At 43.5% G+C, this 130,023-nt stretch overlaps 2 protein-coding genes and 2 long non-coding RNA genes across 4 annotated transcripts; 1 reads left to right on the forward strand and 3 right to left on the reverse strand.

Moving 5' to 3' along the window:
- Nucleotides 1-1,310: 1,310 nt before the first annotated feature.
- Nucleotides 1,311-70,143, reverse strand: AKT1 (AKT serine/threonine kinase 1). Its single transcript, XM_015865475.2, has 14 exons — nt 69,717-70,143; nt 63,350-63,521; nt 33,273-33,401; nt 26,533-26,644; nt 23,253-23,400; nt 21,921-22,052; nt 21,688-21,753; nt 20,022-20,090; nt 19,229-19,354; nt 17,843-17,971; nt 13,588-13,802; nt 8,297-8,384; nt 3,706-3,808; nt 1,311-2,994 (listed from the first exon to the last, which is right to left on the reverse strand). The coding sequence occupies exons 2-14, from the start codon at nt 63,393-63,395 to the stop codon at nt 2,915-2,917; spliced, it is 1,443 nt and encodes a 480-aa protein (XP_015720961.1). The 5' UTR covers nt 63,396-63,521; nt 69,717-70,143; the 3' UTR covers nt 1,311-2,914.
- A 1,520-nt stretch (nt 70,144-71,663) lies between these two features.
- On the reverse strand, nt 71,664-77,247 carry LOC116653500. The gene is made up of 2 exons (XR_004307483.1): nt 77,164-77,247; nt 71,664-72,104 (listed from the first exon to the last, which is right to left on the reverse strand). It is a non-coding gene; the product is annotated as an uncharacterized LOC116653500 (long non-coding RNA).
- A 10,090-nt stretch (nt 77,248-87,337) lies between these two features.
- LOC107315368 lies at nt 87,338-96,897 on the reverse strand. The gene is made up of 3 exons (XR_004307433.1): nt 95,207-96,897; nt 90,015-90,153; nt 87,338-87,809 (listed from the first exon to the last, which is right to left on the reverse strand). It is a non-coding gene; the product is annotated as an uncharacterized LOC107315368 (long non-coding RNA).
- ZBTB42 (zinc finger and BTB domain containing 42) lies at nt 96,867-103,058 on the forward strand. Its single transcript, XM_015865686.2, is given in 4 exon segments — nt 96,867-97,100; nt 97,103-97,201; nt 97,203-97,296; nt 98,579-103,058. Coding segments are annotated over 4 exon segments (1,818 nt in total). The 5' UTR covers nt 96,867-96,881; the 3' UTR covers nt 99,985-103,058.
- Nucleotides 103,059-130,023: the final 26,965 nt, after the last annotated feature.

The raw sequence follows: 130,023 nt of genomic DNA on the forward strand, positions 1-130,023 counted from the left end.
AGTGGAAGACAAACACACTCATTTGCAACGCTGAAGGAACAAGATCCTTTCACATATGCTCATTTCTTCAAATGTGTTTTTACCTCCAAAGCTCTTTAAGATACAGCGGAGCAAATCAAACCTTCCTCTTCTCTTACTGATTCCCAAACTTCTGGGGCAGAACCCCCCTCAACTCTCACAGGCTCTTCATGTCACAAGCTCTGCGTCTCCAGCTGCTCGGGGCTCACATTCCCACTGCAGATGGTGACCTCCATCCTAAGGAAGTCCTGCTGTTGGAGGTAAAATCTGGAAACTTCAAACAATCCAGGAAAGTTTCCCCCTCCCATCTAAAAGCAAAAAAATAGTAGTTGGAAAAGTGGGAGCAAATCCAAAGAGTGGCCTCTAAGGGCCTGCATGAGAGCAGTGGTAGAGAAAAGGCATCAGGGAACACAGGAATAACCTGTGACACACTGGACCAGCAGCCTGGCCAACAGCAGTCTATGCACAGTATAAGAACATGCACTGAAATTCAGATCAATGTAAAATCTTTGCTGCAATGCCTAACAGAAGAACATGATGACATTTGTCAGTGCCACAGGGAAGAACGAGGAGGTTCTGACAGTTTTACAAGCTCTGTTTGTATGTTTTAAACACACCAGCTAAATGAATGCATGAGATTTAAGCACTTTCTGCTTATACTATGTAAAAGCAATGAGATGAACAAGGCAGCTCAAAGACTTGTGCCAAGGAAAGACAACAGTACGCTATCAGCTTCTTCTTATTACCGCTGCTAAATCTACATTTAAAGAACATACTTTATATCTGCAGGTGAAATGACAGCTCACATCCAGAGCAGCCCGTGCTGAGCTGTGGCCTCAGTTCACTGCTGCCAGCAGCGCTAACATTACCAGACTTTCTGACAGATATTTTGCCCTCTCAATTCCACCTGAGATGTGAAAGTCAGAACAAAAATCCAATAGAAACAACTGGCAGAAAAATACCGTTCTCAGACAGTGCCTCAACAGACCAACCTGATCGTCATCTGTTCCTGCGTTTGGAAAAACAGCCTTTCCTTGGGGCACGCTGTGCTTGGTAACCTTTGCTCATTTGTGTTGTCTATATTTGGGTGCACAAAGTACCTTAGTTCTGATCTTGTCAGGGCTTGCAGACTTGCAGCAGAGTTCTCTGGACTTCGTCCCTGAGCTGGCTGCGAATTCAGACAAAGGTTTAGAAGCAAAGGAAGAAGTTGTTAAGAGATGGGCAGTCCCGTATCAGCTTAAGGTATCTCTACAGACGGATTCAGAAGGCTCCTACTACAATAAATAAGAACCTAACGTGTTAAAGCAAGTTTTATTGAAGTATCTGGAGGGAAACTTCCATATCATAAGTAAAAATACTAGAGTTGAACATTGTTAAAAAAAAAAAAAAACGATGACTGTTCTCTGTGCAAACACAGCAGGCTCTGATGGAAAGGGGAAGCAAAGGGGTTCAGAATATACGCCTTTCCAAACAAAAAATCAAATGCTACTGAACGGTGGTACACGGCATCGGCTTTTATACAGTCAAGAGAACAACAAAAAATAAACCAACACAACCAAACAACAACTGAGAAAGCAATTTAAGAGAATGCAACCTACAATGGAATAAATTCATTCGCAGGAGAGACAGAATAAGATTGCTTGGATGGAAATTACAAAGGAACGGATACAACAAAAGTAGGGCGCGGGGGGTTTCCACTATGGTTAAAAAAAATGAAAAACAAACAAACAAAAAAAGAATTCACTTTTTGAACACCATTATTATTCCAACATGAGTGAAGTTCCAACCTGGGTTTTGTTTTTTTCCTTATACATGGGAAACACTGTTAAAGTGAATCTTCAAGAGTGAGAAGGCACCGTGAACTGTCAGCTGATACCTTTAATGCACACTCAAGAAAGAGGAAATGATCTGGCATGATGCAAAAGAAAAAAATCATTAAGTGTTTATATATATTCATATATCTTTTCATAACAACGACAAAAAAAAGCGGCAACAAGTCATTACTTCAGTGCCAAAATGGACGTCTGCCTGGGCAACTCGCTCGGTCAGATGGTTTCTCACGTAGACCTGTACGGTATTTGTATACAGTGGTGAAAGCGGGTGATTCTGTGTTGTTGCAGTTCATATTAATTGGTAAATGAAGCATTTGCTTTGTTCTGAGAAGCCAATCCTATGGAGTATTCCTAAACTACACAGATGGAATAATTAAATGCGCTGTCCTGACTGGAATACTCATCTGTACTACGCAGCAATGGACCAGATTCCACTGGGTTCGGTTTGATATGTAATGTCTTGTAGCAGATGTTATAACAAAAATAACTTTTGCTTTTTGATTTACCTCACTGAGGCCATTAATGCTGTTCCTATAGTTGGTTTTCTGGAGCTGGATGACACTTCGACTGCTGTCCAAAATGAGTTTGAACCTTAATTCCTCCAGAGTTTGTTCACTTTGTTGCTTCTATTATTGCACTAACTACTAAAGTCTTATATCTTCCTATATAAATCTAATTGTTCAGAGTGCAGATTCTATATTTAGACAATGAACTGTATGAAATAAATAAAACGAGGGGATTTTCTGGTCAGAGTTGCTGATATGTTGAATACCTTAATTCATTCTAAAGTAAACAGTTTTGGTGCATATTCTTACAAACCTACGGTCGTTCAGCATAAGAGCCTTGACGTAATACTTTACGAATGGATTTGTTTTCCTTCTCAAAAATGCATCAAAGAATTGTTTTAAATACAGAATCTGTGAGGCTTCCTACAAATTCATCTAAATCGTAATACAAACACAGTTTGTAATTCAGATAATATAGAAAGTTCTCTAGTGTCCATTGAAGTAAGGTCCCCAAAATGCAGTCTGTTTTGTTTCTGAGTGGGAAAACACTGCAAAACATTAAGCGGTTCCACTGGCTGAATAGGAGAACTGAGGAAAATGAGGTCTTCTCTCATTGTCTACACAATCCATGCTGTCATCTGGAGGAAGAAAAACAAACAAAACAAACCCATTAGACAGCATTTGGTTCTTTTTTTTCAATGTACATAAACAAACATCGAGATAACACACAGTAAATTTCACTCAGAAAATTCAGTGTTGGTTTCTTCTTCCACAGCTAGAAAGGACAAAGAGACATCGAGTCTGAAATCTCCCCCCGTTCACTGGCTATCATAGAAGATCCTGACTTTATGCTCGCTGTGAAATGGCTGTTTAGATGTCTATTTAAAACTGCTGGGGGGTTTCATCGCTTTACTTCACATCTTCAGTGTTCTGAATCTTTGGCAGTTGCTATTTCAAAGCACTGAACACGCTCCATCAGAATGAAAGACTGACTGAGGACGGACAATAGCCCAAACACAACCGACTGTTTGCATGTGCAGTGTGTGAACAGATGTACGCAGTAAAGCTCACGGACGGAGCTTTTTCCCCAGCTGAGGACTATGTAGATTTTGAAAGGACAACAGTAAAAGAAACTTCGGTATCTTCTAAAATGGGTTTTCCATTTCTGAAGCAGGAAAGGTACGTGGGAAGTTTCACTTTCATTCTGAAATTCACCCAAATTCTTGGTCAGATACATGAAGACACATGCGTGTGTTTTTTCACATGTTCTAAAGAGGCCGGGTAACCTTACAGCAAATTGTTTCTGCTGGTCTGGAAAAGACAGTGGGTAATGTTTGAGAGAACTTTACCTTGGTCAGGAGGAGTGATTGTAATAGTCTGTGCTGTAAATTCTTCATCAAAATACCTGGTATCTGTTTCCGATGTAACTTGTGGCTTAAACGGAGGTACAAGCTATGAAGAACAGAAAGATACTGTTTTTTACAGGTTCATGAAGGACTGTTCCAAGCAGGCAGGGTCTGAAGCATGGTTATAAGCTACAGTGGCTTCAAAAAAAACCCAACAATCCATAATAAAGGGACAGTATGCATTAAGGCTAGGGGTGCAATTATGAGGCCTTTAAGACATTGTGCCTCTAGAATTTAATTGTGCAGAGAAAATCCTACACTCCTAATGTCACTTCAAGTAATAAGTAACGTACATATAAGAGTTTAAAGCGAACAGTCTATACTGCCCATCCCCTTATCATTCACAGCCCCCTTTCAGATACTGAAAGGTCTCCCCAAAGCCGCTCTTCTCCAGGCTGCACGCACAGCCTCAGCTCTCTCAGCCTGTCCCCCCTCGGGTCATTTTTGTGGCCTTCCTCTGAACACACACCGATAGGTTCACATCTCTCCCATGCTGAGGAAAAAGGGTAGTAACACTGACACAAATATTCCAGCTATAGTTACTGTGCCCCAGCAGCTCAAAACACCACTGGGCAGCAGCCTGGAGCAGCCTGAGAGAACTTGTGTCACAGTAGCAGCTATATTAAGCATTCTGCTCCAAAACCCCAAAAAGCTGTTTGATGTAAACTCTGAACTTAAGAATAAAAAATAAATAAAAAATAAACCCATCATCCTCTCGTTACAGCACTGTTTGGGTCCTATTCTTGAAATGCACTTGGGCAGAAGGGCCAGAAATCATTCATGTGTACACAGGCAAGCACTGGCAACAGGAACTCCAGATGGAGCTGAGCTGCTTGAATGGGGCTGGAGGACGAGAAAGCTTGGGAAGGGGGTGCCAGAGCCAGCTGCATGCAGATGCACGGAGCTGGAACACAGACAATTTTGGAGGGCAAAGTCTCCGGGATTCAGACCTTGCTCACCTCCCCCTGCATGGTTACATGAGGAACACGATGTAAACACTGCCCTCAACCTGCCCACAGAGGGCACGCACAGCTCGGTGCTGGGCTTTGGGTCGCCCACCACTGGGGTTAAACGCGGCCATCTTTTAATAGCACTGAGCCACACTAGGCAACAATTTTGGAGCGTGATTGAGGAAGTGTATGGCTTCCAAGCTGAAACCACAGGGAAAGGTTCATCTGGGCAAGTGGTAAATGGCTCCGACTGGAATTAAGCAGTGACCCTGAGATGCACTTTTGCTCTTGCAAAAATAAAGCGACAGAAACAACTACCTGGAAAATATCATCAAATCTTGAATGTGCAAAGGGTCTCATTTCCACCTTCACATCTAAGCTGGAGGAAAGCTGAAGAATCATCTGCTTGGCAAGTCAGCTAATAGGAAAATCACTGCCTTCCAGCTCCTCATTAGCCTTCCTTTTGAGAGCACCTAACAGCGCTGTCCTGACTTTCACACACGACAATACAGCCCCTTTTTTTCAATGTAAAGCCTCAACACATATGGCTTTATTTCCAAATACAAAGAAGCATTCTACAGTTTAAAACCAATCTTTAAATACTAAGGGACGTACAAATTCTATCTTTATTACAGAAGGGAGCAAAATTACAGTACGTATTCATCATCCCTTTTTAATTGCTAATTATTCTCTGTTCCCAAGTATGGCTTCAAGGAGCCTGGAAACGTTCCTGTACAAAAAAATAGGTCGGGCTTTATGTCCTGAATTTAAAACGGAACAGGAAACCGGATATCCCAAAGCCAGTAGTCCCTCTGAGCCCTGCAGTCCTCCCAGAGCTATTGAAGAGGGAATGCTGCACATTGTAATGTTAATAACGCTCTTCTCCATCAAGTCAAACCAGCACATAATGCATAAAGCCCCGCTGAGGATGAGTATTATTTATCATATCATCTCTATCCTTTCTCCTCGTGGCAGTTTTCTGCCTGTTACCTTAAAGTGAACCTGGGTATGCTGTTTCACAAGCCCTGTGTGCATGTGCACACGAAGCTCGATCTGTCCTTTTTTAAGCTGAGGGTGGGTTGGGCATGGCAGAGCTCCCAGCCGCTGTGGCTTGCTTTGCACAGCACACAGTGATTTAGGACTTGGGCACTGCAGCAGACACCTGAACCGTGCACATCAGAGTGACTTGGAGCAGCAGCCCTAAGTCAGAACGCATGTGTAATGGGCAACTGCTGCCTGGATCATTTCTTCCTTTTATTTTAGGATCTGTTAAAAGCAATTTGAGACAGATTATGATGCGCCCACAAGACAAAATTCTTTTCCTAGCTGTCAAATTCAGAACATTAAGCTGGAAACAGAGGGGAAGCCGCAGAAAGCTACACTGCTGGCTTTAGCAAGCAAATATGTTGCTTTACTGAAAAGCTGTCACTGCAATAGCTCTGCAGCTCAACCAGCAGAGAGGTGCCACCTGTAGCCTCCCACTGCTGCAGACCAGCTTGATACCCGCAGGCTTATGCTGGCTTAAGAGGCAAAAGAGCCCAGTAAAACCCACATGTGATTAACATCTCACTGCGCACGTCTCACTTGTGGATGGGCAAAACACTGCAAATTGAACTGCACCTTTTGTTACACCAGGGACAAACAGCAGCACTTTTCCAGGGCGGCCTAATGAATATTTTACATTCTCAGGACAGCCTCAGTTATGAAAAACTGCTTATAACTCAAAGCACAGCTCTGTTCCCAAAAAGCTTAATTACAAAGCAAGCGTTCTTGAGTACCCTAAACCTGCACTCATAAACATATCTGCTATTTTCTGGAGGTTGGGGGTACTTGTACAACAGGTAACAGCTGACATCAGATTACAGGTGCAGTACTAATGGGACAGGATCAAAACCAGAATCCAGCCTCCTTGCATAAGCCAAAGTCAGAAGTAGTCTCAATGGCTCTTTCCTCCTAAGGACTCAGCTCTCACGATTGCCTGGTAGTTTCCACAACAGTCTGGGTCAGTATTATGGTGGGACATTTCACAAAGACTTTCTCAGCCATACAAAGAAATAGTAGATAAACTCAAGCTTCAGCTTGAGCGAGTTCTCCTCCATTGAGGGAAACAGTATGATGATGGTCCTGCTAACAAGTAACTTCACTGGACATATGGGAACCCTGGTACCAACTTTGTACTTTAAACTGTGAAAAACCAAACTACTTGGTTTGCTAGCTGGGTGAAAAAAGGGATAACCTACAGCTTGGAACAATAGTTCAGATATCCTTTGTACATGATACTGGATATGACCCACACTGCTCCCTCCTGCCCAAACCTACCTCATGACTGCATGGGACTCTGCAAGAGACATTCTGAAAGGACAGAGGTCTAAAAGCTACATACACTTTCAAGGCACAAAGAGCTACTTTCTAATTTTTCAGTTCCCTTTAGTCATACAAATCTGAGAGGAAGTGAACAAGGAGGAAACAGAGCTCTCCTTGTGTAGAATCACTGGACAATTCTCTTACTACAGTAGGGAAAGCAGTGATGTTATTCTCTGCTTTCTAAGAGAACAAAAATTGCCCTGCATTAGTTTTACCAAAAGAATCCAAAGAATTAGAACTAACTCTTTTCTTGCCTGCTTCCATCAATTGGAGGGAGAACTGAACTCTACGGATAGATTAAACCAGACCTGGTATTGCATGGGGCTGCAGAGGGAAGGAGGGAAATGAGGGAAGGCTGGGGTTGGGTGAGATCATATGGCATCAGTATATGGGAGCCCTGGATCACCAGGACAAAGCATTAGTTAGTTGAGCTTCACGTGACTGTTAGGAAATGGTGGCTGATGAGAATTAAATGGGAGAGGACAACAGCAGATCAAAAGCATCAGCAGGGACATCACAGAAGAGTGAGTGACTTGGGAGTGAAAGGGCAGTGAGACAGAGCAGCTGAGGAAACTCACTACAATGCCTACAAACTCAGTGGGTCACAAGGAAAGCTGAGAAAAGCCATGAAGTGCAGACACTTCCCAACATTCCTATATCACCACAAATACACAGGTGTATTAGGCCTGAATTGATACGAAAGACTGTACTTCACTGTGCCTGCTGAATTCAGCCTGATTTTATCATTTAAGACAAGAAAAACAAAGGGAATGGCACAGCCAGTCTTCCACTCTGCTTCTACTAAGTTTTGCTTGCAGATGCTCAGGAACCAGCAGTTCCCAACTTTCAGGCTCCATAAATCACAAGGGATACATGATTTGATAGCAAGAAATGGCAACAGGAATTCACAGGAAATGCCATTTCAAAAGCCTACACAGCATCTACGTTTGGAAGCAATTTTGGCTACATCCTATTTATGCAGTCACAGAAACCATCTCTCTTATTGAGAGGCTTCTCTCTCAATGCAGAAAAAAAAAACCAAACCAAACCCTTTGGTTCTGAAGCAATTCAGCCATGTGACTTTAAGAAGCAAGGAGCAGTTTGGCCTTGATAAAAACAATTTCAAACCTCTTCCATGGAGAACTTGTGTGTACTGTACCAAAGGCAACAAAATCTGAGGCGCGCTACCATTCACCTTGGGAGAAGAGTTGTTTAAGTACCTTTTTCTCGTATACATCTTGCCAAACAATGCCAGCAAAGAATTTGTGTTGCATAATCTCCTTGGCATCATCAGGACCGCCTCCTAACCTGTTTGGGGCAAAAGAAAGAAGTGTTTGAATACAGTTATTTTTTCCTCATACAATTTTTATTACACGGTACTGAAGAAATTTGGAGTTTACATAACACATTCCAGAGCAGCTCTGGCATTTGCTTCACATTTGTTTTCTCTGCAAGGCCTGCTGGAGTCTATTTTAGATGTCAACGCGGTTCCTCTAAAAGGTTTGAAAACACATTGAGAAATCTTAGTATGTAATTAAGGCTCCTGTTAAACAAACAGACCTCAGAAAGGATGCTGTCCTACGGCCTAGAGCAGATACTGCAAGGAAGGGTCTAAGCAACCTGGCCTTCCCTCCTCTTAAATTAACAAGTCACTGCCCCTCAGAGATTTCAAGAGCAGAGCAACGGCAGCAATAAAACTGAATTTGATTTTGATGCTTAAGAGAGGCAAGGACTTTTAAGACAAACTGATCTATGCAATCTGATTTAAATTTCCATTAAAGAAAACAGTTGACAACAGCAGTGATAATATCATCTTGTATGCAAATCCTTCCTCCTCTTCAGTTTCAAGAAAGCACAAAGGGTGTTTTATTGGTTTAAAGGTAGATCAAGATAAAGCATTTTTATTCCAGAATAAAACTGTCCACGCAGCTTATAGACGTAATCAGTTTAGTTGCAGTCTGGAGCTAACAGATGCTTAAATTTAGCTGTGGAGGTTAAAGTGCTGCCTGAAATACCAAACCACATCTGCACACGAAGACCATGCATTGTGAAAACTGAACACATACTGAGCAATCAGCAGGAGACTTACACCAGGTAACAAGGTGATGAGACTCTCTGGCTTTTAAGTGCAAGACGTGCTAACCCTGTTAACCTAGTCTGACCTCTGGTATCTGTGAGCTCTCTGTTTGCTGCCATCCCAACACCACTGGCAAACTGAGAAGTTAACTTGATGTTATGGGCTTGGAACATTGGCTCCAGGTGATCAATGCTTACTAGCTCAGCACCCATGCTTGCTCCCTGTCCCTGTTTTATTTAGTGGCACAGCATTCTAAGGGGTTTGCTTGTCTTTGTTTCTTCAGGAAATCTGCAGTGTAACACACAACAGACTGCCAGGCTTCAAGTCACAAAGTGCTGAAGGACACTCTGTCTCCCCTGGTAAACAGTAAGTGCAAGCCTAAGTCCATCCCAAAGCCCAACTGGCCACAACAGGACAGATGATGGCTCTCCTCTCCGTGTGCCAGCATGGCATACAGCTGCAAAGCCACCTGGAACAGAGACAAACGCCAGGGTAGCCTGGGAACAGAGACAAAATCTGTGAGTAATCATCTCTCGGCTGGTTCCCTGCAGGTCTAGAGAGTTTGCCAAGTCTATATCAGGCTCCTCCACTGCTTCCCTGGTGCAGATGAAGACGGCCAGTGAAGAAGAGGGTGGAATCGATCAGTTCTTTCCTCCTTACTCCCAGATGGCACCAGGCTGCACTCCAGCATCGAAGTTTAGGAGTTATGAAGTGACTGTAAGCTACAAAGAACCTAAGTACTGTTTTGCACAAGTATGCAGAAAGGCTGGCTGATTGCAGCCATACACAAGTGCTTTGGAGAATACATGATCTATTATGAGCCTTTGTTCCACGAAGGGCAAATACACACTCAGGAAAATGCCAAGAGAAACCCCAGATGTTTTACTTACCTTTTAAAAACCGATACTATTAAACAAACCCATTCAAATCTAATGGAAAAATGATAGAAAAAGCATGTTTTGGATATGAACTTATTCCCAAATATGCTTGTGCTTTTCAGAATTATGATGAAAAGACCCTCTCAAGGTGAACAAAACTGCGTCAGCACCCAGTGCAAAAAGCATGCAGAGAATTTAGAGCCCAACAGGTTTGTTTCTCATAAGGATCTGCAACAACTGAAGAGAAATCCGCCATGAACAGCAGACTTTTTCAAGGCTCCTGTACAGTGAAGTTAAATTTTATACACCTAAGTCCTCAAACAGAACCAAAACCAGTATAAACAGAACTTGGAAATAAAAGGCTGCTGAGACTTACAGTATAAAAGGAAACATCTCAGAATGCGTAGAGACTGAAAAACAAGTTTTTAAATCCAAACTGGTCTCCTTAAAACGTACCTGCTGAATGTTTCTAGTTAAATTAATAATTTCCTTCAAAATCTGAGACCCTCTGCTTTGGTGCTTCACTTAAATTCCAAGAAGAAAATTAGATATCGATGCAACATTAATGTTGAATTTAATTCATTTCCACACTTTGGATTTTCACGGTATTGTGTGTTACCTGCAAGTTACTTGATAAACACGTGGAAAGAGGCTGAACACTGGAGGCCACCCTCCTCTATGGCGGGGTGAACAAAGGGATGCAGTGAAAACAGCATCAAAATTCAGGGGGAACAGCCCTGGAGGTCCCTCAGGTTTAAAACCTGCCAAGGTTCAGTGCCTCTGAGGATCTGCTGGTTGCAGTGCACCCACACACCTAAGCTCAGCCCATCTACATGGAGCCCTCTGATGTGTGCCCACCCTCACAAGCTGCAGACCCTACAGTTAGAATAAGAATAATAAAAATGCCACCAACTTTGCTGTTTTATATGTACAAATATGCTATGACTACCTCCTCCTATTTGATCTATGATCACAAAGCAGCAAAGGAGAATTTCAGGTCACACTGGAAGGAAGTATTGGTAGAACAGATTTCTTCCTTCTTAGGAAAATTAAGGCTCACATTACAAGATTAATAAACTTATATCAATCCCAAAAGAAACTTCAAAATTCCTTTTCTCTTACAAAATGGATTTTATATGACCAAATTTAGAAAACAGCTATTATTAAAAGCAGAATGCAATTTACTGTTCTTCATATTTTCCCCATATGCCTGGGAGTTGCTATTACCAAAAGCAGAACGCTAACACTGCTCCTCTATTTCCAGCTCACGTACAACAGGTAATTTGTAAGATTTAATTCACCAACTCCGGTCACAATTCATTACCAACTTACAGTGAGTTTCATTATTTCAACTTTTTTGGGGGTTGAGGTGAGAGGGATTTTACTGGAAAGGAGAATACGTCCCTGTTTCATTTTCCTTTTGCTCATCTCTGTCCCACTCTCAAGCCCACTAGCAGTAACTAAATGCAAGTGATGATGCTTTCTGCCACAGACCCTACAATGAAGCCAACTTTGCCAACCACTGGGCTTTGCTAAGGAGGGGATTTCTGTTGAATTACACGAATTCCCCCAAACATCATTGATAGGCTAATGTGGAATGGACTGCTGGGCATGACGTAATTTCAACTGACTGTACTTTGAGGCTATCTGGGTGTTTTCCTTTAACGTGGCTGAATGACCTCATAATGAGTCAATCACCACATCTGTCAGGCGCCCACCCCAACACAGACCACACCGTGTGAACAGCTGACAGTAAAACCCATAACAAGGGCAGGGCAGGACTCAGGACTGCCACCTCCCAGTGCCCCCAGCTCACCTCTCCCTGCTGCCTGAAACGCCACCCAGTGCACTGCATTGCAGAATCCCAACTGCAATTCAAAAGCTGAATGTACAGTGATTGGGGAGAAACCAGTATTTAAGAATGGTCCACGATCCAAAAAGCTTGGGGAGGCACGGTGTAATTAGCAAGGTGCAGGCTTCTCTACTCTATAGTTATTTCTATCAGCAGCAGGAAAATCATCTGTCCAACACATCAGAGCATCAGTGGTTCCAAGCCTGCTGAAGATACATGTGAAGAAGTGGCTATTTGTATAAAATGAGCATGCTGTGGAGTAATTATTGGCATTGGAGAAACCTTGCAATCAGAAACAAGTGGGCGTTCTTTGTTTGTAAACAAACTGTATTTTGGTTCATCAGAGATGCTCCTTTAAGAACAAATTACAGCAGATGCTACTTGTGTTTCCAGAGATTGAAAGGCACCACCTGAATAAGCTACAAGAGGGTCACAACTGTATTTAACCCAGGGCTTTTCTAGACAGGAATCCCGTTGGCAGGGGCTGCAGCCACATTTGCTGTGTGGAGTACCCAGGGGGTTGCTAATCCATCACACAATTGAAAGCAGTGATGGAAGCAGTCCACTCCTGTGACAAAAATCCCTGCTCCAAGAAATCCAATACTGGCAAAAACCATTTTCACGTTAAGTGTGTGTGTACGCACCAACTAAACAAACATCACAAAAACTGGGATACTTGTTACCTACACCTCATGTGAAAGGTTTCCTAGCTTGAGTTCTTTTATGGTGGGAAGGTTCAGAGTCACTATCTTCGTTTGTTTAAAAAGTGTCTGGGCTGACAAGATAGCAGGTTTTCAGACTGATGTTTACCCTTAGTGCAAAGGTCAACATCCTTTTTGGATCCTGTTCTATTTTTTGTTACATTTTGTTTGTTAGCCATTAAGGATTTGAGGTTTTCTTTTTTTTGCTGACGTTGTTTTTGTTTGGTATTAAGACAGAGGTTACTTTTTCAAAACAAAAGGAGGAAATGGGAAAAGTAGATTAAAGCACAGTATGAATTCCACCATAAACATGGTACTAACACCACCACCTGCTGTCCAAAGCAGGATGACAGATCACTGGCACTGACTGAACAGAAAATTCAGAAAGCTTACTGTAAGCAGCCCAAACTTGGATAGATGGTAAAAGAATTACTGCAGAGCAGCTGATAACTCACAGCAACGATCAGATTAATTATGACCAAAAGCAAGGTTAACTTGCTTTGTCCCAGGCCATAGTTGGCAGCCACCATATTCTGAAGGTCAAGCTTCTGATCAACAAAACTGCTTCACGTTGCCACCTGCAAGCCAGCTTGAGTCAAAAGTTAAGCTGAAACCAAATAGGTCTGTGCGCTACATCCCTCAGCTCTACTTGGTGGATGATAATTTTGTGCCAGTTAAAAACAAATCCAGAATTTCATCCAAAATGCCTTCCTCATTTTGAAATACAGAAATACTGGCATGAGTGCATTCAGTATCCCCTTGGGCAGAATCCTCTTCAATTGCTTCTCAATGGTGGAGATATGGATCATTTAAATGGCAGCACAGGAAGAGCCACTTAAAGTCACTTGCCTAAAAAAACAGCTCCCTTTCACAGACATACCTCTATGTAGCAAAGTTATTAACTTTTCTTGTGAAGGCCTTAAAATACATTTTTCCTTGACTTATTATGCTACTTCTGAGTGCACAAGTGTTTAAAAACACAAATATTAAGAAACAGTCTCACCTCTGCTTAGGATCTTTCTTCAGCAAGCCTGACAAGAGAGATTTTGCTTCAGGTGACAAAGTGCGTGGAAATCTAATCTCTTCCATAAGGATGAGTTCAAAGAGCTTTTCATGGTCCTGATTGTAGAAAGGGAGCCGGCCACACATCATTTCATACATTACAACTCCTAATCCCCACCAGTCCACTGCACGACCATAGTCATTATCTTCCAGCACCTGTACAGGGGTAAGGAGAAGGCTTTAGAAGGCATTCCTACATTGGGAATGAACTCAAGAGGCAAAATTAACACCAGCAAATTTCATGTTCTCGCATTACACAGCTGAATCTATTAGCACAGAGTGTTTTCAGAAGATCCTCCTTGAAAACAAAGGTCAAAGGAGACAAAGGAGAGCACTGTAGATGAGCAAGATGGGGAAGAGAAGAAAGTGTGCACGTTATGTCAACTTTCCTCTTCTCTTCCTTCTTCCACCCTCCCCCCTCTCATTACATCCATGGTAAGTAAGCAGAACCTTTGAAAGCCCAAAGGCTGAGGACTGTTCTCACATTACAGAGCCAGCTGCTGAATTTTCACTTATTCATCACAAACTGTTCCAAGTGGGATCTCATTAAAACATATATATACATATATATATATATATGTGTGTGTGTGTGTGTGTGTGTGTGTGTGTTTTTGTTTTTTTTTTTAAATGAGATCCCATTTAGAACAGTATGTATATACACACACACACACATCATCAAGGAGCCACTTTGGGAAGAGGTGAAAAGCCCATCGGTCTGTTACTTCACAGGCAACAAACTGAACATCACAATCATCCCTGTATTAACCTGCTCCTACTCAAAGGGCTACTCTGCACATCACAAAAGACCACCCACACACACACACCAAATGACTAACCCACATTCAGCCCTATGAGCCAGAACTCCCCTCCTAACACCTGACCCACTGCAAGGCTGTAAAATGGCAGCCAATATGAAATACTTCCCTTCCTCCCTCCTGTGGGACTTGCACACTGGCTGCAATACTGAAGGCCCTCACATCAGGGGTAAGCTTCTTCCAGTTCTCACAGCAGAAGAGGTTCAGCACATTCATTTTTTCCCCTCCCCTGGGCATTTCTACCCAACAAATCCCTGATTAATGCAGGGCTTCAGGCCTCAGCAGTGCCCTTGCTCCACAGAAGTACTTTCAGACTGCGTTCCCCATCCTTTGCACCAACGGTTGCTGAGGAGATCAGGAACGTTTTGTGGCTCATGGAGTGGATGTAGGGAGCACTTCTCCAGACTTCGTGTCTCCATTGCAGTTGTCTGTAGCTGACACCAACAGTCTCATATTCCAGCCCCTGTCCTCAGGTTTTACTTGTCATCTTCAGTCTTCTCACAGGTTTGCCTGTGAGCCCTGAACTGTGTACTGTCACCAAGTGTTAAAACCACCACCAGGCCACCACCATTCCCTCGGTGCACGGTGGCTTTACATTGCTCAAGTACAGAATTCCCTGCATTCAAAACTAAAAGGGTGAAAGAGTCAGCTGAAGTTGGCAGCTTTCCCTTTAACAGAAGCAGGATCCGAACCTCTTGGAAACCTTCAGAATTATTTTTTTTTGCTATGCAAAACTTAAATACTGAGACTCCCTGGAACCACTGTTTGTGCTGTGCCTCCCTTTATTCACTAATTATTCCCCTTAATTATCTGAACGAGGGAAAGGGCCTGCAGTAAAAATCAAAAGGCTGCCAGGTATTAGATTACCCCACGCTGGTCTATTTACAGCATCCCCTGCCGTATGATTCACACCAAACGACAGCTGGCTCTGCAGCTGCCCCGTATCTGTATATGGCCGACACAGCTGCTGGCCGGACAGGATTCCAGGAGCCGGCCTTCTCGAGGCATTGTGGCCCTTGTGTGACTGTGCAGCTCCTGCACAGAGTGCCCCACTTCAATCAATGCTTCCTGCTTGAGTTTACCTAAAATTAATTTGTCATGGGGTCTCTGTTTGTGTATTTATAGGTTGCTGCAGGAGCTACGAGAGGAGTGGATTGAAAGCAAAATGCCACAAATGCTTTGGTTGTGGTATGGGCAGTGCTACAGGTGCTTTCAAAAGGCACAAAGTAATTCAAACATGATTTCACTGAGGATAATACAGCTGCATTATAGTGCAGGTTGCTAACTACAACCCTTTCCTCTCCTCCATTAATTCTAAAATGCTTATTTCTTCAAAGTGCTTTACCATGAATGTGAACACATAAGTGCTCATACTTGTAATTGCGCAAAGCAGAGCAATGGTACCAGTATTAAAATATACCGTAATGAAAAAGGGATCGTGTGTCTGTGATTTACTGCAGTGTGCAGGACAGCAGTGAAACAAGGTCATTTCACTTAAAGGATGATCAATTCCTAACAAGCAGCTCTAGACTGCTGTGAGATGGAATGTGAAAGAGAAGGCACAACAGCTGTAAACATCACAGTCACTGATATATCTGACACATCAAAGTTGACATGGTTCAGTCACTGTCATCCATGCACAAGATTCCAATACGAACCTAAAAACAACTATCCAACAACTGTAAAAACAGGCTGCTCTACCAGATTCAAGTTACAGACACAGATAACGAGAATGAGACCTCTGCTTTTAAGGATGTTTGACCCTAAATGCACACAACATCACTCAAACACAAATTCCACATTTTTTGCATGCTATCAACCAGACGACAAAAGCCTCCAGAGTTTAACACTCCAGCTCACAGATGGATTTGAAAGTAAAGGAGAGAGCTGGGTTAATCAAAAGGATCTGTCCTTCAGGGTTCTGGATGAGCCAGCCAGTCATTAATATGAAAAATAACAGCAAATAATACTACTGAAAAAACAACATAATCTACACAGGGAACTGCCATGCACTAAGAGAAGAAAAAACAAATACTTTTTGATCACCTCACAAAATCCCCAATGAGAAACTGAACTTCAGCTGCTGATTTGAGGAGGAGAGTCACCAAATGAAAGCCATGTTTATGAATAAAAAATACTCTTTGTTGCGCTGCTAATTACTCCCTGCATCAGTGCATCTCAAATTGAGCTGCACAGACCCCAATTTAGACATACTGAAGATTTCTAGTGATCCATGGAGAGCTGGCTCCACCTCTTTGCTGCAAGCTACTTCGACAGGTGCCCATGTTCCTCATTATTACCAAGACTGCAGGCCCTTGAGAGCAGCTGGTAGTTAAAACAAAAATATGAGAGCATACAACTGCCTCCACTGCCACCACCACGCAAGCTGCAAAAGCAACGATCAGCAGCAACATCAACTCTCCACAGCAATATTCCTCCTCCACTTTGGTCTTCTGTGCTTTGTACCTCTGCGTACTTGGACTCAAGGAAGATTTGCAATGCACAACTCAGAGAAAGAATACGTCCTGGGTGTGCCTGCAGTGCCTAAACTTCTGGCAGCCCAAGACTTGCTCCTGCCTGTGCTTGGAGCTGGACAGCAGCCGTAACGCTATGGGTAGCAAAGTGCAGGCAATGAGCCCTCCTGTGAGGTACAGGGCATGAGCTCAGGCACCGTGCCCTGCTAATATAGCAACTGCTTCCAGACAGCTTGGAGCGTAGGCAGAGAAAGCCAGCATCTGCCTGCAAAATACCACGTATACATCTCCTCTATCACACAATTTCTCTTTTGATCTGCCCTTAGCTAACTCACTGCTCTGACAGCACCTGTGTTGCACAACTTCCCAAAGAAGTATTTCCAGGATGAATGTTACAACCATGGATTTGGATTTTATGTTTTGCAAAAAACAATTTGTTGTAGAAAAACAGCCCCCAAAATGTATGCTTGGGGATTCAAGTTCCCTGTTTGGGCTTATTCCCATAATAAATTAACCCTGAGGAAGACCTTGTGTGTTTTCAGCCATGAAGCAGTTGGCAGTTTAAAATACACGATGCTAAACACAGAAAAGAAGAGCTTGCTCCTTTGCACAAAGTTTTGGTGTTGTTTTGTTTAAATGAGACTTCTGACACAAGAAGTAAGCGCTCCTCTGTTAAAATGTAAACATTCCCTGGAGCAACAGGAAAATGCTACCGCATCTGGAAATTATCACACGTCTTCGTAGCAAAGGTATGTCCCAGAATGATGAATAAAAGATTTTGAGTATGTGTTATGTAACAGCAGTGCTGTATGAACACATTACGGAACAGGAGTTATTACGGATTGGTAAAGCTGTCATGGATGGCATTTAAACATATCACTTTGCCTAAAAGCCAGTGTAAACAGACCTCTGGTGCGAGATACTCTGGAGTGCCACAGAAAGTCTTCATTGTTGCTCCATCTTTTATGCCTTCTTTACACAGTCCAAAGTCTGTAATTTTTATGTGTCCATCTTTATCCAGCATCAGATTTTCCAGCTGAGAAGAAAACCCAAAGGAAACATTAGACATAACATACGCTGCTCCTGAGCAAATCAATAAAAACCATGAATTTCTGCAGATTGATTACAGTTTTGAAACGTGTTTTCACTGGAGTCTGAACTATAGTAGCTGCCAAAGCAAATATATGCATTTATATCACTTTCCCTAGTTCTTTAGGGAGCATTAGGGGACTCATTTGCAATCTTTGGGTAACTGGTCATATATACAAAATGATACTGAATGTAAACATATTTGTGCTTCCAAAAATATTATCACCAACAGAACATCAGATTCTTTTAAAAATAATGCATTGTTACTCCTCATATAACTTCATCCCTGCTTTTATTCTTAAGTGACTGTGTACAATATTCTGTACTATTAAAGAATAGTAAATGAATGAAAGTAAATATGTAAGTTTAAGGAACTGTTTGTCAGAGTTCCTTTATATGAGAGTCATTTTGTACATCTACCCAACACTTGATATTCATTCTAGTCTGCACTACCAATTTGTAACAAGCACGATTTCAATACAGAATGTCAAACTACGTAAGAAACAAAGTGCAATTTCAAAGGAATCCCACTCATATGGGATACAAAATCCCAGCAGGAATCCCTAGAAGCACTTTGAAGTAGCCTGCAAATATTACCTTGCATGCTCCCAGTAGCATCACCTCATTCTCTCCTGAAAACACTTCTCAGAAAACCAGTTTTGTTGTTGCAACACCCTTGAGAACTTCCCAAGTTTGTTTTTCCTGAGATTCCTTACTCAGTACTCTTCCCTCTCTGCTCACCACACATAAGCCATTCGAACTTTATGCAATTTTTTCTCTGCAAAAAGGTACTACGAAGATAGTGATGCACAGCAGATTGAAAGGAAGAACAACATCCACACAGTGTGAATTTGCATGTATCTGATAAGACCTGGTATGAAGAGTCCAGAATTGTATTTCATCACGTGTGAAGCCAGAAAGGTTTCTCTTGGAACAAGCAGTCAGGTGAGAATACAACCCACAATGCTCAGACCCTCTTTGTATTCTCCAGAACACTGTCAGAGCCCTGATAAATGCACTAGACAAGCTCTCAGGCTACAAAGCTGCTTAGACACTCTGTAAAGTCAAGCTCGACAGCTGCAATAACTGTTATGTTAAACTTCAGTCAGAAAAGGCTTTCTTACAGTCAAGGCTCATTTACTTCTGTGACTAAGAAACCGAAAGCCCAAATCCAAAAAGCCTTTGAAATTGTTTTTCTACATACCTTCAAATCTCTGTAAACCACATTCTTCTCTGAATGCAGGTAATCCAGCGCTGAAACAATCTCAGCTCCATAAAAACGTGCCCGGTCTTCAGAAAATACGCGCTCTCTCGACAGATGGAAAAACAACTACAAGAACAACAGTGTATCACATTTAGATAGTGAATGTTTTTGAGTTACATCTAACACTTTGCAGGCCATCACGCATCTGATGTTACCTGAGAGAAAACCCCATCCACACCCAGCTGCGTTCCCAAATGTTTTAAAAACCATCATAAACAACACATTATAACTCGTACTCACAGATGTAAGCTAATAACTAGTTTGTATGCTACACTTTCTTCTGTGTACAGAAAATAAAACCTTTAAATCAAATTACAGTTACGTATTATAGCTATCCTATGGCACAGTTCAATGTTGATATTTCATCTTTTCCTTCTTAAATAACAGCATTTTTCTGCACTTCAAATTCTCTCCATAGTGATGTGCTCATAATGTTCATCTAGAAGTATTAAAACCTGCCTGAAAAGCAAACAGAAAGTCACTTTTCTGAATAACTAAATGTTAAAGTATGTTGCCATCATATGTAAAATACAAACCTACACCCAAACCTGCACTAAGATGAAGAAATATGTGTCTTAATATTAGTTAAAACTGCAGACAGCTCTGTTTAGGTGGGACAACTAGGATTAACTAGAAATGCAAACACAGACCTTAGCTAAACAATGGCAAGCACAATTAGTAGTAGTAGTAAAGGAATATCCTACATTATTGAACATTATTATGTTTCCCTTACCTCCCCTCCATTAGCATACTCCATGACAAAACACAAGCGATCATGTGTCTGAAAGGAATACTTTAAAGCCTGAAACAGATTTAAACGAAAAATCAGAAGATCGCACTGACAGTTAGAAAAAGCATTTTGAATCAGTATTTAGGCAGACAAAAAATAAGATTTCAGAGGACTTTTTGTCCTTGACTCTGATATAATACTTGCAGTTTCTTGTTTGAGCTGAGTACTGATCCACCACCAACTTATTTTATTAAATATATTGAAAGCAACATTACAAACAAATCCCTTGCAGAAGCTATTGGTAATGCCTATAATGCTGTGGGAAGCCCTAACCTGTTACAATTGTACAAAATGCACTGGCAGTGTCACTGGAGTATCTTCCCCAGGCCACAGGTTCCCAGTTTGATCTCTCAGACTGTGGGCCACAGCCAAATCCAAGAGCACAAGGTTTTGCCACGCTGGCTGCAAGCCCACTAGTGTGAAACAAGTGCGCTTACAGACACCAGCCCCCTGGTCTCTGCCCTGCTCACTGCAACTGCTCTTTGTTGACAGCCTGCCAGGGGATTGAGCAATGCTATCAATATCCACTTGTGAGCAATTTGCAAAAACAGATCAGACAGAGGGTGTGATGGAGTGTCACAAGGTGTCTTTGCACAGTTGTGTCATGGGTACTCCTGCAGCAAGAGTAACACCAACTTGTTTGCCATGGTCTTATGTTTCTTGGTCACAACCTGCTCTCCTAGCTGACTTCAAGACTGCTTTGGAATTTAGGGTTTACAAAAGCAATGAAAAAATACCACATTTGGTATAATCACCATCTTCATTATTAGAGAAATCATTTTTGCACCAGCCATGGTTTCACAAAGAAAAGGGGGACCAGGTTTTAGACAGTCACCAAACATGAACTGATTATACTCGATTCTGCTAATATTTACTTTCAGAGGTCATGCTTTAAAAGCTTAAATTCCAGTTAAACTCGTGTGTACCTGGATGAGGGAAACCACCAGGATACTACGTAGGTCTCTGAAGGGTTGGAAATGATTCAAAGCAAACTCGTAATGAATACTACAAAATCTTGATGCAGAACTCAATCCAGGGAGACTGCTGGTGCTAGAGATGTAAAGTGAGGCTACAGCTTCATCTAGCAGTTAGACAATCTAAATGGAAAGCAGCAGATAAAGCACGGTCCTGCTCTCCCCTGTCCTACCCCACACTTCTGCTGGCATTAAAACAGCTCCGATTGCACAGTGAGCTGCTTGTGGGATTGTGAGAAGGAAAAAAAATACTAAAGGGCTTTTCCCACTATGTAACCCTGAACTCATCAGTCACAAGGTCAGAGTCATCCTGATCTTTGTCACAGAGGACAGCAAGCATCTGGAGGACAGGGAAAGCAAATAATTATCTTAAGAGACAGCAGCCATTATACAGGTGAGCCATAACATCAAATCACATCCTGAAACTACAAGGTCTCTGATTTCACGAGGCGCTGAAGGTCTGATCCACGAGGCTCTAGAAAGGATTATAATTTATGCTTCCCAAAAATGGAAACATACAAGAATATATAGCTGCTCTAAAAACACAGATCTCAGATGCATTATATAAACAACCAAAAAAACAAGGAAAGTCTCAGCTGTCACAATGTTATGGCACCATCGGTAGAAATACTTACTGTTAAGAATGGATGCCGTGAGTTTTGTAGAACACGGTTTTCTGTCAGCGTGTGAGCTACTTCATCCTGAAACACAGGCAGAAGGAAATCACTGCAGCGATTCCACAAATCAGGGGGTCTATTTCAAACACTACTGGAGCAATTATTTACAAGTGCTCACAGTACCCCCGTTACGACTTTCCAGAAGGCTACAGCAAGAGTGAACCAGGTTCCTAATTTTCCCATCTACTCACCTTTGCTACAATAACTTCCTTCTTCAGAATTTTCATAGCATAATACCGTCCGGTTGCTTTTTCTTTAACTAAAATGACCTTTCCAAAAGTGCCTTTTCCCAGTAGCTTAAGGTATTCGAATTCATTCATGGTCTGTTAATGACACAGATAAACAAGAATTGAATTACATGAACTACCAATAAGTACGTCATTCTCAGACTAAGATTTCTCATTCCTGTAAGAATACTATGCACATGCATTAACGCTTTTGCTTAGTTGAATTCAGGATAAACGACTCTTCCATAAAAATCACAGTCATAGAATCATAATCGTAAAATGGTTTGGGTTGGAAGGGACCTTTAAGATCACCCAGTTCCAACCCCCTGCTCTAGGCAGGGACACCTCCCTCTAGACCAGGTTGCTCACAGCCCCATCCAGCCTGGTCTTGAATGCTTTCAGGGAGGGAACATCCACAGCCTCACTGTGCAACCTGTTCCAGTGTCTCACCACCCTCACAGTAAATAATTCCTTCCTAATATCTAGTCTATATAGGCCCTCTTCCAGTTTAAAGCCATTTCCCTTCCTCCTGTCATCACATGCCCTAATAAAAAGTCCATGAGTACCAGTACACTTCTCAAATATAATCAAACCAAGAAAAACAAACCATAAACTGCCTGCTAACAGAAAACTCATCCACTACTTAGCATATTATCACTCTACAGACATTTTGATCGCTTTGTCAGTGCTCAGAAAGATTTGTATCTGCTCAGCCAAGGATGCAGAAGGCTAATGGCAGCTACAATTCAGAGTGACACGTAAATAGTCACCCACATCAGCCTAAAACCAACAACACAAAACAAGGCTGGCAGACATGCACAGCAGCCTCTGGGGGATAGTTCATATTTTATCTTCAAAAACGTCACCAGTTTTGCCAAAATTGAAGCAAAACTATGAATGTAATGGGGGATGACAATAATGAGACAAAGACACAAATAAATACTTTGGTATTATCCAGACATGGTATTTGCACAGGAGAAGGTCTGATCAATTTCAATTACAAGAGCCAACTGGAAGCCTTTGGAAAATGAAAACCCAAATGAGAGGCACAGAGAGAGCAGAAAGAAGGCTGAAGGGAGATGTCACAAAGGACTCCAAAGGGCAGAGATCTACGCTGGCAAGTACTGCTTCCATGTAAGCCAATTCAGTCAATGCAGAAACCCAAGCTCTACAAACACTATGGATTGACATATCAGTGGTTGTCAGTAAACAGGAACAGATGTGCCTTGACGGTTGCCTCTTGCCTACATTCAAGAAGACCTAAAATTTATTGTTATTCCCGCTGCGCTTGCTTACCACTTTGTGTTTTGGCTTTGTCATAGAAACTTCCATTTCTTCAGCACCTGAATTATCACTAGGAGAACCAGATCTAAAATCCATCATCTCTTCCTCCTGTTTCTTGAGGCTGTCTGCCACAGTTTGGATGGCTTTTGTCCATTCTTCCCTGGAAAAATACAAGCAATGACACTGGTTACTTGCAGCCTCAAATTAACTGTCTGCCATAGCAAGGGTCTCCAAGGAATACAGAAGAATTAATGCTCTTGAACACATCAACGCAATGCACATTGAAATATATGCTTTCAAACACTATAAATATACATTTTTAAGAGCATTTTCAGGCTACGTCTTTATCTCTAGAAAACAAAAGGCAACAGAAGTCCCCACAGTTTATATACGACTTAAGACTCTTCAGCAAACAAGACTTCTAATACACTGTCAGTCATTGGGTCAAGATATGACCTAGTGATACAGGTATTTACATAACAAAAACAGACTTGCCAAAACCAAAAAGTAGAAGGATCCCATGCCACACAGCACAAGCAATTAAACAGTTTCTCCACTCCTACAGTGCACTGAAACACATAAATCCAACTGCTGGGGGCACTATGCCACCTCTTCACACACATATCCCAAGTTTCAACAGCAAGGAATGTTCTAGGAGATGTTTTAAGTTATTCCTCTCTTGGATAGATGGACGACAGCAGTTCCTTTGTAAAATGGCAGAATGTCAGTAAAAACAGTGACAGGGGCACGGTTACAACAAAGTTTCCACAGCTGTTTCAGCAACTGCTGTTCTGCTGTTCACCCCTTTAACTTCTATGCAGACCATCTTCCCTCCACTGAACTTAAGGAAATTTCACACCTTTGAAAACTATTGTAATTAAAGTTTTTGGCATTCACCTCATTTCACAGCAGGGTTTTGGGAAGGCTTGTAAGGTGTACAGGGGCTGAAGAGATGTTTTTGTGGACTACGTGAATTTACCGTCTTTTACTGCATCTTTTGCATCTTCAAGGAATGGGATGCTGTGGTTTACTTGAAATTTGTGGGGAGACTGGCTAAACTCTTCTTCCTAGGACATCCCAGGTAAACTACTCTCATGACAAGAGGAATGTAAATAAGCAGCCAATGCTGAGCAGCGCCACATGTGATAAGCAATGTACAGGAGAAGCCATACCATCCTTAGCAATGTCAAGTTTTTTACTGGTTCTATGAAATCATATAATGAAATATCATATTAAAAAAATAATGTGCCTGATCATCTGAATTGCACTTTCTGTTGGATAAAAAAAGCAAACTATTCCATGCAGGGAGCAAAGTCCACAGAAAAAGTGCCTGATGTAAGATTGTATTAGAATCTGCACTGATTACACTTAAGATTTTTTATGATTTACGCAGTTTTTTGTTTGGGATTTTGCCTGACTAACACAGCATCCATTTCTACTTTACAGATACAGAAGACATCTAGGAAATCTCCCCTCATCTCCAAGAGGTACAATAGATGTACAGAATCACCAGTTTGGGGTTAAGGCAAAAAACAAGTCACCTTTTCATTTTCTTCACCTAATGTGCACCTATGTGATGTGTCTGCAAAAGGCAGTTGAACATACGCTATCCAGCCCCCTCTGGGGCAACAAGGTAATGTTAAACATAGGAGTTGTTTCTGCATGTTCTGCTATGCTCCCAGCAGAGACTCCTTCACTAAAAATCACAAACATAGTCCTTTGTTTAACAGTCACGTTTGTTGTTCAGAACTGGCACAGAGAAGCTAAAGGATAACTCTGCATCTGTTTCGGGATTTAGTACTGTATAGGTGGTAACTACAAGGATGGTAACAAATGTACAGAAGATATAAGTAAAAGGGGAACTCACCAGTGATGATGCTTTAGCTGAAGGAGCTGGGGCAATCTTCACTAGCAAGCAATCTCCAAGAGATGCTGCCTCAGTGAGGGTCAGCCCTTAAATGAGGTCTCAGAGGAGGTGGAGCCGAGCTCCACCCCTTCCGGAACACAGCTACATTACTCTCACCTGTGCTCCCGCAGCTGACCCAACACTTGCCTCAGCTGATTAATCAGTAGTTCACGCTGTGATTATCAATCTCCCATACAAGTACTGACTTAGTTGAGATCGTGGCCTTCTTGAAGTCAATCTCTTTGATTTCTGGGATACCAGAATTTCACTTTCAGCTTTTACATATCCAGTGTGCACAACAGAGGTGACTAACGCACAAGTTCTGAAGTGTCACTGAGCTGACTTCACTGACAAGGAGGGAGCAAAACAAGACTGAAATTTCCCCAAGTGGAAACTGTTATTCACTCACTTTAGGGTCAGTGACTGCAAAGCTACTACATGAAACAAGGACCAGTTCATTTTTCTCCGCTTTAATTTGATTTCACTTTCTTCTGAATACTGTAATAGAATCAAAAGCGATAAATAAGAAGTGTCTTTAAATCACTAAACACAAAGGCTACACAAAAGCAAAGAATGTTAGGTAGAATATTCTGATCTTAAATCCAAACATGTAACAGTCCTAGGGAGGACCATGGTTTTAAAACACTCCTTCCACTGGGGCAATAATATTGGAATAATTTAAGTCCAGTTCCTGAAGAGCAAGTAAATATTTAAATACACTGCAGTTGTAGAGTAGCTGTGCTGGAAAACTCTTCTGTTAGGAGTTAAGAGATCAATTCTCTAATGATGAGAGCACAGGATGCATGCTCTTAGTTTTGTTTCCTAACAGCTGAAATAGAAATCTGCACCTGCAGCAGATAACTATCACCTTTATTATCTAATTTGCATAAAACATTAGCAATCAGCAGTGATACTACCAACATTTTTTCCTTTAAAAACTAGGAGTCTAAAAAGAAATTAAAAGGTCAGCATTGTGATGCAACTCAACTTTGCTTGAATCTCTTTCACTTGTGTTCATCCTTCGGGAAACTCCCAGGTCAGAAACACTTCAGTGTTCACCACACAGTTCCCAGTGAGAAATGAAGCCTAACTTTCCAGAAATATCTACCTGTGTGCTGGTACAGACATACACCTGCCTTTTTTGGATACCCAAACCAACATCATTTCAGTGACAGACAATATCCTTCTTAAAAGCCAACCCCTCTTTAAGGAACTTTTTATGCTACAACACAAACTCAACAAGAGACACTCAAAAATTATTTGTTACCTTTCAGTCTAGATGTACATCACCTGATAAGAGCTCCAGGAAAGAACTTACTGTTAATGCTGAACACTTGTATCTGCTTGTCTAAGTAGTTTTATGTATTAAATATGAATGAAACATACCGCTCCTCTGGAGTCTCCACATGAAATGTTCTTTCAATTACTGTGGTCCACTGGAGGCATCGAATGATAAATGTGTTTGGTTTAGGTCGTTCTGTCTTCATCAGCTGGCACTCTACCACAATCAAGGAAGAAAGAGTCATGGTACATAAGCAGGTTTAAATAATCATTTGTCTTTATTCTTATCTAGCAAACTGTTGCAATTAATCAGCCATTGAAATCTCTGTAAGTACTTCTTTAGGCAACTTGAAACAATTTACTGTGTTGATGAAACCAATAAATAGCTTGTGAGATAGTAATCTAAGCAGCACCGAGAACAAATTCTGCTTAGAAAGGCTCCATGTTTGGTCTGCCCAGAGAGGTAAGTAGAAATGTGTTGTGATGACACAGAAGCCATTCAGACACAGATCCTACACTCCAAAGGTCATCCAGAGAAGAACACATGGACAAAGTCAGCTGATAATGCAGCAATTACATCCGCTGAAATTAAAGCCAAGCCTCTGAGTTTCCACCCTCTGATGTTCCTGACATAAAATCCAGTCTTTGGCTTTCAAGGAGTTGCTGAAAAGTGTATTTGGTCATTTTTTATTGCTCTGATGGACATTAGACTCTGGTAGAAAGCATTTCAGCCCTCAAACATTATAAAGAACAACAAACTGCAGGGCACCCCCCAGAAGAGACCCCATTCCAAGCAGCAAACAGAGAGCTGCCACCATTGTGCTCAGCCAGTTGGACACACGGCTCACAGTCTGCATCCCTGTCAGCACTCAAACAGCACCTCGAACCTCTGAGGAAATGTGGCCGCATTCAAAAATACCACATCCTTCATAAAAATGCCCCTTGGACCAGCTGAGCATGATTTATCTATTTTTAAGTAAAATAAACACATCTTCTGTTTTAAGCTTTGTAGGACATGATGAGTGCTTATCCTTCAATTTTGGGCACCTGATCAAGGGTACATAAACCAAAAAGCAACCAAAACCAATCCTGAAGAAGGCTGATTAAATGGCAGCAAAAACCAAAGCACTACAGTTTCTAGTTTTATATTAAACTAAAATCCAGAGCTAATTAAAAAGTTGTTGTTCAAGCAAACTCAAAATAAAGTGAGTGGAGGGATAATGGGAGCAGTGTTCATCCATTAATGATTCTTCCTAGCAGTTAATGAAACCACAAACTCACTATGACTTGGTCTTCAGGGCCTAAATCAAATTCCAAGTGAAAGGAAGGCACCGAAAAGACAAGGACAAATTTCTGCTTCCTGCCAGAGCTATGAACACATTCAGCAATACAGAAGCTGAGGACAGGGTACGGCCAGATTATTAATGCGGATTAACAGCTCACATTAGCAGGAATCCACTGCTATTGTTAAGCTAATTTTATTATCGCGAAAATTTAGACTGCTCAGTTTTAAATTCAAGCTCTTAATTAGCACCAAGATAAAATATTTACCACCAGTGTTTTTGGGTGCTGTATTTTGGCTATATATTTCGTGCCTCATTTGCTACTGGAATTATAAGGTTTTCAATGAGTAACTTTGCATTTTTCATGACAAGAAAATCTAATTTTTCTTTAATAGCATGTCGAGGTTACACTGCATCCTACTAAAGCACAGCAATTAGATAAGAGAAAGTTTATTAATGAGTCATGAGAAGGTTTTAGTGTGATAAACGGCACTCCTTTATTAAAAGGCTTCCACAAACCAAAGTGGTCGTGCTTCCAGAGCGCCGTATTCTGCCTTCCCGCACCTCCATCACCCTCTGCAGAACGGCCATACAACTGCAGGACCTGGAGCAGCCCAGTAAGCCCCATTCTGAGAAATTTAACTCAAGAAATCTCATTCCTGATCCAAAATCTGCCACCTCAGCTAAGCTGCTCTTCATTTGTTTTGTTCGCTGTATCTCCCACTTTTACCTGACTGCTTAACAAAAGGCTGGGACTGTCCTCTATGAACCTACACAATGCAGACACAACAGATACTGAATTTGGCTTAAGACTTACAGAGGAAAATGAGCCTATTTCTAATCTTCTGCTAATCCAGAAATACGATGTTGTAAGGAAACAAACTGAGAGGTGTTGCTTACTTTTTTAAAAGCACCTCAGAATAAATACCCTGAAGTAGTAGCATAGATACTTCAATTAACCACAAGCTCCAAACTTTAACCATTTAATTTCAGCCTAATAACCCACAGAAGATGTTGTCAGTCACAGAAGGGGACCAAATAAATACCACTGCTCTTCCCCCAGAGTCCGCACTGTTCATCGATATCTGTTAAGCCTGCTGATCCAGCAATCTTTAATGCGTACAGCAAGACGAATAATAGAGATTTGTCAGTTAATAACCACTATAATTCAAGTATGTCACATAGAAGTGTTTTGTTTAGTGAACAATATGCTGTCTAATTACCCTGCTCAATCATAACAGCACATAAGAAAAAATACAGAAGGCTTTATTTTTAACTTGCCTTACCAGTGTAAGTGCTGTACATCACAGGTTTCAAAAAGTTTGTAGCTCCCACGCTGCTGCATATGGGGAGAACCAGCTCATGGATTTTATCACTCAAGTTAGGAAGCAATGGGGCTTTTTCCTACTTCTACAACCAACTCCGTACTCTTTTTTGTAGTTGGTAAGCTAAAGAAGCACCAAAGTTGTCTCCTATTATCATGTGCAGCAAACAGGCGCCGCTGTAGCAGAGCACAGATACAGACTCCTGATTCATGGCACAAGTGAGGGTTCTGCTGTAAAAACATTCACATTTCATCTATGGGCTGATGGTCACTTACCCACTTTGATAACAGTTTTTCCTGTCAAACAGGACAGCATACATATCCTCCATTTGCAACAAATGAAATACTATAAACAGCAGCCTGTTAAAAATGATTTAAATTGCTCTAAAGAACCTCTTGATTCTTTCCTGGTGTTTGGTCTTTTAAAGTAAGTAGGACAGAGAAATTGTTCCTAACAGGAACAGACACCAAGGCATTCAAATGTAAATTACCATTCTGTGTTTGAAAGACACTTAGTATTATCCCAGTGACTTTCTAAAATGTCACAATATTTGCTTCACCAGCACTTAAGCTAAAAGGCAGATTACTTGCGATGAAAGTGTCAAACTCTGCTCCCTATATAGTGACATCACACTTTAAACCAATAATGTCAGGCATCCTTCCCATTCCCGCTTTGGTTTCTTTAAGGAAGGAGATAGAAAATAATAATAATAAAAAAAGGTAAGTTGGAAAAAAAGCAAAGATGAACAAATAAGACTTTGGAAAGTCAAAAAAGGAATACAGTGTTGAGGTGCTTTTCTATTCTAGCATCACTGAGCAGTTCCCCCCTGCCAAATCACTCAGCAAGGCCAAAGTGAGGAGGTGGGAGCCCTGAGTTACAGGACCTACATTTAGGTAGCCAGAATAGCAGCAGACTCAGAAAATGTGCCTACTGATCTGGCCATGCTGTGCCCTGTGATAAATGCCCGACTGCAGATATCCAGTCCTGTCCCAAAAGGAGTACCTACCATTGAGCAATTACATTTTCAGCTGTGCAACAAAACCACTGCAGTCCACCCTCCTTTTGGACAGACAGAGAAATAATCCCTTCTTCCTAACAGGAGCAGCCCTTCTCTTTCCATGCTGTTTTTCACAATATACTGCTCTTCTCAGCTATACGGTTTTAAGAGCTTACAACCTAATAGGCAAACATACATTGTAATGTGAGATTACAATCAGTATGAAGGCTACTTACCTAAGAGATTTACAACACAGTCTCTATTGGTTATTTACCTGCAGGGTCTCTGGAACATAACTAACTATTTAGGTAGCAGCATTTCTATTCTATTTGTCTTAGCAGTAGTGAGGAACCAGACAAAGGTATGACTCAGAAACCACAGTTAGTGATCAGGTACCATCTTTCATTTTCAGCTTGAAAAAAAAATCACTAGTAGGTAACACCTATGTAAAATAAACTACATAAGCATATCATTCAACTTCAAACATAGATTCCTGGCTGCTTTAAATGAGAAACTAAGCAGTGAAAAAACATTTTTTTTTTTTAAGCAAAGTGATTCTTTCTTTACCCCTTGGGCTCTTTAAACAAGATTTCAAAGACATATGATGAAAATCCTTGTAGGTTGAAGGGAAGAGGGCTTGAGGTAATGAAGACATTGATTGTAAAACACATAAAAAATCCTGTAAAATTCAGTACATTTTGTATTTATTGGTATCACTTTCTCCATAATTATTACTGAGGAAAGATAGAGCATTATTAGGCAATGCTACCACCTTTCACTGTTTCCTCCTGATTTCAGTATTCTCTGCTCCTCATGGCTTGATAAAACATGAATTAATATGAATTCTGCGTTACGAGTGAGAAGAGTCCCTTAGTCAGGGACAGAAAAAATAACTTCTAGTTGCAAAGCTAAAGAAAGCCAACATTATCTTATAGCAGAAGAAGGTAACATTTTTAATCAGAATCATGGGACCCCTTCCAAAGAACAGACTGACAGAGACAGCCTGCCATCTCATTAAAAAAAAAACCCACAAAAAAACTAACAACAACAAGAAAAAACTCACTCTCACTAATTAAGAGTCAGGGTTATAATGATCATGAAAAGGAAAAAAATTAAAATAAAAGGATCAATTTTTACCAAGCATTTAAGCTGAAGTCACCCCAGCTCCACTGACACAAGCCTTCTGCAGGCATCCTCTGCAGTGCAGAGCCACACTCTGGGCTGAGCATTCCTGCAGAGCTCGCTCCAATTGACTTAACTTGAACTCCATAAGTTAACTCAAGTGAAAGCACAAGGCAAGCAAGTTCAAAGGGAAGAGTTGTGGTGCAAAACAAACTCGAGTAATGCAAGTGTTGAGGGTACCTAGGAGGGAACTGTACATCAGATGCTAACAATGCTGCATGCCAGTGCCTACATGAAATATTAAATTCTGGTGAGGCAACAGCTGCTTCAGTGAGATCTACAGCACAGGAGTGACTCGTAGTGAGGAGCCCACCCCCACAAGCACCAAGGTCTTCCTGACCTGCCACTGGCTCTCCAGATAGGAGCCACTGCTAAGAACATCCTTCCACCCACCACCTCCTTGCAGTCCCACTTATGGGGGTACACCTCACTGTACAGGCATGTCTTTTTGACAACGCTCTGATACCATGGCAACAAACTTGTTTATATATAAATGCCAAGACTGACAAGCTCAATTTGCCAAAAAAAGCAACATATTTCTGCTGTGAAAATCAATTTAAGTTAACTCTTTCTAAAAGCAACTTGGACAAAGGGAAGGCAATAGATGTCCTTTATTCCTTAGCAGTGATCTGCGATAAATAATTACTGTAAGTAATGCAGTTAGCAGCAACAGAAGGGAAATGTCCTGCAGAAAGTGCATTTGGTAAAAGCCTCTGGCTACAGACCAAGTGCTGAATTAATTTATGAATTCACAGCTTTCCACCACTGTTTTTTTACCTTCTTGATCCATAAGGAGATACCCAGCTAAAGGGGAAAGCACCATGTCATTAGTGAAGTGAAAATTCTAAGACAATTCTCTCTCATTAAAATGAGACAAAATTCCCCTCTGGCGTCCTGCACTGGAGCACAACAGGCAACAGCACACCCGTTGCCTTCCATATCACCACTACCATCAGGTATATGTCACTACAAGGGGAAACGAACATTTGCAATAACGACTGGTGCTGCAGAGCCCAATTCCATACCAAAGCAGTCCAAAATAAACCTGCTCAAACTGCTCAGCCTGGAAATGCAAGGGCAGATGTGGCACTGAGGGACATGTTTTACTGAGCATGGTGGGGATGGGTTGACACTGGACCAGATGATCTTGAAGGTCTTTTCCAACCTTAACAACTCCATGGCTCTGTGACAAGATGAATAATATGCATTTCAAGCTACCCTGTAACAAGAAGGAAAGTGCTCTATGCTTCCCTCCGCAGAGCTTTGCTTCCAGTAGTCATCAGAAACAGATTACTGCTAATAACAGGTGCCACAATGATCTATTTTTAAGTAGTGAAACAAGACACAGGCAGACCATGAGAGAGGAAAGATCAAGAACAGGAGAAAATAAAGCTGGAAGTATGAAGAGAAAGGTTAAAAACATGAGCAAGAGAAGGAAACGTTCCTCAGGTTCTTCCATCACATCCTGTGCTGTGGCACCTGAGCAAAGACGGAAATGTTTGCATAGGACAGAGTGCAGAGGTTAGGAGATAATACTATTTGCAAACCTTTTTGTTGGCTCTAAAAAAAGAAAAGTGGGTTTGTTTTTAAAAAGGAAGAAAAAACGAGTGTGTTTTATTAAAACCAGAGCTTGTTCCGTGTTCTCTTATGCTACCAGTCAAATAATTTCGATTGATATTAGTGCCCCTTGCATCCAGATCTTGTGGCTGAAAAGCTCTTGCTGTGCCTGCTTGCCAAGTACCACACGCTTGGGCTCAGTTTCACCTTATAGTAACTTGCTGAATAACATACGTACAAAATAGTAACAAGTAAACCTGTTTTACTCTACAACCAGAGACTGTAAATTAGTAGAAAACTGCAAAACCCCTACAGCATCAAACCTACGCAGTCATTACTGAGAAACATGGTGTTGTTTTGCTGTGTTTGTTGTGTTTTTTTTTTAATCTAAATTAGATATATTAGTCTGGGCAGACTTGAACATTACTGATGCGGATTCCCAGGGCGATGACTGGGATGTCAGCCCCCAGACGGGATGACAGAGCACATAAAACCACTTACGAGCTACTGAGAAGTTATTTAAAGGCGATTCTCGTTGGTCAACATCTTGTGGTCGTTCCTTGTAGCCAATGAACGTCCCGTCGTTCTTTAGAAGAAAATATCGTGGCCTCCATGTTTTGATATATTCTCCTGTAAAAAACAAATGGGAAAAGAAAGACATCATCAGAAAACACCCCATAACACTGATTCACCAATCTCTCTCTGTATTATTTTTTTTAAATATTGAAACTCCAACTCCTGACACAGCAGCAGCTTTAAGAACATTCAGTTCATTCTGATACAAGCAGTGGAAAAATACAAGCACTGAGTCAGATATTTTTAGCGATGCTACCCATAAGAATGGGACTTCAACAAAAGGTAAACAGCTCTGTTTTGTTCTTCTGTCTATTCCTATTCCCATTCAAATTCTACAACATCTGCCTTAAATGCGTTTTAAATTTTTAAAAAATCGGAGCAGATGTCCTATGTATTATTTTTGCTATTGTCATTTTTCATACTGACAAGTGGAGAAATTTTTTTCATTTACATTTTGCAGTGCAAGTATTTTAAACAACAATGGGTAATTTACTAATTAGTCAACTGCTTTATCAAAGCAACAGTCATTTTTAGAACATAAAAAGATAATTCTCTGCTTACGTTACATAACATCATTCACTCCTCTCACAACATCTGAAGCATGAAACATGAGATGATATATCACAATACAAAAGGAGAAAACACTGGATGATGTATAGCCACCACAAAGAAGAAAAGAAGCATCTCTTCTGAAATACACCCCACCTTTCATTTTCAGAGAGGACATCCTTTGACCACATCATGCTACCGCTCATTTGAGTAACGCTGAGCAGATAGTAGCCAATGACTATCACAGCCATGTTCTAAACCTTCAGCAGTTGAAGAAAAGAGCTAATAAAAACCTCAAGTGAATTCTCATAGCTACTCAACTGGGCTTCAAGGATGGCAGACTGGGGTTCCATCTGTGTCTATTATGGGACTCAGTGTGCATCAGTCTCCCCTTGTGCTCCCTGCCCACGCTATTCCCAGATATTTAGGTAACATTTCTACCTAGCTGAATCACAAAAGCCTCACTCCAGGTGCTATTCAACCCACAGTACAGGCCACATTTCACCTTTGCCCACCCCACCAACAACTGATTGAGAGAAAACAAACCAAAGCTGTCACTGCAAGCCACCCACAGCTGGGCAGCAGCTGCAGCCTCCTCCCTGCAGAAGGGTTTTGTGTTTGTCTGTTTGATCAACAGCAGGGAGAGGATGAGGGAGCAGACCAGACACCAAACATCGTTCAGGTGAGCAGCAGCAGCAGGTCTGAGCACCTCCCTAGCACCAAGTGCCTGCTGTTTCACCTGCCAGTGAGCAATTCCAGCAGCAGCCAAGAGCAGAGAGAAGAAAGAGCTCCCTAAATTTACTGGCTACAGCAACCTTCTGCTTTTCTCCCAGGTGCCGCTTGCATCCTGACTGTTGCTTTCAAATGTTTAACCCTTGGTTAGGCCTTTCACTTTCTATTCCAAAGCAAGAAATGAAGATTTCTGATTTACCCTTCAAAAAATATCTATTCGCACTGATCCAACAGCACAGCCAACACAGAAAGGAGTACAAGAAATGGACACAAACCTACGCAGTATTTCTTTTAAAGACATCAGTTGCAGCTGCAAGTATTATACTGACCTAGAAGAGCTTTACAAAAATGTCTGTGTCACTGTAGGAATTTCGGAAGGACTCCCCTAGAGCATTGTCATGGCATTTATAGGCAAGGCAGTAAATGTAGAAGGTTTTGTTGTCACCTTCTTAATTCTGACCTTAATTAAAAGCTGAGAACTTTCTGGGATCAGCAGGAGATTATGAAGCCTTTCACATTTAAGTTATCAATCCAAGTCAGCCCAGATCAGTGAGATTACTCCAATCTCATTATTTTTACACCACAGATGGGACTATAAGAATAAGAAAACAGAGTGCACTTGGCCAGTACCTACTGGAGAGCTTTGCCAGGTAAGATGGTCGGGCAGGGAGCTGTTGGGACTCTGAGACATACCTGCCATATTGATGTTTTCTTCTCTTGATCTAAGCAAACCCAGAGGAGGTAGAACTTCCTTTTCCTTATTCTGAAAATAATACCTGCTTATCTTCAGTGAAATATGCACGATTTTACACCAAATCACACTCTACTGTCACAAGAGTCTCCTCCTCTCCCTTATCCTATTTGATGTTTTATTAGAGGCTTATATTTGTCTCTAATACTTTCTTACAGCTTTATTCCACTGATCTGTTTCTGTTAGAAATACATCATCTAACAGGATTAATCACATAGTCTTTAAAATGGTGTATTCCATATATTCCACACACACCACCATCTTCCACACTCACTCTTTCTGCCCCATCCCTGGAGGTGCCCAAGGCCCTGGATGGCTGGATGGGGCCCTGGGCAGCCTCATCTGGTGGGAGGCAACCAGCCCACAGCAAGGGGATGGGACTGGGTGGGCTTTTAAGGTCCCCTCCAGCCCAAACCATTCTGTGACTCTATGGTTCCACAAGTCTATCGTTTACCTTTCACTGAATGTGAAAGACCAAGCAGTTCATTAGCAATTCACAAGGACCACTCACAACTCAGACCTTCCTTCACTTACTGCTGGTTCAGTTCCCTCATCTAACTTTTTAATTTGTAAATAAGTAAATAAACTTCTTTTTCCACGTCTGGAGCTTAATGAATGCTGCAACATGGCAAGCTTACACATTATTGATTATTGCTCTTGCCAAGGACAGTATGAGGCACACTGCAGCATCTGCAGTGTACATTTGATTATGTAACAAGCTCTGAGGTTGTACTCCTGCACCTTGCAGCAGCACGACAGCGCCTTGTTTGTGACATCCCAATCAGGTTACCTGTTAATCTGATCTTATAGTCAAGTTTGAACTACCTCTCATTCTCTGCTCCAAAATTCAGATCACCAAGAAATCCACCAACAAAACATACAAAGTGAATATTCTTAAACAACTTTACATCCTTTTTATTAGCTAAATCAGCAGAAACACTACAAACTTCCTACAACCTGACCAAAAAACACCAACACCTTTTCCTTCCCCATTAAGCCGCCGTGCCTGAAGAGCGAACTGAACTGTTTCAATTTTTGTCCTGTGATTTTTGTTCCTTTTGCGGTTTTGTTTTTAAGAATAATAAAAGCAAGAAGCTGCTTGAAGTCACTTGTCACTTAGCTATGGAGTTTCTCTAGAAGAAACACAGAGTAAGCACAAGCATGTGTGGCAGATTCTATTAGACAGCACTTAATAATAATAATAATGATCCACCAAGGAAAAGTGAACAATTTACAAAGCAAAACATTTTTTTTTCCTCTGTGATTCATTGCTTGTGTAATGCCCTGGCAGAGCCTTCTTTGTTTTCAGTAACAGAATGCTAACACTGCAGAGACAGAAAAGCAAAAGCACGGGTTGTAAATCCTACATACAAAATCCTGGAATCAAACAGACTCCTCTGTAACTCGCTGCCTTTATTATTTAAAACCTTTATGTTTCGTTCTGTTTACTCAAAGCAATTCTCAAGTTGCAAAGATTCCCAAACTGTACATATCTGCCAATACACACCAAGACCGTTATAGACTGATTTCACTTTATTGCTTTGTGTCTGCCCCCACACGCTGCATATTAAAATACTTAATACACGCTCAGAATGTAAATCCACCTCATGCCAAAGAAGCTTTTCCCAGTAACACGTACTGCAGAGCACACTTACGCCTGAATATTTTGGAAAGTCAAACACAAAACTCTTCTGGTTCATGAAAAGTTAATTCTGCTGAGGATTTACAATAATGCAGGGTTAGGTTATTTTCCTCGGCTCTCCCCCCAACAGTATCTCACCGAATCTGGAGCTGTCTACCACTGATAGAGTGTCTAACATCAGAAACAGCTGCCACTCCCTGGGAAGCTTACGGGGTAAGTGGAGAATAATGAGCAGCAAGCACCAGCAGAACAAAAGAAAATCCATCTTTATTTACCAACTGCTGCATGCTTGTTGCTGCATCAAGCTCATTCAAAGCCAACACCACACCCTTTAATTCGGAACAGACTATACTTAAGAAGTCGTTGCTTATTTTTTTTAATCAACTCATACATACCAATGGTTTAAAAAGAAAATCATTAGGTTAACCAAGTCAGCATCCAATGATACCCTTGATATTTACACAAGTCCTGGACCTGCTATTAACTTTCTTATGCCCCAAAGTAACCAGAACAAGCCCAGCAACACCGAGCAAGAATGAGATCTCAGTTATATTAAGCACGTTCTATCGGGTACCGCAAATCTATGGATAAATAATGCATTCTGCGTTCTGCTTTGAGCATCAGAAGTGGCATCATTAATTACAATTAAAGGTAACACTCCAAATGTGAGGGCTTTAAGTTATGCAAGCCTCTGGTCCGTTCCCACACGCTCTGAAGACTCGCTGCATTCCTTGATGGTGCAGCACGCAGCCAGCCGAGCGAGACACAGGGCTGTGCCAACTGCGGCGCTCATGTGCCACTGGTCAGAGACACAGTGAGTCAGTTCTAAAACTTCAATGGCAGCGGAGAGTGCTCTGCACCCTGTCTGCCTAATAAGGCTTCTCTGAGGCAGATGCCAGCTTCCCTCAAGACATGAAGCTTTTGGGAGCTGCCATCTCATGCACGCCGGCATGTCTGGAAAGAGGAAGGTGGATTTACAGTTAGTTTCTGCTGGTTGAGTACATCAGTGTCCACTGACTCGCGAAGCAGCTGAAATCAAAACACGTTTTTCAAAAAGAAAGCAGGGCTCGCATTTCTCCTTTGCATTTCAGAAGCACACCCTGCCTAAACTCGGGGAGCTGATCCTGGACCGTAAATACTCGATACTAAACAACAGAGCAAGGCGAGAATGACCCCAGATGAAAACTCTGAACTGGCTTTTTATTTTTCAGATAGCAGCGCAGCCATCCATCGGGCTGTTACAGCACCCTGCCCCCACAAACTGTCAAAACAAGAGGTTTCAAAACAGCGCCAGGTTTTAGGTAGCTTTTTTTTAGGAAAGAAGGAAAGAAAAAAAAAAACCACAACAGGGTACGCTAATGTCTTTCCCAACACGCTCGCAGAGAGGAGGACCTCTGCTCTGTCTGCCTATTCAGAGGAGTACAGAAGGGGGCCAGTTCTTTGATTATTTTTTTCTTTCTTGGTCACTCTGGATGAGTTCTCAGTCCTCGCCTCCAGCGTACAGCTGCGGCCGCGTCGCCCGTGCCCTGCATCTCAATGAGGCGGTTCAGACTGCAGCCCCGGGTGCTCCCCAATGGGGAGGTCAAGCCTGAGTCAGCAGCCCGTCTGCAGCCGCCCCGGCGGGGACCCTGCCGGCACAAGGAGCTAATTCAGGGCACCGCAAATCCGCTCCCTGCTTTATGCCGAGCCGCTCCTCGTGCAGCTGGATGGCAGAGCAGTGCGGGCGGCGGGACAATGATTGACGTTGCTGCCAACAGGTTAAGAAGAAATGCCTCCTCCTCCTGCGCGGCTCCGGCTATTCTGAAGCGGCGGCTGTTTCTCACGCTCACACAAAGCTACGATATATGGCACCTGCTTCATTATCATCTCTTCGGGGAATTTGGGGAGGGAGGGGAGGAAAAGGGAGGCTGGAGGTGGGGCAAAGGGGAGCGATTCAATGTGCAGCCCGACAAAGGGAGATCTTCGCACCGCACTGAGCGTCAGCGCCTTCATAGCCAGCACGCTGCAGCTCTTCACCTGGCATCCCACATCTGTAAATTAACTTTGGAAAACAACAAATAACACCGACTTATCGTTTTTCGCAATGCTATGTGTGAGCTGGGTAGGAAAATACATGTATTTTAAGGTGCCTCAGTGTTTAGTTACACAGCAGCTCCGAAGTAAAACCGTTAATGAAAGCAAGGAATGGATGCTGTGATTGACGAAGCCAGGCCATGGGAGAGATCAAAAGTCAGATTATAGAGAAAGAAAATCAGATTGTCACCCAATGCTTTGCTCGTGGATAAGTTCCACATTCCGATTTCACCTCTCTCGAAGGCTCTGAGATCTCCACCACCACAGAAGATGGCATCTCTCTTATAAAACCACTGTATTCCAACTGGATGGTTATGTAAAACTCAAACACTGAGGTTTATCTTTTTTTTTCTGCTGAATTTCAGTTTAGAAGGTCAAAAAATGTTGGCATATTGCTTACAGCGATCAATTTAAGCAATACCAGATATTCCCAGAGGAGTGAAAGAGAATTAATCAGCATGTAAAAAAACTCCTTACTCCTACCTTTGGCACAGCTTAGTCAGGCTAGTCCTAACCTACAGCTGTCTCCAGTGGGAGAAGATGTAAATGAAGTTTCATTAAAAACAGCAGTTTTAAGGATTTGCTACAGAAATAACAGGAAGTTAGAAAGTGATTTCTGAAGCAATGCTGAAAATCTAAGGGTGAATTTCATCTCTGTTACCTTGCGATGGGAGCAAAAGGACTTTAAACTACCACAAGGTGTCCGAGGCAATTAGAGAGGTCTGTCCTGTAATAGGCTCCCAAGCAGCTACAGAATGTGAACACAACAAAACACTCCATTAACAAAGAGTAAACGCCATCATGTGTGTCTCTGCTTTTGACAGGTGCCCAACTCTCACATTTATAAATAAATAAACACGACACGGGATGTGTCAGATTCACTGAACTGAATTAAATCTGCTCGGAACAATTATTTCTCCTTAAGTAATTTTTTACCTTAACGCTGTGATGGAACATAGCAAAGCAGCTAATGAAGCTCTTAGGCTAATGAACCTCTGTGACTTTTTAAGTATCTTCCTTTATCTAAAGGAGGTTCCTCCAACTTTCCTTGAACTCAACATGAAGTTAATACAATCAACACTTCTGTAAATCAGGCTCTTAAACACGATGGATGTATTTACAAAAGGGTGTGACACAATCCTCCCAAGATGTTATGATCTCTGTGAGAATACAAAGCACAAAAACCCAACACCAAAACACACCACGCCCTGGTGTATTTGAACAAGGAAGAGCTTTTCTATACATCACCTAAAAGCTGACTTAATTACTTCATCTCTTAGCAGAAGCATCCATAACAGTGATTCCTGTACTTATCTTAAGGCATGCCTTATGTGAATGGGACATACTCAGCTGTGTTCAGCAACGTCCTCTCCAGAGACCTTTGGACAGTGCAGCTGAGGACAAAGCAAAGAAACACACACAAGCCAAAGCTCTTCCACAGGTTAAACAAAACAGGTCAAAAAGCATCAGCTCTAGCTTGAATTCCTAAGGCTGCACACACACAGCACCAGAGGAAGGCACCTCTAATTGAATAAAAACCTATTTGAGGTCTCTTCCCCCCATTCTGCCCCACTAAAATCCTCAGGTTTATGCAGGGTAAATCATTCAGATGGAGGGAGCCGGTGGGATGCAGCCGTACATGTATTGCTGCACCAAGGACTTGAGAGTTCCAGGCTGCCTCTTCCAGGCTCACATTCCTGCATCATTGTGCCATTCACAAAGCAGATCAAAACCTTGGGGAACTGCAAAGAAACGGCAGGGGAAGAAAAAAAAGAAGAAAAAAGAAAAAGCTAAAGGATGTTAGAAGAGATTTATGGCAGCAGCTTTGCTAAAACAGATGATATGGATAAACTTTAGAGGCGGTTCGAAACCAAACCAAACCCAACCACGCTCTATTTGTAAAAACTGAGCTGCTGAATGTGGACTTTCACAAATAAGCATTTTATGCAGGGTAAAATATTAACACGTCACACTGTTACCCTTTAGCTTCTGGTTTTGAGTCCTAATTTTCAACATAAATAAATACACAGAGTCATTTTAGGGCACTTACAAGGCAAACTCAAGCAGTAATGGTGTGACCATGATGTGCTTTAGGAAATTTCTTAAAAGTGCCAAGAGAAAAAACAAAAATCAGTGCAGAATTTAAAGCATTTACATGGGTAAATACTTCATAGAAAGATGCTTTAGAGCCAAACCAGGCAAATATTTCAATGACAAAAATAAGAAGCAGCAAAAGGGGAGCTGCTTTATATGGTTGGGGCTAATTTGGATTTCCTTTCTCGTTTCTTCATTAGCAAGTCTGCAAAATCCAGGAAGAACACAGCGAGAACAGGCGAGTTCTAATAAAAAGCTTCATTTATCTTGAGACGTTTAATGGCCATCAATGAAAGAATTACAAGCACTTCCCAGAAAGTAAGTTCTAATATTTGTTATCATGGCAACCTCCTGGTTTCACCTCCAAATTTAGTATTCTGAGATAACTTCCACTGAGTCATTACCCTAAACTCAGCAATGGAAGTGTCCTTCAGATAAGCAACAAGACTGCCCGGCTCAATTCAGAGGAATTCTTTAAAGTAATTTCACTGCATACTGTGAATTTATGAAAGCGACTTCAACACTGGGTAACATGAGAGTGAACGCTCCTCCAAGCTTTGGTGCTGAGCTCAGCCAAGCAACACAGGCACAGGAAACCTCGCCAAGGATTCCCCTTCTCTTAGTAAGAGCTGGCAGGGGGACAGCCTGCCCAGTACCAGGGAAATGGAGGGTGCCTACAAAGCACCCCAAAACACAGCACAGCTGCAGGAAGTGCCAGCAGCCAGAACGTACGGCCACAGAAACATGCCTGCTCACCCAGCCTTCAAGTTCCACTTGTCACTGCTAAACAGTCTTGTCACCACATGGGTGAGAGAAACCAAGGAATGTAAGGGCAGGAAGAGATCTCCAGGGACCAGCTTGGTGCCTGGACTGAGATGTGCCATCACTGTGACACAGAGTGCATTCAACCCTGCTGCTGCACCAGAGTCAGACACATTTCTGTCACCTACAAAACTATCAGAATTATTTTAATTTATGACACGCAGCAAAAACATTGAGTTTAAGTATAACAAACAAGCAAAATTCCTGGTGGATTTCAGTGGTACCACAATTTACTGCTCTAATATCAAAGTGTATTAATACAAGCATGATTACTTATTTCTGAACTCCAAAATCATCCATTCTAATAAACTCATCATAGCGTTCCCTAGCAGCTCTAAGCAAGGTGTGCTCCATCCATTCATGTGAAAATCTGTTTCTTACAGAAAGAGGAATGAAAAATAACTGACGAAGCTGAATAAGGACCCACCTACCTTGATAGCATTGCCATGAATTAATTTTCATATTGCAGCAGCTTCTTGGTATGTTAAAGCCACTGTTCATTAAATACAAGCAGCAAAAATAGAAGGCATACACCCACAAAAGCAAAAAAAGTAGATGGGCATAGGAAGATGAGAGCATGAGTGGTGCTTCCCAGCCTGTAGTGCCCTACCCTGTCGTGTTGGGAACATGTGGCTAAAATTCCAGATGTCAGTTTTGATACTAAAGAACAGAAACAAAGCAAAAACTAAGACAGTCCCTTGCCTGGCTGGGTTCAGCTACCTCTGAAGTTTGTTGAACTTGCAAAAACTACAGCAGCTGTCCAGGAGAGTTAGAAACCCATATATTAATGGTGAGAATACTAGAGAGAAATTAAGCTTCAAACTTACATAAAAATGAAAAACCTAAAGGTCACCTGGGGTAGCATTCCTGAAGAAGGTCATGTGGGGCAATGTTCATGCCTCAGGGAATTCTGCAGTGGACGGAACAGGCACGTGTGCAGCAAAGCCCACGTGCAAACCCCACTTTGTAGCTTGCTGCTTAGCGCATGCTTTGGATGCAGCATTTCCTTCCTCTAGTTCCTGATCTGATGCCACACCTTGTGCGGCAGCTGCTGGGGGCTCCTCCACTCTGCAGGGGTCAAGCTGAGCAAAGCCACCTTGGAAAAGCTGCTGCCAGCAAGGTGGGAGGGGATCTGGAGAAAGAGAGGACAGAGGGCAGCTGCAGAGAGGGGCACAGATGAACCAAGCCCCATCTGCTGTGGCTGAAGCCTGCTGCATCTAAGATACTGAAAAAGGGATGTGCTGCATGCTTCCAGCACTGGGTCTCTGTAGACAGGGTGATGGTAATGGGCTGCAGATAGGGAAGCGGCACACGGAGTGGGCAGGGTCTGCCCAGCCCATAGGTAGAGTATTGCTCCTTGTTCAGAACCTCATTCTTGAAACACAGCCAAATCCAACGCAAACCACTCTAAGCAGCAGCACTACATCCTTTATTACACACATACACACAGGTACGTTAAACAGAGCTGGCGCAGAGCCTGTTTGGGAGCACATAACATCACTGCAATGACCCTGCTCTTTCACAGGCAAGCAGTGCCAATTCCTGCAGAAGAAACGCCAAGGTCAAGCTGACCATGAAGCCTCAGCTCTCCGTTTTGGGATGCTGTAAAGCTGAGATTATTCCCAACCTCATGTTTTACTGCATTTACTCCCCACCACCACTGCTTCTGCAATGATGATTTAAAAAATTAAGACTAAGATTATAATTCCAATATCAAACAGAAGACAAAAAAAAGTTTCCAAAAAGCAACCACAGAACATTTGCAGTAGTTAACCTGCAATCTTCATTCATTCATTGATTTTTATAGCGGGCAGAGCTTCTTGCAAATCATGATTTACTAAACAAAGCCACCTTTGGGCACAAAAACTGGAAGCTACTGGTAACATGGGCACTATGGTTAGGCTGCAGTTGGACTTGATGATCTTCATGGTCTTTTCCAACCTGGGTAATTCTATGATTCTATGAAAATAAAACAAACAAAACAAAACAAAAGGATCCGCATGAAAAGTGGTGCATGGATATCATTCTGAGTAATAAAACTGCAGTTCATCTATGAAATTACCAAAGCACACAGTTCACCACTAGGTCACTATTCTTAGATCACCCAGTTTTCCTCCTTCACCAGAGAATCCCAATTTCCTACTGTCTTTTCCAAAAGAACAGCATCTATTTCAAACAACGGAGGCATTTAATTATTTAATCACGGGGGCAATAAAAGATTGGAATGGATTAGAAAAATTAATCCAAACTAAATGCCCTCGTTATGACAGAGTTTCCCAATGAATCTTTAATCAAAAGGTTCCCAATTTAAGGTATAAAATCTGATTAAAACTGCTGCAGCTTTGCAAAACTGCTGCTCTCCTCTGCCCTGTGCGTTAAAAACGCAGCCCAAATTGCTGTTTTCATAAAGAAATTTGTCTGATATTGAGGAGAGTTCTAAGAAAAATTGTTGGTGGCCTTCAGGGATTCCCATATTTAACCAAAAGGTAAAATCTACAGTAATTTATCACACAAAGATCAGCTGCTCTGCAAATCAGGGCTCACGTTCTGTGCTTCAAGTGGGATTTCTGCAGAAAGGCAGGAGAGAATAATTAAGCAGCTTCATTTCCAGTCCTCAATTCTTTGCACCTAATCCACAACAAAACACAGAAGGGAGAGAAAGGTAATGACCGCATGCTGTATAACTTTGTATTTCATCTGCTATGCTTCTTTGTTTTAATCTTTAAAATTATAAACAACAAGCTGCAAAAAGGTTTAAAAGGATAAAAAGGGCAGCTGAAGGCAGACAGGGTTGAGGGGGAATTAAAAAATTCTCAGCATTACAAATGTTGATTTCTTTTAATAAAGGAAAGATCCAGCCACAACTCCCCCCATTCCCTTCCTTTGTACTGAAGTTTTAATAAACATTTTCTCCAAGTTACCAATTTGGAGAAAATCGCTGGATAAACACTTGTGTTCAACCCAGCTCAATGGCTCCGTGCCAAATGTAATGCCAAACTTCCCAGTTGCAAAACGAGCTGTTTTTACACACCAAAGTAACCACACAGCAGGCCTGTGGAGTCTGAAGACAGCTGACAGAGATGACTGTTGCTGTCCCCCCATTGCACCGACATCCATCCAAATACCAACATCTGCTGTGCTACAATTTACTTTTTACACAACATTTAGCAAAACAGTGCCTCTGACTGCAACATCATTAAGGAAGTAACAACAAATAAATCGCAAAGTCCCATCAGACAATTGTAAAATTAAAGCGTAGTTTGTCTTGCATACGCTGAGCTTTAGTTCAGATGTATTTGACTTCAGAAAAAAATAAGCACGAGAATCTGTTTTCTTTTATTAAGCGCACGCAACAAAACTCTATACGCTCTGACAAGTGTAATCCATCATTACAGTGAAAATTACAGTTTTGAGGATATTGACTTGACTCAATAGACAGAAAAACAGATGTCTGCAAGGCATCCCGGCCTGCCCACTACAATCTCAGTAATCCAAACTACTAAAAGGATTACGCTATGCCTCGAAGCAGAAGAAGTGCACTTTCAATTCAGGGCCCACTCCCTTTTGAACGCACCAAATGCATATTTGTGCTTCTGAAGTGAGGAATTAACATTCCTAGAAATTAAAGCGAACTTCACTTGAAAAGCAGGACCGAGCACAGGGGCCAATGTGATCCCATTGCACAGAAGCAGGCAAGGGCAGCACACCCTATTAACAAACGTGTGGCCTAAAGGATCGAATCTGGATTTAGGTTCCAAAGTGCAAACCGGGTTTGGTCAGTGGTTTCACTTCACTGCCCAACACACACCACAGAAGTCATGCTGAGAAGTGACTACTGGTGCCACCACAGCTGCCATCTTCTGTGTCCACATCATACAATGTATTGAGTTGGAAAGAACCCCAAAGATCATCCAGTTCCAACCCTCCCACTCACTGTTGTGGGCTGGCTGCCACTCACTAAATCACACACTAAGGCCCCACGCAACCTGGCCTTGAGCACCTCCAGGGATGTCAGAGCTTTACCACTGCTCCTGGGCTTTTGGGGCACAGGAGGAAGAAGAAAGGAGAGTCTGAATCTTTGATGTTATGACTGGTTTCCATACACAACCCTTCTGACATCCTGTCCTGCAGCAATTCTATGAACACAAAAATAAGCAAAAGTTTTTCTGAAGGCTTTTCCCTAAATCTTTCTATTCCTCATAATCACCTTTAACACAAACTAAAAATTGCTTAAATTAGAAGTCAGTGTGAGTGTGTTTGTATGTGGGAACAAATGCACCCCCACCATCTCCAGACAATGTGTCTGTTCGCAATAACAACACACCGAATACTCAACTCCAGATATACAAAAACTTGGCAGGCTGCATCCCAAAGCAGTTTCACCAAAACAATACAGTCTCCCTCAAATCACATTCAGCTTCATTGTGGGAGACAATAATATTTCAGATAAAACAGGCAGCAAACGTTTTGGTTAGTTCGGTGGATACTCTTTCTCCAATTTGCAGATAAAAAGGTCAACATCCAAAGTTAGGTGAACAAACTCGCTTCTAAGTAATTTGGTATTTAAAGCACACTGAACTCAAGGGGCTGGGCACCTACCTGCTCCTGGTGGCTGGGCCAGCATTGCCTTGTGACAGGCACTAACTGCAATGGAGCATTTCAGTGGCAGGATGCAGCCGAGGCCTAAGCAGGGACACCCCCTGCCATCTCCTCTGCACTAAAATACTACGCAGCACTTGCACAATAGGAGTCAAGGTCCATCGGAAACTTATCTGCAGATTTGCTCCTGTGCAAACTTTAGGTTCAGCCTCAGAGTTCAGCACTGAAACACGATTTGTTTGTCCATTTCTCCCCTGGCACGGTTGGCTTTTTGTCAGACAGATGTATGCCACATCCAAGTCATTTCCCAATCCCTCTGCTCCACCTCCCTCCAGGCACTCTGCACAGACTCTGACCCCTAGGCAAGCACTGCAACAGAGGAAGAAGTGTTTCTGATAGCCTGCGTTACTCCTCACAGTTTCATTGCAGAGCGTAAACATTTTCTCCTGCTCGCAAGCCCTTCTTGTAAGGAAAGAAAACAAAACCAACCAAAAAAAAAAGAAATCTTCCACCAGCCAAACAACTGAATGCCTTAAATCCAGCAGCAGGAAAGGAGAGGGGAGGGAAGGGGTGGAGAGGAAAGGACTGAGAGGATGGATTACACTGAAGTTATTTTTGTCCCGTTCAAGTGGATGGGCAGAGACAACTAAATATAGAATTTATCAAAGCAGGTGAACAAGGAAGATGGCATGAGCCACACGTTTCAAGGCACAAGCAGTAAGTGAAGCACACTCCTACCTCCCAGCCCAAAAAGCACCTCAGAAAACACACTTCAATTTGCATGTGCAAGATTCAACTGAACACATATTCAGCTCTCTGCAGCCTTCACTCTGGACACAGTGTTGAGCAGATAGGGTTCCTATGTCTTACCTGCTTCTACTTTATACATACAAATATATACGTATACAAATACATACATACACAAGTACTATGAAGACAACATAAAAATAGCATAGCACTTTCCTGTAGTCTCTTTGGACAGAAATTCTTTAGAAGTATATTTACATGTACATCTGGGTAATAAAGCACCGCTTGAAATCAAACGTTAGGGAATGTTATGTTGTCAGTGGCAACAAGAAGGATGTGGTTTCTGTGAAATTTAACCAGTTATGTCAAGTACAATTGCATTATTCTGGCCAGGCTGCAGTCCATGTCTTGGTCACAGTAACCGCTAGTTGGAATTTCACAGTAACTAGTTGGAATTTCACAAGTGAAGATCCATTGATTTTTAACTCCTTCCAGCACCTGAGTCAGCCCGTGAGATACACAGGGGAGCTGCTGCCAGAAGCACGTACTCCATTCACTCGCTGCGAGCGGCCCACACAGGCAAATACAAATAGTAAGCCTCGCTCTGAGCCTGCAGCCAATGATGCAAACAATAGCTTCCCATAAGGACACTAAGTGCTTTGCTGGTATGCACACACTATTTCAGCAAGGAAACATTCAGGGAAAAGACACAGCACCAGTCATGACATGAGTGGAAACCACATTCACATCAGGGCTGTAACCTACTGCTGGGCTTAAAGAACAGAAAGCTTTTATGCGGAACATTTCCCTTCTTCCATCTGTGCCCCAAGTTACCACAGCATCCAAGAGCCCCACAGTCTGAGCTGCGGTTGTCCTCACAACATCCTTGTGAAGCAGGGAAGTGCCACTATCACCATTTTACAGATAGGGAACTGGGGTGTAGAGAAATAAAAATAACCTTATCCGAGATGATCGTACACAAGGCAGTTCATGGTGGAGCAGGAGAGGACCAGCTTTGATTCTCATTTCCAGGACAGTACTCTAATACAGCAGCCACCACTCCAGCTTTTGGATGCTCAGCCTTCAGTATGACCCACCTACCTTCCCTCTTCAATGGGGAGCACCTACCCTTCTATTAGCAGTGCTTTCAGCCCATCAGAAATGGAACAGGGCAGCAGACGTGCGTTGTTTGCGTTCAGAAATTCAAATCTGAACAAAGAAAATTTCCAAAATAGTCAGCACTATCCTGTTATTGTGGGAAAAGGAAGGAAGACATACAAAGTTTCCAAAGTAGAAAAATAAAATAATCTCTGGCAAGTCATAGGTAAAATATTAAATTAATTAGTGAAAGTTTTAATAGGAAACTGGTATTAGACACACATCCTTCACGAACCTCCCTATTCTGGAGATTTGGGGTTATAAAACAAAAAGAAATTAAAAAATCCCTTTGAGACTACAGCTATCTCTTTTCAGACAGGGATCTAAACTCAGACCTGATGGAGATGCACAGACTCTGGCTCCAGGATTCACACAACAACCTTGTTTCAGATTAAAAATAAAAAGTTACAGAGGCTACAAAGAGCTCAAGTTTTCTCATTCTGGGTGCAGCCAGACTTTAACCCTGTCCTCAAAGGTTTTCTCTCCTGAGTGAAATATCAGCTCATGACCCAGAATCTGGGACTCCAACTGCAGCTATCTAGAGCACCAGCTGTGAAACAACCTTCTATAACTTTACAGAGCTTGCAACTTGACAACATCAGCTGCTTGTGGTCACTATTTCCCTGATACAAACAGAAAAGATCCATCACCATATGGATTACCTGGTACACTAAGTACGAGTCCAAAATGTGGCTGCTCATCATACTGGACACGGGCTGACAGACTGCTGACGGGCTGACACTATCACAAGCAAGCCTCGAGAAAGTATGTTACCATGAACCTGACCGGCGCAAAGGAAATAAACATGTGAGTTATTACTAGCTGAGGGTACCCTACAACCATGCAAAGCTTCCACGTCACCTCTGCTACCACAGACTATCTTGTTCATCTCTGCTGATAAACTGGCCCAAGTCTCATCTTTCCAACTGGATTTTTCTATAAACTTCAGCCACCACAAACACAACATGAACTCAGTGCTCATGTCACCTACTACACTCAGCCACAGTCAGAGTCCCAAGCAGCTGCAGCATCAGCTATAGTTGAAGATGACCATCAAAGCACTTAATCTCTGTAAGCAACATAAAATATCTCCAGCCTTAATTGGAGAGAACTGGAAAGAACAGAGCTAGCCCCACAACACGTCCTGCAACCCACATTTCTACTTGGGAATGTTCTTCTCCCAGAAGAGCAAAAAGAGTGAAGTTAGAAACATTCCTACTCACTCATAGAAACAATAAACATAACAACAACAAATCCCAGCAAATATAAAGCTACACAGCGTTCTTAGTAAGCCTGACATCCCAGTAAATAAAGGAAAAAGCAACTTTTGGTTCCAAAGCACTGATTCAGATTACTAACAAGAAGCAGTGAACTAGCGATGTTTGTTTATTACTACACAATTTGAACCTTTGCCTTGAGAAATCCTGCCTTCTGTATTTGAACACATCAGACAGTCTGCTGACACCAGACAAACTACTGTTTATTTTCTGTTTGTTGGTCAACACAAAGAATCCCAAAACAAAAACCTAATTGCTCTCATCTAGAATGAAGTCTGCTGTTCTCCTTCAAATCTGACTTAGCTTTACACGTGATCACCAATATCAAACTGGTCAAAAAATAAAAATTAAAAAAATAAATAAATCACACGATACTTTACATTGAAAGGAGCTACTAGAGGTGCGACTTTATCAAACTTCAACTTTCAAATCAGATTCAAGAAACAAAACCTCAAGTCTGCTTGGCTGTTTGCCCTCATTTTAATCTCCTTGACTCCAGTAACTGGTTTGAGGATTATCAGAGTCAGCGGAAAGATGAGTATCAATATTCTCTGTGTGTAGTGAGCATAAAGAAGAGAAATGAATTCTGTGTTCCTCCATGTGTTGTTTTTTTTTGACCACATGAATAGTGAGAGAAATAGTGCAGGATAGTGCATGGTCAAAAAGGTATGTGCTGCCTCTGAAGTCTGAATATGTGCCTACAACCACACATCCTGTTGAGTGTCATTCCACTTCTAAAATGGTACCCAAAAAGAGAAGAGTCTCCATAAACATGAGGTTTTGCCATATCACACCCAGTCTCGTCAAAGGAGTAAACAAACCTCTTCAAGAAACTAACAAGTGTTGAAGAAGCCCTCTCTAAGTAGCCTGAAGCTGCTGCTGAGAAGGAAGCTTTCCTCTGGCCTTAGGGAGAAGTGCTGCCTTAAAGTGGGAAGAAAACTTCATATATATTAATTTTTGTGCATTCCAACTAGTCACTCGTTAAGCAGAGAACACATATTAAAAAAAAAAGCTACCATAAGAGCATCACAAAAATAACCACAGTAAATGTGACCTTTTTCTCTCCGTATTTTAGATACGGCTTTCTAAATCCTAATTTGTATTGCTGCAGTACATTGCAATTTCAGATAAACATCTGGACCTGAACCACCTGCTGTACAAATAGAACAATGAGATAGTTCCTGTTCTGCAGAGTTTTGTGTCATAAGGCAGGGACAATGAAATAAAAAAGAAGAAAAGAAGAGGGGAAAAGAAGACAAACAGTGGGCATCACAGTGAAGAGCAGTCTCAGTACACATGCAGTGCAAGTTCATCAAGGCCTTTTATAAGCAACACAAGGAGCGAGAGCTTTTGAAGAGGATAATAAAGCAGCACTGCAGATGTTTACAGGGAACATTTCCAAGTGTGAAAGGGTAGCACAAGAGAAAGCACAGAAGTATTTGCTTGCCCCCATGTTGTAGTCACCGCATTGAGATGCGCTAGGCTAACTGGAGGCAGAAGTTAACGTCTTAATAGCAAATTAGAGACGGTAAAAATAGGTATGAAAAGGAAAAGCAGCTGCTTTTGCAATTCAATGCAACAGAGGAACTAGCAGATAGCAACAGCGCAGCAGTCCAAAGGAACTAGCTCTGCAGCAGCACTCTGAATGGGACAGGGTTACATGCCAGGCATATAAAGTTGCAAGATGATGCAAATCTAAGAAAAGTATATTCCACACCACCACCACCACCCCAATGTTTCACTTTTGTTTCCCGTTTTCTTCAAGAACGTTATGGTCCAACAACTACAGTAACTTCAGTTTCTTTGAAGATCATAAAATACAGTCTCTGCAAACAATCTGGTTGTAGTCGCTGTAGAGCTGGGAAAAGCCGCTATTTCAGAAAGAAACTTGGCCACCTGCTGCTCTGAGCAGAGAAGGCAACATAGGTAGTACATAAGTAAAGCTATTCCTTCCTTCAAAACCACAACTAGTAATTCCACTGGAGATAGACTATGCTGGAAAAAATGCACGAACTTCAAATGGTGCAGTTGTGATGAACTGGCTACATAACAACCTTTACCCTGTTTGCACAGATTTCCCCCATCTTAAAATCATTTCACATGATTCCCAATAAACAATCTACTACAGCCACCACAACTGTCTACAGACACTTCAGATCGAAGTCTTCCTCTCAAGTCAGAGGTCAGGTATCAGTAATGCTGGGACACAACAAAACCAAAGTATGAAACACCTACAGTACAAAAGACTCTTCCTCCACCAAGAACAACACGTTCTAACCCAACAGAAGCACTTACCTGAGCCTGCCGGTTACTCGGGATCAAAGCAACCAACGCCAATGGCAAGGGTGAAGTTTTGCGCACCTGCCCATGATGCAGCAGGGCCACCACGGATGCAGAGAATAAGCAGTTCTGCTGGATCTGCTTTGAATAGGACTGTCTGCTTTGTTCAAAACCTGAGGCCAGATTTGGCTGCTACAACTTCGTAAGGCTGTTGTGTAAAGGGGGGGAACTAGCCCAGCTCGGAAAGCTGAGAGTTCAGAGGGGAAGAGCGTCATTTTACCTGAACACACTGTATGTGGTAAGAACTGACAGAGTCATGGAACACACAGAACCCTTTAAAGCACACACAGTCTTTTATTACACTGGGACAGGACTTTGTGTTGCACAATCCAAGCTTTTGTTTCAGGCAAGAAAATGTTTTCTAAATATTTTGTCACCATGACAGTCCAGCCTTGGACTCAAATTCTGTCCTTGGTAACTCCAGAAAACCCTGTGAGGACAACAAGGTGCTGCTGGCTAACTGGTCACTGAGTCCTCAGGCCACAGGTACTGATTCCAAGTGATCTTGCCTACCCAAAACATTCAACACAAGATCAAGATGAAGAAAGGACATCATATATAGAAGGAATTATATTTTGTGATGAGGAAAAAACTGAATATCTCCCCGATAGCTTCAGCTTTGTCCCAAGCAATACAGGCAAAACAAAACAATCCCCAAGATAGCAGAAATGAAGTATGTAAAACAGGTGATCAAACAATGATGTATACACAAATTCTGTAAACTCTTACCACCAATGGGGTTAGCAGACTGTGATCCTGAAATAGAGATGTAGAAAAACAGCCAGGCTTTGAGGGCCGTGCTCCAAATAAAAGCATTTCTTTCAGGGACATGAATCTGGCATACTCAATGTGAGCAGCTACAGGCTGGGGCTGCACCACGGCCCTGAAAAGAACGGCCAACCATTTCAGTGCGACCCAGGAAGCCCACAGCAGACTTGTGCAGAACAAGCTCAGCAGGGTGTTTGTATACAGCCAGCAGCGTCATGTGGACGGTGGTTTAGTTTGTGAAATGAATGTTTGCATTGTCAGTTAAAAAAAAATACCAGCAACAACAAAAAGCAACTCTCTATTCCACGCTTATAAGTTTCCAACACTAAAATCATAGCAGGGGAAGGAAGCACTCCAGCAGCCAAAATTTACAAATTCTTACCATAACTTTGGCACAGTAAACTTCTCCAGTGTCACAAAGGCCTATTCTTCAGGGGGGTTTGTTGTCTCTTTTTCAGAAGGACTACTCCACATGTGAAATATATTAAAGAACACACACACAAAACACCACCAGAAGCATAAACATGCACAGTGTTGGGGTTTTTTTGAGGGTATGTGTATGTTTTCAAAGCAAAGTGTCTTTTCTTACACCCAAAGATACCCAGTAACAGCTTGGAGGCAGATATTTCTGCTTTCTCTTTCTTTTTACTAGTAAAGCTCTGCAAGCTTTTTCCTTTCCCCAAATGGCTGCAATCCTGTTTCACTTTAATTAAGAAAAAAATCGAAGTAGTGACAGAGACTCATCCTCATGAGCTGCAATCTGGGGCCCAGTTTCAAGAACTCAACAAAAGATTTCAACATGTTGGTTTGTTTTTGTTTGGTTTTAAACTGAAGCAGAAATTCCTATGTATAACCCTTGACTTGTTTGAGAGGCACCTCACTGTGTGAACCTGGAAGAGAATGCTAATGCTCTGTGTAACACTACATGCACTGTAAAAACAAATCTGAGCCTTGAAAGTCAGCATTTTTTCCCTATTACCTGAAGCTATTAAAAAGCCCTAATGTAGATTTGAAAGAAACACAACAGAAAAGCCCGCCCGATCTAAATACACACAGCTAAATTTATCTTTCAGTTTTCAATGTGTGGCTTAGCAATTGGGCATTTAGGATTTCTATTCACTGGCTAGAAAAAAGCCAAATGGTATATTTCTTTAAAAAACTGACTTTGAAATATTGTTATGAGAACGGGGACAAGCTATGTAAACCCTGAAATTCTTTGGGTCTTTGTATTCATGATTATTGTCACAAACTAAAAGGCTCATATTCCCTACTAAGTAAACATTTACAATTAAATCCATTCTGCACAACGCATTTGCATTTTGAGATAGAACAGTCAGTTGTTCAGCTGCTGTGATTTAGATGGATTGGTTCATTATTGCTGCAGTTCGTTTTCAGCTACACTGTATAACAAAGGGGTGCCAATGTAGTCTTGAATGGCTTTAAAGCTAACTATTCTGGTATTCTTCCATGATGATGTAATCTCCCCATCTCTCCCCTTCTCTTGGAGCAGGATATCTTGACTTTACAGGATAAACCCTTGCAGAAACAACAGAAACAAGCTGTCACAACAGTGTTCGGTAGGCAGTGCCTCCACAAGTCCACTGAAGGTTGCTGCTGGCAAGTTTTCAAGGGGTTTTCCACGTATAAAAAAGTAATTTTTCCTAATTCTCATTTAGGATAAATACTACTTCTATCAGGCAAGTAACAAGACAACTTCAGCTTCCACACCTGGAGATGAATCAGTTGCATATCTTCAAACATTTACACAATATTAAAGCTTTATCTGTACCAGAAAAGACAATCTAGAAATAAAGAGATCTCTGATACGAGGAAAACTTCAGGTTGAAAAAATTCATTATTATCCTACTTGTTCAACTGCCTGAAAGGCATTTGAGGAAGCATTAAACCAGTGACACCATTTTTCTACTGATAGACCACTTAAAGAGGCCAGATTTCCTAATACACACACACAGAAAGAGAAAAGCAAATGGCAGTGACTAGTGGTATTTCACTTACCAGTTAAAAGCACCGTTTTCAAGATATTGCCAAAGCAACATAAAAAAATATTCATCATCAAATGACTTGATTCCTGAATTTACAGCAGCACGGAATTCTTACCCTATGCTCAGAAACCAGTTTCCACCTATAAAATTACTTCCTAGCCCCACAACTCGTGTTGCCATCATAAATTATCACAGATTCAAGTCTAGTCCATGTATAAACATACAGTATGGCTAAAACGCTACAGCCACACTTTGAGTGAAGCCTTGAATTAAGAAACGAAAGCCTTCAGCTGAAAAGCTGACACTTCTTGTGGTGCTCCCAAAGCTTAATTTCTACTTAATGATGATAAGAGAGGAAGGAGACCACATAATCAGGACTTTTCAAACAGAATGTAAGTAGCCTATACCATGAAAATACTTCCATTTCAGTAACTATTTACAGAAGGTCTACGGCCCACAGACAGGAGCGGGTATTTCGATGACACACATGTGAAAAACAACCCGGAGAGAACAATCTGTGCCTGCAAGTCCATGAAAAGCAACAAGCAAGTACAAGGCAGCATTCCCTCCATGCAGCTATGAAGAGGCCTAACAATGGATTTTGAACTGCTCAACAGTTTTGTTCAAGGGTGTAACATCTTACTCATGCTTCACTTGGTAAAGGCCAACCAAGGAATGATGGCAAAAATAGATAAAGCATTGAGCGTCCTTGTATTTCAGGGCATAAACCTTACCTGGTGTAAGCATCTTTCAGACCAGTGTAACTAAATTATTCCAAACACGGTAGTAGTATCTTTGCAGATGCAGTATAGCACACACACAGACTTAAAATTATTGCAATGTGTTTTCTATGCAAGTATTTTTTCCTGTTAAGTCTTGAGACTTTACTGGAGTTTAATGCATAAAAAAATAAATTCAAATATAGTTTTGTTTGTAAGAAAAATGGGCAAAGCTGTCAAAAATCTCCTAGCATCTATTGGTGGGAACTGATCTTTGCAAACACTTAAGGCCTGCACCTAAAATCTGAGAAGTAACAGCTACTGCTGCAAGCAGCCATGAACCCCATTCAGCACCTGAAATCCACAGTGTCAACTCAATGAGTCAGACTTTCCTATCAGCACACCACCACACAACATGGTACAAGCTCCAGTCCTCAACACAACCATCTCCTGTGAAGGTTGTGGTTCACAGCCAACACAAAACCCAACTCCCTGGGCATGCATGCTTTGTGGCTCCCATTAAGAGTACGTTATTAAAGCTGAGCAGCGTGTTGATTTGATAGCCCTGTGAGTGACCAGGTGCTCTGCTCAGCCCCAGTAGCCACAGAACAACTCTGCAGCCATATGCAGAACCACAGGCTCAGAGCACGTCTCTACTTCAGAATCGCACTCCTGACTTACCCAGGAGACTGAGAAAGCAGCAACTGACAGCTCCCTTCTTCTGCCTGCAGGCTGTGATGACTGTTTACCTCAGCTGTCTGCAAACACGACCGTGCACTTTTGCATAAATTGACAAATTTCACAACATTGTTTGACCAACTATCATTTCACATTTTTTTGGCTCAACTTGAAGAGTTGAGAGAATAATCCAAGAGTTCATAGTATGTTTTCACTCAGGTTTGGTCTTCATTATTTCCCCCTTACAGTTGCAATAAACACTTCTCACAGCAGCACACTACTTCACACCTAATATGGTGTCATTTTTCCTCCATTCTTTTTCTTCCTCTTTCCTCATACTGTTTCCTGCTTTTTGTTCCCCCTTTAAGACGCATTATGTTTCAGGTACAATGTGCATCTGAAAATAATAATCCCTCCTCTTGTCTTCACCCCTTGAGAGATCACCTTTCAATAAAGTTCAACTCATTTCTTTTCTTAGTAAATCAGTTAATTCAATACATAAAAGGGGAAAAAACACACACGCACAAAAACCAACCACAAGGCTGACAGTTATTTTCTTACAACAATGCTCCATCTTTCAAAACACATTCAAATGAAAAGTTCAAATGTTAAGTACTCTTTTCCAACACATACAAGGTTTGTTGCTTTATTTCTTGGATGATCCTGAAAGCAACAACCACCATAGCAATTTTTAGGAGAAGCTGGCAGCAAAGCAAACTGTAGGTAAATGGAGACCCTACTACAGGTCACCACGTAGTCTAATAGTGTAAGTCCTGGCCAGTTCTTTTCAGCTGGTGAAGCCTAAGGCTACTGGTGCTAATCCAGAGCCAGTTCTGGCACAGGCAAGGAGCGCAGCTGGAGATGTGGACACAGTGGGAGAATGAGCGTGAAACAGAGGAAGGGAATGGAAGCATCTGGCATTCACAGGGGTTTGCAGGGAAGGAATTCCAAAGGAAGGACTGGGCGCCAAATTCAAAAGGCACTGCGGTTCCCTGCTCAGAATCACTCCTGCAAGAACAATGCGCAGAGCTTTATTCTCTGGTCTCTCCTCACCTCAAAATAGCACACTCCCTTAGTACATACTTCTTCCTCAGTGCAGACCTGATGACTTCTCAATATGTTTACTAAGAGAAGGGGGGAAAAAAAGAAATAGAAAACCACATGTGGACAAATATTTATTTTATTTTTTCCCCACAGGCCAAGCTTTTACTTTGTTTCTCCTCTAAAAGAAAGGAACCAGGAAGGAGAGGAGAGGATCAAAGACAATGCAGACGGTTTCTCTGTAAACCACTGTATAAAGCAGTGCTGGGCTTGCTTTAAATAAGACTCACAATGTCCTAGATCCCTCATTCTCAGATCTCTTTTAACAAGAAGTAGCAGCAATTTATGATGCTACCTCACTTTTTAGATAAAACTGAGACCTAGTTTGTTTGGCTGCTGACGTACAACGACGCAGAATATGAAAGTAAACTTCCAGAACTGACACAAACAATCTGAGCACCTACATCAGAGCTGTTCTTCTTTGTCATTCAAACCAAGAGTGGGTTTGGTATCACTCACAAGTTCCAAGCAGTTTACAAACACAGAGGAAAAAGACCTAACCTAATATGACTTCTCCAGATTAAGAAACTTATTCTTACTTAAGAACTGTATGTTGGCAGGGAAAAGACTGGAATGCAAATTTTGGTGAGAGGAAGTTTTTTCCTCAGGAAACAGGCAAACAAACAAACAAATATTCAGACTTCGTCCTTCAGAAATGCAAAGCTGTGACACCAAGGATTCCTGGCCAGAAAGACATTTCAAAAAAGACCCTAGAAAGTAACTGAGATGGTCAAAACCTGAAGCAATCTGCTGCTGAGTGGTAGGAAGACAAGTGATTTCTGGGCAGCACTAGTTGTGTCTCCTCTCAAAGGCATAGTACAGTACAGTTATGCTGTGCTAGGTAATCCTCAGCATCTGGCCTCCCTGCTGTCCAAAGCAGACTTTTTACAGTACACTGTACCCAGTTTGTTTCCTATGATCCCTCCACAAATAATTCCGTCATATGAGGTTTACCCTCCAAGAGTCAAGCTGACTAGCCATTATCAGCTCGTATTTCTCCAGATGTTTTGTGATCTCATCCTTTATTAATGTCTCTAGACCTTGCCTACCACCAAGGTCAGATTTATTGGTCGATAATTTCCTGGTTCCTCCCCAGTTCCCTTTTCCCAGAACAGTGCTAGCAAAATGAAAGCAACCGAGAGCCAGCATTGCAAAACTATTGCCCCTTGTGTTGAAAAAGAGACACACAACAAATACCACTAACTGACACAGCTTATCTTTTGATTTCAAGAACAGCTAGAGATTTCCCTATATACCCAAGCCTTCAGCTTTGGAAGCGACATCAGATTGTTTCCCTCTGTTACAAACTTCCCCCTTCCATTCCTCATTCAGCTCCTATCTAGTTGTTTACCTTTCCTTTTACCCTCAGTTTTCCCTCTGAAGCAGCTGTGCTTCTCCATAGCTGGCACCTCCAGAGTTCAGATGTGCCTTAGGATGCTTTGTATCAAATGCCGCAGCCACTCCTTTGAAATGCCATGAAAGCCAGACACTCCTTGAACTAACGTGAACCTTGACGTTTCTGGTTACACAGGTCATCAAGAAAGCACCCAGCTACATCCCAGAGACAGACAAAAGCCAAGGTAAAGAGGAAAAAAAAAGACTCCAAAATAAAGCAAACACACAAACACATACAAAAAAGAGGTAAGGAACATGATGAAAACAGGAAAGAGAAAAGAAAGGAGGGGAAGGAAAATGGCAACACAAGACACCCACTGGCTTGAAACAGAGTTAACTTTTGGTCACACATCTTATGATTCCATTTCAATTCATACTAGCAGAACACTCGAAGTGTGAACTTGAGCTCAAAATAACAAGTAAAATTTACAGACCACATTACTCTGCTAAATAAGGTGAAAAGAGCAACAGTGTTTAACACTGAGCTTTTATTTTGTATCAAAGATCCTGCATTCATTTTATGCAATGTAGCTGTAGAAAGGCAAACCACCAAGGACTTGTAGTTATTTATTAGAACATCTGTGTCGCTCCATTTCATTACAGAAACAATTCTTTAACAAATTGAGTAGTATTTCCAGCAGTGGAATAAGTATCTTCTGCGCAATTCCTCATTCAAGCATCTTTAGCCATTTTCATCAGATGGGCAGCTAGACTTCAACTACTCAAATAGTCTGTCCGGCCTGAAGCCCACACAAACTGACATTTGGAGGACACGTTCTGCTTTTCATGCTTAAAATCACTGCGCTGTGTTCTTATGCTATTTTAAAACAAACAAAAAAGCAGCTCCATGTTTGCTGCCAAATATTAATGGAGGAATACACAGGTTTCTCCTATTGCTCAAAATTACTTCAAAGTTCCCTGAGTGAGAAATCTAGATTTCTATTTCCTTTCGTAAATGTCAGCACACATTTTTCCCTCCCCCTCCTTCCGTCCTACCCTCTCTCTCCAAAAGACTCCTCTCTCCATTGAGTTTATGCCCTAATAGGAAAACCGGACGTAGTAGGGAAGACAGAGATGACAGAGCATCAGCACACACAATCCCACTCTTTGTTAGCCTTGCAGAAAGACTTTAAAAAAAAACAGGATGAAGACTGAAAACAATAGAAGGACTTTCTTAAGCAGGGACCAGAGCAGGAATGTATGAGAAATCCAGTGAGATCTTTACAAACGAAGCAGTAAAGTTAACGAAATGCACTCAGGTATTTCTCTTTCATCTAAAAGTTCCACAACACACAACCAGAAGAAAAGATACTCCTTAAAAACATCTAAAAAACCAGTAATCTCAATATTTCAGCAAGCAGCAATTTGGACAGATGTTTTTTCTCTTTGCTCCTTTATATAGAATCACAAGTATAGCAACTCTGTAGCTCCCCATTTCCCCCATATCTCCCCTGCTTAACCCTCAGAGACTACGTGTGCTGAATACACACAAAATGCATTGCCCCAAATCAGAGTTTCTTCACCCCGTGCTTTTCACGTGTGTGTTTAAAGCCTTCAGCTACGCAGTTCTGCACAAACTGGTTAGTAATTTAACTACTGTTTTTGTCTTGCAAGAGTCTGTCGCCTCACTGTGACTGCAGTAATAGCAACAAGTGCTGCCAAGTGGGAAAAAAGTTCATTCATGAATTCTTCCATTTCTGCCTGGTTGAGGTTAGGCATGTCACGGGGCTGACTCTGGCCTCTCCACAAACAAACATCTGTGCTACTGGAAGTAGAACTTCCTTTAAGCAACTGACTTACAGAACTGCCAAGAGCTCACAGCCAGACAGAGATGTTTAATTTCATTTCTCCATTTGTATTTTTAATCTTGGAAACAAAAACCAAAATGTAAAGCAAGCTGACAGAAGAAAACAACCCCAGAATTCTAGAAAGCCCTGCTATTTCTCTGCCAGGCCAAAACACCTGCTCCTGATAATGATGGCTTTATGCTTACATACACCTGCCATCCAGAAGGACTCCAGAGCACTTTACCAGCTGATTTATACATACACAAATCATTAAAACTACTAAAATTGAACCTCTGCTTAATTGAGATGTAGCAACTGTTTAACTGCATGCAGTCACGCTGTTCAACTGCTCAGGACACGAACTACGAGACATCACATCCAACCAAAGCGACGGGGGAAATTTTAGGTAGAGAGAAAGTTAATTGCCCAATCTGGATTTTGGCCAGTTGCTACAAAATATTTGCATGTGAAAAGCTCTAGGACCTTCAAAGACCACAAGCAGTCCAACCTTCAGTTTTATAAGGCAAACAACAGACATTTCCTAAATCTAAAGTCCTTTAGCAGTCCCTCCCTGCAGTAATTATTGTTTATGCCTTAACTTCAGAAGCTCACAGTATCAGACATCAGTTTTGGAAACATCTTGTGGTTGTAGCACTTCATGTTGCAGAGCAAGCAAACCGATAGGGTCTAACAATAAGTGATTAAAAAGAAGAGTCATTTACAAAACATATACACAAATGGATCAGATTCCCCTCCCCCAAGCCAAAAGAACTGAGTTTCTCAACAGATCTCACAGCAGTTATGATTAAGAGAGTAACAGAGCTGGCACCAGGGTAAGCTGGGGAGATACAGCACTGCTTTCTAAAACCAATTGGACAATGCCAAATTAACAATGGCAAAATGAACGAAGCAGGATGAGGTAGGAGTCACTGTACCTATCAAGAAGGCAAAAAAGCAACAGGGAACTGGTTAAAAAAAGGCTGGGACAACTGGCATCCAAGAACCACCAAGATAAATTTGACAGTTTAGGCACAAATTTGCAATGCAGAACATGCAGAGTAACATTTTGGAAATGGAAATGCGTTCTGCTGATAATCTCACAATGCTATCAGTGAGCAATGCGAGACCATGACCTGTTTCTGTAAGGTAATGTGAAAAATATCAGATCAACAGATCAGAGCATCTTTTACTAAGACCTGTAGAGATCTCCTTACATGAAAGTAGATTCATTGTAATTCCAGAAACAAAATAAATTCAGTACTTAAGGCTAAATAAAAACAAGATTGAAATACGACTGCTTTAAGGTTTCAGAAACACCTGGATCATCCTGATAATCTGTCTGGTTTTCCAATTCCATTTTCAGATTTTTATAACTAAACATGTGTCCCTCGGATTTTTGTGCAGTGCCCCTCAAAGAAATAAAAAGAAAGAGAATTTTAAAAAGTACAGAAAAAACACGTAACAAGAAGATTTAAAATCACTGCAGTCTAAATATGCCATTTAAAACTCAAAATATATCACTTATTTAATGAATTTCTAGATACATAAATGGGAAAGGGAAACATGATTTTGTTTCTTCCTCCTGTTTTAACCAAACAGTGTAATTCACAAGTACGTTACCAGAATAAGGGAGCCTGTGTTACTGAAGGTAACGAGTGAATAGGAGAATTCCTAACCTTGCTTTTAAAGTAAAACAGACCAGAAGAAAAACATGAAAAAAAAACTTATCAAAGCACTTTTACATCAAGCATCAGATAATTTGCTAAACTGCATCCAGCTTCCACCCTTTTAAACCACGGATTATAAGCTTCATTGTTGCAGATGAATGATCAGCCTTTATCAAGGTTATGATAATGAATTTCCATTTTTCTTCCAAAAATAATTACACTATACCTTTGCACCTTCAGGCATGTTGTTGCAAACCCTCTAGAAAAATCCTGAGTTTGCAAAACCATACAAGCTTCCCTACTGCTGGAGCACACGGGTTCTGGTTTTGGTCCAAAATATGACGGTATTAAGGAAAGTACCTAACACTGCTTTCTCTCTTACAAGAAACAATAGCAGAATACAAAGAAGCAGGTAAGCCAAGAGTTGAAAACACCCACCTATCCTCTCAAAAATTAAGCGCAAATCCAGCATTTTGGAAATACAACACTTCAAAAGGCAAAAAGCATAATGCTACATGTGACTACCTTAGTGCAGTTTCGCCATCCAGTCAAGAAAATTTTTGATAAAAATCATACTTTGTTAACGGTAAAGCAGAAACACAGAGTGCACAACATCAAGGTTGCTCTTTGAGTCCAAGACACCAGTACCAAGAGAGGTTCAGGCAAACAGAACACGTTCTCTGGCAAGTCTCTGCAAGAGAACAGCACTGCTCGCAAAGACTGATCACCATTCAAATCAAGGTTCACCTGAAGACAATTCTATCTTCTAACAGCACACAAACGGAAAAAGCAACAGATCTACATATGAAACAAATGATTTACCTCAGTTGAACCTTTAACACTCTAAGTATCATCTCTGGTTGCTATCTTCATAATCATTTTCAAACCAAAGAGCTGGCGCGGTTTTATGTGAACACACGCACAAGCACGAACCCAAAGAAATCCCCTTGTAATGCATTTTCTCAGCTTGACAGAAAGTCACACACACTCCTTTCCCCACTGAGGAAAATAACAACCCACTATTTGAGTGTACCTTGCTAAAGGGCAGATCCCATGTTACAGGACCCAACACAGCCGTCCTGAAGAGGAAAGTAACTTACCTCGTTTGTGGAGCCATCCTTCCTTCACTATCGCTACTTCATTCATAATGGCGGGAATGTCTCTTGGTAGATCGGTTCGTGTCAAAAGATCACTGTTGAAATTCCTGAACTCCAGCAGAAGGATCCACAAAAGGGATGGTTTGTTTCTTGTCTTTCTCCTTCTCGGCTACTTCTAAAAGGATCAAACAAAAACAACAACAAAAAAAGAAGTCCACTATTATTTGAAGTACATCACATATTAAATCAGAGATACAATAGGGAGTAGTTTGCACTGGTGGGTTGTTGGCTTTTCTTCTTTTTTTTACTATTATTACAAATCCTAAATGATGGCTTTGTTCTTCACAAGGATTGTTGTATCTCAGCAGGTGAAGGTGCTGGAAGAAGTGCCTGCTGAAGCACTGCTTCTTCACTAAACTGGTTGACCGCTGGCAGATGCACAATTACCACCACCCTGTCTAGATTACAGATGGCTCCAAGTCCCTGCCCAGTAGGCATCTTCCAGCCCTCCAACAACACCAAACAGCCCCCAACAAGAAAAAATCCAAGACTCAGCAAAGTCCAGTTATAAATATTTCCTGGTAAGACTTCCAGAATCCCCTCAGGAAGGTTTATTTACAGCCTGCCGTGCATCAGTCTATCAACAAATACACGGCGCATCTTAGGGATATGCTCCCAAGAGTAAAAACTCCCAATGCTTTGCTGCACATTATCCTGTTATCTCACTCAAATCTCCTTGTCTTCCCCCCAAATCACCTTCTCTGTCTTCGATATAATTCTTGCTTCTTTACAAAGATACCCAGATAAGCTCATGTTATCCTAAATCAGCCCTCAGAAGCACCCTGATCAATTCTATCCTATTTAACTCACTGCACATGGCTGCTGCTCCTTGCATTGAAATAAGCTAGGGACACCTTAGGATTTAAACCATTTTGCTTTATGAGATGAACTCCCTACCTAAATAACTCAAAACAGACACATTTTCAATAAGTTTTGGCCATCTCACGGCTGACTATCACACAAATGATCTTCATCTTTCTCTCCCTCATTGAAAGTAGCTCTTCCCAGACACATCAGCTTTTATTCTTTTCCTAAATTGAATATTATTCTTTTTTCTGCTTGTGATATAGTTCTGCTTTTCTTTAATGACTCCTGAGCTCTCAGAGGGTCCATTTGTTCATCCAATTTGGTACAGCTTAGGCAATAAAAAAAAATCTAACTAGTGGCACATTCTAAGCAATAACTAAGTAACAACCCTTGTAACACGCCAGCAAAGACCTGGCTTTTACTGGTCTCACTCCAAACACTGAGACATCACATTCCCACCAACAAATATATATCATCTCTGCATGCATTTGGCGTGTGTACATCAATTATTTGTGAGCACGCAGGTGATACTCATCAGAAACCAGATTAAAAAGCAAGTAATTTCACATAACTCACTAAGACACAACCCCGAATAGAAGAAGCAGGTGGTCAAAATGAATCCAATCCAGAACTGAGACATTAGCAAGGACAGAGGGGCCTGCACCATTTGTTGCCAACGCTCTAAAACTATTTTCAAAGCAAGAAAGTCAAACTTGAATGGTCACTAGAAGCAGAAATTGACTGGTAGGAGATGCGAGAGAATGAAGTCAATCCTAGTATTTCTGCCTATGAACTTTAACTATTTATCGCTATTTCCAGTAACATTTTATGTTTTTGTGTGTTTTGTTTTTTTTTTTCTTTTTTTTCCCCTAAAAATGGCAGATATTTTTCCAAATTATGAATCTGCCATTTCTGACTGCTTATAATTATCATCTCAAAGAAACAGATACGACGTTTGCCCGAGGGAGGGAAAACACACACAAAAAAAATGACATTGGAACAAGAGACTTGTAAGAATTCTTAATTTCATAAATAAATATGTGAGAACCATATGCTGTAGAATAGAGACCAGCAACCCACAGCCACCAGTTGTCTTCGAACAAACTCCTTCAGATCCAGAGCAATTAAGACACAACTTGATGAACACAGCAGGCTTCCACTCTCCTTTCAACAATGCATGCACAACAGTCGCGCCAGCTACATCTACTTGTTGACATCAACGAGAGACCAAACCTTGCTAAAGGCTTCACTTAAGCATTGAGAGATTTGCAAAGTGTTGAGCAAAACCCCTAAGATTATCACAGCTTAGGTAAGAAAACACAGCACCAAGGTGTGAAATGCATCTAAGATGGTGCTGTAACAGAAAGTGGGGTCTATGTAGCCTACCTCTGTTTCTTCAGTTCAACAATTTCAACATGTAAAGCAATCAATCCTTTTCAGGATTTATACTTAAAAGGAAAAAGAAAGCTACGAACCACACTAGTCTGTAGAAAGGACCATCCTTTTACTAATACCAAAAAAAAGTGTGATGGTACAAAATCATAGAACCCCCAACTAACATACTCCAGGTTTATGTGTGTTAACACTTGCTACGATCACCTCCTGGCAGCCTCCTGCTCCTCACAGCCTAAACTGTCACCTCAGTCTGAACCAGTGACTACGCAGACCAAAAAACAGCAAATCAGAAACGAAACCCAAAGTTCAGAGGAACTACTTTTTTCCAGTTTCTGTCGTGCCCAAAAAGCCTGGACTGCCCTCTGCCTCCAGTTCCTATACAAGAAGCATCCCCCACTTGTTAGTGCAGCACTGCCATCAGGGATGTGTCTACCTGCACAGCTCCTTCCACCACAATGCAGCATCGGCTCCACCTTGTTCCCTCAGCAATGCCAAAGCATTTCTTTTGTAAGGGGGAACTGTTCTTAGAGCTGGGAATGCCTTCTCGCTGTGAATGTCCAAAGACACAGCTCCAACAGCAGCAAACTCACTCTATCTGGTCCTTCAAAATACACATCCAAGTTGTGCTTAATAAATGGATTTAAATAAAAGGCAATCAAATGGAGGGCTAGCAAGTAATGGTAATTTCCTGGATTAGAGGAGTAAGTTAACTACAGGTCAGTGTGTTTCTGAAGATGTGTAAACCAGAGAAAGTTCCATTTGCATAAAATCTTTAGAGAGAAGAAAAAAAAAAAAGAAGAAGAATTACTACAGCCCTCATTTATGGCCATCTAGGAATGGTTCCCAGTGAGCAGAGGGCATCTGAGGTAAGTATGACCTGGCTGCTTCAGTCTGTATCTGCACATGACTGACTACTGTCAAAAGCCAAACAACTCTGTCTTTCTCTCAGCATTCAGTTTGCTGGACTTTCAATACGCTTTCTGTAATACCTTTTTCAAGACCAAAATACTCCTCACACAGCGGAAGTGCAGTACATCACAAATAGCACAACATCAGCATTGTATCGCAGTGAATACTGATCTTATGCATACATTAATTCCTCAAAGGTTATTAACTTTCATAGGTAATGAGATAACTCACCTCCCTGCGCAATGAAACAATGAAGCCTGCTTTAAAGAGTCAGCTTAAACAGAAGGTGGAACAGAATCATCTTGCCTCTATTTGGGAGATCTCCTTTTCTCATATGCTCTCGTGCTTAGATTCACGTTCGCTTCTTCCCAAATATCCCTGAAATCAAGAGATCAATCTGTCCTACTCAATTTCCCTTCTTTTCAAGGTCAAATTTCATATTCCTTTCTATTCACACCCTAAAGCAGTGCAGGAAGGAAATTCATTCTCCCATTGACGCTGAATCTGAAACAAGCTTACGGGATGTAGGAGCATCATGGTAATGACTTCATCCTTGGGAAGGAGTAAGGCTCTGTCAGAAGATGATCAAACCCACCAGCCTCAGTCCCATCCCTGTCTCACTCAGCACAATGGCTGTGCCAGTCAGCACAGATCAGGAAGCAGGTTACAGCAAAGCACGCTCCTAAGACTATTGCTTTGCCCATCCCAGACTGGCAGTCCTAATGCCCTCATATGACACATATCCATGCATGTTCTCTTAACATGCAACAGCAGAACCATTCAAAAAAGGACCCAAGCACCCACCTACCTACCTTGGTTTCAAGGCACCGTCACAAGAACAGCAGGGGAGCAGAGGTGCGTGTTGTGGGGCCCACACATCACACCAGCAACCTGCGCTCTCTTTCTGCATCATATCCCCGCTCTCCCTTTAAGCTCACAGCCAACTGTATCCAAACGGCACAAGAGCAACAAAGTTGGGCTCCAGCAAACGTTTTAAGTAGAGCGTACGGAGCAGTATCTCCACCAGGCTCTGACCAGTGAAGTACATCTCCTGCATTATGCAAATCCTACCCAGGAGAAGCAGCGCTTCCAAAGCACTCAAGGCCTTGTGAACTCACAGCGGCTTCACACCATGACCTAGTTACTCAATCTGGGCAGACAGCTTTCAAGAGAGAACAGAAGGACCAGGTTGTTCCAGCATCTTAGCTTGCTTTACAAAAATGCATTGTGGCCCATGAGTTAGGCATGGTCACAAATATTTTGCTACTAGCTCATGTGATGTTCCATTCAGAACAACACCATGTCTAAATGAGTATTTCATGACTGTACGTGCAGCTTATCACAAGGTTTAATAATGCTTCTCTGACACTAAGAACTGCGGGAAAAAGCAGTAAGTGGAGAAAAGATCTCTAAAGCCACATCCACTTTTCCTCCAATCCGTCAGCACAATCTAGGTTTACAAAGCTGCAATTTGGAATGCCTGTGCTCTCACGTCTCCACTAATCAATAGACAGGAGGTTGATTTGGTTCAGGTGAGGGGCCAGAGTTACGACATGCAGCTGTCTGAGCTTCAACCACAACTGCAGTTTGATAGGACAAACTGAACTGCGTATTTCAAAACTAAGCAATGGCAGAAAAAGAGATCTCTTCATACTCTCCGTCAAAGACATAGGCTAAACAAAATCTTCTTTATGTTCCAAAACAAGAAGAAGGCCTTTTACAGTTTACCCTCATATAATTTAATGACTGTGCTGCTCAGAACTTCTGCACCGACTTAAGATGCATTTAATCAAATCCCGTTTCAAAGTATTTATAACGGAAGTTTTGTTCCGTCTCCCAAACAAACCAAGTCACTCATGAACCCATTTAATCCTATTTGTAATTACTTACAGGTTGTTTCTATAAGCCAGCAACGCCGGAGCTACAGGTTACTTGTGGACACTGGATCAATTCTTAGATTCGATTTACTGCTGCAGCTCAGAACCTAAAGCAGTTCTATAATGTACACAAGGAAAACCCTCCTGTTTAAAGAAAATCAAAGGTAGTTCCACGGTGCCTTTAAATCTATTAACTCAGACAAATGCTGTGGCTGTCATCAGGAAATTAGCTGCTACAAAAAAGTAATTACTAGTCATAGGCTGCGTTACGTTTATTTACCTGTAAACAAATATTCTTCTGAATTAAGTCTTAGTAACGCCCCTTTGTAACTGTATTTCAAAATGTACATCCCTCCTGGTGGCATAAGTACAGCAAACAAGAGTAAAGCAGGGATTAGCTTCTTGTATGGGTGGGATGGAAGAAAAATAAAGCAGAGAGAAAAATGGTTAAATCCTTTCCCAGGGGCAGGGGGAATCCCAATAAGGTGCAACCTGCATCTGTACCTTTGTGTCAGTAAAAACAGACAGCAAATACAGCACACACTGTTAGAATTCTGAGCTCTACAAAGAACCCAAAGGAAAAGTCCTGGAAGTCTGCAGGAACGTTTCAGCGATTGCAGAATTCCACCTGGGGGGCGGAGGGGGGTTGGCTGTAAGCAGCTCCTCGCAGCTCTGCACAACACCGCCGCAAGAACTCAAAGCAATGGGGCCCAGCAACACTGCCCAGCACCACCAACACACGGAGACTCACACCCCCGACTGTAAACACTCCCCGATCCTCAACGCAGCGCGGAGCCGCACAAAAGATAAAGGGAGAAAATGGGGGCGGGGGGAGTAGATGGAGGAACGATCGGCCACTTTCTGTGCTACACTTTGGGAAATGCCCCGTGCCTCCCTCTGCCCCAAAGCCCCTTTTTCCCTCGGAGATGCTCGGGGACGACGCGGTTGCAGCAGGCCCAGAGGGCGGCCGGGGGAGCCCCCCACCCCGCAGCACTTCCATTCCCCGCATCCCAGGGAAGCCAACAGCTTCCTGTTCGCCCCGAGCCCTCCCGCCCGGCTCCGGGCCGCAGCCCTGCCCCCCCCTACCCCGTACATACACGCACACCCCCGGCGGCCCCTCGGTGCCTCAGCCCGGGCCAGCAAAAGCCCCCGCCGCGGCCTACGCGGGTCAGCGGGCGCCCGGCGGCCGCCGCCCGGGGAAGGAGCAGAGCGGCCGCCTCGCCTCGCCTGTCCGCCCCTCCCGGCCCCGCACAATGCGCGGCGGAGCAGGCCCCGGCGCTTCCTTCCCCCGGCCCTTCCCACCCCGGGAGCGGGTCACTTACATGGCTCCGGGAGCCCAGGGTGGAGGTGATGGGAGGGCGGCGGCGGCGGCGGCAGGGGAAAGAGGCAGGGGAAGGGGAGGGAAGGGGGGAGCGAGCGAGCGGAGGAAGGGAGAGCCTGGCGGGCGGGCGCCGAGCGAAGGCCTAACTGGGCTCACGGCAGCCGCCGCCTCCTCACCATCCCCGGGCGGCGGGCGGCGGGCCGGCTCCTCCTCCCCTTCTCGCAGGCGCTCGGCCCATGGGGCTCACACGGGCTGCCGGCTCTGCCTTCCCCGCCGCTCCGCCTCGCTCCTGCCTCTGGCCGAGAGGAGGAGGCTGCCTCTCGCTCAGCAGCACCCCCGGAGCCGCAGGGCCGAGCTCCCCGCAGCCGGAGCCGGGCTCGTCCCACACGCTCTCTCTCACATCCTCCGGGTCCTACCGCCGTCGCTCCGCTTCCCGCCCGCCCCGCCGCGCTGTGGGGCCGCGCTGTGGGGCCGCCCTGCTCCGCCTCGCTGCTCCCCTCAGCCCGCCGCCTACCCGGCCCCGGGCCCCGCTTCGGGCTGCCGGCTTTGAGAGGCACCGCCGGCCTCTACAAGGGGCGTCCGGTTGCCAGAGCCTGGGTGTGGGTCACTTTATAGTTTCTCCTGGCTTTGAGGTGCGGGTGTCTGGTCTTGCCGAAGTGTTCCCAAAGTGTTGGCAATGAACTCCAAAAAGCAGGCATCAAGCACGGGGCCACGGTGGTTTCGTGGCACCTCTGCTGCTCAGAAAGCATGTGGCTCCTGTACAGCGCCAGAGCAACTTTGTGAAGCTTTCCTGAAGCCGTACAAATCTACTTAACACGCTGCAGGTTTTTCCCTGCGCCTCCTAAATCCTGATTGATTCAATAATGCGGTATCACTTAGAGGATATTCCAGTATCCTTTCCCACAGCAAGGGGGGCTGCCTGGGGACAGGGTAGCAACCCAGGCCATGAGTCTAGGTGCTGCATCTCAGCCTCCTTGCTGCTTGCTAGGCCGTTCTGCTCTCAGTACACACAAATAATACAGTCACAGAATGGCTCCTGTTGGAGGGAACCTCAAAGCACACCCAGCTCCAACACCCTGCTGTGGGCTGGCTGCCCCCCACCAGCTCAGGCTGCCCAGGGCCCCATCCAGCCTGGCCTTGGGCACCTCCAGGGATGGAGCACCCACAGCTCTCTGGGCAGCAGTGCCAGGGCCTCACCGCCCTCTTAGAGATGAATTTATTCCTAACGTCTAACCTAAATGTCCCCTGCTTTAGTTTAAAGCCCTTCCCAAACCATTACGGATTGCTGCAGCAACGAGAACTGTCGCTTGCAGCAGGGCAGTATTTTGTCAGATTTTAAGAGCTGCTCCGCTCTGAAAAACGATGTTGTGGAAATGGCTTTGACAGATTTATGATTTCTCTGTGCTTCCAGTATCAAAATTTTCCCTGTTTACTCATTAAGGGATTTTGTTTATTTTCTAATTGACAGTGCCATAAAATCTAACTGGGCCGTAAGAGTGCTTTGATTTGTTCAGAAGCATGCGATCACTGATGATCGTGTTTCTGTAATTGGAAGCTCGTTAGAATTTAGAAAATGCCACATCTTCCCACAGCTTTGCACTGTTAACAAAATAAAGGTGCGTAAAATGCATTTACATCAGTAAAGCTGGGGAACGCAGCTCTGCATTTACACAGGCAGCAAATCTATTTGACATACTAAGAGTTTTTCCTGCGGTGTCATTGGGAATGATTGTATGTTCTTACTGAAATTCACATTTTATATCCTTCTTCCAATGTGATCAACTAGAAAGTCTGTCCAAAGAATTATATCCGTCACTAATTTTCTGAGTGTCCAGTGGATCATCAGATTCTGTGTATATCAGTGCACTAAAGGAGCTTGAAAGTGGAGAAAAGAATTAGCCCTTCTTCAGGATGGAGAGAAAAAAAGCCTAAGAGTCAGATCTGCATCTGCTGTCAGTAGAAAGATTTATACTGATATCAAAATGAACAGAATGAAATGGCGGAGAACTGTCCACACCCTCAGGTAATGGAAAATAAAATCATATTTCTACATACTGTGCATTAAGTTCAGAACATGAGGCATAGAATAAAATGTAGGTAGGTGTCAGAGATATCTTTAAAAGGAAATTGTCAGCGTGCAAAGCTCAGAGCTAACAGGGCACATACAGAACTTATGAGTACAAGAATATCCACTGGTGAACTAATTTTGAGCCTTCAGCCTGCAATTATGCCTAGCAGTAAAGTGCATGTGTAAGTACTGGACTTTACTATCTGTGAGACTCTTCTGTATAGGTGGGGGGGATCTCTGGTAACAGATCTGATTGCAGGAGAGCTTCTTGCCTTCCTTGCTCCCAGGCTGCGTGGTGATCAAGGTCATTAGGACTTCCCCCTGCAAATGAAGCAGCAGTTTTAAAAATAAGGTCATACGTAAACATTGTTTTCAGTCCCGAAGAGAAGAAAATAAACCTCTGTTGTTTGCTAAAAAGGAAGTGCAATTAAAAAGAAAAAAACAATTCAACACAAAGAGATTGTTTAGATTCACACACTGTTGATTTACCGTGATGAAAGACAGGTCCTTACTAAACAGTTTGGATCCTGATATGGATCTGATATTCCCCAAATGTGAGAGGGAAGTTAGATGCAGAGACAGGAATAAGGCTTGTCTCAGACACGGTGAAGTAGTGCCAATAAAAATACCCAGGTAAAGTAGGAAGTGCCTGGTCTGCAACAAGAGCAACTTTCTATCAGCAACGAACAAAAGCAGGCCTTTTCTTCAGTGGGAACAATGAAATCACTCAATAATTGTTATAAATGCAAACAATGTGTGTTTTATCACTCAGTTATCATCAAGGAGATTATAGTCTATAAACCATAATTTTGAGGGAAGTCCCTAGATTTCCCTGGGTGCGTCCATAGATTTCATCTGTTTGCTCTCATTTCAGGATAAGGTGCATCAGGTCATCCTTGGTATTGTATCACCCTACAGTAATGAACACAGGGGCTAATGGCAGAGAACGGTTGATATCAGAAGAATCATCCCCATCCATTTTTAACAATCATTGTGGCCTTCCAATATTTGAAAGGAGCATATAAACAGGAGGGGGAATGGCTGTTTATGAGGGTGGACAGTGATAGGACAAGAGGGAATGGTCTTAAACTGAGACAGGGGAGGTTTAGGTTAGATACTGAGAGGAAGTTTTTCACACAGAGGGTGGTGACGCACTGGAACAGGTTGCCCAAGGAGGCTGTGGATGCCCCATCCCTGCAGGCATTCAAGGCCAGGTTGGATGTGGCTCTGAGCAGCCTGGTCTGGTGGTTGGCGACCCTGCACACATCAGGGGGATTGAAACTGGATGATCACTGTCGTCCTTTTCAACCCAAGCCATTCTATGGTTCTATGATTCTATGATTCGATGATTCAATGATTCTATTATATAATTTGACATAACTGTTAACGTTATTTTTAAATGTTGAAATTATTCAGCTTAGGATTTAAAAAAAAAAAAAAAAGAGAGAGAAGAAAAAAGTTTTATACCCATTCAGGCGTAAAAAGAAGGAATAGAGTATTAAGATGAAATGGAATTACTGAGTTAACCACCAGTAGAACAAGTTCTGTTCTATGATGCAAGTAGCGGCAGCACATTTATGGGCCATCAGGAAATGTGTTCCTCCCTTTTTAAAAGGTGGGGTGTACTCAAGTGGAAAGGCTATGTGACAGCCCACTGGGGTTTTTGGACTAGATATTAAATGTTTTTAAATTAATGACTCTGGTTTGGTGTAGGACAAAAATACAGCTTAATGAATATGAAAATGAAGAGTGGGTTTAGTACTGCCAAATGTAATAGAGTTGTGCTTCTGAAACTGAACAAATCCAAGGTGTATTTCTCAGCTGTGAAACAAAAGCAGGCTATCTAGAAAGAACTAATAATTATAGTCATATTGAAACGTTGCGACTTTGCTTTTTAGAAACATGTCTTGTCCATAAAAGGCTGAGTGTCAGCTAAACCGGCACCTTGAACAGCAGTGGTCTGAATTATGCTGTTTGCAAGAGCGTTTTGGGGAGCTCTTCCCAATACCTTGTTAAAACCCCTTGAAGAGGTCAGGCAGGAGACCTCTGTTCAGTTGCAAGCTCCTGTTTCCTGGTCACCAGCATGCTGAAGCTGAGGAGCCCTGGGGAGGCACAATGCGCTTCCTCCAGCTGGAGCAGGAGGAAGAAGGTGCACTTCCCAGACCTGCAGTGAGCCTGTCTGGCTGAGTCAGGAATGGTGCTGACAAACTCCAATGTGAGAGCTGTACAGACCTCTTCATTCAGAATAGTGATAGCCATAACATAGGACAGCAAACACGCTGTGGGAAACGTAAACAGGAACTGAATCGGTTTGTATAGAAAATGCACTAGTTAGATATAGAGCATATAAAAATAGCATATGTATCACTTCTGTTCCGTACACCACCACATCTGTTTTTGTTGTTACAGTGATAACCACAAGTCCTACTCTAGACCAGTCACTCTTTGGGTCTGCAGAGACACATCAGAAGACACAGTTTCTGATATTGATGGACTGAATTCCACTTCAAAATGTTGATTTCCCCCCTTGTTTGTCAAGTAACACTACCTGAGTACTTAGTTCTGGGAAAATGCTTGAGAATTCTATAATTCCAGTAACCTGTGTGAGGAAACATCACAATCCCAGCTGTATTGAGAAGGGAAAATAATCTTATGACACTGAAATAGTGAACTTATATACACCAAACCAAAAGAAAAAACAGAGTACAAACGGTCAGGTTCCTGTTGCGTTCCTGTCTCTCACATATCCATCACAGATTATGCTCTTCACTTAAAATTATGCAGTTAAGCAAAATGTGGGCATATTAACTTGAGTGCAGTATTAGTGATTGATTGCCCCTGCAGATCTCCTTGTGGAAATGCAGAAGGAGCAGGAGCACAGCTGGGTGTGGGCACAGCAAGAGGCTTTTGGAGCACTGGTGTTGGCTGTGCTGTGCTCCAGGCAGAGCCAACGCAGAGCCAGTCAATCTTTCTTATGATCTTTACAATTTCCTTGAGATCAAGAGCTTCGAGAGCCGTTAATGTTTTAGGTATTAGGGCAACAGAGTCTTCGTAGATCCTTTAACATGTACCTGAGCCATTTATCCAGTGAACAGGCAGGGTTTTTTATTGTTATTATTTGTATATTAATGCTAGAAGAGAAGGGATTTTAATTTCCTCATTGCAATTTAATGGCATCTGCATGCACATGGGAATCAGCTACAACTTGAATCACCTCATCAAAATTTTATAGTTTGAAAACTTTGAAGGGCAGCATCGTTCTGGGCTGACCTCCCAGCTCCCACAGCCGTAAAACTGCACTTAGTGATGTTTTCATCTGTATTCACACCTCATGGGTGGAAGAGATCACACTCCAATGAACCAAGGAAAAGCCAGGAGAGAGGAGAAGGATAAATTCATATCTTCATATCATCTCTTTAAAACAGAGCCCTGCCTTGTCCTTGTTTCTGCAAGACACCAGCATAAAAACAATGGGTTTGTGAAGCAACAAGAGAGGTGTTTTGGCTCTATTTATAATGCAAGAAGTTGTTCTGTGAAAGGAAAGCCCTGGTAATATAATACTATATGGTGCAGTAAGTACAAACTCCATTCAGAGTTTGTACTTTTTTTTTGCTTTTTTTTTACCATCTCTGTCATGTATTTCCTCAGTGTCTGACTGGGTTTAACCTCATGAGTCATAGAATCATAGAATGGCCTGGGTTGAAAAGGACCTCAGAGATCATCTGGTTTCAACCCTTCTGCTATTTGCAGGGTCGCCAACAACCAGACAAAGGCTGTTCAGAGCCACATCCAGCCTGGATGATACTCCTTGTCTTCAGTGAGATCACTGAGATCTTCTCTTCTGATTTCTTGCAGTCAGAAAATTCTTGAAAGCTTTGACAAGCCTTTGGCTACATCTTTGCTGTTTTTGTTAGCTGTGCCTACATTTAGGTTTGTGGCTATAGAACTCTGTGGCCAGAGCAAGTTACTCCATCCTGCTTATAGGGACAGGGCTCCGCTCCAGGGCTGAACCTCTTCCTCTCCCCCCAGCCTGAAATTTCCTGTGGGTAAGAATGTGAGATGTGTCAGATCTGCTTGAGCAGTCGTGGTCTTTGAGGAGCTGTCTTCTAGTGCAGCGAATGGTGTGGAGCTCCTGACTCCACACTGCATTGGTGAAGGGTCGTGCTTTAGATTAAGTGTAAACAGTTCTCATGGGCTCAAAGCTCGGTGCTGCTCAGAGCTTACAGAAACCATTCTGGAGGACATCTCTGCTCTGGATTCCCTGGGAGGGAGCCCAGCACACATGTTCCAAGGCTGCTCTGTGATATGAATGAAAGCATGGTGAACTGGCTTTTCACTAAAAGCAGGGAGATTTAAGTTAGATGTTAGGAAGAAATTCTTAGAGAGAGATGAGGCCCTGGCACTGCTTCCCATAGATCTGTGGGTGCCCCATCTCTGAAGGTGCTCAAGACCAGGTTGGATGGGACCCCCTCACTGCAGGCAGCTTGATCTGGGTGTGCTTTAAGGTCTCTTCCCACCCAAACCATTCTATGATTTTTACGTCTGTGAATTGGTCTGATCAGGGGAGTTGCTTCCAGAACATATTCTCTAGTCCAAGATGTTAGACACAGCCACTGAAAAGGATGCTGCCACATGAACTGAAACTGTTCACAAATTTAAGAAGATATTAGGAATGAGAATCAGGCACATGCAGAAAGTCCGCAGAATTTAGGCTGAAAACAACTTACATTTCTGGTGCTATAAAAATTACCTATTTGGCTGTTACCCCACTTTTCAGTTCATGCCATATGCAGCACATAATGCTGGTGTTACTCTTGCTTTGTCCCTATTTAGGAAATCAGGTCTACCCCAGGACATCCTTCTGGATGCGTAGTTCCCCTGAAATCATTGGGGATTGCTTGAGGACATGCCTACAGAGAGCCTCTCCTATTCTATATTTACATGGCACCCTGCATAATAGGACATGAAACCTGATTAAAGCCTCCAAAAGCTCCTGCCGTGGAAATCAGTCTTGTTATTGACTGATGACTCAACATGTCTGAATTTAGATGGAAGAGGGCTACTTTCAATTCCCAGCTGTTTTAAAGGCTCTCTGCATAACCTCGCCAAGTCATTTAATCTCTGTACCTCAGACACTCCTGTATTTAATACAGAGAAAGTCAATAATTGATTAATTCCCTTCCCCCAGCCAGCTTTCTGGTTTTTGTGATGATTTGGGGGCAGATGCTGCCTCCTGTGAGGTGCCAGGCTACGGCATAGCACAAGGCAGTTCTGGCAATACTGTAAATGATAAAATAATAATCATGTTCTGTAGCATAGAAGCAGCTGTGATTGCCCTAATATTTGTCCTAGCAGAATCAGTTTTAAATTGAAAGCACACCTGGGATGATTCAGTTCCAGAAGAGGCTCAACATGATCCAGGGATTATGACAGTCACTGAGTAACTGAGCAACAGCATTTCCACTAGCAAAGTAAGAAAAGGTAAAATGAAAAGAGGCATTGATCTTTAAAAAAAGACCAACAGAATCCATATGGATCCAAATCTTAAATAAAATACCATCAGCCACACAGCTTTCCCTCTTCATGAGAACAGCTGTGGAAAGCTATTATTGTAATTTGCAAATAATGTTACCCCTTTATGTGTGCCATTGGAGATCTCTTTTTTTATGGCAAGTCTTCAGCTAGACAGTTTCTTACATAACAGCGCTATTTATTTATTTTTTCTTTAATTTCAGACAGTTGTTAGGCGATGGTTTTCCTTGTATAGGTTCTATTAATGAATAACCATTAGTTACACAGTTAGTTATCTGTGAAAAAATACCCAGTATTTTGAAACTGGGAAGATGTTATCCAGGTTAGAATATGTGCCAAGAGGAAAACATGAGAGCAAGCACATATCCCTGCAGGTATGCCATACAAGTTGGGCAGACTGCTATTATTAATACAAATCGCTTCAATTAAAATTGACACGTGAGATAATTAATAGCATGTTGATTGATAAACAAGCCCTCGCTCATTTTATCCAGGCATTTGTTAATTACCTGCCCGGTGCTGTAGCTGACTGCTGAGGACACACTCCCACAGGGGAATGCTGTGGGTTGGTTTTTTTTGCTGTGCTTTCCAGCTTGCTGGTACTTTGAATATAATAGTAATTTTTAAGCTGTGGGATATATAAAGTTTCAAAGGTTCGTTCATATCTGCATCACAGACGGCATGCAGTATGCTTTGTCTCACATTCAGTAGGGTAAATACTATTTGCTATGCGATGCTATAGAAAATTCTCACTTTATTTCCTTACCATCTTTGTTTCTTCCCTCCTCAATTTCCCCCCACACGTAAGACAGCACTGGTAGCCTCCACTGCGCTCTGTAGCAGCGAGCACACTGCGACACTGTTGCAGGGGTTCCCTACAGCAGTGCTTCCCAGTGCCATTGATCAAGCCATGAGAGCTAGTTAAGCAGTGCAAGGTTGCTCTAATTCCCTGACTCATCTCCTGTTCCCCCTGGAAATCATAATCGTGGTTCTGGGAACCAAACTGCAGTCCTATGACTGCAGCAGGATGGAGGTGCTTGGATTGCTGAGTCACCACGTTGACCCACACGGCTCAGATTTCTGTTTATAGTTAGCAGGAGTCTAAAATGCTCATTGTAATCTTATCACGGTGGAGGTACTAACTGCACATTCTCTGCAAATGTATTCAGCTTGGCTTTCTGCTCAGGGTTCAGATTCCCCAAGTCACTATATGCGTCATGTTTACAAAACCACATTTCACTTTAAGTAGCCTTGAATTATGATATTCTTGGGGTCCTTTATTTTATGCATATGTCATCTTAGAGCTCATCAGCATTCTGCTCCTGTATTTGCAACTGCTGAGAAAGTCAGATCTTAAAAAGCCGTAACTCCCCAACAATTTCTGCTGTCAATAGCTTGTTTAAGCTGTTCGGACACAGTAAGTCGTGTGGAGAAAAACTGAAGATCAAATTATTTTCAGGTATGAATTAAATCTATTTCTTTGAAGCTGCCAACACATCTCGTTGCTCTGCAGGATGAGATTCTCCTTGTTATGTATGGCATGCTTTACAAACACTGCTATTATATGAGCACGATACCCGTTTCTCAGTCTGTACTGCACTATGGTTGCATCTCTATGCAGTACTTCTGATAATGTTAGCTAACGAGCCCCACTATTTAACATAGATACTTTCTGTTCCAGTCTGGAACGTGACAAAGAACGTGTTTGTCATGTGCTTGACTGCAGAGACAAATGGAAATGCAGAAACACTTGAGCGCTGGTTTGTTTATAAAATTGATCTTGACCAGTCAGCATAAAATGCATCGTGTCAATGCAATTGCCATAATGCTCCTTCATTAGCAGAAATGATTCCTCTTGTATGCAGTGCCAGCAGCGGGGATGCTTCAGCCACCCTCTCACGCTGCTAACAGATAAAAGTCAGCTTACAATGCACAGCAAAATATCAAAATAGATCAATGTAAATAAAGATGAAGGAAGAGGAGACTCATGTTAGAGACTCATGTTAGAGAGGACACGGATGAAAAGGCATGTGACCAGTTTAAAATACGAATGAGCTTCTGTTAAAACAGCTCCCTTCAATGACCTTCTTTTCCTGCCATGTGACCAAATTCTTCAATCAGGCATTGTAAAGTAAAGGAATGTCAAAGTTGCCTCTATTTTCATTTCAGATCTGGCCGTGTTAGCATATACTTGCCATATTCATCTACTGCCCAAATCATTTCACTTTCTGCTGAAGTCAGAGTTCTTCCAGCCATCCTCCTGGCTCTGCTCCGCACCGCAGCGCTGTGGCTGCCCTTTAAAACCCCAGGGCCTGGGGCCAGCCAGCTCCGTGCCGTTATCGGACCCATCTGGGAAGGCAGCAAGTATTCTGCAAGCCAGCAAGTGGCTGCGGAAGAAAGCAGGGCTCTGAAAGGTCCTGCTCTGAAGGGCAAACCTTTCTGAAAACAGCCAGCCCAAGCTGTGCAGAGGGACCATATCCTGTTTTTTTTTAACCAGATGCCTTGCATCGGCCACAGAAGGGTACCCAGGGAGCTGCCCACAACTATGCAGCCCCTCTTGTTTCTCAAAACCCTCACTGAATTGCAGCACCAGTGCCAAAGGCAGCAATCTGGCAACTCCTTCCTCTCTGCACCCCCCTGCACTCACACTTCCAAGGATTGCAGAAGAATTTCTGACGTGCTCCAACACTGAACAAAGCAATCTCTGATCTTAAGAAAGAAAGAAAGAAAAAAATGGGTTCAGTTTAATACAGGCAACTGGCAAAGATTCAAACTGCATCTCGCTGTAGCCAAAGCAGTTCACCAATCCTGAGGAGAGAAGCAAATCTTCAGCTCAAGTCAGATGCCTCGTTATTCATTTCTCCTTATCTCGCTTTTCAAATCTTGCCAAGACTGCACCCATCCCTCTATTTCTAGACACTTGAACACCACCCCAGCAGCGCTGAGCCCTTTGGCAGCAGCCCTGCTCTCAGGTCACCGTATAACCTGGTGAGGGTGGCTGCATGCTGGCAACGTGCACCTCATTTGGGAGCAGCACCTGAAAGCATCCCTTGGACCGATCCCACCAGGCAAGCTTGTCCCATTGCAGGGAATCTGTAAGAAGAGCTATGGCGTGTGACAAATAATGTCATCCTTTTTGCTTTAGGCAGAGCTCGAGATTGAATACTCAGTCTGTTGCTGACTGCACAGCAGGGGCTTCCTCAGATTGCTGAGGCCAAAATGAGAGTAAACTGGAAGGAGAGTAAAGCACGTAGAGTGTGCAGTGTGAAGGTAGGAATTTCAAACACCATTTTGCTTCCAGTTTTGTTTTCCTCTCATATTTCTTTCCCCACACATCTTCTTCATCCTCCCTTGACTCCTCACCCATGTTTCCTTCAAAGATGCCTTTTTGGGATGCATCTGGTACTTGTTTCTTTCAGAGACGACTTCAGTCCTGCTGAAGACCATTGCAGGCCTGAAGGACTCAGACTGCATTAGGGAAGATCACATTTGAGCCCTGGGGGACACCTTTGTTTCTAGCAGAGCATCAATTCTAAAACCAAACCAGATGTATTTATTTCTTTATTTACTTATTGCATCACTTAGCTCTGGCATAGCTTCAGAGAAGGGCTGTATCACTTATCACGGTATATATTTGTTCATTACCAGTGGCTTTAAATATGGTCGCCTGCAGCTTCAGGGTATATGACAGGTTGAGGATTAATTTTGTTTCAGTGCTCTGTGTTTTAGCAGTGGCTTCGTGCATGGGCTTCAGGTTTGGGTGAGGAGTGCTTAAATGAAAACTCATTCTGCTAATACAGGACCAAGTGATTTTTTTTAAACCTTGCAGACCTTTCTGAACTGCAGGATTTTGTGTGATCCCTGGAGAACGTGTAGCACCAAAGCCTCTCTGAACAGCCTGGCTGTGCTTCTCTCACACTGTAGACAGAACAGGCATCACTGGCATTGATACATAATTTAGTCACCACCTTCAGGGTATGTTAATTTAGCAAATTTGCTAGGAATTCACATAGAGGAATTGATGATTAAATAGGCGATTGAACCAAAGAGCCCAAACGAAGCAGTTTGTTGCTAAATTAAATGCTCTCTGTGTCTAGACCACTCTCCTTGTTACATTTTAATTGACCTAATTATTTCCAAAAACACTCTTTTTGTTGCTGCTTTAACATTTAGATCATTCTGTATGGGGGCTGGATGTGGGAGGAGAGCTGTTCTGGTGTATTCCAACAGCGGAGAGTATTTTAAGCAACAACTTTGGATAGCAGCAGCAGTCACTGGGTGATGAAGCTGCAGAGCTTCCTGTAGACCTGGGGAGAACACTGTGGGCTCCCTGCTATAGCTTCTTCACTGTACAACCACATCCACTGTTAGCACGTCTTAAGCATGGACATGTCCTCAAGGAGGTCTTTTCAGTGAGGTTTCACTATTAGTGCTCAGACATTTTATCGAGCTGCTGCGATTTGACAAGCTAGCACTTGTCAGCTGAATCAAGCTGTTACAACCATGTGCATGCTGTAAGTGCAGGGGAATGGCACTTCTCGTGATGGGGAGAGCAGAGCTAAAACTGCTCACGCCTGCTGTAAGGAGCTATTGTTATTGCTTGTAGGAACAACTACCCATGTAGCTATTACATCTCGGCTGATGTGAGGTAGCTTGTTCACTACCTGGATCCTGCACTTGAGCCCCACAGAGACCTGATTTCCCCCACATCATACTATTAGCTTTAGTTTGTGATAGCAGGGAAGTTGGGTGTTGGATGAAGGAAAACCAAATGTTAAAGCATGGTTCTAGTCCTCTAGAACCTGTATTTTTAACATCTGACTTCCTGTAGATATTCTGCATGGAAAATCTGCTATGGTCAATGATGAGTTCAAGTGAGCGGCCTATCATCTGCATTTAGGATAAACTGTGATAAGTTTCTCCTTCTAGCTCCTACTTTTGTTTTCCCTTTGGCTGCAGGACTGTCACAAAATCTACGGACAGCCATAAATGGAGGTAGAATGGCTCCATAATTGTGATTAACTTGTCTATATGCACTGAAAGATAACACTGTGACCAAAGCTGTAAGCTGCCTCCTTCCTTATTTTGAGAGAGAAACTGGGGGAAAGAAAACAGCTTGTCCTGGAGCCACACACCAAAACAGTGACTGTACAAAGAGGAGAACCTGGATGGTCCAGCTGCGTGCTTTGAGTGTAACGCAGTGACTTTGCCTCAATTACCCTTGGCTTAGCTCTGGTGTCTGCAAGAAGAAAATGAGGTTTAAGATGCCTAAAATGGCATTTTGTTATCCCTGGTGGCTGCTTTGATATTTCTCAGTTTTCTGTAGCTGTCAGTCAGATGCTGTGCCAGATGTTTCCCACAAACTGTCACTAAATGCAATAGCTGTAGCGACGTAGGGACGAGCTCGGCTGCCAGCCTGGCCAACATGCCCATGGAGCCACAGCCTCTGAGACAAAACAGCTCAAGCTTTGGGCCATGCTACCTCTTCTCTCACTCCCGACATTGGGATGCATTGACAGGGGTGATTGCACAGCCTTCAGCAAGAAATAGCCCAAAGCTTGTCAGTGTGAATGGTTCTGCACCAAAAAAAACTTCCCACATCTTTCTTAATTGTGTTTCCTTTCCACATCAGGAGTGCAGGATGTGTGTTTCCTCCAGATACAGTTACACTTGAATCTGGGGCTTTATGGGACCCTTTAAGCACACAGAGCACTTTACACTTTCAGTTGCATCAGGCCATCAGAAATTTCTGTCGTGCGCTCACTTCTCAAATTAAGTACATAAAAACATCACACAGGCAGCCAAGTCTCACACAGATCCAGCTACATACTGCCAAACCGTTGCAGACTGCTGCTGACCAACGCAACAGGAGCCAACAGAGGCGTGCTAAATTCAGCAGCCTCCTCCAGAGCTGGAGCACGATCCACAGATGCAGAACTTCTCACCTCTCCCAAGCACCACATGGCCAGAGGGCTCTGCAGCCCGACACCCACATTTCCTTAATTCGCCATGTTATGCCAAAGGAGAGCAATGGGCTTTTTCCATTCCTTGCTGCCTTCTCTCCCTCCCCACCCTTGGATGCCCCAATCCTTGTGGATTTCATCCAAGACCTAAATCCTGTCTTAGAGAATTTAAAGAGGAAATTTGGTGTCAAAGCAGCTGTTCTCCCAGTGCTCTGCACATTATAATTCTATACCTTCGAACACACCATAGAAAGTTTGTGATTTAGGAAATCAGCTGTCACTTGAAATGATATCCCACATAAACCTTCTGGCTGCATCTGTGACCTCTGCACTGCTGATCACAAAACCCTCTCCATCCCTCAGCCCTTTGCTTTCCCCCAGATTTGCTGCGTTCATCCCGTGCTTATCTGCTATGATCAAATTGCCAAATCAATTGGTAGAGGCGCTTACAGATAACGGTGGTTGGTTTTTTTACTTACAGGATGATTTTTCACTTTCGGTTTTCCTAAACCCTAAGAACTAACATCCTTTTGTGTGTGCACAGGGCAATCCCAGTGACAAATGGTGCTTCTCTGGGGCTGGTATTGGGACTAATGGTGTTCCTTAGGGGTTGGTACTGGGACTGGTGCTGTATTAACATCTTTGTCATGGGCAGTGGGATTGAGAGTACCCTCTGCAAGTCTGCCAATGGCACCAAGCTAATCTTGTCCAGACAGTGAAGATCTGCTACCAGCTATATCTGGATAGCCTCTTTTCATCAGTAGTGTGTGTAAAGATAGATTAGGAAGATTTCTTACTTGGAAGTTAGGTTTTTAACAAGGAAAAAACATTCCTGGGAAATGCCAGTTTTGTTACTTCTGTCACTGTTTTAATCAGAGAACGTCACACTTAAAATCTCTCACAAAAAGACCTATTCAAACAACACTTTGGGTTTGGGCACATTGAAAAAAAAAAACAAAAAAAAAACACCATATTTTTTTGTTTCAGCCAAAACCTGCCGACAAAAGAGGACATCTTTTAATTAAAAATCAAACATTCCTTTCGCTATTCTTTTGTTTTCCAGCAAAAACTGCTGAGGGATATTTTCTTGGCAGTTCCAGTGAAAATAACCTCCCTCCTGGTTCTGACAACTTCCTTGGGATTATGCCGCTCCATTTCAAGTTCTTGTTTTCTTTCCTTTACCTTAATGCCAGCATTGGCACTGAAGCATCCCTTAATGATGACATATGTTCCTCACTCATTCAGAATATGATCTAACTCTTTATATAGAGCATCTGTTTATTTATCTGTGGGACATGTGGCTAGAACATAAACTTGAATGAGCTGTGGGAAAGGCCAATTTTAAATATGAAAATAGACTACCGTCAGTATAGTTAAAGACACTTTCAACTCTCTAATTTGGTTACTAGTCACAGAAACCACTTGGACATTCTCATGACAGTTAGTATAAACACTACCCTTTCCATTGCAAAGAAATATTGTCATAGCTGGAGAAGTAAACTGACCCACAACATGAAAATGAATGTCATTTTAAAATTGCCCATGAAAGCATAATTCAGGTTGTGGTACTTAATATTCTCAGCTGTCATTGACCATGCACTAATTAGTTTCAGTTCTAATGAATACGTATTTATATGCACAAAGTATAAGCATTGTAAATATCATATGTATTTGACCACAGTTTATGATGATGATATTGTATGATTGCATATATGTATTCATTATTATTGCATGAATATTTTATGGATCGGTGTAAAATGTAATTATACCCTGGTACGTTTGCTTAATGTCAGTGTCAACAGTTGGATCAAGATCAGCATAAGACATTTTGTCAAAGCAAGCTTACATTTCTCGTCTCTGGTATCAGGACCGAGATTTGGGGACCATAAATCACATTCGTGTTTTTCAGGCAGTTGACATTTTCTCCAGCTTAAGTCACTCCAGTGAAAACTTTTCAGGTCAAACATAGGAGAGGGGACCGAAAGGACATTTAGTTTTCTTGAATGCTTAATCCTGGAAGAGTCGGTCTCACAGAGACAGAGCTACTGAGTGTGATGCAAAGACCTGCAGTTCATTTAGATAGAGAATTCTTGCTGGTTTAGAGTAGAGTTCTAAATACAAGAAATCTTTGTATCCTGCTGTCAGTAAAAAGAAGATACGGCTTCACGGCATGATAACATCTGAACTCTCTATTATTTCACTTCCTTAAAAATCCCCCTTTTGTCTGAAGTGTTGGAAGTTCTCCTTAATCACAAATATCACCAAAATGAAAGATCAGAGAGAAAATAAACCTTGCTTTCTATTTTTGTTGGTGTTTACTTTGTTCAGTCACTCGCATGTAAACCCATTTCTGTTTCCTCTGTCAAGACAGTTTCTCTTACAGTTTCACTGTCTTTCTCATAAAGCAAGAAGCAGAGAAAACACATTTTAAAAATAGGAAAATGTGATTGTGAGACCACAAACTTGTGTTTTGTGCAGAGGGGAGGTGAAGATGCTCAGAGAAGGGTCCTGCACAGAAATCCCTGTCATCTAAGTTTTGAATTGACAACATCTTACTGAATGTGAAACTCTTCACTTTTATGCTCACACCAACTTTGGTATCAGAACCTGTGTGTGTACATTTTCGTGTGGGAGACGGCTTCACGATATTATTCAGCTGCATAATTTCCCTTTTTTTTTTTCTTGTGATTCCCCATTTTCAGCACTTTTCATTTGATGCTCTCACTGCCCAAAGTTGGCATCAATTACTTCTGAAATATTATCTAGAGATTCTAAATCATGAAGATTTCATTCTGTTAAACCTTCTGTGCTACTTTTGTGTGTGTCTGTGTTTGTTTGTTTGTTTAAATGATGACGGGATAAAGGGGAAAGCAAGGCAGGAATCAAATGATTTCCGTGGGTGATATCACAGACTACAAGCCTTTCTGAGCCTCTTAATTGCCAAGCATGTGCTGACATCTTCTGCTAGTTGCTCTCATAGAAGTATGACAGTCTCTGATTTATGTACATGGTTTTGCTTAGGGCTTTGTACTTAGTAGCCTTCCATGTGTGCAATGCAGAACACTGTGTTCTGTAAGGGGCATAATCCCAACAGCAAAATCTGCCTGTGTTACTCCACATAACACTGGTCCTTGCCTGAAGTCGTTCTGAGCTATGTTGGCTCATGAGGCTGAGATGGTTCCTAGGTATTTGGACTGAAGTTACCAGTCAAGGTGACAGCACAGCATGCACAGAGCCTGGCACACTACAACACATCATAGAATCATAGAAACCTAGAAGCATTAAGGTTGTCAAGACCTCTAAGATCACCTAGTCCAACGCATCCCCACCATGCCCACTGACCACGTCCCTCAGTGCCACATCTCCAGCATTCTTGAGCACCTCCAGGAGCAGTGACTCCACCACCTCCCTGGGCTGCCTGTGCCAATACCACACTATGCTTTCTGAGAAGAATTTTTTCCTAATGTGCATCATGAACCTCCTCAGGTGCAACATAAAGCTGTTACGTCTTGTCTTACCACTAGTCACCTAGGAAAAGAGCCAGTCCCCATCACTGATCTGTGCCAAAAGAGCACCCAAACCCGATGTCCCCATCACATCTCTCCAACAGGCCAACAGAGCCTAGAAAAGTGTTTGGCAGAGGGGTGACAAGACCCTTCCCAGCACCATAGGCCTTGGAGTTATGCTAGCACACCATGCTTCATGTCACATGGGCAACAGGTTGATCTCAGCTCTCAGTTACCTTGCTTCTGTCAGATGCAAAACACTGCACAGCTAGCTCCACTGTAACCTCAGCTGCTCAGCACTTGGCTCCTCTTGATTTTAATTTACCTATTCTTTTCCCCATTTCAAATCACTAAGTTTTGTCCTTGGAAAGAACGGCCTTATTCTCATTGTGCGGCTGTTCGGCAGCTGAATCTTTCCGTGATGTTTCCCTGCTGCTTTGCATCTCAAGCACAATACAAAGAAATGAAATGCAATGTGCTCACTCCTTATTATTATAGATTGATGTTGAAAGGAGGGCTGCATGTAAGATTTTAATCAAGAAACTGCAGCAAGTTTATGAGCAATATATATCTCTTTTAATTTGGCCAGCAATGAAAATATGGTTGGCAGGGGGAAAAAAGAAAACAACTCCCTCTCTCTCACCAGTGTACTTTCCAAGACGGAAAAAAAGGATTTTGAATAAAGTGGCAATATGGATGCATTTGAAACTGTGAAATGTGATTCTTAATTGCTCTTGATTGTCTCTCAAACAACTGGTAGGTTAACCACGGCAGGCTGACAGCCTGTACAAACCGACAATCAATACTGTTGAAATGCAGAACCTTTGCCTGCAAGACACAAAAACATTTCATTTTCGAACGCTACAGGACATCTGCTTCTGGAGAGAAAAAGTTGCTTCTTCTCAGCAATATGCACCAACTTGTAACTTATTTTTTCTCCTTGCTCGAAGGAAACAAAAGTCTTCTTTATACCATATCCCTTCCACTAATCTGGCAGCGATCCAGTGTGGGTTTAAACAGATGTTCTGGAAAAAAAAATAAAATATGGCATATACAAATGAGATGGAATCCAGCAACTCAGTTGTGGATTATTACAGATATAAAATACTAAGGGCTAAATTCTTCCCAGATACACGATCTCTATATTATTTGGCACTAGATGTAAGAGCAGCACACAAACAAATCATTAATACACTCACTATAATAATTATTATATATTTAGCACAAAAGACCCCAGGCTGGATCAAACCCTTTGCATTAAATACTGTACAGATGTATGTTCAGGCTGAGGAGTTTACATTCAAATGTCTGCATTCAGCAAAGATTTAGATATATAAGTAACTTTGCTTCATGTGTTTACAGGATTAAGCCTCACATGACTATATTATTGGCAACAACGGGCACTTCTTACTTTCCATGCTACAGCCTTTGAATAAATCACACAGTAATGAATGAATGATTTGATGTTAGAAGGAAAGAATTTGAGTCTTGCTGCGTTCAAGTCTACTAAGCCTATGGGCTTCCACAAGGTTATAGGCTCATTGGTAGGAAGTATATGGACACGCACAATCTCTAAATATATGTAATGCAGTGAAATTGATAAAATTTAGACCTAGGAAGAAAAATTTCCTACCAGCTGAAAAACACCTCCTTGCCTTCTGCTCCTCAGCTGTGCCATATGTGTGCTGCAGCACAGCTTAACCCAGAAGTCAAAGCTGAGATGCATCCCACGGTCTCCTGAATCAAATTCTGGAACCAAGAGCTCTGCTAATGCTGCTGGGACAACCTGTAAAAGCAGCTGGGGAGGAGAGCTTGGGCTACACAGTGGGTCAAGCAGAAGATGGGAATGAAGCATATGGCCTACCTTGGGAAACGCACACAAAAAATTGCTTTCAGCTTCTACTGATATCACAGAACATGACCTCTTGGGTAGAATAACCCCTAAAAGCAAGTATATCCACACGGCCAGTGGAATCTTCCCACAAACTGGGTGAGCTCTTGTATTCCTCACCAGCTACTGGGGGCTGCAATTGCCCTTGCCAGGATGTCTGCCTGAACATACTTGCCTCCAGAGCTTTTATTTTTAACTTTTTCCATTTTTCTCCCATTACTGCTCCCCTTCCTTCACCTTATTTCTTTTGAATTTGAAATTAATTTGCTTCAAGCACTCTGGTGTCTTTGCTGCTGCCAGAAAACAAAACCTATTTTTAATAGTCTCGAGACTATACAGCAGTGAAGGCCAACACACAAATAATCTAAACATTCACTTTTCAGAGCATTGCAAAGAACATCTGGTTACTTGATAAAAACTTCTGCTTCCTATTGTTGCTACTGCTAAACAAAATAAAGTGAAAGACCCTGGGGAAACGACAGGTGAGGATTAGAAGGGATCCATTTGTCCCCGTTCTCCCCACTGCTTTTGTTGTCAGTCTCCAACTTGCCATCATCTCATCAGCTTAGGAAAGGTTACAGGGAAATGAAAGTATGGCAAACTCCAGATTTTCTACTCCTATACTTTGTAATAAGGGTTCACCTGATGGGTTACAATAGAAAAATAGTGAGAAGGTATAAATGAGGAACACAAAGAATTGGGCAAGTTTCTTCTTTCCCCTGGAGTCAAGGCGAACTCAGAAATGTGGTAAATCCAAAGATAATGGCAAAAATAGAAAATGACAGAGAAATACTGTTGAAGAACCATCACAAGAACTAATGGAAAAGCTGCTGCAGCTCTAACACTGAGAAGGAAAACCAGCCTGCGCTTCTCCCTCCAGGAGCATGACGAGCGTGCTCTTCCCTTTGCTGCTGTCACCGCAAAGTGATTTTTTGCATGACTGCTGCAAGGGACCAGCTCCTCTCCAAGCGAGTGCTTGGGTTATTTGACGACATGTGACTCTCCTTCTATATGAATAACATCTGCAAATACACAGAGAGTATTTGGAATTGCTTCTGGTTTCAAATAATTTGTTATTTAGAGCATTTCAACCAGCCTCTCCCCTCCTTGCTGTTATGGCTGGTCACGATGTCACGTCCAAGCCTTTCCACTCCCTGCTTCAAAACATATTATAACAATCAGGTGCTTGCATCCATGTGGCAGCTCTCAGCATCCCGAAGCCATCCCAAAGGAATGATGATGCATGGTCTTTTAGGCAGTACTGCTGATCCTTCTCAGATCACTGATGTCACAGGAAGGAATTATGAGGATGCTACAAGAAAAATCAGTGACTACTCACCCACCTCCTTGGACCTGATGATCTTTGTGGGTCCCTTCCAATTTGGATTATTCTATGATTATCTCCACCATACATCTAGAGGGCTTCTCTCACTCCCACCTGGAGCTGAGCGACATCAAGCTTTCTTCCTTATCTTTATCTGGAGATAATACAAAAAAGGCCATGTTGGGTCAGAACAAAGGCACAAACTGATTAGGATTTTCTTTCTAGCAAAGAAAAGCAGTGATACAGAGGGCTGAGTGCAAAAATAGGGTGATCAAAACATCATACTTCCCCAGAACATTCTTCGCTCTGCCAGCACTTTGTGGCTCTGCCAGTCAAAACCAGCGCCTTCTGTTTAATGCATTTCAATGAGTTTATTCACCATATCCTTTCTAGCAGCCCTCGTGCCCCATGCAGTTTTGGCACCCAGAAGGTATTGTGCCAAGGGAATCTGCATCTTCGCTACAGTCCCATAAGGGATGCTCTCCTTAAGCCATACTGCTAAGTTTATCTGACTTGTCTTCTTCTTGTATTGGAGGAAAGGGGAAGGTGTGCAAGCACTCTCTCTGTGCTTAGACAGCAAGCAATGCTTTGTAACAACAATTTGCCCACAATTTGCCCAGCGTACAGCCCCACTCCCTTACAGGCTTTAAGGAGAGCAGCTCCAGAGGTGTGCAAGGAGCAGAGGAGATGTCCCAGAGGAGACATCTGGGTAGCACGAAACAGGAGGGAGGCACACGGCTGTGTGCGCTGTCACCAGGCTGCCTGAGCAGAGAACTAATATCATTTGTGTGGGATTTTCCTCCCCCTCCCGCAGATCAAAAGGACAGCAGCAATGCAATCTGCTGTTTGTGTAGGAAATGTGTCAGAAGAGGGAAGGAGGGGATACACATGGGAACATCTGCTCTAAGAAGCCACTTGGAAATTAACCCTTTAGGTCCTAGGCTAGCCAGCACCTGCCTGCCCAGCACATCAGGGCCGCACACACCCATGGTTCCTTCTGCAAAGTACTGTGGGTTTGCTCTGGTGTCCATGGCTGTTACAGGTGCCCCTACTCAACCACAGCTGCCTCTTGTGCCCTTTGCGCGTACACTTGTCGCTGGGATAAAATATGTGCTGACCTGGCTTTGTACCAGACCACGCACAGAAATGAGTACAGCAAAGAAAAAAATAACTTAAGAAAAAAAAAAAAAGGGGGGTTGTATTCGTTCTTCCTCCTGCGTACAAAACTGAAAACTCTCACATTGTTCCAGCTCAAGAGAGTCAGGCACAAAAGGGAAAAAACAGCCCCGTGTTGTTCTAGGCCAGCCGCCAAACCGACTTGTGCAAGTTTGTGCTGGCAGCGGTGTCCCCGGGCAGAGGGGCTGTGCTGGTGACTGCTGGCCCTGCTCCTGGTGTCACCGTCCTGCCACCCCACATCCCTGCATGCTGAGCTGAGGGGCTCTTGATTTATTTGGCAAAACCCACCTTGTGATTGACGAGGTGGCACACAGAAGTCCCTGCAAACACATCAGCCTCAGGCTGTTCCTGGAGGTGGTCCAGCAAATCTTTACCCACAGAAATACTTCCACACAAGTATTTCAGTCAACTGGATTCCTTGCGTGAGTAAGGGATTGTGGGGTTTAGCCTTTACCCATCTTATTTTTCCAGTATGTAAAATACACTTTTCATCAGCCTCTCTTGAGAACTTCACCATTTTTGTCCTTCTGCTGTTCTGCCAGATTTTCCCTGTTTACCCAGATTCTCCCATCACTTCAAACACCATTTAACTTGTGATTTCTTTGCCATCTCCCCTCCGTATAAATCTCTTGACATTTGTCTGCTGTACCTGTAGAGATGAGTTAAATCAGCAATCTGACCTCCTGGTCAGGAGGCAGAGAGATTGTTTGGATTTCAGTTGTACTTTTAGTACAGTCTGTTTTTCATTTTCTGCAAATGACCATATTAAAATCAGAATATCTTGAGTTGGAAGAAACCCATAACGATGACTGAGTCCACTCCTAATCATAGAATCACAGAATGGGTCATAGAATCACAGAATGGGTTATATATATTCTAATCATAGAATCACAGATGTGGGCTGGCTGCACCAGCTCAGGCTGCCCAGGGCCCCATCCAGCCTGGCCTTGGATACCTCCAGGGATGGAGCACCCTTCAGCTTCTCTAACTCTCTACTAACATCTCCACCATCCTTTGTTCCACTTATGTCCCCACAGACCCAGCCCTACAACCTGCTTTGAGTGGCCAACATCCACTGAACTCAGCAACCACCTTCTTAACGCTATTCACATATCTCAGCAATTCATTAGATCAGGACCTACACTGAGAGTCTAATTAAGACCAAAGTTCCACATTCATTTCCAGAGTAGTAAAAAGCAAGTTATGTAAACTCACAGCAAGTATTTCTTCTTTTACCAGAACAGCAAGATAAAAGCATAAAACATCCATAGGCAAAACAGTAAAGGAGGGGAGTGAAGGATTTGGCAGACAGCACATAAGAGAAGGAAGTCTAGAAAGATATTTTTATTTGCATTTCTTACATTACATTCTCTGGACTTTCCCTCCACCTGGAATACATTAGAAGGAACAAGAGAGACCAGTGGGATGGCTACTATAAGACAACAGCAGCTCTTTTTGACTAGGAAAATGGTCAGCCCTACTCTCCCCATTTGCAGCCCTTGGTTCTCCATTCACAGCCCAGTCCTGACCCAGACTCACAAAAGAGTTGAGCAGAGGATGGGAACACAACGAGCCCAGCTTCCTTCTGCACACAGCTCCCAATCCCCCTACAATCCTTCATGTCCAATCCTGTTTCTTCCCAAATCCTCATCCCATCTCCTTTGACCAGATCAGGGAGAATGAGAGCAAAGAGAAGCTGACATGTTGGGAGGAGATGCCCATGCTGAATAAATCTATTACACTTTAAATCTAGTAGTTTATGTATTTAGAGACAAGATAGTGAAGAAGCCTGGATCCGTAAGCAAGAGACACCCCGCTGGATAGCATAAAAATGATACAAGGGTGTGAAAGAATGTCTGGGGTGAGTGGGGAAGGGGCTAGGAGATGATGCCACTGTAAGCAATCCATATGCAGAAGGCCTTGAAGGTGGGAGCAAGGAGCTTGGTTGTGATTCAGAACCTGAATAAAGAAACAACAAAGAAATAGTAGAGGTGATTCCTGCAGCCATCAGCATGGCTTAGAGAGGGCAGAAATGGGCCTCACTAAGGCCAGCACAGAGGTTGTAGTAATGATTGTGTGAGCTGTGTAGGGCATGACTGAAGGATTTAGGATGTGAAATGGAGACAAGTGAGATGTATATTTGTTTGTTTGTTTTAACTTGTGTTTGGGATGCTCACCCTGGTTTGATACAAAACTGCCATGGAACAGCAAAAATCAAAGGAAGACTAAAATTATATGTCATGCATTTGGGAAAAGATGGAGTCTTTTCACACCTGAGGTGGAAGATTTATCAAACCAGGATCACTGTGCTCATTCTAATATAGTCAGCAAACCAACAACATCCCACTTAAGAGACCTTTTGCAGGCAGTGAGATAAGTACACTCATCAACCCTCTGTATCACAAAGCTCAGGGTAACAGTTGGAGGTGAGGTTGATTTACCCTGGGACAAAGCACTTCCCAAGGAACTGCTGCTGAACTGGCACCCAAACACCACTTGTACGGGGCCTTTTATTCCAGGTTATATTTTTGCTTAGCAAGTGTTTCCACCGTGAGATTTCCCAGTTCTGACATAGCAAAACATGTCTGCAATATTCAGCTCTGCTTTCTTCTGGGAGTTACTAAAATAAAGTGCATTGTTAACAGAGAGTACTATTTGCCTTACAAATAGAGCAACACCAGTTAAGAACTTCTCCTTTAGCATGATATTTGTAACTCCACACTGGGCCCTACAGCACTGAGAACAAATCAGCTGCTGATTTAAAGGGTTTTGCCTGGGCCTGGTAAATTTTATGCCTGGTCCCAAAGCAGACACCAATTTTGTCTCTTACAATCTGCCATTATTTACAACCTCTCATTGTCACCCTCTATATATCCTGCTACAAACTTCCATCCACCTGTTAATTTATAACACAGGCTCCTGGTTTTGCTTCCTGGGGATTGATGGATGGATAAATAAATAAAGCAAATATCAAAAAGGAAGCAAGTTGCTTAATTGTATTAGATAATTCCAAAGTAAATGTATATTAGATTCTGAATGTAAGCAAGCAAACCAGAGCAGCATTGAAATATGGCTGCCAGGGTGATTAGTAAGGACAAAAGGGAAAAAAACCTCCCAGAGAGGAGATGGTGCCTTATCGATACCACACATATTTCCTCAACCTGTATAAACCCTGTACATGAAAAAAAAAACACCAACAGATTTTTACAGGCTGAAAATGTCCCTTCATTTACACTTTCTAGAAATCCAAAATACAGCAGATTGTAACAAGACCAAGCAGAAGTTGAGGGTTCGGCAGGCAGAGTGAAACTGTGAAGGATGAATAGGGAAGAGGAAGAAGCTTTCTCCCAGCTGCTGCTGCTGGAGATGCAGTGCAGGTGTGATGGGAAGTGCCTGGTGGCTCAGAGCCTGCAGAGCCCATTGCACCTCTAATGCTTGTTCCTAGATCAGCCTGTCCTTATTGATGTTACAGAAAATATGAGTTAACATGCAATTTATAGATGCAGCTTAAGGCTAACAGGAGTCTATGCATTCTGTAGGATGGTTTGACAGTGGAGGCATAAGGCGCTGCAATACATGCTCACCAACAGTCCAGTGCACACAGGTCTTGTTATCAGGGATGAATCAGCAGGACAGCCATAAAGCTAATAGCATGTACATAAGCACACTGCTCAGGAGGATGTCTGCAATATATACTCAGATTAATGTCTGGAATGGCAATAGCTCACGTTAATGCTTCCTTGAGTCCCACAGGATGTGCTAGGACAGGATCTGTGGAAAGTTCACCCTGCTTGTCAATGGCTTGGATGTAAACTGGGTGACTCCTGAAAGCTGACCTTGGTTCTGACTGTAGGTAAATGCTGGAACAGACTGAAAGCGGGGAAGATCCAAAGATGCCAGTGGCAGCTCCTTCTCTTAATTGCATGGGGCTATTTTAGGGGACAACATGAAGCATTTGATCCTTCTAATGCGTGCAGATGTCTGTCTAAATCAACATTTGGAAAAGCTGGGAAGAACTTCTGCAAACCAACCTTGCTGTGACCAATAGATCTGAAGCATCTCCATTGCCTGCAGTGTTACACAGTTCCTGCCTCTCCCTCAGAAATGCGATTAGACTCCCACAAAGGAGATGCCATACTGAAGGAAGAAAAAGAAAATCACATAAAAACACGGAAATCATGTAGAAACAAACACAAAGAGGCTGCTACCCAATGAGGTGAGAAAGAAAACGATTAAACTGCGTGAAAAACCTGTTGCTACCACTTCTGCATTTGGCCCATGAAGAGGGATGGAGAGGCCCCACTGGGTAAACATGCTCTCTCCTGGGATCAAAGGGGAAGGAATGGAAGCGAGTCCTCGGGCTCCATGGACCCAATCCAGTTGGTTTTCTACTAATTTCTGTGGGCTTTGGCAGCATACAAAACAGGGACTGGGGCTGGCAAAGGAAAGCCCTGCCATTACAGCCAAGTTTCCACTCTGCCCTAAAACTGCAGAAGGGTTTTAGCGGAGCCCAGGAATGCACGTGGCACAAAGGGTGCCCAATGCGTCAGCTCCCAGCCTTCTTTCTCCATCAGTTCCTGTTCCATGCAGCTGTCCCCACATCTGGCAATGCGATGGTGGTGATATCCCCCAACCTGGGTACTGGTCCCAGTGTTCCCTACAAGATATGAAGGCCAGGCAGCTCCTTCCCCCTCGGGGTAAGGCTGAAAACAGAGCCTGTTCTGAATGGTACGGGGTCCCCAGCCTGGGGCTGGAAGCAGATCATTTGCTTGTGACTTTGTGCTTTCACAATGGCTTTCAGAACGGAGCAGCTCACAGAAAAAAAAAGCTTCTGGGGCAGTTCTTCCTGTTGCTTTGCCTCGAGTAATCGCTCTGGGCCTGTTTACACTAGCAAGTTGTACTACCAGTATTTTATACAGGCACAGGTAAATGAGCACAACACCTGCATTGTGTGTCTGCTGCTGCCCGGTGTGAAGGCGAATGCAGGGCTTGGCAGGTTCTGGAAAGCAAGCCAGCAATGTGGGGAGCAGATGCTAAGAAGGAACAGGCTTGGGTGTGTGGCATGGCATCTCAACCTGGGTACTGACCACAGGTTTACTGTGAAATTGTGATGAGTTTACTAAAAATAAAGTACTGTTACATTGCAGACAACTACTTGGTTTGCACAGCCCAGAGCAGAGAGGGATGAGGGGAGGCATGACGGCACCTGCACTGGGACACCACTCTCAGACATAGGGTTTGGATTTGGGTGATGCTGTGTGGAGCCAGGGGTTGGACTGGATGATCCTTGTGAACTTATGATTCCCGGCTTATAGAATCTATATCTATCCTTCTATAGAATAGAAGGAATTACATCCTCTGTTCTTTTTTAAAGCCCTGAGCAGCGATGGATGTATCCCCAGCACCTTCCATTTGTCCACTGGAGTGGGCACCTCCCCGTTCTGGGCTGGGGTTTCCCAGTTTGAGCGCTGTGGATAACGGCATTACATTATGCAGAGCTTTGGGATGACGCAGTCACTAAAGGTGCTCCAAATAGACCGGCACTCGCTGCCAACCCCAATTCAATGGTTGAGGTCTGTAAGGGAAAAGTGGCAAAACAGTCACAGACTGCTGCAACACAGAGCCTGAGGATAGAGCAGCAAAGAGCTGGATTAAATTACTAACAAACACGCCAGCTGATAACGCTGATGTACGAAGGTGCTAACAATGTGCATTGGAACAGACACACCGGGCAGTGCGCCGGAGTTGGGAGCGGGACGGGCAACGCAGCGACCGGGAGGGGAGGAAGGGAGGAGGAGGAGGAGGAGGAGAAAGAGCAGGAGGAGGGAGCAGCCGGCAGCACGCACCGGCCATCGGGGCTGGCCGGGCCGGCGGGGGCTATTGTGTGCACCAGCCGGGGACGCGCACACACACACACACACACACACATACAGACACACACACATAGAGACACGCTCGCACACACACACACTCACACACTCACACCCGCAGCTCGGAAGGAAAGTATCGCGAGAGCGGTCGGCGAAACAACCTGCTCCGCAGCCCCGTCGGCCCCGCGCCGCACCCGCGGAGCGCCGCGCACCGCGCACATGCGGCCGCACAGCCCCGCAGCCGCACGACGGTGAGTACGGAGCGGCCGAGCCCCGCCGCACCGGGACACAGACAGACCAGCAAAGTTACGGACAGCGGAGCCGGGAGAGGACGGGGTGTGGGGGGGGCCGAGGGGGGGAAGCGAAAAGCGGCTCCGCTGTGCCCCCCCCCCCCAGCTTGCTCCGGCGAAGGTCACCGCGGTGCTGCGGGGAACGAGCTTTGCGGCTGGAGGGGAGGAAAGGGGGGGGGTCCTGGGGGCGGGCTCGGGGCAAGTTTGTGGGATTTAATCGCGGGCTATAAATGGGGCTGCTGGAACTTTAAAAGGCAGCAAGCTGTGGTTGGCTGGTAGCGAGATTTGGAGTAGCATATGGCATTAAAAGGAGCACAGCTGGAGGTAGCATTTCCATCGAACTGATGTCAGAGCAGCTGACTCTCCAGCTTGCGGTGTAATTAGCAAACCGAGCACTCCTCCTTCCCTCCGCCCGCCTGCCTCCCTCCCGCCGCGCCGCGCTCGCACCCGCACCGCTCCGCGCTCCTCCCGCACGGCTCCGGCTCCGCGCCCCGGGAAGGTAAGAGCCCGGCGGGCACCGCACCCGGCCCTGCCCTCCTCCCCCTTCGGCTTTTAATAACTTCCAGGGAAACTTTTTTTTTCTTCCTTCATTTATCCTTTTTTTTTAATTATTATTATTTTACCCCTTATTTCCTGCATGCGGAACTCGAGGGGTGCCACCACTCTGCCCACCCCCTCTTTCCCCCCCCCTTAATACCGGAGATACCGCCCCGTCCCCAGCGCCGCCCGCGGGTTGTGTTGTGGTTCGGTGCATAACGACGGGGGAGAAAGTTTAAATGGGGGCTGCGTTGCGGGACGGGGATGGGCAGTGCTGGGGGATGCCCTGAGATGGGCGGCTGGGAAGAGCCTGCGGAGTTTGGTGCTTGTTCTTCTTTTCTGTTTTTCCTCCCTGTGTTTTCCTCTTAATTTGATGAAGTGAAAGAAACAAAGGTGGAGGGGCTGCTGCTTTTGGTGCTTTTGTTTACTTCCAAGCAAGTTTTTCCTGTTTGGAGCAGGTGTGAGGGGATGAGGAGCTGCTGTGCTGCTTATCCTTTTTTTTTTCTCTCTCCTTTTTCTTCTTCCCCCCCCTTCCTCCTCACCCCCCCACTCCCCCCCTTAATAAAACCATTACACCCAATTAGCAGCAAACGCTATCTGCGCGGCTCTCCTTTCTCCTCGCGTTACCCCAAAGCCGATCTGTTTGCTCCAGCTGCTAGGAGGCTTTAGTTTACAGTAGCATTCAAGTTTTTCCTGTTTTGAACAGGTTATGAAGGAAGAATGGAGTTTCCAGACCATAGCCGCCAGTTGCTGCAGTGTCTGAGTCAGCAGCGTCACCAGGGCTTCCTGTGTGACTGTACTGTGTTGGTTGGAGAAGCTCAGTTCCGAGCACACAGAGCCGTCCTCGCCTCTTGCAGCATGTACTTCCATCTTTTCTACAGGGACCAGTTAGACAAAAGGGATATTGTGCATCTGAACAGTGACATTGTCACGGCCCCTGCCTTCAGCCTGCTGCTTGAATTCATGTACGAGGGGAAGCTGGAGTTCCACAGCCTCCCGGTGGAAGACGTGCTAGCAGCTGCCAGCTACCTCCACATGTATGACATTGTGAAAGTCTGCAAGGGCAAGTTGAAAGATAAAGAATCGGGCTTGGAGGAGAAGCCGGGCGATGAGGCGGCCGTGCTGGACAAAGCAGAGCGTTTCCTCGATGAGTTTGAGCCGGGGGGCAAAGTGAGATCGGAATATGAGCGGGCCGTGGGCAAGGAGAAGGTGGGCTCCCACCCTGCTTGGCCCTGTGGCCCCCCCAGCCTCAGCCCGGCCGAGGCAGAGCCCTGTGCGGCGGCAGCTGGAAAAACAAAGGCGAATGTCAATAGTTGTGCGGGACCTTTGTCCCAAAGGTCTGCCAGCCGTCCCCCGGTGTCGAGCGAGGCCGACTGCGCGCTGGATTTGTCTTTCAAACCCGTGCTGGGGAGAGATTCCTCGCAGCCCTCCTATGCCTTCGGACAGCTGGCTTCCGACAGCCAGCAGCAGGGCACCGAGCCGCTGGTGAAGGATGAACAAGAGTCGCTGTCAGAGCGGGAGGACGGCGAAGCCGGCAGTCCGGAGAGTCAGCATTTTGGGAACTCTGCCAAGAGCCTGGTGACAGGGTTAGGACACATGTTCGCAGGGAATGGCAGCTCTCACGGCCGGGAGGAGGACCTCGACCAAGAGCGAGAGGAGAGCGAGGACGACATGGACCCTGCGGACATCTCTGCGGGCGTGCTGGTGCCCCCGGGGCACATCTGCATCTGCCCGCTGTGCAGCAAGGTGTTCCCCAGCCCGCACGTCCTACAGCTGCACCTCAGCTCCCACTTCCGCGATAAGGATGGCACGAGGAGCCGCCTATCCCCCGACGGCGCCGTGCCCACCTGCACCCTCTGCGGGAAGACTTTTTCCTGCATGTACACCCTGAAGCGGCACGAGCGGACACACTCGGGTGAGAAGCCCTACACCTGCGGGCAGTGCGGGAAGAGCTTCCAGTACTCCCACAACCTGAGCCGCCACGCGGTCGTGCACACCCGCGAGAAGCCCCACGGCTGCAAGTGGTGCGAGAGACGCTTCACGCAGTCGGGGGATCTGTACAGACACATCCGCAAGTTCCATTGTGGCCTTGTCAAGTCTTTGGTTGTTTGAGACATGGGATTCTTATTATTTCCCCCACCCTCTTAAAGCAGGGAAAAAAGGCAGCATTTGAATTTTTTTGTTTTTCCTTTCTTTCCCCCCTTCCCCCTTTTTATTTTGGTGATATTCACTTTTCAGGTATTTGATCTTTAAAAGATGCAGAGGTACACACTCCAGAGGCCTTTCAATGCAATCCTGCCTCCCATTGCCCCAGCCCTGCCCCTCTCTGCCCCTCAGATCTCCCCACGTTCCATTATTAATGTGAAACAATCTCAGTCATTCTGCGATGATTTAGCACCTGTTCTCGTGCTGGAAGCACTCACTTCGTGGTTGGGGAGGTTCTATTTATTTATTAACTTTTATTTTAAGTTGGAAGAAGGATTGATTGTCAGTTCTGGAGGAATGCTTGGATCCTGTTAAATTCCCCTGATCCATCTGCATGTTGCCCAGAGATGTTTGGAGAGATGAGCGATGCTTTCAATACATTTCAGTGCAGAGGAAGTTAGTAGAGCTCTCTCTTGAGTAGCTGGCAGCAGCCTTATGGTGCTGGAGGAAACTCTAATTGGCCCAGAAAGTAAAAAGGGTGGGTGGGGAGGTGAGAATTCCTGGGTACACCTTTGGTACTGCTCACTTCTTCAAATTCTCTTCCTTATTTTGAAGTAGCTCCACTATTGAATGTGAAGGTTTGCCTACAGGCCTGACTTATTTCCCTCCTGCCTGTTGTACTCACCTATGGATCTGCCTGGTGGCCCCAATGGGCACAGATCTATGTTGTCCCTGGCTGCTTTAATCCTAATGTTGAGATGCGGGGACTGATGTGGTGGGAACCCCTTTGGGCTGGTGCTGCTGCAGAAGGCAGGAGATGCCCTGCTGCCTTACTCAGATCAGCAGCTCAGGATTTAATTTATTTATATTCTTCATGAAGTTGGTGATCCCTCTGGGCCCGCTTCTGTGCAATCCCTGAGGGTAGAATGAAGGGTAACTGCTGGAGGGAGGCATGGCCCAGCTCTCCCCACCATCCCACCCAGCCATTCACCACCTTTCCAGGGGAGGTTTTTGGATTTGGGATTTAATTTTTTTATTATTCTTCTTTTAAATTCCTGTAAGCTGAGGCTGCCTGTAACCACAACCAGCGTTACTCCAAACACAACCCAATGCCTCGCCTGGTAGAGCATCCTTTATGTCAAATGATTCCCACCCCGTCGAGTTCTCCCTTTGAGGTGTGCGTGTATGGAATGACATCTGAGGGTTCCGACTGCTGTTCTCCATTACTGATCTTCACCAGTTTTCCTGACACTCCTGGAACTGTTCTGTGAAACACATAAGTTTATTTTTTAAATGAACGTGAAGCACTGAGTTTGATTCTTTCTTTTCCCTCCTTAAAGGTGTGCTTAAAATACTGTATTTCACCTTATAAAGAAAAGAATTGCCTAAAGCCTTCCCCCTCTGGTCCAAAACCTGAGCACTACCTACATAAGTAATATGGGATTGGTTTTTATTATCTTTTTTGTTATAGCTAAGTACATCCTCTCGAAGAAGAAAAATTGAGATATACTTGTTGCAGCCTTGTCCCATTCATCTCTTAAACTATGAATGTACGTGTAATGTGAAATTTTGCTTCTATTTATAGTTTGGGGTTTTGTTTTCAGTCTGATTTCTCAACTGTAAGATATTTTTGCTGAACCTGTTACATAGGGGAGTCGTGGGAGAGTTCTTTATCTTGAACTTAAGTGTCTTTGGTACTGTGGTCTTATTCTACTTAATCAGTTTCTGTTCTATTTCTCCTTTTGTTGCTGTGATTGGAAATAGCACTGAACAAAATCTACTAAAATTAAGTTATTTTTTTTTCCTTTCTACTAAAATTAAGTTATTTTTTTCTCTCCTGAAGATACTTGATATAGTATTTATTAGCTTTTTTTGTTTTTTTGAAGTGGAGTTGTTACTGTTAATCTATTTCGAAACGAGTTACTTTACACTTTAATAACGGTGGTTTTGCATGTTGAACGACATGTGAAGAGTTAATGTAGAGTCAGCATTACTGGAGCTGGAGATCTTAATTTTGCATCCTTGTTACACTTTTTCCCGTTCAGCCTTCAGTCTGTTGGGGTGTTGTTTTCTTTTTGTTGGTTATTTTTTTCAAGAGCATAGAAGAGGATGTGCCATAAGACATCCCTGGTGTATGGAGCAGGGAAAGGTTGAACCAAGTTTGTGTCTGACGTTAGTATAGGAATAACTCATTGAACTGATGCTGTGAGCATACTCTGTACTGCAGTGAATACAGGACGAAAGTTTTAAAAGGAAAAGAAAAAAAAAGCCTTTTCTCATTCTTTTCTCCATCACAAACACTCTGTTCTCATAGTCTGGTATTTGTGCTCCCACTCGTCATAGCTTGAATTTCTAAAGTAAAGATGTTTGCACTTATTTTTGTTCTTAAGGTGACTTTTTTTTTTTTGCTCTCTTTCTGTGTCTCCGACTTGAAGCTGCAGTAGCTCTAAGTGTGTTTTCCAAGGGGTTCGTGGCTCTACAGAGAAGTACTCAAACCATTGCACACTGGGCTCGTCTTTGCAGGAACTCTGTCACTGTGGGGCAGTCGCCGTCTCAGTAGGGGACGGTGCTGCGCTGCATTTTAAACACTGGATTTGTCTTCTACTGCAAACAAATACTGTGAAGTTGATGTAAAAACAAACAAAACAAACTCACAAAAAAAAATCATTGATATTTTTAATTGTTTTTAATCTTTGGTGCAGTTCAGAGTAAATATGTATATTTAAAGACACTAATTTTTTTGTGGGAGAGTTTTATAGTATACAGTATGTAGAAAAAGCTATTGGAATGGAGTATATTTTATAAAGACGTTCTATCACTGTTTTATAGTGAACTATTTTTCCTTCAGTGTTAGCGTTGTGCTGTTAGCCTAGGTCCGACAATCGCAGGGAGAGTGACTTCAGCTGTTGTTAGCGCTTAGTTTTGCGTGGAGTTCTGTTTGCAACTGTATTGGTATGTGCTGTACAATGTGACAATCGTGACTAGGATTGTTGTCTTTACGAATTTCCACGAAATAAAATGTGCTAGAGTTGTAAACTTGAGCCTCCTCCTCCCCCTCTAGTGGAAGGGAGGGTGGTTGGGGTTGTTCTTTGTGACGTACAGCTGGTGCTACCGCTTTGATGGCGTTTGTTGTAGACTCACTAAAGTTGGGAAAGACCTCTAAGATCGTCTAGTCCACCTGCCACCAATATTGCCCACTGAAGTCGATGCTCCAGCATTTCTTTCTTTTTGGGTCGGTGGGAATTGTAGATATGCAGAGCACTGTGCACGGTTGGATCCTGAGCCCACATGGATGGAGGGAGCTGTGCAGGCACCAGAACCTCAGTAGGTTTGGAAGAGCTGAGCTCTGCCCCAGCTCCTGCTGTCCTGCAGCTGTTTGGCTTCAGCAGGAGCTGGGGTTGGGAGGAGGAAGACATGAGCTGCATGCACCAGCTGCTGCCTGGGGGGAGGAGAGGAGCCCACGGATGGTTTTGCACCTGTATTACGCCTTTTATTGCTTAATTCTTGCAAGGCAAAGGGCTCTGCTGGAGTCAGGCTGCTTTGGGATGGTGCTCCTCAAGGGAAGGGCAAATGAGAGGTGGATCTGGTGTGCAAGCGCAGCTGTCTGCCCTCCTGCTGTCAGGTAGTCTCTTCTCTGCAATGCTATCAAAACAGGAATATTTCCTGCATTTAATTGTGCTTGATGCAGCCTGTGTGTCCATCCCCATCCATAGGGAGCACAGAGATGTGTGTCATTCCTGCAACATCTGGTTCTGAGGCAAAAGTCTTAGAAATACTTTAAAGTTTGTATTTCTGCTTTTTGGGGAGGGGAGCAGGGATGGAAATCTCCCCGCAGTTGCGTTGTCTGTGGCGTGCTCTGTAAGTGAGTGGAAGGGGATATAACTCACCCTGCTCAAATCTGGGTGCTGTGCTAGGGAGGCAGCTTTCCTTGGTGGGGGGTGAGGAAAGGAAGGGTCCGGGGGTGGGAGGGAGAAGAAGCAGAAAGAGCTTCTCCTGGGATATGGGCAGCTATAAATAACTGCACATAGACTGAGGGGAGCAGCCCACGTCTGTGCTGGTGTGGGCGTGCTGTGCTTTTTTTTGTTGTTGTTGATATCAATTGCTAATGTGAATTCTGGCATTCCAGATCCTGATAACTGTTGTTCTGATAACGTAATTAAATCTGCAGAATGTGGAAGAAGAAACCTAGCTACTGAGTGGATGCTGGAGGGGACCAAAGGAACCTTCAGATGCCTCCAGGCTCAGGTTCCTGACTTGCAGGCACACAGGGAGGGCTGCAGCCCTTCATTGTGAGCAAGGGGTAATAGTGTGGAATCGTTAAGGTTGGAAAAGACCATTAAGATCACCTAGTCCAACTCTAACCCACCTTCACCATGCCCACTGACTGTGTACCTCAGTGCCACATCTCTGTAGTTCTTAACACCTCCAGGAGTGGTGACTCCATCACATCCCTGGGCAGCTGTGCCAATGCTTCACCACTCCTAAAGAGAAGAAATTTTTCCAACTGTCTAACCTGAAGGGATGTCTGTTCTCCTGGCTATGTCCCATTGCTGGGTTGTGAGGATGGGTGTCCTCCAGGACTGAAATCCATCATGGGCACCATAGATTGGAAAGGCTCAGTCCTGCAAGATGCTGGCAAGGTGAGTTCCCACTGCTCTTGCAAAGCATGGCTATTGTTGAGGTGAGTTTTATGAGATGTTTTCAATTTTAACTTCTGTTTTCAAGCGACTTCCAGAGGTTATCTGGCCTTGGGTACGCATAGCAGTGTCCATGTGCCATTAAGTGCCACTGAGTATTATCTCTTTCCTAGCTTGGACAACAGGGCACAGACTAGATCCCAGCCACTGAGGAAAGCTCATCTTGCCCATGGAGATATCACTGGGTGAGGTTCCCTAGTGCTGTTCCAACCTGCCTTGTGGAACTGCACAGTGTGGATGGGCTGTGTTTATTCCTTAAATTAAATTCTTGCAGATGAACCAAGTCTCCAGGCCAGTGATAACAGAATCCTCTATGAGAAACAGTTGGGGTTTGGGAGCATGGAGAGGATCTCTTGCCCAGTTTTGTGGTGGCACTTCTGCTGTCCAGTTTCTATGGCTGTCATTGTGCCATCCTGAGCTTCAGCTGTCTTTGGCTATTTTTCAGTGCCTTTTTGCTGAGGTATGTGCACAGCAGAACGTGAAGCAGCAGCTGTTATCTGGGGAAATCAATGGCAGGTGTGACCCAGCAAAAACAGCCTATGTAGGACAAAGCTGGGCTCGAGCGAAATGGAGTACGGTGTGGTTGGTGTGTGAAAATGCCTTGCCATGGGAGGAGGAGGAAGAACTGTACACAGCGTGACCTGCCTGGGGAACATTTTGTCTCAAATTACTCACTGTTTTGTGCTGGGGAGGACTGGGCTGGAAGTGCTGTGAACTGAGCAACTTTGCACAGAGAGGTGTCTTTCACCACGGTGCATCCAAGGGCTGCTGCTCTGCTGCCCATGCGTGTGACTGAGGTGGGGACAGTGGCTGAAGAAGAATACAGGGCACTTTCTGAGCTCGTACCTCTGTCTTCCTGACTGGCTGCTTTCATTCCTATTAAAATAAATAAAATAATATCAGTAGCACTGTTGAATGGGAGGAGAAAGAGCAAACAGATGGGTTATTGTTACCTGTTTCCTGTTTGCTATGCTCTGTCATACAGCTGCATGCTTCTGTACACAGCTGGCTCCCATGCCCTTTCAGAAGGAGCTGTTGCAGAAAATAAAAGTACCTGCCAACCTGGCTTTAAAAATAAAAGCCTATTACTGCAGATGAATATGGGGCCTTGTACGTGCATTAAGACGGCAGTGCTGCCTTCCCTGGTGGGTGGTCAGTTCTCTGTCCTCTTCAGCCCCATGGTTTAATGCTAGCAAGTCTGGCCCTAATTCCCCTTACTGAACTCCTAGTCCATCTCCTTGAGCCCTCTCAAGAAGCCCTGGGGACAGAGGCTTTTCCCAAGTGGGTTTGGAGTAATGTGCTTTATGTAGACCTTAGGACAACACTGCTAGGAAAGGGATGTTATCAGTCTTACTAACACAGGAATTTGGGGGAAACAGCAGTTCAAATGATACCCTTACAGGTTACTCCTCCCTGGGTTCAGCCCACATACTGGGTACTCTCTGTTCTTCAGCCTTCCTTATCTCTCCCTTCTTTCCTGAGCTATCCAGGTGGTGTTAGGAACCATCTGCTGCAGTGATTCAGCAGAATCCATTTAGCGCTTTCCCAGTGAGGCCAGCATCTGCCAGGCAAGGGGGAGGCTGTGGGGAAGCCCAGCACATCTGCTGCTGTGGCTGTGAGCAAGGCTGGGGTCAGCCCCCGGCCTCATCCCAGATGCCCCCTGGATGGTGTGCAGGTTGCAGCCACCCCATTGAGTGCACACTGTGTCCCTAGTTGTGTCTTGCCTGGCTCAGGCCAAGTGGTTAATTATCAAATGGCCATTTTGGCTCAGGCTGTGCTCAGGAAGAAGCTGTGCCACAATTTGCTGCGGTGTCTGCTCGGTGCTTGGCAGGCACTGGGCGTCCTGGCTGGCACGAGGTAGGAGCGAGACAGGGCTGTCATCCTTCCCCAAGGTCACACTGAGGGAGCTCAGGCTGGAAACATGAGCATCACAATACTTGGTGCACAAGTTGGAGGTAACGAGGCACTGAGCTTTCCCTTTGTAGCAATAAAGCAGCTCCAGTGCAGCAGGATTTTGCAGGACAAATGCAATGTGAGTACGAGCTCTGAGTAAGAGCATGTTTGAGGGAAGGAGAAAGGATAATCCCAATTCCCCATTGGACACCACATATCCAGAACATACTTGGGCTGGGTTCTGGACATTTGTTTAACTCTTGCTCTGGGGTTGGGGGAGGTTGATTGTGCAGATAACAAAATGAATGTTATTAGTGGTGCCGACTTCCCAGCCCGTTGGTGAGACCCAAGCCAGTGCCTGGCAGCAGCTGCCAGCAAATCCTGAGTCAGTACAAAAGGTAACTGCCTGGCAAGGTGTTGTGAAACCTGTATGGATTTGAGCCTCTGGCAGGAAACATAATGGATCTTGTGTTCAAAAACCCATTGCATCTGTGCTATAGGTTATGGCAACAAACGCTGAGCAAGGAATGGGAATGGGCATCTACATTTTTCATGTAGCAGAAAGAATCTTAATTTTACAGCAGGCCGCTGACATTTGGAGGAGCAGAGGCTTTTCTCACACACACACTGTATGCTTTTGTGCTTTTGTCTTTCCGAGAGGCTCTGCTGGCAGTGTGAAAGCTGAGCTGTGAGGGTGGGCTCATGAGCTGAGATCATCAAACTCACAAACCAAACGTGGTCTTGGGCAAATCCAGCAAACTGTGGGACAAACTTATTCCCAAGCCTCCAAATGCCTTATTTAATGGACAGTAAAGATATGAGAGGCTCTAGGATGTGAGAGATGGGCCATTGAGCCATTGTGTGTAGGAGAGCAAAGGGCCCAGTGGGGCTCTGGTTGTTGAAAGCCAGCTCCAGGCCAAGAGGAAGGCCAGGCAGTGTTCACTGCTCCCCGTTGGTCCCCCTGGGCTGTGTTTTGTTTCCTGGTGCCTGTCTTACACCTAGGAGACAAACTGTCAGCTCTATGGCTCTGCAGGAGTGTGGAGAGTTTGCTCAAGCTCAGGTTCACCTGGGGGTTGAATTTTACTCTGACCACTTTGCAGATTGTGAGGTGGCAGAGCTTCAGGCCACTCGCAGCCTTTTGGGATTTGGGATCCCAGCCTAGGATGTATTGCCCACATACAGCCTGTGGGGAGCCAGGATAGTCTGGGGAAGGCAGCAGTCTGGGGCTGCAGACTTGAATGCAAAAAGGTCAGTTGTTTTCTGGAGCAAGGTATGAGTCTCTGGGCATGGCCTTGCTCTGAAATGGCAGCAACAGCTCTGCTTCCTATCGCTCCTGGTGTTTGTAGGGATGGATTACCCCCACAGCAATGAGCAGGGCAGAGGCACTGCTGTGCCACTCACCATCAGCAGAATCCAGATCTCTTTTTATCTCTAAAATTGATCATAGAAACACAGAATTATTAAGGTTGGAAAAGACCTCTCAGATCATCCAGTCCAACCCCAACCCATCCCACCATGCACACTGCCCACGTCCCTCAGTGCCACATCTCCATGGTTATTGAACACTTCCAGGGATGGTGATCCCACCACCCCCATGAACAGCTGAAAAGCCTGAGACTGTCAACAACAAAAGTTACCTGTCATTTTTTGGTGGAGGGGGGGGCCCAAATTTTTTTTAAGCCCTCTTGTAAAAAGTAGAATTGATGAGATCAGACAGTGCTTTGTTCTGCAGTGTTTGCAAACATCAAAAGGTGCCAGAACTTACTGAACGCTGCTCTGAAGTGCAGTGTGAGTACAGCAGCTTCCTTGTGGTGTTTTGCTGTGCCTCCAGTTGCATGCCAGCAAGTTTTGCAATGCCTTACTGCTCACCTTCAAATGAAAACTTCTGGCTCTTTGTTTCATTTCTCTCAAACCCAAACAAAAATGTCAGCTGCCTTCAGAATAAGGAAACCTCGGAGATTTATCTTGGAAAATCGTTCTTCTAAATGTGCCTTTTTTGTGTGCATTTTTGTGTTTGTTCGTTTGGTCTTCAGGGTGTGTAGCGTGGCTCTGTGTAGTTGATGGAGCACAGGGGGATACAGGAGGGTATCAGGAATGTAACTACAAAACCTGAATTCATCCCCCAGGATGATCTCATGCACAGCCATGATATCTGGATCTCTTAATTCTCGCCTCAAGTTGACATATCCAAAAGCCTTGTTGCTCAAATGTCAGAGCCGGGAGTTTCCCTTGGAGAGCCCTTTTCCACATCATGACCTGGCACAAGCTCCCTCTGCTTTTACAACTGCATTGTGCTAAAGGAGAAAAATAGATGAACAAGTGTTCTTACTGCATTGCTGGCTTTCAGCACTGCAGCCAAAGCCGTCTAATTTGTGGCGAGGTTTACGACTCTTTCTTTCTTCTTTTTGTTTTTATATTTTCAGCCTTTTAGATGAAACCCTTTAAGGCTGCCATCCACCAAGATTTTCCACATGTGAATGTACCAGATTGCTGAAAATATATCTCTTTACAAGGCGCCTGTTTTACTGCCAGTATCCTACAAAGCTCTGTCCTGGTAGGTGCTGCTGGGGCAAACTCCAGTTCTGTAAAGCCTTTCTCTGTGTGTTGCACAACTTTCAGGCGGGCACAGCGGGCTACCTGCAAGTCGCTCCCACTTCCTTGTGTACTTTGAAACCCCGAGGGAGGGAGAGATGAAAATGGCTGAATTATTGAGAACAGATGTTGCACAGTAGCAGAGAAACAAATATTTTGTATTTACGCTGCTTTCATCCAAGGGTAATGTTAACACCGTTAACTTGCCCTTTCCTCAGCATAATCCAGCTGCCAGGCAGAGCTGACTGCTAATAAAGTTCTTCTTTAGAGAGGGATGAGCAGTGAGCTCCTGGACATACTCGGTCTGCAAGGCCGACTGCTGCACCTCTTCACCTATGTGTCATCCTTCCCCTTGTCTGACCCATTGGTTGTCCCCCTGTGAGCAGCATTACTTTGCACAAACAGGAAGGACACTTAACCAAAGCTTTTTTGCAGCTTGTTACTTCTCTAGTTGCTGGGTAAGAAGCAGACTTTTTTTTTTCAACTTTTTTTTCGTGTCTCAGCCTAAAATCATAGAGTCATAGAATTGTTTGAATTGGAAGAGACCTTCAAAGGCCTTCATTGGCTCCAAATTCCCTGCTACGAACAGGGACACCTACAGCTCCACCAGCTTCTTATGTTGCAAAGTGCTGTCCTTGTTCTCCAGCCCCACAAGATGACAACCCTGAAGCAGCACCTGGCTCCTGGTGTGTGCTGCAGGCAGTTGTATTGGCAGCTTTGAGTTCCCTTTGGGTTTTGTCATGCTAACATCTTCCAGTTGGCTCCTTGGTCCCCTTGGTTCTTTCCTTGATGGACCTCTTCATTTGGAACCACTGCAAGAGGTCTTTGCAAATTGAGCCTTGGGGCTGCTGTCTGCGAGGTGTTGCTCTTGTTTTGCTGCAAAGCTCTCTCGGCAAACCTTTGTTTTGTTATAATAATAGTAAGAGGGAAAAAAGCTGATGAAGTTCCCAGTAGCTCGACGGAGTCTGTTAGTGTCAGCAGACAGGATAATTTACTCAGCCAATTGTTCTGGCTCTGATTATTTACAGTAACCCTAAAAGCATTGCCTCCCTCCCAGGAAGGAAGCGCTGGTTGCTTTAAACAGCAAGAAAACGCTTTAAACAAACTGAGAGGAAAATGCAAAATGCAAGCTCTGCTGCTCCTCTTGAAAACAAGCGTGGTTTTGGGACAGTCTTTGCTGAAGGAAAGCCTGCCTGTGCCGGGATCGCATCACTGTGCACCATTTCTAAATGTTCCCCCTAGGATATTACTGGTCTCTGTGTATGAATAAACCACTTAGAGCACATAGCTGCTATATTACCATTTCCTAAGTGGTGCTGGCATCTGGAGGGATTACGTTCCACTGGACCCTGCAAAGGAAAGAATGAGTTCAAGAACAAAGAATTAAATCCTCCATTCTGCGCTCAGAAATCTGATCTTCACCAGAGGGTACGGGCGAGCTGGTAGCATGCCCTCGGCTGGACCTTGAAATTGCCAGCTGAAGGAAGTGCTTCATGCAGCCTTATCCCTTTTCTGCACCGAGCCATCCTTAGAATTAAACTCAGCACCGCTCAGTGGGTGGAAAAATCTCACCGGCGAACTTGGTGACACCGAAACGCATGGGATTAACATCCCCGCCATGCTGCTGCCTCTATGTGCAGGATGGGCACGGTTGGCACCGCGCTCTTGGCACCTCGCTCTGTCGAGACACCTCTCCGGGTAGGAGGGCGATGCCGAGCGCCTGGATGCCCGCCAGCCCACCCAGAGCCGCACGCACATTGCAGCCGAGCTGCAAAATGGAGATCGCCCACTCCCAGCAGCCTGTGCCGGCGGCTGTCTGGCAGGATTGATGGTTGTCACTACTGAACGCTGCTGAGCCGGAGCCAAAAGCAAATGAGTGGATGTCCTCGTGAGCCTGCTTGGGGGAGGGAAAAAAAAAAAGAGATGAAAAAAGACAAAAACCACCAAAAACCTAAGAACTTTATTTTTACAGTTTAGAAACTAAAGTAGAGAGTCTCGTTCCGCTTCGTGATTGCTTAGCTGGGAAGAAGTGATGAGGCTGAGTGGAGTGCAGCAGCTCTCAGCTCCTTGGTACCATTTTGGGGTGGAACAGATTTTAGGGGGAATGAAGGGGTGTTCTCCTCTGCTAAACTGTTCCTTGGATGAGAGATGGACGTGGTTCAGTGGGAAATAGTGGTGATAGGTGAATGGTTGGACTTGATGGTCTTGAAGGTCTTTTCCAACTTTGGTGATTCTGTGATTCTATGGAAGGGAAGTTTAACTGTGGGCAGCCCTGGTCTTAACAGCTGTGATGTAACTGATAAGGCAACAGAGGACAGGCTGATGCTCCCTAATGCTTTTCCCTTTTTCCATGTGGAAATCAAGGCCTGGGTCTGCTCCAAGTTGCAGGCCACAATAGCAGCTAATGCATGACAGCAGTGAGATAGCCAGTTGTAACATGTTTGGTCAAAGTGGGGACTGGATTTGTGTAACCTGAGTGAGAGGCTGTGTGCTAGGATGGTTGAGCTAGATGAGCTTAGTGGTCTTTCCACCTTTAGTGATTCTGTGGTGCAGCCGAAGTGGGAACATGGTGCTAGAGCCTGGGTTGGGTGTCATGTTGGAACTGAGCTTGAGCTGTGCCAGTCAAGCTGAGATCAGGCTCTTGCCTCATTTAGTCCCATTCCCATGCCAGTCTCCAAATTCTTCACAAAACAGACAACAAGTATCTAGACCAACATGTACCAAAGGGTGAGAACAACCTGCAGTACAATGTACATCAATCTGCGATCCCTCACCTTCTGAAAAGGGAGCAAAAAGGGACATGATTAGTGGGCATGGTGGTGATGGTTGAGCTAGATGATCTTAGTGGTCTTTCCCAACCTTAATAGTTCTATGATTCTATACAAGGAAGGAAAGAAGGACAGAAAGGAAAGATATATGTTTCCTTTTCTCCTCTATGTTGAAAAAAATAGCTTATTCTTCTGCCTGCTTCCTCTTTCCTTCCCTCGTGTCCTTATTCTGGTAGGATGCTGAGAAAAAAATGTTTTCCTTGACTGTGCATTCTTCTTAGGGCACTCACAGCACCTACATTGCTTATTCCTGGGGGGTACCGAATCACAGATGCAAAATGCATGGAATTTATTGTCTTGGCAGATAGCAAGAGCACAGCTATGTATGCTGCAGAAATTGGCGTGCTTACCCCCTCTCTAGGACACTGAGCACCAGCTGCATGCTCTCACCTGGTACAGAGCTAACGCAGCAACCAGCTGGAAGAGTGCAATCGCAACAGCAAGGCTGGGACAGACGTTCCCTGTCCTGCAGCCCAGCACTTCTTATGCAACATCTCCTTCCCTGTTTGTCCTGCCAGCTCTGCTCTTCAGATGGGCTGTAGGTATGTGCAGGAGGAAGCATGGGGAAAACATCGATGTGACCTATAGACTTGAATTACTCACATAACTTGAGGTCTCAGCCTGGAGGCCACCTAATCAGCTGGTTTGAAACAAATGCTTCTTACTTTGCTGAGCAGGAGCTTCCTCTCTTGTTGGCTTCAGGAAGGTGGAAGGGTCCTGCCCCACTTTGCAACCTAACGGCCACCTTTAACCACAGGGAACTTTCCATCACTCCTCTGAGGTAGTGAAAATCAGATCTAAGTTCATGGAGCATTCACTGGCTGTTTGTTTGTATCCTGTCAAAGATTATACTTGCTTCAGCTCCTTCTTCCTCCTTTTTCCTCATTAGGTCAGATGTTATCTTTTTATTAAGCAGCATAAGAAAAGAGGGAAGATTTAAACTCATTTAACCTTGACTATAGCCATTAGTTAAGCAATTAAAATTAAAGGGTGAGTTAATGGGCAGTGTCAAACATTCGGAGAAACATCTGCTGTAATAGAAGTGTGCCTTTTAGCTGATGAATAATTGATCCGTCACTCCTTGGTACCAAGGTTTGGGTGAGGAGGCAGTGCTGGCCCTGCTGGAGCATCACTGTTGTCCCCTCCCCAGAGGAGAGCTCCAGGACAGCAGCAAGACTTGGCCACCACCACTTGAAACATTAAGAAAACCTGCATTGTAGTTCCTTGGCCAAGGTCATTCCTCTTAGTTCTTTTGCTGTCCTGGGATCCGATATGTTATTTCAGGTCTAGAGGAACTGACGGTTTATTTTTACACCTTTATTAATGTGTGCGTGGATGGATGTGGTGTCTGTCTGGACACCAATAGCCGAGGATGTAGATGACTCAAACTGCTTTGGATCGTAGCACTGAGCTAAATTAACTCGCTTTTTGGCAGACAGCAAATGTGAGTGAATGTCTTTGCTAATGCATTGAGGACAACACTGTAAATACTGACCAAAGTTTGAGGGGTAAATAGCAGAAAGCATTTGTCTCTTGACAGCGATAAGGCTAATAATGCTGAAGTTACTTCTGTAATGCTATGATCACCCATAGAAATCTGTGTTTGTGTTGGACTGGCCTCTGCATGGGGTGGATTGATAGAGTGAGGTCTCACCAATCACACAGACCCACCTCGATAGCAGGATGGGAGCACTCTGGTGACCCAGGCACTGAATTGAGGGCACTGGAGCATTTGTGGCATGTGGGAGAGGAAAACCTGGGTCATGGAAGGATCTTGATGTGCTGTTCTCTGCATCGTCTCTTAATCCCTGAAAAATCACACACGATTCCTTGTGCTTCAGACCTTGTGTGTGTGCAACCAGCTGAAGTGAGACGAGCCCGGCTCTGTGCTCCTGCTAGTTGTTAGCATGGCAAGGGGAGCTCCTCACCTTTGTATCAGGGTGTCTGAGTGCAGGCCTCTTTGTAGAGGGGATTTGGGAAAAAGCACTGGGAAGGAAACAGAAAAAGCAGAGTGAAAGTTAATGGGAAGATATCTTTGAAATGAGGGTTAACAGAACGTAGGTTCTTCTTTCTCAGGCTGTGTCTGGCCAAAGTTTAACCCATGGAGGCACAAAGCAGTAATATTCATTGAGAGTAAAGCAGTACAATCACTTCCACGCTCCCAAAGAAAACACTTGTACAAATATTTGGTTTTCATATCCTCATCCCTCTTTTCTCAGGACAATTTGAGGAACTTCGATTTATGCAGTTTAGGTTTTGTTGAATATCAAGTCAATATGTGCTTGCATCATAAGCATAAAGAAAGGGAAATAAACTGGGATGGGAAAATTATCTGTGTGCCTTCAGCTGGCGTTAGCTGACAGCAAGCAGAACCTGTAGTTCGCTTTCTTCCTGTATCTCACCCCCTGCCTTTTCCCTAGCATCTGCTTGAACTTCTGCTGCTGTTTCCAACTTCTTTCTCTGCTTCTTTAGAGTAAAGCAGCTCTTTTCTCAATATAAAATTGTCCCTGGATTATTTTCAAGTGTTTGATGCCTTGCTCTACTTCTACCTTTCACTCGCTCGTCAATATTGTCCTTAATGGCACATGAATGCAAACAGACCTCGCTTTTAAGGCTGTGTACAGCAGGCAACACATTTGGCTTGCTATGGAACTCCTTGAACCAGGGTATATTTAAACAAAGTTTTAACTGCTGAGGTTATGAGCACGCATAACTGCCCATCTGAATGTGTGTGGGACGTGTACAAAGAAGTTCATTTTGAACTTGAAGTAGGAGCTTTTTTAAAGCAAAGATAACTGCAAAGATGGATGAAGCAGGATTTTGTATTTAACCCTGTAGAATTTTATTTGAGGAAATTAGAGCAGTTGGACAAGGAGATCATATTCAAAGCTAGAATTCAGCCAATCCATCTCTCACTAATGAAAAAGAGAATGTTTTTAAACTTCAGAAGCAAAAGAACCTCTCTGAGGATATGGGCTATAGGAACAGCAATGGTAGAGTAGCGGAGTTTATGCATGGGATTATAGGATAGAGTTTGGTTTTTTAAAGCTGCCTTATTTCAGGAATGGAAGCAAATGGAGGTCTGATATGGTAGGATGCTTCGTGTTGCTACTCTGCCTTTTCCCAAGGTGCCCTCAGAGCCAGCAGGCTACAGACTCTTGGGAAGAGAAAGACAAGTTAGGGAGGGGGAAGGAAAGAAATCTCTTCTCATTGCAAATACAGCCTAAGGTTGATGCAGGGGGAAATGTGAGTAACTGTTGCTTCACTCCAAAGTAAAACAGGATAGATTTGGCGTTTTCTTCAGAAAAGCTGTTTGTGATGTTAGCAGCTACTCAGGCAAAACAAAGGCAAAACTGCACAACTTCTGAGGGCTTGCGTGTTTTCCTTCTGCCAGCAACTGACAGCTCCGCTCTGCCTGTCATCTGCAAACAAGCTGAATTACTCACCGTAACAGCAGTTGGAGGAATCTGTTTTTATAGCCCAGAAATGGGTTTTGGCCTTGTCCTTTTTTGGTAATCTGTTTGGAATTTGTTGGTGTTGGTGATCAACAGTTGTTAAAGGCTGCTGGCAGCCCGCTGGTCTTCACAGAATGAATCGGTGGTCTTGGGCCCTTTCCAGCTCTGTGCACTGAGCATTACTTTCTCATGATGCAAGGGAAAGGGTGCAGTCAACACTAAAAGGCAGAAAATGTAAAACTGATGAAAGGAAATGCTTTTCCACACAATTAGCCTTTGGGATTTGTTACCACATGGAGCTGCTTACACCAAACATTTCGCATGGCTTTGGGGGAGGGAAGGGTATGGGGGTATTTATATGGAAAACAGATTTTCTGAGGAAAAAGGTTCAAACATATAACAGGATTCTGAGGTCCAGAGCAGAAGTTTCAACTTTGGTTTGAGCAATGTGTGTTCTCTCTGGACCACAGCAAGGTCTTGCATTGCAACCTGCAGTCCCAGGTGAGCATCATGACCACAAGTTACACTATTCATCTGCTGTTATAATTGTTTTCCCTATCGGTGGCTGGCTCAGCAGCACAAACTTTCCAGGTGAAAGCATTTCAGCAGTGGCACAGCAAATGCTGCTTTCTTCCCTGGGGTTATACCTGAGCCACAAAGGACTGGTTTCATCTGTGCATTTATTAGGGGAGCGAATGAGTTTGTAGAATCATAGAGTCATGAAATTGGTTGTGTTGGAAGAGACTCACCCAGCTCCAACCCCTGCCATGGGCTGGCTGCCCCCCACCAACTCAGGATGCCCAGAGCCTCATCCAGCCCGACCTTGAGCACCTCCAGGGATGGAGCACCCACAGCTCTCTGGGCAGCAGTGCCAGGTTCTCACTGCCCTCTGAGTGAAGAATTTCTTCTAACATCTAACTTAAGTCTTAACCTACTCTACTCTCTTTTCATTGTAAACCACTACCCCTTGTTCCAAGGTAACAAGCTCTGTTACCTCAGGAGCCACCCAGGCTGGAGTTTTAGAGTGGTTATTACAGTCACAGCCTCGTTGTGTCACCTGGTGAAACCAGCGTGGCATTTTGTGGTGGGTTTTCCTTTGTCTTTTGTTTTGAAAACACCTGATCTGTTTTTTAATAACAAAAATCCCCCCCACCTGGGTTTTCCAGCTCCCCCAGAAGTGACAAAGCCCTTCATTTGGAGCCCTTTTTCTATTCTCAGTTTGATGCTCACCTGACAGCCTGCATTTGCATGCAGGTGTTCCATTATACCAAATTTGTTCCGATGCACTGCAATCGTTTCCATACTGTAAAATTAGGCAGTTTGATGAAAAAGGTGCTTGTAGATAAAAACAATCAGACCACTCAGGGGCTCAGTGTGTGTGCTCTGACCTCCTGCTGGCCTCCACAGGAGCCATTCCCCTCCTGGCACTGTGCAGAGCCACCCAGATCCCTTCGTGTCCTTTCTTCCTTGCCGTCAGCAATAACAGTGACAGCCAGTCAAGGTTAGAAATGGCCTTTAGCTGATGTTTGCCCTCCATGCTTTGGCCAAAATACAACTCATCCCATGTAATGTATAATCAATAGGTGATCAGAAAAAAAACAACAAACTATTGGGCTTGTCCAGGTCCCTGTCTGAGTGTAGGCAGACTTTAAACATATACTACTTCTACTGAGTATTAATGCAGTTGCATAAGGAAGGAGGAGAAAGTTTTGTCACCACTTTATCATTCACGTTACACTATGTGAGCATTTTTTTCTTATCTTCTTTATGCTTCAGAACATCGACTAAGCCGTGAAACACTTTCTGAGCCCTGAAAACGTATTGAACCACTGCAGGCCGAGAGCAGGAGAAAGCGGCTTGTCTCTCATTGATGACCCAAGAGCATCCTCTAGTGCATATATAAGGTAATACTTCCACGTTCCCTGCCTGTTTGCCTTGCAATAATAATCATTAAAAAATAAAGGACCAAAATCCTTTGTGGAGTATGTGCTGAGTGGCAACTCAAGGTGCTAGCCAAGGAAGCAGCGCAAACACAGATGGTTGGAGTATAGGTTCAGCTGGAGTTTGCAGCACCAAAAACCTTGCAAGGCCAAGCCTTTCAATGGTACAGTTGTGTAGCTCTCACCAATGAAACTCCGAGCACCATCCATTTTATAATGGCAAACGTATTTAAGTGTTCAGACACATTAAAAATGAAAGGCTGGCTGCAGAGGAACATCTTAAAATGAGTTTAAATGTGTATTACGTATTTACAGATTAGTGCCTGTAAGGGGTGTGTTTTGACTACAAATGCATTTTACTTATTAGCAAAAGGTAAAAGTTACATTGCCACTGAGGTTGTGAGATTCTTTCTTTTGCCACAGAAACCTGCCCCACATGTCTGGTAACTGTAAGCCATTTTCCCACACTGGGTCACTTTTATTTTTGTTGCACTGCAAAAAACAGTGCATAATAAAAGACAGCCATTACGAGCTATTATGTATATGTATGTTATTATGGTATTATATGGTATAAGCTTAGTCCCTTCCTCGCCTTTTTATTCTGTATAGTGAAAAATGTTAATTTCCCTGCCTCAGAAAGGAATAAGCCTATTAAGGGCTGCTGAGTTCTAAATTAAAAGGAGCTGTATCAATATTTATAGGTGGGCAGATATGTGGCCAATGACAACATTCTGCTCTCCAAGTCCTGGACAGGAGAAGCAATGCCATACTTTCCTCCCTCACCCTACTGTGCCATAATGCTTTGGCTTTCCTCACAGAGCAAACTACTCCACTCTCCAGTGAAATCATGGATATGGTTTCCTCTGGCCAGTTCTTTTTGCAGAAAGTCTTCAGAAAACATGACTGTGTGCTCTCGAGCACTGCATGTTTGCTTCGTAGATATTACTTTCTGCTAAAAGGATGCAGCAAAACACAGCTGAATCCTTCTGCAGAGAAGGTTTAAGGGCCCATATGATCTAATCTGGAGCAAATATTATGCAAATAGCACACAGCATTTGTACACAAAGTTAAAACAAGTAGAGAGGAAAGGTGAGCTCAGGACAGCCACAGGTAAGATTAATCTTACCTCACTGCAATGAAAGGCTTTGAAATAAACTTTGAAGGAATGAGCAATTATCGCTATGGAAGCAATAGAAGATGAGATAACATTACCCCAAGTCAACCATGCCAGCCTAACCTGTTAGCTTTCTTTGATAGGAGAGTTGATCTTCCAGATAAGATGTACAGCTTGTACCCACCTTGATTCCCAGAGCAGTTGATAAAGTGCCATACAGGAAATTATGCATTAAGGTGGGAATTAGTAGGAGTGTTTTGATGGGGTAAGGAACTGTGAGCAGCGAGGAAGGCACTGGCATTGGGAGAAAGGGAGCTCTTCCTGCAGGAGGAAGGTGGAAAATGGCTGTGGAGAGGGAGAGCTTGGATGTCCTAGTGGAACATGAATGGCAGGAGAGGAAGAGGATCAAATTCAGTTGCTCTGAGCTCACAGAGTAACAGTGGAGTTTCGGCTATGAAACAGGTCACGGACACTTGGGAATGACTGGGAAGCCCTCAGTGCTTCATGCAAGTGCAGGAGGTCTCAGACTAACCAACATGGCATGGTGCTGATGGTGTGTTTACTCTAAGGATGTAAGGGGTGAGTATGTGTAGACATGAGGAAGGATGATGGCTTTGAAGGCACAGAAGCTGGTGAGACTTCTTCTGGGACACCCTGCTCATTCTGGTTCCATATGTGAAAGGAAGATGAATGTAGGAGGTGGCAATGAGAGAGGATCTCACTTTCAAGAGGCTGATGTGGTCACCAAAGGGAGCAGTCCTGACATTGAAGGTGTGTGCTTTTTTGTTTGTTTGTTTTGTGCTGTTGTTGTTTGTCTTTCCTTATGTGACTATTGTGAATTTAGGACTAACATGAGCAAGGATTATCCATGGTGGGGAGCAGTGGCCTCAGTGGGAAAAGGTGATGATTTCCACTAGTCCATAGCATATGGACTTCCACCATTGTTTCTTGAGCAAAAGAGATTAGAGACAGCCAGTAGTGAGGCATACTGGATCTGACAGGGCTGGCACTGTATGTCTGACCATGCTGTGCTGTGGGGCTGTGCACTGTGTGGAGTGCAGGCATTGGTTTTATGCTACACCGGTGGCATCAGGATCAGTGGGGCCAGGTTGTCCCATGAGGAATTTTTGTTTGGAAGGAGACAGCTTCTAACTCTTGGGGCTGGAAGGATGTAATGTTTGTAGAGATGAGTACTGGAAAAAGAAGCCCAGAGTGGTTCTCAAGGTAGAGCTCGAGCTGTTTATGTTTGGGGTTTTGAGATGTGGTTGCCTGAGGACAGCAGAGCACTAACCAGAACCTGGGAGGCAGCTAAGCTTTGTAATGCACATAAAGAAGTCCGTAATAAAGGGAAAAGGGGAAGGGAAAACGACCTGAAATTTGAGGGCACTTGGCTTTGAAGAGATTAATATGAAATACTGAATAGTAAAAAATAAAATAAGGCAATTTTGAGTGATTGATCTGAAAGGAGCTGACCATCTACGTATATACCACAGCAGGTGTGATGGTCACAGGAGGGCCAATCCTAGGGCATTCCCTGCTTTTTTTCACCCCTGTATTGCATCCCAGACGCAATCATTCATGTGAAGAAGCAATTTCCGCTTCTGTTTCTACCTCTTTAATTATACTGGCATCACTACAAGAGAGAATTGCTCATCCATCTCCATCCTTCACAAAGGCACTGTTTTCAGTATAAAAGAGATTGTAACAATTCTAGTATTCATTTTTGGAAGAAAAGAAAGTCAGACAGTCACAAAACACTTTATATACCACTGCATACTGGTGAACTGCAGTACAATAAGCTTATTTGGTCTTCAGAAATTAGAGTTCATAATCTCAGAGATTCTCTAAGAGTTTGTCTTTTTTTTTTGTTGTTTGGCAGGTTGGTTGTTTTTTTAAATATATATATATATATTTATTTTGCAGACACTGATGTATACAATTAAGTACAGATCACCATTTAACTGTGGTATTTGTGTGCTGCTCTGCACAGAACCGGTGTTAAAATAGCTGAAGGAATCATAGCAAAAGTGGGAACTTAGAAACCACATTATCTACAAGAGAGTCTTAAAATCCCTTATTTCACCCAGGCTCTGTCCAAATGGTTTTCTAATTAAGGATATCTCTTGGTGTGATCAAGAATATGAAAGAGAAAGTTCACAGCCTGCTACAAATCTTGGAGCAGACTGAAACCACAAAATGTTGAGCTCGGTTGACATAATGCCTTCTCTGGGTGAGGCTGGCATTGCTACTTCTAACTTCCTCTCAGGAACCTATTTTCCCTTAGTTATGTTTTGTTTAGGGCTTAGTCATTTGAGTTAAAGCCCTCCATCCTATCTCTGCCTCAGGCCCATTAACTGAGGCCAGCTTTCTTTAGGTATTTCTAAGAAAAAAGACAGGAAAGGAAAAGGTGTCTTACAGTAACCACTGGTAACCCTTTATTTTCAGAAACCCTAGCAATACCTGCTTCTCCTGCACACCGGACCCACCTTCCTCCCCTGAATACACTAACATATGGCCACGTGAAGTTGGTCAAGATGCCATCTGTGCCACTGGAGGCCAATATACCGGGATTTACTGGGCAGATAATACAAGGCAAGGAAGGTGGCTCTGGGAAAAAATGTACAGCTTTTTTGTAGACAAGTTATTTCGATACCTTAAAGAGAACTGCTGGGCAACATCATAATTTTGAGCTTAATTCTTTTGATGACTTGTGATTTAATCAGATCATGGAGCTAGACACAGGATAAACAGGTTCAAGCAGAGCTTGAAAACCAAAGCAGAAATGTTCATGTCATCCACCACTCTTGAGTTTTGCCTGTTCCAAATGCAGCTACTCAATGTGATGGTGATGAGCTAGTGCACTCCTGTATGCAAAGGGACACTTGAATGTTTTGTGCACGTATGTGAATATTCACTCATGGATTTGTCAGGCTGATTGCTCACCTCCTGCCCTTCCCCATGCACATATCCTGGGTAACCCATTGCAATCCCACCCTGAGAGAGTACACAGACAGCTTTCAGCCTATACCAGCTGTGGTGTCATTGAGGCACTGAGGATGGTAGGGACATTGCAACAATCATACCTCACAAATGCCCACAGGTGGGGCCCAGTGATGTGTCATTTGCCCAGTAAAACACCTATTAATAAATACTTGATCTAGATTGTAGTGCTGCTGCATAACAGTGGGCAGGGGAGGGGCTGCTGGAGTTATCCATCCTCACTGATGGAAAATCTTGCAACCCAGTGCTGAGAACAACAGAGCCTTGGCTGCCCAGTAAAACCAGCAGTGCATCAAGTATGTTGCATTTTCTTTCACTTTATTCTTCATGGCACTGCCACCTACAGCACAAGCTGTCCCTTGTTTTGTGGAACTCCGTGATACCTTCCCAACACCCACACTGTTCCCAAGATCAGCCTCCTACCTATGTCATCTCCCTTTAAGTATTAGATACCCAGAAGTTACTTTTCTCCAGCAGAAGAGTTTTGATTTATAAAATCCATGGCAGGTGACTGCTGAACTCCTTTTAAGCCTCTCCTTTTCCCTAGAAGGCTTAGCAGTTGCGAGATCCTTTGTACTCACCTCCCACATTTGCTGAGCACAGTGGTTGTAGCGGGAAGCATTGCAGAGCCACATTGCCTTGTGTGTGACTCAATCCAGGTGAATCATTAGCATCCAGTGCCAAGGAATCCCATTAATTGCGTAAAGGCCTGCTGGAAAACTCAGTTCTGGACATCACTTACCATTAGATTACAAAGAAGCAGAGAGGGAAGAGCCCCATGCAAGAATCTGCAGCCCGCAAACCCTCATATGCAGCAGTGAATTGATGAATTTTCATGGTATCTATTAGTAGTAAGCTGCAATTGCCTTGAGACAGACTTTTCATTAATTAAGCTTCTAAATATGCTCTTTTGTTCCTAACCAGTGAATGAATCTGGTGTTCAAAGTCTTTCCCACATGCCCCTACTTCTTTTTCTCTTCCTTCCAGGTTAATGGCTGTGCAATCCTTCATGGAGAGTAAAATAATTACCAGGAGGCAATGGTGCTAATTACACAGAGCAGAATAAATGTGCACAGTCAGACCCTCTGCTGACATAAATAGATTTCCATGGATTTATTCTTACTCCATGAGAGTGTTCAAAGCTTTCCTGGCCTTCCTCCCTGCCCCAGAAGAGAAATTTGGAGCCTAAGTTCTCAGGGATGTGAAATCTTGCTCTGTAAGGACATTGATATGTCCATGTTTACTTCCCAGCTTTCTATTTTTAATCTACTTGGCCAAAACTTCCTGAGCTTGGACGAAGCACTCAGCTGTGCTAAATATTCCCAGCATGACTGTTTTGGTGACTGAAACTTTGACTCCCCAAATCTGCGCCTTTTGAGCTCTCCCAGGGGTCCCTTAGAAAAGAAAGCTGAGCAGTGCTGGATGTAGTGTCAGAACCTGGCTGCACTTCTGATTCCTGCCACCTCCTTACTGAGAGTTGCATTACTCAGTTCTTAATTCACTTACTTCCTAAGTTATTAGCTACCGCCTTAACTTACAATGAGAGCACTGCACGATCTACAAAAGGCAAATATGTTGTATCTGTTTAGTTGCTGTTATCAGCCAAACTGATCGTTTCATGAAAACAGAAAATCAAGCTTCTTTCACAAGACTTCTTTTCCCCATAAATCATGTTGACCTCTGTTATTTACGCTTTCCATTTGCTGACTTCTATGTAAGCATTTCATTGCTTTGCCCAGAATTGCTAGGCTAACTGGCTTAGAATGACATAGCTGCCCTAGTTATTTTATTATTAGTTTGTCCAAATGCAGCATCTCTCCAATCCTGTAAAACATCTGAAGTCCACCAAGATGAAGTGGGAGCGGAGCAGAGATCCCTTGAGACAATTCACTCCAATTGTGAGGGTGACAGTTGCATGGACCAGTTAAGGTAATAATGTTTATCCCCAGTAATGCTGTTTAATAGCCTCCTTGGTTACTAATGGGATGGAAAGTACACTGTTTTCTCATGACAGCAGTGTGTGATTCTTCTTGTTTCCAAAGTCTGAACAAAAATATTTATTGAACACCTCAGTCGCCTTCACATCAACATCAACAATATGACCACTTCCATCTTGTGATGCTTCTGCTTCTGAAACAAGTACCAGCTTGCATGCAAACTAGAGCCAAAAGGCAGCTTATTGCCCTGCTCTACCTGAAATCCCTGTGACCATCTTAGGACCTGATTGTTCAAGTCTTGAAATCCTGAAGGCTGCTCAGGGGTGAATGCAGCCTCCCAGGATGCTGCTGTCTTTGCTTCCGGATGCCAACATAACTTCAGATTGAAATGGCAACAGCTGACACAGCGCATGGTTTTATTGATTTTGTTAAAGCTAAAGATGGCTGCAGTTCAAACTTTAAATTAGTGTGAAAGGCAGCACCGTGCTGTCCTTAAGCCAATGACGTTCTTAAATTTGTTTTACTACTGCAGGCATCCTTCATCTGATGTTTTTAAAAGCTGGTTCCCAGGCACCATCCATTCTAAGTGCTTCCAATGTAAAAAATTAACCAGCTGCAGCACAGAGACGGAAGAAAATGGATTAACTTTGATAACACGGCTCAGAAATGGCACAGACCTACAAACCTGCAGTGAGGCAGTGCCTAATGGCCACTGACATCAGTGCTCTCGCAGTTAATGACTATGGTCTGTGACCAGATCTTGTGATTAGGGAGGGCTCTGAAGGTGCCGACTTCCATTCATGTGGGTTGGGTTACATCACACAGACTGCTCTCTTCCTGGACACTCCTGGCACTCAGAGGTTCGTGTGCTGGGAGCGCCCTGGCTGTGCAAGTGCTGTTCTCTCCTCCTATTCACTGCATGCATGGCTCTGCAGAGTGAAGGGAATCACCCTGTTGTTCTTGATCTACAATTCTGTCCTCTTTAAGGACAAACAAAAAGCATACTTTAAAACATAGGCTTTCTGGATATTGGTCTGCGTTTCAGTTTGGCTTTGCCTTAAAGCACAAAATGTCATCTCTTGGAAAGCTATTGTGGCCTTATGGGGGGGAGAAAGCATGAATCGTGCTTCTGCGAGACATTCGTCTTTCAGAGACAAAGAAACCCGGCAAACATGGTCAGTGCACTCTTCAAAACACTTTCAAGTATTAACTGGAAATTTCAGAAGTCCTGTTGTCCCACCAGTCCAGTATTGCTCTTTAGCCTCCCTTCAAGTATGTGCAGAATATATTTGCATAAACTTTGCTGAATCCACTGTGAAAGGGCACAGTGAGCTCTGCGTGGTTAACCTCGGCTCCTCTCCTTGTCCAGACGTGTCCCAAGCAATCAGCTCAGGGCTGAACAGCAGATCACAGGACCAGTCAGACCACACACCGGAGAATTTCCTGTTCATCTTCTCCTTATGTTAATAAGAAGGCTTCTTATAAATGTGATTATTGGAGTTAAAGATGTTGCTTAATTTCTTTCTGTGTGTGTGTTCAGCTGTTACAAGCTATAACAGACAACACAATCAGCCTTAACTATACCATCTCTTGCCCCTCCTCACTTTATTGCTTTTATTTTTAAAACTCTACTAAGAAGTTATCTCCAATTAGGATCTTGGAGGGATTTTATTTTCATCTTTTCCAGCTACACATTAGGTTCTGCCCAATGATGATTTATACTGCAGTGCTGAGCAGCTGAATGCATAGTACATAGCCCAGTCTCCAAGCACACCACTTGAAGGACCTCTTCATGGCATCTCTCCACTGTGTTTGCTCCTCTAATCTCCACCATGTGTTGGAGATGATGGATATGCAAACCCAGGTACTGAGAAACGCCTAATGTTACAATGTAGAGTGAAGAAGATACCTCTTGAGAACAAATGAGACAATGCAGAGCTAATGAATGCCGCAGTATTTTAAATTCAACTCGCAGTGAGTGGGTGGAAAGTTCAAGGATACTTCTTAAAGATCTCAAGGGGGGAAATCTAGCCTACAGCACCTAGGAACAACACAAAATGCAGTTAGACAAGACGGAGAGAAGAGGTGATGTGCCATGGAAAGGCTCTGCACTGTGATGTGTTGCAAAAGGATTGGCAATAACCTCCTGCTATCTGAAGCATCTGAAGCAGATGGACCTTCTGCTTATAAAACCTTTGGTGAAAAGCACAGCCCTGAGCATGTGCATGTAGTTAGCTGGCACACATACTCTGCAGGGTTTTAAGATGATTCAATGAACGTGGAGAACACGGGAGTTCATGCACCTGCTGTCTAAAGATTATCCCAAAGTATCCTGAATCCTTTAAGAACCTGCATGTAATCAATCCACTGCTCCTCCATCATGAAAATACTGCTCTGCTGGTCTCCTTCTGGTGACTTTTACACTCCTACGGTGCTGCTAATCCAACTGTTTCCCCCAAAGAAATAAATATTACTCTAATGACTTCTCTTAAAATGCCTGGCAAACATATAAATCTCCAGCTGATGGCTTGCATGCTATAAATAATTAAAGCTGCCCCTCCTGCTGACCTTGTGGAAGCAGACTGGCTCACCCTGACACTGATGACCCTTTCATCCATATTCATATCATTCCCCACCATCCCAAGTGACAGAAGCACAGCACTGAAGATCAATACAGCAGGATACGGTTTAACTTCCATCAGACAGAAAATGGGTGAATCTCCACGTAAATTATTCTCTGCAGGCCAATATATTAAGAAGCATCTCTCCCTGTAAGGCCTTCACCTCCACAGTGGGTATTACTGCACAGATGTTCTTCGGTTTAAAGGAATTGTGATGTCTTCTTTTATGTACATTAGATTTTCCATCAAAGCTTTCTGTCATACAGGCAAAAAGTATAGTGCAATAGAACACAACAAACCAATAAGATGGTTTAAAGCTGAACTGATGTTTTCATTAAACATGAATGGTGTGATCTAGTAGCAGCAGAGCAAACACTTTTTGCTACAGAGTCCTCTAGAGAAGCAGCAATCTATTGCAACCCAAACATCTCCCTTCTTTATTTGCCTTACTTATAAAGCCAGCAAAGAAATTTCAACAATCATGGATTTCCTGTGTAATACATTACTTTGATAAAAACTTCTTTTTTCATGAGGTCTCATTCACCTGTTGTGTACTTTCTAAGTCTGGTCTCTGAGACAAGGAAGAAATCTGTGCAGTTCCTAAATCAGTGAGCTGCAGCTGAATGACAGCCTCAGTTTTCCTTTAACAGATGCTTAAATTTGAACTAGGATTTTCATCCTTGATAGGACAAGAGGGAATGGTTTGAAACAGAGACAGGGGAGGTTTAGGTTAGGAGGAAGTTTGTCATACAGAGGGTGGTGACGCATTGGAACAGGTTGCCAAAGGAGGCTGTGGATGCCCCATCCCTGCAGGCATTCAAGGCCAGGCTGGATGTGGCTCTGGGCAGCCTGGTCTGGTGGTTGGCGACCCTGCACACAGCAGGGGGGTTAAAACTGGATGATTGTTGTGGTCCTTTTCAACCCAGGCCATTCTATGATTCTATGATCCCTTTCATAAATATCAATCAAATGGAGTCTGTGAGTTAAATATCAAGATTTTCTTGGAAAGGATGTTCCTGATATTTATCCAAGTGATGAAGTGGATTCTTCAGGCCACCTGAAGTTTTTCTGCTTAAAGATGCAAGCAGCCTTCCTCATAACAAGTATGCACATACATTAATTGAATGAACAGAAGAAACTGAAGCAGAGATGATCTGAGGCTGCCCATTGTCCCCATTGTCCCACACAGGAATCCTCAAAACCCTGCTGCTTCTCTTATGAAACTAATCAACTTTCCCTGAGAAGCAATGTCTTTAAATGTGACATCGAAATGGCTCCGACTTGCCATAAGGTGGTTCCTATTTAAGATGCCACACCACACAGCCATGTATCATCTGACCTAATCTCATCAGGCAGCACGACGTCTTCATTGCTGAGCTTTCACTAATTAAAAAAGCCAAATATAAGATCACTTAAGCATATGCTTTAAGTCTTTCGTTAAAGCTTTATGTCGCACGAATTCTAGATGAGATGTTCTGACAATGCTCACACTCCTCTTTTATTGCACTGATATTTCTTCTTGGCCCCCCGACTCGAGTTACGACAGTCGTAAATTGAACATCGCTCTATGATTTAAGCTACATAATAAAAGTGAAATAATTTCTGTGGCATAGGGGGGGAATAAAACAGGATGATTAGAGAAGGCCATACTGCACATAATGAAAAGAAGCGTTAATGCATATAAGGTTTTATTTTAGTAAATTCCACTGTACTACAAGTAAATGTCATGTTGGTACTTAAGACTTTGCTGTGGGTAAAGAAATACAGGAAAAGCTCTCAAGCTGGTAAAAAGCAAGGAAGCCAAAATGAAGTCATTATCTGAAGCAATATTACTATGCTCCTGGTAAGAACCCGCCTCTACGGCTCTTTAATAAACGAATTAAAAACATTAGTGCTGTAAAATTCCATCCTTTATGAGTGTTCAAACAAGAGGTCTGCCCCAGTCAGACTGTAACTCTGCAAACATTTGTCCAAGTGAATAACTGTACACATGAATGGTGCCATTGTCTTCCAGTTGACTGGGCAGCACTGAAGCCTGTTGCTGGTTGCACAGAAGAAGGGAATGTTGGCAAATGGCACAACCAATACATGTGGCAGAGTGAATGACTGATACTCAGAGAGGAGGAGCAGAATTGCTTGGCTCTTGCTGATACAAATCAGGATTCAGCAATATTGTTATGCCAGCATTACTAAATGGAAGGTAAACATCCACGTGCTGACAAATACCTTGCAATTAAAAGATAATTCAATCAATCAGAAGTATACAGGAAACATCAAGGCAAAGACATTCAAAAGGACACTTTAAAACACATATTCAGAAGGCAGATGGTTTGCAAAGGGCATGTTCAGAAGGGAGATGATTTGCATTCTGTGGTGAACCAGCTCAGGCTAATACTTATTGTATTGTATTGAATTAGTGATGAAAGGCATTGTTTCTGAGCCCTACTGGAAGGGCCCAATCCCGCACTCTCTGTTAGCAGGCGATAGCACCATTTGCTGCATGATGGACACAGGTTCAGACCTCTTTGTCCAGCTTTGTCCTCTTCCAAAAGCCCACAGATCTTTGCAGCTGGCATTAAAAATGAAAACAGGAATTCTGGTCCAGAGGGAGAACACTGCAAGTGTGGAGCAGGAGCGCATCCAGCTCCCTGCAGCAGGGCCTGAAGAACTGGCCTTGCTGCAGTGTTTTGCTTTCCGAGATAGAAAGTCATCACATGGGAGCAGAAATCATCAGAGTGAAGAAGAGTGTTAAGGAAGCCTGTGTGACCTACTTGTGAACCCTTCCTGATGCATCTCAAGTAAGTTAGTGAAGAGCAAATGAAATAATCCTGCGGAACAGTCCCTGATGACTCCTTCTGCAGTGCCTTTGATGTAAAGCAGCTGGGAATTCACAAGCTGTACACGTGCCTATGAACGTGTGTGCATGCTACTGAGTGTACTTGATTTCAGGCAGCATATGATTGGTTCCTCAGGCAGAGTTCCCCCAGCAGTTCTTACATCTTTACTTACAAACTAACCACCATGTGGGTATCTAAGCAATAATGTTTTTTCTTTCACTTATACATTCACATTGAAAATTGCCATTCTGGGTGGAATCTGCATGGTGTATCTGGATCAGGCCATCATCAACATGGAACAGAAGCCTTTTCTGCAGCAAGACGTGGCAAGATGCTTCATGTTTGGGAACTCTATCAAGTCTCCCCTTACATCAGAACCTGGCAGAAAGAGCCTGATCTAATTCAGCTCCTTTGGGAGTGGCAGGATCTTTGTTTTGAAGTAGGAAGATAGATAAAGTCGTTCTGTTCCAAGCCATAATAACCATGTGCTCACAGTGTCAGACAAAAGATATTTCAGTAAAGATGATATTTGTATCCAGATTCAACAGTTCTGGATACAGAAAACTGGCTTTCCATTGGCTTATAACCCACTGTTATTCTTTTGGAAGACATTGTATCTCAACTTCCCTCCCTTTGTTTACTGGGAATAGGAGCTAAAGCTTTGGGACAGTGACTGCTCTTTACTCTGCACCTGCACAACATACAGTACAATGAACCTCATGCAGCTTGGGTTGTGCAGGTTCATACAGCCACAGGCATGCCCCTCGGAGCTGAAGGTGGCTGCTCTAATGTAGAGATTTGCATGATAAGCACCACCTGTTGCAAACACAGGTTGAACTATGCTGCTGCTGCATCCAACTCCTCCAGGACTTTCCTAAGCCTTCCCTTCTCCTTGCATGCCTGGGTGGCTGCCTCACTGCCCTGCAGCAGTACACGTTTCCCCAGCACAACTGGAGGCAGACTGGGCCCATGGACTGATGAGGTCAGAGCAGGGGCATTTTAATTGTTGAATGTAAGTAATGTTCCCCGCTGTTTAGGGAATAGGGCTGAAAGCACTGTAATACTGATGGTTGGAGAACATTTAAAACAACC

The sequence above is a fragment of the Coturnix japonica genome, chromosome 5, assembly GCF_001577835.2.
Source record: "Coturnix japonica isolate 7356 chromosome 5, Coturnix japonica 2.1, whole genome shotgun sequence".
In the NCBI taxonomy this organism is placed as follows: Eukaryota; Metazoa; Chordata; class Aves; order Galliformes; family Phasianidae; genus Coturnix; species Coturnix japonica.

Bases quoted from the DNA above. Each gene is read 5' to 3' on its own strand.
- AKT1 (XM_015865475.2), bottom strand. From the start codon at position 63,395: ATGAATGAAGTAGCGATAGTGAAGGAAGGATGGCTCCACAAACGAG. The intron at 23,401-26,532 runs GTATGTTTCATT...GTATTTTTCCAG, and splicing joins GTGGAGACTCCAGAGGAGCG to GGAAGAATGGACAAAAGCCA. The intron at 20,091-21,687 runs GTAAGTATTTCT...AATCTGTTTCAG, and splicing joins CACGGCATCCATTCTTAACA to GCTTTAAAGTATTCCTTTCA.